The sequence below is a fragment of the Siniperca chuatsi genome, linkage group LG14 (genome assembly GCF_020085105.1).
Source record: "Siniperca chuatsi isolate FFG_IHB_CAS linkage group LG14, ASM2008510v1, whole genome shotgun sequence".
NCBI classification, from domain to species: domain Eukaryota; kingdom Metazoa; phylum Chordata; class Actinopteri; order Centrarchiformes; family Sinipercidae; genus Siniperca; species Siniperca chuatsi.
Window position 1 is genome coordinate 7,925,008 of NC_058055.1, and position 144,179 is coordinate 8,069,186.

At 39.8% G+C, this 144,179-nt stretch overlaps 1 protein-coding gene across 3 annotated transcripts; it reads right to left on the bottom strand.

Moving 5' to 3' along the window:
• Positions 1–19,386: 19,386 nt before the first annotated feature.
• Positions 19,387–112,434, bottom strand: gabra3 (gamma-aminobutyric acid type A receptor subunit alpha3). 3 transcript variants are annotated; one of them, XM_044223232.1, is made up of 12 exons: positions 111,798–112,434; positions 111,524–111,596; positions 83,235–83,341; positions 61,332–61,453; positions 57,919–57,986; positions 45,481–45,701; positions 41,402–41,484; positions 39,314–39,457; positions 33,114–33,266; positions 30,406–30,611; positions 24,812–24,850; positions 19,387–24,669 (listed from the first exon to the last, which is right to left on the bottom strand). In XM_044223232.1, exons 3-12 carry the CDS (start codon positions 83,318–83,320, stop codon positions 24,349–24,351), a joined length of 1,443 nt encoding a protein of 480 aa, XP_044079167.1. In that variant the 5' UTR covers positions 83,321–83,341; positions 111,524–111,596; positions 111,798–112,434; the 3' UTR covers positions 19,387–24,348. The 3 variants fall into 3 exon arrangements, with proteins under 3 accessions (XP_044079167.1, XP_044079166.1, XP_044079168.1); XM_044223231.1 differs by lacking the exon at positions 111,524–111,596 and having other exon boundaries at positions 111,798–112,432; XM_044223233.1 differs by lacking the exons at positions 24,812–24,850; positions 111,524–111,596 and having other exon boundaries at positions 111,798–112,430.
• Between the last annotated feature and the right edge of the window lie 31,745 nt (positions 112,435–144,179).

Consider the following 144,179-nt stretch of genomic DNA (forward strand, 5'->3'; position numbering starts at 1 on the left):
TTATGAATGTGAGCCACTTACACTTATTTCTGAGCAATATTTATCACCTGATGTTTCCATTACACAGTATGGGCACACTTAATTAGTGTGTATTCTAATTGTCTTTTTCATAGTGCCACAATATGAACAAACATTAAAGTGAATTACAAAATACATACTTGCCAATATCAAAGTCCACTGAGAGCTCATTTGTAAGGTGGTTTCGTCTATGCTCGTTTGGCATTGTGTTTCCAGTAGGGGGTAGTGACATATGCACTCGTCACACTAATTGGTTTGGGATTCACTTCAGTTTGGCAATATATTTCACAGACTGACATGGGAAGAGAAAAGAGGAGAAGTGAAAAAGCTTTGGGATGCATCTAATGTTTCTCCCACAGTGCCTGCTTTGGTTGGCCAATGCTCGGTTTTGAAATAACCACCTGAAATAATTCCATTAGTGTAGGGGTGTGTGTACTCAGTGTAGCGCAGGGCCTGTTTGAAAGCAGGTCCAGCATTCCAAGTGCAAATGACTCTGTCTCGAAATGTTGTAATTGTGGCCAAAACTGCTTTACTATGCACAGCAAGGGAATACTTGACATTCTGTTTTGGTTGTACTGGTGGTATAGCGGATAAACTGAGCCCAAGTTTGTAATCAGCATCCAGTCTTGAAAATGATTGAATAAATAAGATGAGCTTTTTATCAAAAGATAATTTCTTAATGACATAATTGAGTGATTAAAAGTACATAAAAGTGAAGTGCATAGAGAGGAATCAAGAGGAGGAAAATAGGTGAGTTCAAAATTAATATATACATAAATCAATAGCCTAACATGCATGAGCGGGAATGCAATCACAGTATCACAGTACCACGAAACTTTTCAGTAGACTTCAATACAGTCATATTCCTATGAGGGAAAAGATCCTTTTAGCTTTACAGTATGAGCATGATGTTTTTTCATTCCAATTTAGTCTATGACTAAATATTATAGGAATATTATCTTTTCAAGGTTCATGTGACTAACATTACCATTGGTTTCTATTTAAGACACAGATGTACAAGTATCACCATAGATAGGTGCCGTGACTTGAGCTGACCAATCAAAAGTGACCCCTTCAATAGCATTTCTTAAGGCTCAAATTTGGAGAAAAGGCATATTAAAGCTGTAGGAAAACACCATAATTAACCTGGAAGGTGATTCAGGCCTCCATTCAGCTGCTAGAGGGCCTGCTGTCATTTGATAAGGAAACTGTCTAATTACCAGACTCTTTCCCATCGCTTGCTGCCCAGAAAAATAAAATGGACCCCATTTTCAGCATTCTTAAAAGGGTAATACAGTATGTTCTCTCAGTCCCATAAGGGAAAATACTCTGAGTCAGTTTATATGCCAGTGTGGGCTATAAAGTCCTGGCCTCAATTTAGGATGTGTCAAGGAACAGAGAGAAGGCTAAAGGTCAACTGGCCTTCCAGCACTTTGACCTGAGGGTTGGTCTCCTGGCTTGAGATGCTGAACTCTTCAAAAAAAACTGTCAGATAGGAGCTACGAAGTGAAATCAGGACCCTTTAGGCCTGGTGGAAAAAGGCCAAGTAGTGGAAGATTGAGGGGATTGAGAAAAAAGTGGTTTGTGAGGTCACAAACAGAGCATGGAGCCTACAATAACTGTGACATCATCTTGGAGGTACAACAACAAGCTAATACATACCCTGTTATTTTACCTCACAGATGACGTCATCAGTTTAGTCAGGTTTTGGGGACATCGTAGCTGAGATAAAAAATGATCTCACTTAATGGGCAAAATGTGGTTGAAAAGTGAAAGTTGATTAGACGTCTACATTACAGATCTAATATCTCATATACTAATATAGTAATTTAATAGCTCTGACCCAGAATCATGGTTAGTAAAGGAATATATTTCAAAAAGGAAATATCCTCATTCCAATGCTGTTGAAACAATGGCTGTATGTCATTTAGACGTCTAATAAATTTTCACATTACAACACATTTAGCTGGGTCTTTATGTCTTTTGACCTCCAAGTCACCAAATGAATGCTTACTTGCATTTCTTTTACATCAATGTGTTGTACTGTTATTGTTGGGGATTTTTTTTGTGTTTGTATAGCCCATTTATGAACTACATTAAATGTTCATTACAACCAAGTAAAATCCAACAAGACTCAACGGTAGGGGAGGCATAGCACAACTACAAATAAATAAGTGACTAAATGAATGAAAAAAAGACTTCTTGAATAAATAAATCCATGCGAAGCATAATACAACCCATGTAAATGACGACATATTGGCTCTTGACAGTGTGGTTATTTGAGACACCAACCCATGAAGATTTCAGACAGCGTTCAGAGTAGTTAGCATTACATATTAGTGCAATGACTGCTTTTACTTTGAACAGATGTTAAAATGCATTGTGACATCATGTGTTAGGTCACAAGTCAAGCAGTATCCTACAATAGTATCTCCATCCATCCATCCATCTTCTTCCGCTTATCCGGGGCCGGGTCGCGGGGGCAGCAGTCTAAGCAGGGACTCCCAGACTTCCTTCGCCCCAGACACTTCCTCCAGCTCCTCCGGGGGGATCCCGAGGCGTTCCCAGGCCAGCCGAGAGACATAGTCCCTCCAGCGTGTCCTGGGTCTTCCCCGGGGCCGCCTCCCGGTGGGACATGCCCAGAACACCTCCCGAGGGAGGCGTCCAGGAGGCATCCGGATCAGATGCCCTAGCCACCTCAGCTGGCTCCTCTCGACGTGGAGGAGCAGCGGCTCTACTCGAGCTCCCCCGTGTGACTGAGCTCCTCACCCTATCTCTAAGGGAGCGCCCAGCCACTCGGCGGAGGAAGCCCATTTCGGCCGCTTGTATCCGCGATCTTGTCCTTTCGGTCACTACCCAAAGCTCATGACCATAGGTGAGGGCAGGAGCGTAGATTGACCGGTAAATCGAGAGCTTTGTCTTTCGACTCAGCTCCTTCTTTACCACAACGGTCCGATACAGCGCCCGCATCACTGCAGGCGCTGCACCGATCCGCCTGTCAATCTCACGCTCCATCCGTCCCTCACTCGTGAACAAGACCCCGAGATACTTAAACTCCTCCACTTGGGGCAAGGACTCCCCACCCACGCGAAGAGAGCAAACCACCTTTTTCCGGTCAAGAACCATGGCCTCAGATTTGGAAGAGCTGATTCTCATCCCAGCTGCTTCACACTCGGCTGCAAACCGTCCCAGTGCATGCTGCAGGTCCTGGTTTGAAGAAGCCATCAGAACGACATCATCTGCAAACAGCAGAGATGAGATCCTGTGGTTCCCAAACCGGACACCCTCCGGCCCCTGACTGCGCCTAGAAATTCTGTCCATATAAATTATGAACAGAACCGGTGACAAAGGGCAGCCCTGGCGGAGTCCAACATGCACCGGGAACAGGTCTGACTTACTGCCGGCAATGCGAACACAGCTCCTGCTCCGGTTATACAGGGACCGGACAGCCCTTAGCAAAGGGCCCCGGACCCCATACTCCCAGAGCACTCCCACAAAGCGCCCGGGGCACACGGTCGAATGCCTTCTCCAGATCCACAAAGCACATGTGGACTGGTTGGGCAAACTCCCATGAACCCTCGAGCACCCGATGGAGAGTATAGAGCTGGTCCAGTGTTCCACGACCGGGACGAAAACCACTCTGCTCCTCCTGAATCCGAGGTTCGACTATCGGACCAATTCTCCTCTCCAGTACCCTGGAATAGACCTTACCGGGAGGCTGAGAAGTGTGATCCCTCTGTGATTGGAACACACCCTCCGGTCCCCCTTCTTATACAGAGGACCACCACCCCGGTCTGCCAGTCCAGAGGCACTGTCCCAGATCGCCACGCGATGTTGCAGAGACGTGTCAGCCAAGACAGTCCCACAACATCCAGAGACTTAAGATACTCAGGACGGATCTCATCCACCCCGAAGCCTTGCCACCAAGGAGCTTGCCAACAACCTCAGTGACTTCGGCCAGGGTGATGGATGAGTCCGCCTCCGGTCCCCAGCCTCCGCTTCCTCTTCGGAAGACGTGACAGCGGGATTGAGGAGATCCTCAAAGTATTCCTTCCACCGTCCGACAACATCCCCAGTCGAGGTCAACAGCTCTCCACCCGCACCGCACAAGGTGCTGGTGAAGCACTGCTTCCCCCTCCTGAGCCGTCGGACGGTTTGCCAGAATTTCTTTGAGGCCGACCGATAGTCCTCCTCCATGGCCTCCGAACCTCTCCCAGTCCTGAGTTTTTGCCTCTGTGACCGCACGGGCTGCAGCACGCTTAGCCTGCCGGTACCTGTCAGCTGCCTCGGGAGTCCCACGAGCCAACAAGGCCCGATAGGACTCCTTCTTCAGCCTGACGGGCATCCCTTACTTCCGGCGTCCACCACCGTGTTCGGGGATTGCCGCCGCGACAGGCACCAGAAACCTTGCGACCACAGCTACGAGCCGCCGCATCGACAATGGAGGTGGAAAACATGGTCCACTCGGACTCAATGTCCCCAACCTCCCCCGGGATCTGGGAGAAGCTCTCCCGGAGGTGTGAGTTGTAGACCCTGCTGACAGAGGGCTCCGCCAGACGTTCCCAGCAGACCCTCACGATACGCTTGGGCCTGCCAAGTCTGTCCGGCTTCCTCCCCCGCCAGCGGATCCAACTCACCACCAGGTGGTGATCGGTTGACAGCTCCGCCCCTCTCTTCACCCGAGTGTCCAAGACGCGCGCGGCGGAGAGTCAGATGATACGACAACAAAGTCGATCATCGACCTCCGGCCTAGGGTGTCCTGGTGCACTGATGGACACCCTTGTGCTTGAACATGGTGTTAGTTATGGACAAACTGTAACTAGCACAGAAGTCCAACAACTGAACACCGCTCGGGTTCAGATCAGGGGGGCCGTTCCTTCCGATTACCCCTCTCTAGGTGTCACTGTCGCTGCCCACGTGGGCGTTGAAGTCCCCCAGTAGAACAACGGAGTCCCCGGATGGTGCACTGTCTAGTACCCCTCCCAGGGACTCCAAGAAGGCCTGGTACTCTGCACTGCTGTTCGGCCCGTAGGCTGCCACAACAGTGAGAGACCTGTCCCCCACCCGGAGGCGGAGGGACGCGACCCTCTCGTTCACTGGGGTAAACTCCAACACGTGACGGCTGAGCTGTGGGGCTATGAGCAGGCCCACACCAGCCCGCCGCCTCTCCCCGCCGGCAACGCCAGAGAAATGGAGCGTCCAGCCCCTCTCGAGGAGACGGGTTCCAGAGCCCAGGCTGTGCGTGGAGGCGAGGCCGACTATATCTAGCCGGTAACGCTCAACCTCCCGCACAAGCTCAGCTCCCTTCCCCAGCGAAGTGACATTCCATGTCCCTAGAGCCAGTTTCTGTGTCCGGAGATCTGGTCGCCGAAGCCCCTGCCTTCGGCTGCCGCCCAGATCTCTCTACACCGGCCCACAATAGGATCTCAAATAGTGAAATCATTGTGAGGTCACAAACAGAGCATGGAGCCTACAATAACTGTGACATCATCTTGGAGGAAGAACAAGCAGCTAATACATACCCTGTTATTTTACCTCACAGATGACGTCATCAGTTTAGTCAGGTTTTGGGGACATCGTAGCTGAGATAAAAAATGATCTCACTTAATGGGCAAAATGTGGTTGAAAAGTGAAAGTTGATTAGACGTCTACATTACAGATCTAATATCTCATATACTAATATAGTAATTTAATAGCTCTGACCCAGAATCAGGGTTATTAATGGAATATATTTCAAAAAGGAAATATCCTCATTCCAATGCTGTTGAAACAATGGCTGTATGTCATCTAGACGTCTAATAAACTTTCACATTACAACACATTTAGCTGGGTTTTTATGTCTTTTGACCTCCAAGTCACCAAATGAATGCTTACTGGCATTTCTTTTACATGAATGTGTTGTACTGTTATTGTTGGGGATTTATTTTTTGTTTGTATAGCCCCTTTATGAACTACATTAAATGTTCATTACAACCAAGTAAAATCCAACAAGACTCAACGGTAGGGGAGGCATAGCACAACTACTGCTACCGAATAACTAAATAAGTGACTAAATGAATGACAAAAATACTTCTTAAATAAATAAATCCATGCAAAGCATAATACAACCCATGTAAAAGACGACATATTGGCTCTTGACAGTGTGGTTATTTGAGACACCAAACCATGAAGATTTCAGACGGCATTCAGAGTAGTTAGCATTACATATTAGTGCAATGACTGCTTTAACTTTGAACAAATTTTAAAAAGCGGTGTGACCATTTACGAAGACGGAATGGTCCAGTGGGGGTCCTACACCCCACAGAGACAGAGGTTGGGGGGACGGAACGAGCCGAGGCCAGCTTTCCCAGGGCCGGTTATTGCACGCTGACGTTTACGTCACAACGCCGGAGCGGGACACTCTGGAGATCATCAGCGACTCTGGTCGTTCACCTCTGAAGGTGCGGGGGAGGTCCGTGGCATTCCATCTAAGGGAGCCGGGTCGACCCAGTTCGATCGATATTGTGTTGTCCAGTCTTATTTATAGCCTTCCATAGCTGAACTGGTGACATCATTGTGTGGGGTCACAAATCGATGTCAGATCTGAACTGTGACATTGTCTGTGAGGTCGCAAACAGAGCATGGAGCATACAATATTATCTCAACTGTGACATCATTGTGAGGTCACATGAGAGGCTAACTGTGGCAACTTTGACATCATGTGTTAGGTCACAAGTCAAGCAGAGTATCCTACAATATTATCTCAGAGCATGGAGCCTACAATAACTGTGACATCATATTGAAGGTACAACAACAAGCTAATACATACCCTGTTATTTTACCTCACAGATGACATCATCAGTTTAGTCAGGTTTTGGGGACATCGTAGCTGAGATAAAAAATGATCTCACTTAATGGGCAAAATGTGGTTGAAAAGTGAAAGTTGATTAGACGTCTACATTACAGATCTAATATCTCATATACAAATATAGTAATTTAATAGCTCTGACCCAGAATCATGGTTAGTAAAGGAATATATTTCAAAAAGGAAATATCCTCATTCCAATGCTGTTGAAACAATGGCTGTATGTCATCTAGACGTCTAATAAACTTTCACATTACAACACATTTAGCCGGGTCTTTATGTCTTTTGACCTCCAAGTCACCAAATGAATGCTTACTGGCATTTCTTTTACATGAATGTGTTGTACTGTTATTGTTGGGGATTTATTTTTTGTTTGTATAGCCCCTTTATGAACTACATTAAATGTTCATTACAACCAAGTAAAATCCAACAAGACTCAACGGTAGGGGAGGCATAGCACAACTACTGCTACAGAATAACTAAATAAGTGACTAAATGAATGAAAAAAAAAGACTTCTTGAATAATACAACCCATGTAAAAGACGACATATTGGCTCTTGACAGTGTGGTTATTTGAGACACCAAACCATGAAGATTTCAGACAGCATTCAGAGTAGTTAGCATTACATATTAGTGCAATGACTGCTTTTACTTTGAACAGATGTTAAAAAAGCGGTGTGACCATTTACGAAGACGGAATGGTCAAGTGGGGGTCCTACACCCCACAGAGACAGAGGTTGGGGGGACGGAACGAGCCGAGGCCAGCTTTCCCAGGGCCGGTTATTGCACGCTGACGTTTACGTCACAAAGCCGGAGCGGGACACTCTGGAGATCGTCAGCGACTCTGGTCGTTCACCTCTGAAGGTGCGGGGGAGGTCCGTGGCATTCCATCTAAGGGAGCCGGGTCGACCCAGTTCGATCGATATTGTGTTGTCCAGTCTTATTTATAGCCTTCCATAGCTGAACTGGTGACATCATTGTGTGGGGTCACAAATCGATGTCAGATCTGAACTGTGACATCGTCTGTGAGGTCGCAAACAGAGCATGGAGCATACAATAATCTCAACTGTGACATCATTGTGAGGTCACATGAGAGGCTAACTGTGCCAACTGTGACATCATGTGTTAGGTCACAAGTCAAGCAGAGTATCCTACAATATTATCTCAACTGGTGAAATCATTGTGAGGTCACAAACAGAGCATGGAGCCTACAATAACTGTGACATCATCTTGGAGGTACAACAACAAGCTAATACATACCCTGTTATTTTACCTCACAGATGACGTCATCAGTTTAGTCAGGTCTTGGGGACATCGTAGCTGAGATAAAAAATTATCTCACTTAATGGGCAAAATGTGGTTGAAAAGTGAAAGTTGATTAGACGTCTACATTACAGATCTAATATCTCATATACTAATATAGTAATTTAATAGCTCTGACCCAGAATCATGGTTAGTAAAGGAATATATTTCAAAAAGGAAATATCCTCATTCCAATGCTGTTGAAACAATGGCTGTATGTCATCTAGACGTCTAATAAACTTTCACATTACAACAAATTTAGCTGGGTCTTTATGTCTTTTGACCTCCAAGTCACCAAATGAATGCTCACTGGCATTTCTTTTACATCAATGTGTTGTACTGTTATTGTTGGGGATTTATTTTTTGTTTGTATAGCCCATTTATGATCTACATTAAATGTTCATTACAACCAAGTAAAATCCAACAAGACTCAACGGTAGGGGAGGCATAGCACAACTACTGCTACCGAATAACTAAATATGTGACTAAATGAATGACAAAAAGACTTCTTAAATAAATAAATCCACGCAAAGCATAATACAACCCATGTAAAAGACGACATATTGGCTCTTGACAGTGTGGTTATTTGAGACACCAAACCATGAAGATTTCAGACAGCATTCAGAGTAGTTAGCATTACATATTAGTGCAATGACTGCTTTAACTTTGAACAGATGTTAAAAAGCGGTGTGACCATTTACGAAGACGGAATGGTCCAGTGGGGGTCCTACACCCCACAGAGACAGAGGTTGGGGGGACGGAACGAGCCGAGGCCAGCTTTCCCAGGGCCGGTTATTGCACGCTGACGTTTACGGAGCGGGACACTCTGGAGATCGTCAGCGACTCTGGTCGTTCACCTCTGAAGGTGCGGGGGAGGTCCGTGGCATTCCATCTAAGGGAGCCGGGTCGACCCAGTTCGATCGATATTGTGTTTTCCAGTCTTATTTATAGCCTTCCATAGCTGAACTGGTGACATCATGTGTGGGGTCACAAATCGTTGTCAGATCTGAAATGTGACATCGTCTGTGAGGTCACATACAGAGCATGGAGCATACAATATTATCTCAACTGTGACATCATTGTGAGGTCACATGAGAGGCTAACTGTGGCAACTTTGACATCCTGTGTTAGGTCACAAGTCAAGCAGAGTATCCTACAATAATATCTCATCTGTGACATCATTGTGAGTTCAAATGAGAGGCGGTGCCAACTGTGACATCATGTGTGAGGTCACAAATTGATGTCAAATCTGAACTGTGACATTGTCTGTTAGGTCACAAACAGAGCATGGAGCCTACAATAATATATCAACTGTGACATCATTGTGAGGTCACATGAGAGGCTAACTGTGCCAACTGTGACATCATGTGTGAAGTCACAAGTCAAGCAGAGGATCCTACAATAGTATCTCAACTGGTGAAAGCATTGTGAGGTCACAAACAGAGCATGGAGCCTACAATAACTGTGACATCATCTTGGAGGAACAACAAGCAGCTAATACATACCCTGTTATTTTACCTCACAGATGACGTCATCAGTTTAGTCAGGTTTTGGGGACATCGTAGCTGAGATAAAAAATGATCTCACTTAATGGGCAAAATGTGGTTGAAAAGTGAAAGTTGATTAGACGTCTACATTACAGACCTAATATTTCATATACTAATATAGTAATTTAATAGCTCTGACCCAGAATCAGGGTTATTAAAGGAATATATTTCAAAAAGGAAATATCCTCATTCCAATGCTGTTGAAACAATGGCTGTATGTCATCTAGACGTCTAATAAACTTTCACATTACAACACATTTAGCTGGGTCTTTATGTCTTTTGACCTCCAAGTCACCAAATGAATGCTTCTTTGCATTTCTTTTACATGAATGTGTTGTACTGTTATTGTTGGGGATTTATTTTTTGTTTGTATAGCCCCTTTATGAACTACATTAAATGTTCATTACAACCAAGTAAAATCCAACAAGACTCAACGGTAGGGGAGGCATAGCACAACTACTGCTACCGAATAACTAAATAAGTGACTAAATGAATGAAAAAAAAAGACTTCTTGAATAAATAAATCCATGCAAAGCATAATACAACCCATGTAAAAGACGACATATTGGCTCTTGACAGTGTGGTTATTTGAGACACCAAACCATGAAGATTTCAGACAGCATTCAGAGTAGTTAGCATTACATATTAGTGCAATGACTGCTTTAACTTTGAACAGATGTTAAAAAGCGGTGTGACCATTTACGAAGACGGAATGGTCCAGTGGGGGTCCTACACCCCACAGAGACAGAGGTTGGGGGGACGGAACGAGCCGAGGCCAGCTTTCCCAGGGCCGGTTATTGCACGCTGACGTTTACGGAGCGGGACACTCTGGAGATCGTCAGCGACTCTGGTCGTTCACCTCTGAAGGTGCGGGGGAGGTCCGTGGCATTCCATCTAAGGGAGCCGGGTCGACCCAGTTCGATCGATATTGTGTTGTCCAGTCTTATTTATAGCCTTCCATAGCTGAACTGGTGACATCATTGTGAGGTCACATACTATAGCCTGATAGCCTAAAATAAAATGACAACTGTGAAATCATTGTGAGCTCACAAACATAGATGAAGCCTACAATAATATCTCAATAATATCAGGATTGTTTGACTTTGCTACAGTATACAAATGATAGGCTTGTCATACTTCACAGCCTTATGTTAACATTTACTTTTTTTTGTGCTTTGTTAGATTTATTATGCAATGTTCCCCACAGGACTATCCCAACATTCCCCTGGTCATTTGTAACATGTCAGTTACCCCCATGTTCCTTCAATATCATGACAATATTTGGGTTGGGTCATTGGCTGTATTATTATCCATAATAAAAACAAATTGTCCTTGATGAAAGTGTCAGTTTTTTAGCTCATACAGAGCTGCATGTCAGTTTTTTTCTCTGATTCAACCCAAAAGCTTTAGGATTCAAAGCCGGTTTGACTCTCCAGCTCTCCATACTGCAAAAATTCTGAGTCAAGTGTTGTCACAACCGAATCAACCCTCTGTTCAAATATAAGATAGCTTATGTCTGACACAAACACACATGAAGAGAGATGCACAAAATCCTGTATCACACTTGTCATTGCTGTCTGTACTTTGCTGTTCTGCATGCTGTAAGCTTATGCCTGGACTTCGGATGAAACCTAACACCAAACATACTATATCACTATCTTTACCAAATGAATTTCCATTTTGAATTTGAATCACAGTGAAACAGTTTTTAGCAAGCCTTTTCTCAGTGTTGTAAGTGTCACCAGGGGGCGATATTATCATTTTTCCTCCCTATGTGGATTTCATCATTTATTCCATGTGAGGCTTTTTGGATATTTGAAAAAGCACCACAAATCTGAACCTTCTTGAATGCAGTCCAAATACAGACCAATTGCTTATATGATTCTATCTCTTTAGCTGTTGAATGTGCACAGTCAGTATCATTTTCACATTACAAGTACAATTAGAAGAGTAAGATCCAAGTCAACACTGTGCAGCTGCCAGACCACATTTGGAACTCACATTATACATTAATAATTGCAAGTCATTATAGTTCAACATAAATGTTCATGCTGTGTATATTTTCTTCATTCACATATTGCATACATTTAAATAACTAATTCTTAAGTGGATAAGATTAGTAACAATACATACCAGGCAGTAGACTCAGTTTTGCTAACACATGCAATGGACAAACCTGAGGAGGCTATCTGAGGCCTGAGGAGATGGCATCTAAATGGACAACAAATCAAGTATTTTGTGGGTCTAGGAGGTTTATGTTTGTCAGAATGGTGCGAAAATCAATGGACTCCTGAGGGGGTGGCTGTGCTCTGATAGGTCTACTCCTGTCTTCACTGCGGAGCAGGAATCAGTCAAGGATATTAATCTAAACATCAGTCATGCATGGGGAACACCCCACAAGGAGAATAAGCTTGCTCATCCATGCATCTCCTAGGGGAGGTAGGGGGGCTTTGAGGAAGGGAGTTGAATGGGTAAGTATGTCAGGGTATCATCTCAGGAGATGTGATGTGGGCTGACTTTAGGCACACAGACAATAAAACCCAAACTGAAGAGGTTGGCACCATCAGAACTGAAATTTGTGCATAGCTCACTGAACCACATTATAATCTGTACTACAAAAATGTCAGACAGAGCTTAGAACACCACAGTCCAAACAGTAACCAGCCAAGAACAATACATATCTCCTGTGTGGGGAAAGAAGAAAGCTATATTTCTTATGTTAATGTGATTTATCTTATTGCAATCTAATCCTCCAGCCATTGTAATAAGTAGCTGGAAATATTAAAATTCAGGACCAGTCCATTTTCTTATTACCTGCACTATGCTGTATTTCATTTTCTCTCATCACCTTTATAAAATGTCTGCTCTGCCTCTCTTTTTCTACTGCTCGTACTGGGCTATCTTCCCAAGGACAAGTACAGCTGTTGAGTCGCTTCCTCCATGAGGATACCCCATACTGACTGCAGGGCATCTGAACTTTTCACTCCACAGCTAATCTAATGTACCACAACTGGAAAGTGCGCTAACAGCTACAGAAACATGCCAACATAGTCAATTTTAACTTGCTAATCGATGGCATAACCTAAGCTGAAAATCATGGGTGGAATTTAAAATGAAACTCCTAGAGATACAGTACAGCTGAGTAGAGGCAGATTTTTAACCGATTCCATATTCAGCTATACTGGATCTGTTATAACTCGATACTAAACCCAATACATATGGTGACAAAATGTTAAATAATTGCAGAGGTTTCAGTAGAGTCAAGTCACATCTCCCAGTCTTGATATGTCTGTCCTGTATTTCAGAAATGTAGAACTTACTGTATATTGGTACAGCTATCTGTAGCTGTGACATTACAACAATAATGTGATGTTCCATTGATGCCCATGTCATCTGTGTGCATCCAGTGTCTCCTCCTCATTGAAGGCAAGTAAGTATGCAAGTAAACTTTTCTCCATGTAAAGTTTTCTTAGGGTCAAAACATATTTATTCCCAAACCCATTTGTTAGTCATCCATAGTCTGAAGATATGGTGCTTGTCCTGGCAACAGAGTGCAGCGTCACAACTGAAGCAGATGAATAGCCTCATCGTAATGTTTAGACCAGTCAGTCTGCTCTTGTATGCTTGAGAAATCATCAATGTTTATGAGGCAATCTCTTCCCAGACAGATAAAATGACAAATCACCAAACACAGTCATTTGAGAGAATAGCTACACACAAAAAACAATTAGAGCATCTGTTTCTTTTTATAAAGATTATTTTGGTAGTTTCCTTCATGCAAAGTGTACAGTGAAACGAGACATGGCAATGACATGTCACAAAACTCAGCCATGCGTAACCTCCACAATTTACAGTTCCTCCATGAAGGCAGCCTGGAGAAGACTTTTGTTTGTTTTCAGCAAATGTTAATAATGATTTATTATGATAAGACCATAAACTACATATAGTATGTTAATCTTAACTAAATATACCTGATTAGTTACATTTTACATTGTAGTGCTGGGAAGGTCGAGTCTTTCCTTGATTCGGTATATATCCAGACAGTACCTCTAAATGGATCAAACTTGCAACTTTCTCAGGTTTTGAAGTCCTGTACCTAATTACACATTGTGAACCTCTTAGCCACTAGAGGGCACGGCACACTAATAGTTTGTGCTGGTATTTTTTAAAGAAATTTCATTCCTTTAATTAATATTTATTACTTTTCCAGTAAATACAAATCCTCAAACACTTCTGTATTTTGTCGAATGAGAGTACTCAAAAATATGAAAAGAATGGAGACAATTCAAGTATTATTGTCACTAGAACACAAAACAAGCAACCAAATTAACAACAAAGCTACAAAAGCCTGCCCCGACAAACCCTTCAGGCAAAGTAGCTGCCTGCAGGGTTCCAGTACCTCCCGAACTAATGGCTGAATAGCAGCATACACCGGGGGCCAGCAGTATCTTTTTCAGAGAAAACTGCCGAGCTGAGACGAGGTTCAGTAAAGGAGGCAAGTGCAAATATTACAAGGTGTCATCAAAGTAGAGGGGCCCTAGAGGGGAAGAAATCAAAGTAAACAAATGCTGGATAGTCCAGTTTTCCCCAGACACATTGGTGGGTTTGTTGATAGCACTTCCATGGAAAACAACATAATAAATCACACAAGTCTTGACAATGACTTACACTGTTAATATACTGACCTGCTGATAATAACTGCATAACTCATTGTACATGGTATGTAGTAAGTTAACATGCAGTAGAAAAAGTTTTTCCTTATCCGAATAAAGGGTCTAAGGACAGAGGATGTTGTGTGCTGTACAGATTGTAAAGCCACTTGAGGCAAATTTGTGATTTGTGATATTGGGCTGTATAAATAAAACTGACTGGACTTGAGAATTTTCTGTTGTAAGTCTTGGATAATTTCTCTATTACTATTATTTCTATATTATAATGGTCAGTTACTTTTAGTGCCAATAATTACCTCATATTTATAAAATATATGTAATTTCTGATGTGCAACACAAAGTGCTACCTTCCTGTATGTTTTATACAGACCATATCATTGGGAAAGCACCACAAGGGACTCTGTAATCTACAGACACATATTTCCTCTCTGGATAAGTAAAAGGTTATTTCACTTGTCTAAATGACAAGTGGCTGAAAGAATAATGTCAAGTCGTGCTGGGCATTATGCTCATAGTGAAAATGGACCTAGAAGAGACTAAATTGTTGAAAAGGATCATGTACAAATGGGATTCAATTTGTATTCAGTTGGAACAATTGGTAAAAATTCACCTGAATGGTTGAAACTGAGCAGCTGAAAGAAGCAGGCTGTAGTGAACAGTTGACACTGAGCAGAAACTGCCCCAAATGTGCTCACTACATGTATACGATTAAAGATAATAATACTGCCTAATATGTGGTTGTCAGAGACATCAGTGGGAGTAAAGGTCAGGCTTTTAGAAGTTGAAAGATGTTGAAAGATGATTGACTCATTACATGTCAGTCTACATTGATGTGGTGCTTCTTATTCATACCTCCACATGCATTTCTAAAGCATCTCAAAACTACCTGACTACCTTGACAACTTCTAATTCGTAAAAAATATCCTTTCATTTTACGGAGAGATTAGTACTTATTAGTCATGTCAAAAAACTTTCCATTTTATATGTACACGTTTGCTTCAGTCATAGATTTTGGTCAGTGCCACCACACTGTAAATTTTTTGACATGGTAAGACAAATTTAGCATGCTTATTTAAATCTTGTGGTAGTGATAGTTATGACCTAAATTTTGAATTAACATTACATTACATGGTTGGTTTGCCTGGAGATGAAATCTTGTTAGCAACTGGGATTCTTGGATGGTCCTTTAATGGCTTGGACTAATATGCTTCTGGCCATATTTGAGTGTGGTTGGTGCAATGGTTTGCTGTTGAATGAGAAAGTCAAAGGAGTCCAATTAGACTTGAGAGTTAGATGGGAATAGGCCTAAATTAAGATTTGCCTTTATATGACTCCAGTAGTAGTGGTAGACAAATTAAGATCCTTTATTTAAGTAAAAGTAGCAATACCACAACTTAAAAATACTCCAGTAGCCTACAACTTAAATCCCTGCATTAACACATTTACTTAAGTAAAACTACATAAGTACTATCAGCTGTTCTCCTGAGATAAAGAGATAATTAACTCCTTATCATGAGAAAACTACTCTGTTAGCCTGAGATAAGGAGATGCTAACGAGAGATAATTAACTGGTAATCTTGACATAACGGGATTAAATATTGATTGGGACCACTACAGGTATCCACAACTATCAGGTAAATGTAGTGGAGGAAAAAGGGAAATATTTCCCTATGAAATATAATACAAGTATAAATGTAAAAAAATACTAAATGGAAATACTTGAGTAGAGTACAAAGTGTAAATAATAAATCTAATGATGGTTGTTATTAGCAACACCTGTGCTACTGTGCTTTTACTACTGTAAAATGTCCACTGTGAAAAAGGCCTATTTTATGGAGTGAACCCTTCATGCTACTTCAGGGTGACAACTCTCATGCTACAATCTTTTTGCTGCCACATATCAAACGCATCCTTCGAAAATTAGACGGTACTATTAAGTTTCAATACCCATTCAATACCCACACACTCTTTTGATTGGCTACTACTGCTACTGTAACGCTACTTGGCAAATTTTGCTGTTAACCCTACAAACACTTGCTGCTACCTCAGCTGCTTGTCATATAACTGGCAATTCATTATCTAGCGGCTTCTAGCTGGAGTTGCCACCATTCAGAGACTCTTCATCATGCTGCATCTGTCACCTTGGCCTCAAACACAAACTTCATGCTGGAAGTGGAGTTTTCCTGTCCTGCTGTCTGCAGCCTGGGACCACAGTGACTCTTCACTTCAACAAGCTAGCTAAGCTAAGTATTTTGTGTTTGTGCTAGCATAGTTACAGCTCTTGAGTCTTGTCTTTGCCCTGTTCAGTCTGTTTATGTGCTTGGCAAAATGGCTGCCAAGGCTGCTGGAGTTGCTTGTGGTCACTTTCTTGGCATCTGCTTACTTCTAATTCTGCTATAATGCTACTATTATTTAATTTTAATTGTGAATGAAGTTCTAGTAGTAGCTTTTTTCTTTTGGTTGTTATGTGGCAGGTGCATTAAGATATATACTAAATAGTGGTGAGTTATGAGTACAATCTCATTTGGCTCTAACATGACTCAAATGTTAGTATTATGAGCTGAATTGTTTTTGCGGCTATTTTTCCTAGCTTATTGTTGTTGTTTTGGGGGACTTTTTTGTTGGCTCACTAGGAAGGGTCTCTAGTAGTGGGTAATACTGTGAGCCTCTTGGCTTTCGGGATGTAAATGTGACTTGTCGCAATGAATGAATATTTATTCACATAATATTATCCTTGTAATGTTGGCTTCATGGGAAACTCAAGGCTGTTGTAACACAAGGCTGTCACATTCACATTTCCTCCACAGACTTCATATTCAGCTCAGCAGTAGAGAAATATTTCAGCTCAAAGTAATAGGTTAATGTGACAGCTTTCTGTACTATTTTTCATAATTACATCTGAAGTGCTGAGCTTCAGTTCTATAGTTTATGCTGCTGCTGCTACACTCAACTGCACTTATTGCCAACTTAAACTCATATCCACATACTTAAGGTCTGCTGCATAACAACACTACATAACATTACATAAGTAGAGATTGTCTGCTTCAAGCCATGAATTTGTGTGAGTTTAATATGCTTTAGTTAATAATTACTTGCTGCACAGATTACATTTGCCTGTTGCTGCACATCAGCTGGAATGTTGGGATAATATTTTTCCATCTCATTTCATTAGATTAGTTTATTCTCCTCAATGTTTGGAGGTGCTTTGTAATGGCCACATGGCAGCTGGTGGATTCTACATAATCTGGCGTCAGGTTGCCTAATGTGATTGTGGTGGGGTGGAGTTTATTAGTGTCACGCCGTTATTTCTGCGGAGTGACACAAAATCGTGAACTTGACGAGGCCAGGACTTATGCGCAAAATATCTACATTGTACGTTCTGTATTCGTATAAATCAGTTCCATGTCAGTTGGCCAACTGAAAGGTTAAGATGTGTTTCTGCACCTTTTGAACTACTTCACAAGTGCCTCCCAGCTGCAGCGTAATGGTGTCATCCCTTGTACAGAACTGCATGTCTGTGAGATTGAAGACTCCCCCAAGTGGCTTTTGGCGGACCAGACAATTACTGGGGATGTCTTTGGGCTGCAGTATTTTCTGTAATGTTTTTCATGGCCTGAAATCAGTCGTGTGTTTTACCAAACACTCAGTCACACTAACAGACACATGAAAGCACTTTATCTTTATTCTTTACTGTAAAGAACAGCAATTTCTGGACAAAAGGATGGAACAGTTTGTCAGTAGCCCAATAAATAAACCTAAGTAATAGAAAGAAGAAACAATTGCATTATACTTTTCTCATGTTGGGCATTCAACACTATGAATTCCTTTCTTCACAATACTGACTCCACGTCACGGAGAGAAGCACATTACTGCATGTTTAGTGTTAACATTGGCATTTGTTTTCTGAACAATTGAGATAACTCTTAAGCAGGCATCCCGTGATGTTGGGTTGCTGCTTATGTGAAAAAAAACGTATTCACTGGACCGGAGCCAGACAGCAACAGTAACCTTCAAAGTCTGTAGACAGCAGTACGGCCTTGTTTATTGAAAATACTCAGTAATGTTCACATTGGAACCCCTCTGCTTTGTTCTTTGCTCTGTACAGACTTTAGAAGATTTCATTTTTTAGGATTCTTTGATCTTTTTATGTCTATTTCATTGCAGTTTGGAAATCTCAGGTTCAGATAGTGATACTGTTGATATTATTGATGCTACAAAAACCAAAGCTTGTTGGGATTGCTTTGTCTGTTTTCTCACAGAGAATGGCTTTGAGGATTTGCAGTTTTCACTTATAGTACTAAATCATTTATGAATTCAAATGGGTGAATTGTTGCAGCACCTCCTAGCCAAAGTTCACCAGTGCAGCCTGAAAACATGTTTACATGTAAGGCTCTGCAAAAGCAAAATATTACTCTCTGACTAACTACAGTATTCCAGCTTTATACCATGTTTCTACCAGCAGTTTTCATAGGAAAACTCAATTTCTTACATCCTGACCCTTAAAATACCTTTGGGATAAACATTTTTGCTGTCATTTCAGAAACCTATTTGGATGATGAATTACTGGTGGACAGGAATCAAATGTTAAGTAACTGTAATACCCAGGCACAATATAAATGGTGAGCTTATGAAAATGTGTACATCTTAAGCTCTATGTTGTGCCTTGCCTATTTGACCTGTTTTGTGTATAATGTACAATAGTCCTAGATATTGTGAGTTGTATATGTTGATGCCAAACTGCACAGAACTATCATGAGACATTTTAATTGGCTGTGCTTTGATTTGATTGTGTGCAACCTGCTTTGTTCCCTGTAGGATGTCCTCACACTGTACTGCTTGGTTTTATCCCTAACAAATCACAGTGTAAACACCACAGACAAAATGACTTGCATGCACAGACAAAAGAATCAGACAAAAATACTTTTCAAATGAGCCTCCAAAGGAACATCAGCACAGAAAATTTGCACCTCTGAGGCTTGAATGTGACCAAGAAGGGCTGTATAACTCCAAGACAAAAAACAACGTCCTTTTAATCCCCATTTCCAGTCGCTACATCTCTTACAGTAAGAACATGAACAAGAGAGGCCAACATACAGAGTCCAGTCACTGAGTATATACTGTAGAGAGCAACTTCCCAACAAAAACACAAAGTCCACTATGTTCCCGGAGCTGTGTTTGTGGAGGAAGTCTTTGATCTCTCAATGCGTAGGGACATGCAGTGAAATTGCTGGAGAGAGAACACAGTGTGTACAACTCTGCTTGCAGACAGCTGCTAATTCACAGTTAGGTTTGAAAAGTGCACACAAGGTACTGATCTTGTAAGTAGCTCGATGAATATTATCTCTACTGTACGTCTTTAAAATACCATAACACGTAGTGTTACAGAGATCAATGTAAGACAGCGATACTTATCAGATGTAAAAATAAATGATGTGACATATCAATATTCACAAAAACGATTGGAATTGATTTCACAATATCTACAATTCACAACTTGGTTACACTATTCTGAGCGATTAGAATTGTTGCCATTTAGTTTATAATAATTTGTTCACTTTATCTATTTGTCTACGGCTTTCTACCCATCAAGATATTTGCATCAATGCTGTAGAGGTTATGTCGTATAAAACATATAATATTTAATGCTGTACTGAATAGCATAAATATATTCCTATAGTAATATACTCTTAATATACTGTATCTTATAGGATGACATGTTTCTGCTGAAGTTAACTCTGGCCCTGTGAGGAAAAGATTTACCACAAGAATAACACAATCCTAACCAAAGCTAAATGGCAACAATACAGTAGAGTCCTGTTTATCAAAAAATCCTGAATTACCACAAACTCTTGACCTAATATGCCTGTTGTACATGCAAAATACTGTTTTATTACAATTTCTTCTTTTAAAAATGATCATTAATTTCTTATTTTTGCACTATTGCATGTTTTGTTTGTTATGAGCATCAGTCTGAGCAGTTTGGATGACAGAGATTCTACTGTACTTCAGCTGCAGAGGGCAGAGGTTGTGTGGCTCTGAAAGTGTTTTTCTTCCCTTTTTTGCTACCCAAGACACAAGATATGTGAATTAAAAAGGTAATTCTGCATATTTTGCTCAGCAAAAAATAAAAAAAAAATGATTTAAAAATTTTGACCAATCGGGAAATGGGTTGAAGTAGTTGTCTGATGCAAGACTTAAGTATTAATATACAGTAATGACTAATGACTAATTTTGAATGATTAAGTATATATTACATTCAAGAGTAATATCACAAATGAAATAGATCAAACTCTAAACAAATCTCCTGGTAAACCATTTTTGATACAGCAGTAAGATATTGACAAAATTCACTTCTTCTGAAAGATGTACCCATGTTTTTTTTTTTGCCTTTCTATAAATATTTTGGTCATATACATTCATGGGGCACATGTTATCTTGTCAAGAATTTTAAAAATATGTATAGAAATATATAAGTATTGATAGATTTCACCCACAAAAATGCTTTCTGAATGTGGATGGGATTAAATTGAATTCTTTTACACTACTGAACAGTCCTAACATGCATTTGTCATGTGAATGCATCTTTGGTCACCACGTTATACAAGATACTAATCATGTCAACTGGCTAAAGGCGCATGGGCATATTGATGATATTTATGACTGAGAAGGGTTGTGTCACTCAGAGGATGTTGGTCTTTGAGGCAAGTTATTTCACAAATTCAATTCAAATACTCAGCAACTGCTGCTCCTCATAATTACTTACCTAGAGTACCTCGATCACATTACTCAGAGGAATCATGCATAAACATTAGCGCTCTGTGTCATCAGATCCTGAATTGGCAGCAGCCAGCAGGCATTAAACACCCTCAGCAGATGTGTACCATGAATCAGTTTGTTTGAGACAAAATTATAAAAATCAAGTCTGTAAAGGACACAAGGTGCCTCACAATAGTCCTCACAGTAACAGTGTAACAGATCATGAAATATTTTGATTCAAAAAGCCAAATTCTGTCAGCAGTCTGATTGTTATTTTCCTATGGTGATGAAAAATATGTGGAAGTATTAAAAATTTAAAACGTTCACCTGGTTTGTAATTTGATGTGACTATAAAAATTGACGAGTTTCTCACAAATCTCATCCAGAGTTTATAGTGTCATGATTCATCATGTCGGTCCAGTCATTGTTTGAGTTTATAATGTGTGTATTGTTTTGAATTTGAAAATGATTTACCAGGAGATACTCATGCTGTTCCATTTGTGTTGCAAGTCTCTGGATGGCTGAAATGAACAATGTGTTCTCTAGGGACTTTTGACACGTGTTTTGATTGGATGTAATGGTTAAAAGATTCTGTCTTCTACAATGCATAATTAAATACAATGTCAACATTTTTTACCACCCATCACAACTTTCAATCATAATGAAATTAATAAGAAATAAATATCTGATACATTGCTCATTCGTTTTTGAAGAATAATGAACAACAAAACAGAATAATTATCCTTGAAAGAGCCTGATCTTACCTGGATTACTAGTTTGAAATGTGACCTAAATGTGTTTTCCAAGGTGGGAGCTAAATCAAGAATTGTAGTTACTGTAGCCATGCATTTCCATTTCCAAACTGACTTCCTCTTTCCTCATTTTATATTTTAATGTTTGTAACTTAGATAGATGTAGAGCCAACTCTGTGTGTGTGTGTGTGTGTGTGTGTGTGTGTGTTAGTACACTGAATTAAACCTAAAATCTGTGGGCTACCAAATGAGGGTAAAAACACTTTAAGAACTCTGTGCCAACCGTAAATTATTAGCATCACATCAATATGCACAAATAATTGGAGTTTAAGTGTGTTTATGCTGAGACTATGAGTAGGTAATTGATGAATAACTGGGATGAACTACTGAAACATTGATACTAAGCCCTATTTCAGTGTGACAGACACCATTATTGGAGGATGCAGACATACATGTGTACAGATTGTCATGCATTAACCTATGACTGATACATTGTACATGGTTTGTGTTATTAACACACTTTTAAAGAGGCCACAACACAGTTCACTCATTCTCCTATGCTTGGTGGTCATCAAAGAGTCTATAATTTAGATAATGCAAAATATCCAGAGTGCATCTGGCAAAAAGCAACAGAAATTGCTTTAGAATCATATAGCATCTGTATAAACACATACCAAATTGCACACATAGCAAAAATACAGATGTCACTTAACAAACGGAAAACAAGAGTTGGAGACAGTTGCCATAGCTAGAGACAAATCTGATTTGCAAACCATCACTCACTTGTTGAAAAATAATCAGTTTGACCATTAGTTTGCTCTTCAGTGTGATCACAACAATTACATTTAGATTAAAATTTTATTGTTGGAGAAATCAGTTAATCTTTTTTCTTTTTACCGATTTGACATTTTTTGACAGTAATAATAGTCTCCAGTGATGATAGTGTTTCTGATATTTGTTTAGAAATACTGTATGACTGTGACATATTGGCCTTTGTTGTCTACTTCAAAACACAAAAACAGAACAGCATATGTAGACAATCAAATCAACACCAATATACTTTACACAATCAAGTATAAAAAGTCAAAAGTACAACATGAACCAAAATCTTGCTTTTGACAAGGCAGAAATGCCGAAAATCATAATAGAGCCAAAAATAGCTACAGTGACTGATGCAGAGAAAACAAAGAAATAAAGGCACCAGGGTGCCTGCCCACGATATACTGAACGAAAGAGTGTCTGGTATGATTTAATGTATAAAACATGTAGTGTTATTTGCATTTCCATGGAAAACGTATAATAAACTGCGATTCAGAATTCGACTTCAGTCTGAGGTAATGGTGGTAGTTTGTTTTGACTGCTCGGCTCATGGAGACGCCACACCATGAACCAAACATAAATGCACATGATAATTATTCTGGACTACGCTGGATCCTTTAATCTCTTTTGCTTTGCCCATCTTTTCACAGGCAGAGGTCTGTTAACCTTCCACGCTAATGGGCAATTTTACACTCGGTGCCCATGCCCATGGGCCGTGGGTGGGGCATGCCACATACTGCAGCGTACAGAGCCTGTGGACACCAGTTCGCATGTAATATACACACAGACCGTTGTGCATATGTGTGCTATAAATGCAAGTGTGAGGGTGTCAAAGCCTTTTTCTGTATCATGTGTGTATTCACCAAGGCACATAGCTTCTCTGTCAATGAACATACTCAGCCATTTAAAACAAAAATGAGCCACTGGACTAGAAAATGTACAGGCAGCCCCATGAGACACAAAAGCAATTCCAGATGATACTGCAGTGGGTCTGTTGAGATCCAGCGTGAGCTGAAGGCCAGACGCTGACGATTATTAACGATGTTCCTATGGAACTATTCCGGCTGCCCCCGGCTAACAGAGCACAGTAAAGCAACCAAGGAATGGCTCTTCTGGCGTTTTCTGATGCATCACTGTGTGTCTGTGTGTGTACGTGCATGCATGTTAACTCGATGGATATGTCAGAACCTTATCACTGGTAATGAGCCACATTGAAAACTTCAAAGGCATGCTTGCTCTAACTTATTATAAGCAAAGCGCAAACATGTCAAAACATAGTGAAAACACATTTTGACTACTCTACAAAAGCAAGCAATCAAGATACAGCAAAGGAACACTTGGTTACTCAGGGAACAGGGCCAGAGCTAAGTGTGGAGGGGAGAAAATAAACGCTACACAAACACAGTCTGATGTGAGAATGTGCTCCCTCCAAAGTCCACTATTATATGTGGATCTACTGTATGTTAAAATTTGCTTTCCATCTATACAGACGTGCAAAATATCAAACTCTCAAGAAAGCACAGACACACAAAACGCACGCACACACATACACACACACAATAAGATGAAATGGACTTGGCCTCTTGCAAACCTGTCTACCATCCAAACCAAACCAGATCAAGCCTTGCATTTGGTCAAATTCAGTTTAGGTTGTTTGCCTTCATGATAGCGGGCTTTCTGTTGACATATGTGGCCCAGTAGCCTAGGTTGAAGATGAAGAACAGAACTGGGAAAATGATGCGTGATATCTTGTCCACTTTGCTGACACGGTTGTAGGACTTCCTGGCCTCCATGTAGGGGTCGTCCATTTTATGGAGATAGGGGTGTTTAGCCGATGCTCCTGTGGCACTCTTGGAAATGGTTGTTAAACCTTGGTCTTTCGCTACGTTGATGGCGTAGGTGGTTCCAACAATGTTGAAGGTGTTGTTTGCCTTTTTGGACAGAGTCGCAGATTCTCTTCTCTGAAAAGGAAGAAGGCAGTAAAGTAAAGGTTGTCAGGAGCGAAGCACCAGACTCAACAATACTTCCATTTGAACTCATAAAGAGGAAATAGAAGCAACACCACGAGACACGACACACACAAGAACAAAACAAAAGCCTAACCATATCTTTAATCCTGGCCATGTTAGCCTGAAACGGTTCCTGAAAAGAAAAGTAGAAAAGAAAAAAAGTTTACCAATTATATTAAAATTACCCATCTTACATACTCTATTCATCAGTATCTAGCTGGAAGTACTTTTGAACATTTTACACTACTAATATTGTCAATTCAAATCTGCATCATGCAAATCTGGATTGCAGAAAAAAAGTCATGATAAAAATTCATGACAAAATGATTAGGCTGGTAAAATTAAGAGTGCGGAAATAGGAACAATTATATTTAGCATCATTGCAGAACCAGGCTGGACTGGCATCTGATACTGCTAACAGTAGCAGCACAGAGCAGGATTAGAAACAAAGCAAAATAGCTGCCTGAAAACATGTCTGACAAACTGTATCAATGAGAGCAGCCAGGCCTCTTCAGGCAAACAGCTTGCGATAAAACAAACACGACAAAGGCTGAATGTGATAAAGCTGGCTGGAGAAACTGCCTTCTTCTACTACTAGAGAGAAATCATTAGACCGTCTTTCATATTGAAATCGCACAGGGAGACAGGGTTTTATTTGCTAAATTGGTACACTCAGATACTGTAGCTAAACTTGCATGACCAGAGGATCCTGTCAGCCTAAAAGAGTACAGTGCAGTGCACACGCTAAATGTGAGAGAACAAGTAGGGCACCAAGATTGATCACTGGGCAGAGTTTTAGTTGTGTGGCATGCGGTGTGTGAACCTGTACTGGGATTATTTTCTTCACACCATTCATTCCCACTGTGGCCACTTTATAAGACGTACAGCAAAACATAAGCGCTGTGTGTCGTGTAACAGAGTGTTTCGCTTTCAATGCTCCCTGTTTTCGCTTTTGCTTTGAGCCCCAGCTTTAATTTTTGCTCTACTTTTTCAGCTTGATTTAATTTTCCTTCCTTTTCCTTTGACTCCATCTTTTAAATTAGCATAACTAATGTACCCTCCTCCAAAATGCTTCACGGTGGATCTCTTTCCACACACAGCTCATCACCAAATGTTTTGTTTGGTCTTTATCCTCGATATTCACATACACTCACACAAATGGAGGCAGAAAAACGGTTTTACATGTGACAAGTCGTGCTCTTTTTGTTCAATGTCTGAACTAAAACACCTTGTCACTATTAAGCACAGGAAAACCACTTTTTAATGTTAAAGCAGTGGAATAATATTAGCAGTAGGTATCACAATGATGTCATTAAGTCGTTCTGTCTGAAGTGAGCAGCAGGATTGAGGAGGAAACACGTTCAGCGTGATCTGTGTTTCCTCCTCAAGTGAGCAGGACAATAGGAGGAGGACAATCCTTCAAGCTCCTCAGCAAAAACAGCAAGCATTGTGGAGAGATGACAAAGCTCACAGACAGTTGATTGCATTAAACAGAAATGGCAAGTCGCTGCCTGAAGGGGTCTATCTCATGGCAATTAATTCAGGAGAGTAAGAGTCGCACTCATGCCCCCTGGATAACCAGATACTTTCCCAGGATATCGATTCCTCCACATCTAACACCACCACGAGCCTCCTCTATCACAGCAATGGCTTACATCAGCAGGAAAAGTGAATGACTACTATAACGTTTCATATGACCTTAATCATAGCCCCCTAAACTCTTCAGTCCTTGGCACTAGGGATGTTCTTTGCCCAGTAACCTGACAAATGAGCCAAGCAAAGTTATTTTCTATCACTATTTAGCTTGGCTGTCCTCTGCAGTAATTTATATGGTCTAATTATTGGGGAAACCACATGTGGCATTGGGTTGTGTGCATGTTTTTAAGAACCTAATGTGACGCAGCACATAATTTGCTTCTGGCCAAAGATTCTTATGCACTATTCAAAGTCATTTGGCTAGCTGCAGGCACAAATACCCCCTGAATACAATGCATCTATTGACCTTGTCTCTGTAACTTCTGCATATTGTTGCATCAGAATTTCTTTATGAGTGCGATTAAGTATCCTGGGGCTAACTGTGCTTTGCTGTGTCCTGCTGTTTGGAGCTCAGTGTGTGCATGTGTGCGTGTAACTGAGCCGTGTGACAGTCTGTCCCTGTCTAAGATTGGAGATGAGGTGTTGGCATATTTAATAGCCTCAAGTATGTGAGGATGTGGGTATATGAGCATGCAGACTGTGTTTAGGGAGCCACAATGTTCCTGTTTGTGGCCCTGTGTGTGTGTGTGTATTTTTTTTAGTGACACTTACATGACCATTTTTTTGTAAATCTGGTAGTTATAGATGTGGCCTTGATCTCATCACTGCAGGTTGTGTTAGAGGTTAATAATTTGTGTTAATTAAACAGGCTTTGTAATCCAGAATCAAAGCAAACATTAGTTCCTCCCAACACTTCTTCTTTCCTTTTACTTGTTTCTGTTTTTCTTTTCCATTTCCTCTTCGTCCCACTCAGACTCACTTCCTAAAGCAGCGCATCACTTACAAACATGCATCTGCTTTTCACCAGATATCAAAAAAGTTGATTTGTTATACTGCAACACTGAACTGACTTAATCTCTGCATCTCCGGTTGATGGTGCTAATATGCAATAAAAACATAGTTTAGGATGGTTAGTCAGATATAACCACTTCATCTTGCTATATTACAGAGGTTATTCCTATAGTCACAGCAGTCAGAGGAAGCTTGCCAAGAACCAAATAATCGTGCAGAACAACACCTCCAGCTTAAACATCAAAGGTGTGGAAAACTTCTCATCAAAAAACTTAACAAGATGGGTCCAGAAATGGCCGCTCAGGTTTGTGTTTTTCCACTTGAGTACACCAAATTTCCATTCATAACTTAGCTACAAAAATGCAAACTTAGCCGTAGCAACTTCCCTGTTGTTCAGTAAAGTGAGTAGCAGTGTGATGCTGAAATGTGACTGCGAGGAATGATGACAGGCTGTGGCTCCACCATTTTCTAACAAACTATTGTGTTAAAATGTCAGTTACCGTAGTCACTTGTGCTCTAGCAGTGAAGCCCACCACACAATGAACCAGTGCTCCTGCTGACGAAACCAGCACATAATATCTAACACAGTAGTGTTCAATCATGTGCCATGAAATGCCAAGAACACGCAGACTTTCATTCCAACCAAACTCCCCACTGTTTCATTTCTGTAATAAACACACCTTCAGCCGGTGAGGGGAGAGCTAATTAGGCAGATCACTTGTCAAACAGAATGTTAGTTGATAAAAAAGGAAGAAAATGGCATAGAAGCTCCATAACCAGCAAGGTAAATTAGTGCACATTGACTCGTCTACAGCTCACCATTTCAGTCCTAAAAAAGAAGGAGCCTGGGGGCGATGAAGTCATCATTTGGTTCCGGTAAGAGTGATGGCTGAAACCCAGCCTCTGATGACTGGGGACGGTATTTTCAAAAGGGCTTACTGAGCTTAAACTTCTCTCCTGAAAAACACTCTTTCCTTATATGTTCTCTTCCTATAGGTTCCTTTTTATTTTATATGTAAACATGTTAAAAGGGGAATAAGCATTTGTAGTCTGCTTTCCAGTAGCTCATTCTAGCAGGGAGTGCCATGTCTCCCTCTGTGACCCCATTCTTTTTTATCTATCATGACAACTGCATGCTCAGCACAGCCCCTGAGAACGCAGCCCAGGCTGTTGCCATTAAGATGAGGCATCAAAAGGAGAGAAAAAAAAAGGAAAAGAAAAAAATCCTCCATCCTGCTGCAATGTAACGTTGCAAATTATCCTCACTGACTGAAAAGTTCTGTGGCAGCAATATGTATTTCTGCCAATCACTCAGAAGACCAAATGTCAAGCTATAAAAAACTGGAAAGGCTGTACTGATTGTGTCAAACAGTTTGTACATTAGTAGCAGAAAATAGATTTGTGGCCCTGTCTGTCGCAGTAGAAGAAATACAATTCTCCCTATGTTGTCTCTGTGGCTGATAGAAATATTCCAGCATTTTATGTGCTAGCAGCAATATAACAGCTGTTACCTAGCTACTACTTACCACTAGGACAGTTTCATAATGTTTCAAATGTGATTTTCACATTATTCAAAAGCACAACACCAAACCCAGAAGGCCATACTTCTTTTGTAAATTGCCACTCTTCATATGTGCCGATCCATTTAGAATATAAAGGCTAATTTGCCTTAGCCTGCTTATGTTGTCTGTATTGTTTTTGTTTGTTTGTTTTAACACTGTTTTTGTGCTGCCATCTTGACCAGGTTTCTCCTAAAAGGAGGTTTTAAGCTCATTGAAAGTAACTTAATATAAAGCAAAGGAATGAAGGTATACATTTTCTTGCACTTCTGTTTCTAACATCTGAAATGCAAATATATGGTGGTGTTTGCCAGCTCTCTTGGTGTCAGTAATCAGTGTGACTTTGTAAACCCCACATTTGGTTCTGCAATCGTACACAAAATCAAATCTGATGCTATTTTTTGATATCTTCTCAATACCATGCAAGGATCTGCTAAGGTAACTGACAACATGCATATTTCATAGTTTACTTCTCAGCACTGTCAATCAAACCACAGTAGGCTATCAACACCCGATTCTGTCAATCATGTGAGTCATATGAAAATATGAAAATATTGCATTTATTCCTTTCATTACTGGAATGAATTAGCCTCTCCTGAAGGTATAGGCTAAATTAATTAGTGTTTCATACATTCAGCACAGGACCAAGAACTTTCCTTTTCCTCATTGCTTCTCTGATAAGGTCTCATGCCTCCAATCTATTTGATGTGATCAGTAATAAAACATCATAGAAATCATGGTAAAATTAAGCGCTGAGGTTATCACAAGGAACTGATCAGGTTTTATTTATGTGACTTCTTCAGAGAAAAGCATCTTGTTAAGACTCCTGCATCCTTCAAATAATCCAGTTCTTAAACTGAGTCAAGCACAAAAAAACGACTGTGCTAAAATGCTCAGTATCCATCTGTATTTCTACTTTCCTACCTTGACGCAAATTCACTCACCGTCCTATATCCTCATAAACAACACACAAAGAGCCCAGAATGTTGACAAACTAAAAATGTGTAAGCTGCACACTCACTTTTTAATCAGTGTGTCTATAATGTGCAGACTAGATGTAAGGATGCCATCTTTTCTGGGGAGAATAAGCCTACACTGACTTTAGGATGAGACTTGAACATATGCTGCCATCATAAATCAGGGCAAGTGTCTCTGGGAGTTTACCTCCCCTTCTGCTCTCACTGTTCTGCCCCTCTGTCCCTGTTCCATTTGGCTGTTAATGAATAAATAAAATCTCTCTTTATAGTCTTTATAGAGTACACTGGGCTGCTTTAAGGAGCGACCTTTCTATCAGTGTTTCCAAAGTGCAATTTGCCCTCATTGCTCCTCCAGTGTAAAATGAGGACTTACTGAGCAACTTTTATTATATATATATAGTATTTTAACAAGGTTATCGAATCAAAAGATTCATCTGGAATTTAATAAGCAGAAAAAGGCGGAGAGAGACTCCCTTCTGAAAAACTGTGTTGCATTTTGTTTTTTAGGATGACATGTTTGTGATTGTTAATGTTGGCGCAGCACGAAAAGGCAGGCGTGTCATATCCATTAATTAAAAAAAATAAAATAAATAAGAATCACTCACCCTTATTTCCATTCCCTCTTTTTTCCCATCCCATGCCCAGCTGCGCTTGGTGAAGTAGTTGACTGTGGCAAACTCAATCAAGGCAGAGAAGACAAAGGCATAGCACACAGCCATGAACCAGTCCATGGCAGTGGCATAGGCCACCTTAGGAAGGGAGTTTCTAGCACTGATGCTCAAGGTGGTCATGGTTAGGACAGTGGTGACCCCTGAGGATGAAATGAAAACATCAGTAAATAGATTCTTTTCTAAGCTAACACTTAAAGGAAAGTTCAGTTTTTCACAGCTTGGGTCAAATTTTGCATAGGTTTTGCCATCATGGCAGTTGTGAAAACATTTTACTTACTTCTTTTTAGAGATTTTGGAAGCCGGGAAGCCGTGTGCAGCTTTAAAACAGTGTCTACTAGGGCCATGTAAGAAAAACTTTAGACAGCTTTAACATTTTAGCTAAAACATCTGAATAACTGTTTTTTGGGCTTAAAAAATAGAATTAAAGTTAAAAGATATAAGCTAAATGATGGTCCACTGCATTGCAGAGCTTCAATTTTACATAATCTACTGTGTGAAATCAGAAAGTAGAGGTACATACGACTAACAAAATTCAATGGTGCATAAACATTGTAAATATGCTGCGTCAATCTTGCAGGTTCCAACTACAAGGAACTAGCTTCTCAATGCAATGATACCTTTATAAAGTATGTCTCGGCTGTATTTTTGTTCAAACCAGTTTGACGCATGTGTTTCCTGGCATCAATAGATGCCCTTGTAAAGCTGTATCTAGTTGCAAGGTCCAAAATATCTACAATAAAAAACAATGAATAGAAGTCCATTAAAAATCATGTCAATAAGACCCAAGTTGTAAAAAAATCTAAATTTCCTTTACCTTATACACACACAGAGACAGACATGATATTGTCCTGTGTACATTTAGTACAAGCCATCTCAAGTGCACAGCTACAGTATATGCAAAGGTTGGCTACAATGAAGACTTTAAATTCCAACATGTGAAAGTGAAAACTAAAATACTACCAAAATGAATTCATCTGTAAATTCCTTAAATCCTTTGGCGTATAAACTTCGAAACTAATTTGAAAATTATTTCACATCCTGGCCTTTACATTCGGTGCTGCTGGGAATGAAATGTGGGTCAGACAATGGTCGCCCATCCACATAAAAGCAGTCACTTCCCCTGTTCCAACCTATCTCATCTGATGAAAAATAGATACACTGTGGGCTCTAAAAAAGAGTATTGTGTTGCAAAACAAAGAAATTAGAATTTGTGACAAAAAGATTGATAGTTAACTATTTACTTTCTTTAAGGGCAGAGATTGGTTTATTTTCTGGTACTGCATTTTGCATAACTTGACTATATTATATATATAACATTTTAACAGTGTGCTATGTTTCTATTTAAATTGAGGACATGGAGGTGCTTGTAATATCAATGAAGCCATACTTAAGTAAAATACAGGTATAAATCGGGCATTAAATCTTGAAAATGACACTGATTACATCTCCTTTACTCATACGAAGGAAATTGTTCTCTAAAAACTGAATTTCTTATGTGATTGAAATGAGTTTCAGCAAAAATGTTCTTGTCAGTTTGTGTGTGTGTGTGTGTGTGTGTGCGTGTGTGTGTGTGGAACCGAAGCAGCCATGGTTATTCAGAAGAACACCAACATGATGAAAACTGTCCCTTGCTTTGTATGCTATTCAACATCTATTGCACAATGTGTGCTATGTCATGTACATGTCTGTTTCATTTCCAAATCAAAATTCTAATTATTCAACAAACACAGGTTAAGGGTCACTTTCATAGATTATGCAACACAATAACAATTGAAAGAAGAAGGGGAAGGGCAAATTACATCTCATCTCTGAGTATTAGGTGATCTAAGCAGACACAATGTTCTTAACATGAATGGTGCTAAATGGACACATTTAATCTATTATTTACAGTACACATATGCAGTTTACTTCTCTTATAATATGCATTAGCATTTTGTTGTTTGTAAAATATAAGATACTCCTATGAAAGTTTGGATTTGGTTAAATTTATTAACAGTGGCTAAAGATTAAATGGTGAGGATTTGATCCTCTGCCATATCCTTGAAACTTAACTGATTTATTTTGTTCCACTACTGCAAACATGGGATCTGTCCTTTATTAAGAGTCCATGCTAGCGTTGGTGGGATTATATTTTAAAACTGATGTCTGGTTCTTTCTAAATTACCTCGAGCTCAGTGAGTAATAACACTTCAAACCATGCTGGCTGTTTATATAGTTGACAAAGCAGCCGAACATCCTCCTCGAGAGATGCGACACCTCGTCTATCAGCTGACACACTTTTCCAACTTTATACTTTCTAACGTTGCATCGACTTGATTAATTTGTTTTTGTAGTTACAGAGGTAGGAGAAAGTCAATACTGTGATAAAAGCTTTGGAAAAAATGACTCATTCATGCCCATGTGCACCTAATGCACCAAGCTATGTTTTGTGCATCGTTATGTTAATTAGAACTTTTCAAGGGGAACCTTTTTTAAAACCCTCCACTTGTTTTGCAGTTTGCTGAATCATGTGACAATGCAGCTCTGCACATTTGTTTTGCTCTTACCTCATAATTTAAAAGCTCCACCACATTATCTAACCTATTCAATTAATCATTTAGTGCATTTTTTTAGTTGTATTATAAATACAAGATGGCACTTACCAAATACAGTGCGAGCAGGAACCGATTCTCTGTTTAGCCAGAAGGAGACTTGAGACAGTATGACAGTCATGATGCACGGGAGGTAGGTTTGAATCACAAAATAACCAATTTTCCTTTTCAAATGGAAATATGTTGTCATCACTACATATTCTCCTGAGGGAGAGGAGAGAAACATAGAAAGAGATGGGGAGAGACACACAGGGTCATAATTATTAATACAGCTATGCCCAGTTGGGAACAACATAAGCTGAAATATTCAAAGCAAGAACATTAACATGAACGCTTGCATCATCAAAGTAGCTCATCGGATTGTTTTCAGTCCCTTAGATGAGCCATTAAACCATATGAAAACATAGAAAATGTTGGTAAAAAGACGTCATGTGCTTAGAAATATTCCAAAGAGGTCTGATGTGCACTTTTGTATAAAATTTCACTTTAGTTTAAACTAGGATCTGTTCAGAAAACCATACCAAACCAACCAGTGGAAGTGGAATTTGAAGGAGTGGAAACAAATGACATGACAGGCGACATCACTGACTTGAATTTGTTGGATCAGAATTGACGGTACAATTCTTTTGTGAAAGGCGTTAGAAGTCATGGCAAAGCAGCACCTGCACTTTTCCTCACATACTAGAAAACTGAGGACAATTACATATCCCCCCTCCTTGAACCGCCACCTTAACGTGGTGGAGGGGTTTGAGTACCCGAATGACCCTGGGAGCTATGTTGCCTGGGGCTGTATGCCCCTGGTAGGGTCACCCATGGCAAACAGGTCCAGGGTGACGGGTCAGACCAAGAGCGGTTCAGAAGACCCTTATGGATTATTTAAAATCAAGGCCAGTTACGTCGCCCGGATTGGCGCTACCGGGGCCCCACCCTGGAGCCAGGCCTGGGGTGGGTGCCCGACGGCGAGCGCCTGGTGGCCGGGCCTTTCCCCACGGGGCCCGGCCGGGCACAGCCCGAAGGAGCGACGTGGGGCCGTCCTCCCGTGGACCCACCACCCGCAGGAGGATCCGTAAGGGGCCGGTGCAGAGAGATCTGGGCGGCAGTCGAAGGCAGGGGCTTCGGCGACCAGATCTCCGGACACAGAAACTGGCTCTAGGGACATGGAATGTCACTTCGCTGGGGGAAGGAGCCTGAGCTTGTGCGGGAGGTTGAGCGTTACCGGCTAGATATAGTCGGCCTCGCCTCCACGCACAGCCTGGGCTCTGGAACCCGTCTCCTCGAGAGGGCTGGACGCTCCATTTCTCTGGCGTTGCCCGGCGGGGAGAGGCGGCGGGCTGGTGTGGGCCTGCTCATAGCCCCACAGCTCAGCCGTCACGTGTTGGAGTTTACCCCAGCGAACGAGAGGGTCGCGTCCCTCCGCCTCCGGGTGGGGACAGGTCTCTCACTGTTGTGGCGGCCTACGGGCCGAACAGCAGTGCAGAGTACCAGGCCTTCTTGGAGTCCCTGGGAGGGGTACTAGACAGTGCACCACCGGGGACTCCGTTGTTCTACTGGGGACTTCAACGCCCACGTGGGCAGCGACAGTGACACCTGGAGAGGGGTAATCGGAAGGGCGGCCCCTGATCTGAACCCGAGCGGTGTTCAGTTGTTGGACTTCTGTGCTAGTTACAGTTTGTCCATAACTAACACCATGTTCAAGCACAAGGGTGTCCATCAGTGCACGTGGCACCAGGACACCCTAGGCGGAGGTCGATGATCGACTTTGTTGTCGTATCATCTGACCTCCGCCGCGTGTCTTGGACACTCGGGTGAAGAGAGGGGCGGAGCTGTCAACCGATCACCACCTGGTGGTGAGTTGGATCCGCTGGCGGGGGAGGAAGCCGGACAGACTTGGCAGGCCCAAGCGTATTGTGAGGGTCTGCTGGGAACGTCTGGCGGAGCCCTCTGTCAGCAGGGTCTACAACTCACACCTCCGGGAGAGCTTCTCCCAGATCCCGGGGGAGGTTGGGGACATTGAGTCCGAGTGGACCATGTTTTCCACCTCCATTGTCGATGCGGCGGCTCGTAGCTGTGGTCGCAAGGTTTCTGGTGCCTGTCGCGCGGCAATCCCCGAACACGGTGGTGGGCGCCGGAAGTAAGGGATGCCGTCAGGCTGAAGAAGGAGTCCTATCGGGCCTTGTTGGCTCGTGGGACTCCCGAGGCAGCTGACAGGTACCGGCAGGCTAAGCGTGCTGCAGCCCGTGCGGTCACAGAGGCAAAAACTCAGGACTGGGAGAGGTTCGGAGAGGCCATGGAGGAGGACTATCGGTCGGCCTCAAAGAAATTCTGGCAAACCGTCCGACGGCTCAGGAGGGGAAGCAGTGCTTCACCAACACCTTGTGCGGTGCGGGTGGAGAGCTGTTGACCTCGACTGGGGATGTTGTCGGACGGTGGAAGGAATACTTTGAGGATCTCCTCAATCCCGCTGTCACGTCTTCCGAAGAGGAAGCGGAGGCTGGGGACCCGGAGGCGGACTCATCCATCACCCTGGCCGAAGTCACTGAGGTTGTTGGCAAGCTCCTTGGTGGCAAGGCTTCGGGGTGGATGAGATCCGTCCTGAGTATCTTAAGTCTCTGGATGTTGTGGGACTGTCTTGGCTGGTCTCTGCAACATCGGTGGCTGTCTGGGACAGTGCCTCTGGACTGGCAGACCGGGGTGGTGGTCCCTCTGTATAAGAAGGGGACCGGAGGGTGTGTTCCAATCACAGAGGGATCACACTTCTCAGCCTCCCGGTAAGGTCTATTCCAGGGTACTGGAGAGGAGAATTCGTTCGATAGTCGAACCTCGGATTCAGGAGGAGCAGAGTGGTTTTCGTCCCGGTCGTGGAACACTGGACCAGCTCTATACTCTCCATCGGGTGCTCGAGGGTTCATGGGAGTTTGCCCAACCAGTCCACATGTGCTTTGTGGATCTGGAGAAGGCATTCGACCGTGTGCCCCGGGCGCTTTGTGGGGAGTGCTCTGGGAGTATGGGGTCCGGGGCCCTTTGCTAAGGGCTGTCCGGTCCCTGTATAACCGGAGCAGGAGCTGTGTTCGCATTGCCGGCAGTAAGTCAGACCTGTTCCCGGTGCATGTTGGACTCCGCCAGGGCTGCCCTTTGTCACCGGTTCTGTTCATAATTTATATGGACAGAATTTCTAGGCGCAGTCAGGGGCCGGAGGGTGTCCGGTTTGGGAACCACAGGATCTCATCTCTGCTGTTTGCAGATGATGTCGTTCTGATGGCTTCTTCAAACCAGGACCTGCAGCATGCACTGGGACGGTTTGCAGCCGAGTGTGAAGCAGCTGGGATGAGAATCAGCTCTTCCAAATCTGAGGCCATGGTTCTTGACCGGAAAAAGGTGGTTTGCTCTCTTCGCGTGGGTGGGGAGTCCTTGCCCCAAGTGGAGGAGTTTAAGTATCTCGGGGTCTTGTTCACGAGTGAGGGACGGATGGAGCGTGAGATTGACAGGCGGATCGGTGCAGCGTCTGCAGTGATGCGGGCGCTGTATCGGACCGTTGTGGTAAAGAAGGAGCTGAGTCGAAAGACAAAGCTCTCGATTTATCGGTCAATCTACGCTCCTGCCCTCACCTATGGTCATGAGCTTTGGGTAGTGACCGAAAGGACAAGATCGCGGATACAAGCGGCCGAAATGGGCTTCCTCCGCCGAGTGGCTGGGCGCTCCCTTAGAGATAGGGTGAGGAGCTCAGTCACACGGGGAGCTCGAGTAGAGCCGCTGCTCCTCCACGTCGAGAGGAGCCAGCTGAGGTGGCTAGGGCATCTGATCCGGATGCCTCCTGGACGCCTCCCTCGGGAGGTGTTCTGGGCATGTCCCACCGGGAGGCGGCCCCGGGGAAGACCCAGGACACGCTGGAGGGACTATGTCTCTCGGCTGGCCTGGGAACGCCTCGGGATCCCCCCGGAGGAGCTGGAGGAAGTGTCTGGGGCGAAGGAAGTCTGGGAGTCCCTGCTTAGACTGCTGCCCCCGCGACCCGGCCCCGGATAAGCGGAAGAAGATGGATGGATGGATGGATGAATTACATATCCAAGGAAACCTTGAGAGGTACAAATGTTAATAGAAAAAGGTGCTGGAGGTGTGGAAAACAAAGTTGTATATAATACTGATGCCCAATGTTGCTCCTTTCAAAATGTCAACAAATCTCTGAACATCATTATAGTCAAAGAATTAAAATGGTGAGGAAAAAAATACTGAGGTAAAAACTGCAAACTTCCCTCGTCACTTGAATTCTTTGATTATTATGCTGCTCTTACAGGCATACTTCACCAAAAATCTAGGCTGGAACGGTGGCTCTGAAAAGTTTGTTGTTTGAACCTTTTGTGGAGGTCTGACTACAACTGCTGTCCTCCACAAAGGAGCAGTTTGTGGCTCAGAACGTTTTCAGAGCAACCTTTCAAGCTAATGCCAAACCTTTGATTCTCAAAATAGAGACTTTCAGCGGAGTAGTCCTTTAACTAATAGTTACATTTTCCTGTGCTTCTCTTTGCTGAAGAGCCTCTGCCTGTGTCATTCTAACCCTTGATATTGAACATTTCCTTCAGCTCAGATTTTGTCACTGACGCCAGCAAAGTTCTTCTAAGCACCAGCTCTCATTGCCATGTCTGTAATCTGTGTTGCAAAGATATGAGAAAAACAGCCTTTCATTCCCTGAGGGTTTTTTTTTCTGAGCAGATTCTAACCAAAGCTGAACTGGCTCAAATCCTCCCGTTCCCTCGGCTCACTGTAGACCATAAGGTTTAAAGTTTAAAGAAATTTGTTTTTTTCACAGCCACAAGCTGAACCAATTTATGAAAGGAATCAGGTTGACTCCACCTTGAATTTTGGTACTTGTAGCCAGACTTTCTTTCAGAATTCCTCTGCAATTCGCTTAAACCACTGAACAGCACAACAATAAAGATGGGCTCAAGGAAAGTGTCCTCTGTAGAGTTACACAAGTGCTATTATTTCAACAGCTTTTAACACACTTTTTGCTTCCTAGGAAAACAGGCTGATTGCCATCCAACAAAGCGGTTTTATGGCGGTTTAGTCTCCAAACTCAAGTGAAGTCTGACAGATCTCTGTGACTCGGTAGCTCACCAAGCAAACAGCTTCACCGCAGAGGTTAAATCTCTCAAAATGGAAAGCCAGTGTGGCTCAGTTGTAAGCTATGCACTCTTTCAGTAATTACCAAGAGCCCCACTGAAGCAACCTTTTATCTATAGCTTTGCAGTAATCAGCACTTTATCCAGTCTTCTTACACTGTTACCTAAAGTTGGTGATTGATGTTGAAAATGTTAGAATGATGTTATTTGCCTGATAGATCTCTATCAAAATTACGTGGCAACTTACAATTTCTTGTAAATGATAACTACTAACAAACATTATTAAATCACTGAGGTGGTTGAACTCTATTATACATCACCAGATAATTGCTGTGAATTGTGTCATTGTTACTAGCGTATGTCAGTACCTAGCCCATACCTTGTTATTTCATCCCTTTATGTTATAGTGCTACTATAAGTCCCCCAGTGGGGAAAAAAGAAAAGGTGATTTGATTGTGTGTTACAGATTAAAGGTTTCTGCAACAGTTTTAACGATGAGAATTTAAGATCAAATGAATATGTAATCAAGTATGGGATGGCAGATTTTACTTTAATTTTGTGCTTATTAAAGTTGACTCTGGGCTATAGACCAAAGCAGAATGGAAATAAGACTTTCACCTCTGGCACACCTCTTCATATTATCTTTGTAAATATGCTGAATAGTTTCTGGAAAACTGATAAGTCATCATTTTCTTGATGGACCCAAATAATGCAAGCTGAATCCAAAATGACAGAAACTGGAGAATAGTGCACACTGTTACTTTGTGAAAACACACAAAAAAATGCCAGTATATGTCAACAGAAAAGAAGGAAGGCAATTTCATTTACTACAAATCTTATGCAGAAAAACAAGTTTATGTTTCAAAGGTAGGAATTTCATCCCATGACACACTAATTTTGTTTCACTGCTTGCAGTATCCTCCAACAAAATAGAATTTAGTGTGTCTGCAAAAGCTGTCAAACTGCTGTGAAATTTTGCTTGGCTGACCAGCCTGTGTACACTGCAGGCATACAAGCTTAATGGGTGTGTTGTTTGGTTTAAGACCTAACCTTTTGCCTGTTCAAACACACCAAATTTGATTTAATTTCAAGTATATTATACACTGCTGTTTGGGCACAGGATGGCATATAGTGTACCTGTGCTGGAACTGATGGTTTCTTTGCCAATAACGTGTCCCAGTAAGTCATACTGGTTCAGCCTGGAGCCATCCTCTGCAACAGCAACAGACCTCTCGTCTCCCTGGGTCCACAGGTAGATCACCTCGTTATTGGTGTAAGCATCTAGGCAAAAGAGAGAGGGTAAAATAAAACAGTAGAAAAAATGGATTAGAAATCAACTTATGAGACATATTTTTCTCCCATCTGTCCACGCTGTAGAGCAGATGATCAACATTTGCTATGGCAAAAAAGGTGCTGTAGTAAAGATTACTATTGACTTCAGGAAATAAAGAACTGAGATGAGCACTTTGTCATTTTCAATACAGTAGTGAGAGAGGGATTCTTAGTTATACAATATCAATCCAGTATCGATCGGGCTGATTTTGGAGGCTGATACTGATATCCATATTTAAGAGTTTAAAAAAATATAACAATATATAGGCCAATATACACATATTCACTTTTTGGCCACACTAGCGTGATCCCTGCCTTTTCATCCAGAGCCACCAGCAAGTCAAAGTTTTCACTTATTCAGTGACATATCTCTACATATAAGAATATGTAGAGATATGGAGATGGATTGGCACAAAATTTAGTACAGACATCCATGGTTCCAGATAATGTATCGTCATGACTTTTGTCACTTTAGTTCATGACCAAGGAGCTGCAAAACTAATGGCATTCCCATCAGCCTCAGTGTTAGCATGCTAACACACTACACTAAGATGGTGAGCATGGTAAACATTACCTGCTAAACTTCGTTTAGCATGCCCACAATACCATTGTCATTGTGGGCATGTTAGCATGTTGACGTTAGCATTCAGCTCAAAGCACCGCTGTAACTAAATACAGCCTCATAGAACATGACTGCAGACTCTTGGGTAAGAATTTAATTTTTAAAGAATCGCAGCAATTATATGCAATGAGCAAGATATATACTGATTTATAGATGAAAAAAACATGTCCGTGCTCTCTGGTGGTCAAACTATGTACAGTAATAGACACGGTTTCTAAATTTCCTTAAAAATATCTGACATTTCTGTACTGCAATTTCTTGTTACTTAATGGCCGACATATATGCCAATGCCAATATATCTGGAATAAGCTAGTATTGGCTGACATCGGCCCTGGTGATTTATCGGTCTAGCTCTAATAAACAGCAGAGTGATAGTCATCCCTTAATTTCGAGTTTCGTCCACATGCTTGAAACCCATTGATCTATAACGAGTAGCATGAACATAATTTCTAACTTGTGTGTAAAATGCATAGACTTTTTTGGCTCTTTTTTATGAAGTGAGAACTCTCACTTTAAGCCAGTGGTTGATTACTTTTGCTATATTGCTAAAAGAAACACTACTTGTGACCCCATGTATCATATTCCTAGTGGCAGTAGGCAATTTGAGGGGGAATAAGGGGGGGTGGTATCCCCTTGTTAGCAAAATGATCAAAATGAATCCCCCTTGTAAACCTACCATCCCCCCTTTCCATCCCCTAGTAGCAGAGTGAGTGCAGGGGCAGAGGGGTTGTTTAGTTGAATATGTTATAGTCTGCCTGACTCATTGATATTTTATCTGACTGAGGTTTGTCCAAGTTAGAATCTATGGCTCCGACCATGGCTCTGAAATATCAAAAGCCTAACTGTGCTGTGTATTGATAAATCCATGGTGCTGTCCGTGGTGCTGAAGTAGAAGATGGAGTTCTAATTGCACCTTTTTCTCTCAGTCCTGCCCTTCTGTCAGTTTCGTCTTGGATCTATAATATTCTCTAAACTATATACTATAAATACTCAATTCTATACTGTAGCCTATGTACTCTATAGAGCAGAGTCACCTTCATGATCAAAGTGACAAGCAGCAACATGTAGTCGTGGGGTGCTCTCATTGGGCCATTCTTCCCTGTTAAAAATTAACAAATCATCGACTGCCTAGTGGTGAGTGTGGTTTGAGTCCTCTGAAGTTTTTCCAGGACAGGACAGGCACCTAATACCTGCAGAAAACAATCACCACTGTTCTGCAGTGTGATTTTATATTAAACAGTTTTTTGTTGTGACCATCTGGACTGACTTACAACTTCCAAATTTCAGAGGACAGGCGTGTGCATCCATCGGGAAATCCTCCAGGTGCATGGGGCACTCAGCATGAATGGTCAACCTGAGGGGGGCAGAGGGAGAGACAGGGAGAGACAGTACTCCACCGGTCAGTCTGCAGTATGGTTGAGGCGGCCGTTACAAACACATCATGACATTTGTCACCAGAAACAAAACACAGAGTGCAATTTCGTAGACCAAAATGGGCTCCTGAAGAAGAAAATCAATGTCTCTATTGTTTTTTACATGACACAGTAACCGGTTTAATATCTGAGTACTCCAAGAATTTTAAAGCCACAGTATGTGTGTTTGAAGAAAAACTGGAGTGAGGACTGACATTGCGCTCTCCCCTCCCTCCTGTAGCCACCTTGTAAGTGGTAATGAGTGCTCAGCTGACATACAACAAAGAAAAAATCTCCAGAGAGCACCAGTTTATTTCATTTGGTCAGCTGGCCGAGCCACAAAATGCACTGTGTAAGTAAATAGAGAAATGGTACATATTATCTCACTCATACATGTTTAATCAACATGGGGATTACATTTGCTGTGTTCAAACAAAACAGCAACCCATAAAAACAGTGGGTAACTGTAACAGTGAGTTACTCATAAATGGACCACAAACTAGGTTATTGTAAATCAATTACAACATTTATTGTCCATGCATCAATCCGAAACTGGGTTATTTGACCAACTGAGATAGGACCAGAATATCTGAGCAAGTAAATGTAGTTGGTATATGTGTAATACTCATTTGTAAACCATGTCAGCTATACTGACTATAGCTTGATCTCTTATGCAGTTTCATGCTTGTATGTATTGTATGCCTTGATAGCGTGTACAGATTTTAACATGTACATGTAAACTTATATATTCTATGAAGAGCATGATGAAAGAAGCAAATTAACAAGTAGATTCAGTTCAGTGTTCCACATATGAAGTTTACTGCAGCCAAAGTATTAGAACTAGTAACATCATGGGCTACTTCTACAGACAAACTTATTGTTTCTAATTAGCTCCTTGTGTTGCACTTGCAAAAACCTTGTGATCCTTTTTCACTCCCTGCTGCTCTCTGTTGCTGCCTCCTTATTGATACATGGCTCAGTAACTGCACAAATTAATACAATACAACATAAATCAAATGTGAGCAATGTACTGCTGCATATCATACAGCACTTAAACTAGCAACTAATTGATGAAATTCATCTAATTCCTAAGCTGTAATGACATTCTGGCAGACAAAATATATAATAAAATATTACAGATAACTTTGTGAAATGACAAAACTTCATATTAAGTATAAGGGAAACAAGACTAAGAGTCTATAGCCATGCTAGAGGCTCGTGTGGTTGTACTTGAGCACATCAGTGCTTTGAGCTAAATGCTCAAAGCAGCGTGCTAACATGCTCACAATGGCAATGCTACCATACTAATGTTGAGCAGGTATAATGTTTACCATATTTTGTATATACTGAATATAACATATGTTCAAAATTCAACAAGATTTAATAAGTCTGTGCTTTAAGTCAGCATTGCGCTAACTGTAGTTGGACAGCCCTGAGTGTTTAGTCGTGCATCATTGGTCCAGTGGATCCTGTTTTGTTTCATCACTCTCACTGTATCCCCAAATTTGACACTACAAAAGTCCAATTTGGGGATTTAAGAATAAATACATTCTTGAAAAATGTTTCAACCAAAAATATACACCATTTCCTTTGAGTACATTTTAAACTTTTCATAAATAAAATTTCTCTATCAGGGAGACAGAATTGCTTTAGTAACCATATAGAGTTTGAGTTAAATTGAGGTGAATTGAGAGTGAGTGATAAATGCTTTCACACAAAAACAAGACTGCAGCAGCACTGGCAGACAATACCAGCTCCCTCAATTCAGAATAATGACGCAATCCTGCAGAGCGGAGGCTTTCACAGCATTTGTCAGTTCAGATGCTGTAGACGTGCTGATTAAATGGATTTAAGCAGTTGTTCAGCGAGGACTGTAAATCAACACAAGGTACTACGGTGATGTGCGTCAGACTAAACTTCCTATAAAAATAGATGGATTATGGAGTGTGGTCTTTCCTTTGGAGTGTTAGCCAGTGCCTCTAATTATACAGTCAAATTTTCATTCAGACCCCCTTCAACTAATCAGCCAGTGCTCCATTATGAAGGTAAGGTAGCCAAAATCTTAGGATTTCTTATGATATTTTGCATGGTGTCAGTTAAAATAAAAATGGTCAAAAAGAATAATTTGTAGCTTTTAATACCATAAATAAACAACAGGATCTGAATGAAGCCCATTGCAAATGCAACACAAAAGATAGTGACTCCAGAAATTAAGTTTTGATTTATAGCTTGAATTTGAATAGAAATGTAGCTTCAAACAGGATATGTGATGACCAATAGGCTGGATCCAAAAAGGCTCTTTGCTTTTGTTTGACAGAGGTTTATCATACTTTGCTTCATCATACATCTTTGGCATGTTACCACACATTTACTTGGTTATGTAAACACAACAGTCCTTGTAATACTCCATTAGAGCTCAGATGTCTTTCTTGGCCTTGGCCAGAACTGCCACTACATCAAATCTACTCATGCGGGACTACAAAATGAAATTCTTTCACTATTTCATTTTCACCCTTGAAAATCAATACTGACCTTGTGGACGAGCATCATAAGAATATTTCTTTTCAAGTGATTCAAGGCTCTGATGCAAAGCTGTGGGGAAGGCTGATTGATTGACAGATTCAACAATTAGATGGGTTGAAACCATTGAATTATTTTGCTCCAGTCCTGTAGAGAATAGTACTCACTGACTGTGAGTGTCTTGGTAGCTGATGCTATTTACAGTTTATTTTAGACACCACATATACACAATGGCTACCTTTAATAAAGAGATTATTCATTGAGTTGTCTGTGTGTAAAACATATATGGCCCAGACTGGCTGCAAGTCAATTATCTGACAGACAGATGAAACAATCAGAAATGATCCAGGTAGCTGCTGAAACAGCTCCCCACAACTTTATTTTTAATCCCTTGACTTTTCATCTAGCACCAGCATGAGGCTGGCATATGTGGTTTTAAGTGAAATAGCTCAACAACTGTTGAATGAATTGCCATTAAATTTTGGTACAGACGTTCATGTCCCACTCAGGATGAATTGTAATAACTTTGGTGATCCCCTGACAATTCATCCAACACCATCAGCAGGTCAAAATTTCAATTTGTCCAATACTTTGATCAAATACCCGCAAAATGAATGACTTTCCCACTAGAGGTGAATCACTTTGTTGATTCAAATCATTTAGTTTATTTCATTTCAAAGATTCATATAGTCACTGACTATGTAGTTTGTTCACTTTTTTTCTAAACTAATGGATCACACCACTGTTCAACGCATCATGTCATTACAGTGTTACGTTTGGCACTGCTTCAGTTCAGTAGTAAGTTCAGTCTGTTGCTTGTTCAAGCTGCTATGTTCATTTCAGTACAAAACTAGGTCTATACAAGCACTGTTTTTAAGGTTAATGGCTCACCAGCCAACTATTTGTAACAGCGTTATCACATCATGATTGTTTCTGTGGCGTTTGATGTCTTTCACTAAGCTTTTAACCTGGCAGTTATGTACTGTGTGTCACAACTGAGCTAACAGCGGTGCTTTCAGTGACCAGTGAGGGGAGCTCCACTGCTGAAAGCTACTGATTCAGTCAGTGACAATGGTGATTCAGTGTAGTCTGTTCACTTTGTAGATTTGTTGATAAAGATTAGTTTGAACATGTACTGAACACTAATGCCTGCCAGCCTCAGCTTTACTTTGTGTTTAGTGCTCATTAACAAATGTTAGCATGCCAACACGCTAAACCAAGATGGTGAACATGGTAAACATTATACCTGCTTAATATCAGTATGTTGACATTATCACTGCATTTAGCTCAAAGCACTACTGTGCCTAAGTACAGCCTCACGAGCTGCTAGCATGGCTGTAGACTTAGTCTTGTTATAGTACAATATTCAACAAAAAAGTGTCAGTGTTGACTGGGGAGTAATTTCAAAAGTGGCTCACCTCATCGTGTAGAGAAGCGTGCCATTGTCGACTAGTCGTAGCAGTTTGTTAGGAGTCGTCATGTTGTGGGCCACAGATTTCTTTCCATTGTGGAAAAAGGTATCAGGAGTCCAGATCTTACTGGCCAGGAGGTTGTTGAGGGGTAAAACTTGCATGGGCCCGTCAAACTTCAGCCTCTCGTCCCTCCAACTCTGACGGAAGAAGACATCGATGGTGTACTCCTGAGGGGGAGAGAGGGCAAAAGATTTGTTGGCAGGATAGTAGTTGGACATGACACTGGTTAAATAGATGTAATCCATTTGGTTGTAATAGTTAACCCTTTAACATTAATAGTCCCTTTTCACGGCAGACTTTTCAAAGCAGGAAAAGCACAGGTGGAATTAATTACATTAATGTTGGCTGCATTCCATTTAGGTGAGCCACTTCCGAGGCTCTGGTATTGGGCATGCTCTGTCACTGACTTACTGGGACACTTAATGGAATGGAGCCATGATGCTATTTACACCTGTGCATCTTTTTCATCAATGTGGTCATAAAGGGAAAAAAAGAAAAGCTAACCCACAAATTATTAAAGGAAAAAAAATTAAATTTTTTTTTACATAGTAAACAAGTGACAAAAAATGATTGATAAACAAATAACACAAAAGATTTGTTGTGGCATCATCACTTGTGGCAACTGTATGCGAAGCTGCTTTCAGTCATAGTTTTTAATAACGATCTGTCAACAAACAGCTTAACAGAAAAAACTGGCCGACACAAATATCCTCTATAAAACAGGATACATGTGCACACACACAAATATACATCTCATACCAGTTATTGTAGAATATATTGTGTTTTTTTAAGTTATGTATTCCTGCATCATGTAGTGTTTATCTTTCAAAGCCTAACCATGGACTGACCGAGAAACCTGTTACATCTGTTTCATATTTTATTAATATGCAAATAAAGTCTTTCTGTGTTGCCACCAACACATGAAAAAGTAAATAAAATAAAATGAATGCAGGAAGTAGCCAGTCAAAAGGAATTTATTTCACATTATTCATTCAATAGGATTTGGTGTCCTAGCAACAGACTTCCCTCATCAGCTGTGTACAGCGGCTGTGCAGACTGAATGCAGCCATCTTAACAGAGTACGATGGAAGTAAGCTGTCTGTATCTTACGCAACAGTACACATTATTGGTGATCAATAAAAGCACAGTGTATGCGTTTCTCTCCCATTCTCTTTGTGCTTTTGCTTGTACGGTGAAAGGGCTTGCGTACGGTACTGCTCACCAGTGAGCTGTAACCGAGTGAAAAACTGATTTTCTCAGTCATTTCTCAGTGGTTTTATCAACAGGAAGCCAACTTCATCATCAGGAGAGGTGTACATCTTCAACACATCAACAGGGCTCCTCTAAACAGTACAGGATGGACGTCTGTTAATGGATGTAATTGTCCTCCCAACGGCCTGCAAACCTACAGTACCTTAAAAACATTACACTGCATCTGTCCACATAACAATGCTTTTAATAAAGCCTGCAGAGAGCCTGCAGACATATAAAAGCAAGTGTGTGACACGTTTCCCTCAACCGCTTTCTTCTTTTTCCACCTATTGAGTTATGTTCCTCATTTAATTGCAGTCTCTGTTCAGTAATGCCTAAGGTGTCTACAATCTCTACACATCGAATAGAAAACTGAGTTAAAAAAGTCATTTATCTGCTTATAAACTAATTATACCACATTGAGTTTGGTCCTGAATTTGATGCCCAGTGCAGACAACAGAGGACTCGAGGTCACGAGAAAGACTGATGAACACACAAACAGACACTAGGACACTCACTATGTGGTGATTTATTGTTCTGTGTCCTCTGTATCTTCGACCAAAACTTTTCGGCAACACTACAAGAAAGTTTGTTCTATCCTGTCACCGAAAGACCCTGGACCATTTAAATCGCCATTACCACAGGTATACTCATGTTATGCACTTTATTCTTCTTGCCTTTTCTTTATGAGATCCAACAACATTGCCAAATCTCATCGCAATAGGTTTAAAACATCCAGTGATGAATAAATAGACAAAAGTGTGCTTGGCCCAGCTGGGCGAAGCCATCATTTGTTTGTTTCCTTTGGACAGAATTCTCCTGTAAACACAAGGAATTAATTTAAAGACTGAAAGACAGGAATGAGGAAAAACAGTCAATCTCCACACAAGGCCAAATGGCACAATCAGTTCAAATGCCAGCTGGTATTCCTCCAGGGACTGAGTGATTGATTTCTCTTTGACAGAGGAGACAGAGCAGAGCTTCTACCCAACAGTAGTTTTCAAATGTCTTTTTTTATAGCAGCGACAATCATGAATGGATTTACTGTAGCAAACAACTGTAATTTAAATGACATTTTAAAACTCATTCATGGCATCACTCTTCACAAATACAATACAGATCCTCTTTTTTATGCCTGTGTATGTATGTATGTATGTATGTATGTATATATGTATGTATGTATGTGTGGGTGTGTGTGTATATATTGGCATCCTGTCTTTATTAGAAAGCATAGTATTAGGTTGTTTGGAGAGAGAGAAAGAGGGGAATGGCATGCCACAACAGTCCCTGGATGGATTAGAAGTGGGACATTGGAGAAAAGTTGTATGTATCTTATAGCACCAAGACACTCCTACATCATACAGATTCAACAACTGTTAAACCATTTATATTTATCCAAAATCTATTAACTATTTATATTGGGTCAATTAACAAATGACCTAAATATAATGATTTCCTAAAACTGAAAACTGAATAAAAACTGCAATAATCTGTTTTTTGTGAAAAAATAGTGCAAAATGCCCATCACAAGCTTCTAGAGCCAAAAGTGACATCATCAAAATACTTGTTTTGTCTGAACAACAGTCCAAAACCAAAAAGAAGCATATTACAGTGATATAAAACAGAGAAAAGTGGCAATCTTCACATTTGAAAGACTGAAAGCAAATGTTTGCCATGCAGTTCCAAACTCAGTTTGAATCTCATATACCTAGTCTTTTCTGCCACATGCAGTGCAGAGCCTAATAAACTGAAATGAATTAGGTAAAACAATCTCTGTGTTTAATGATGTAGAAATTGCTGTCATTGTCCTATATGCCATAGCTAAATGGGTCTCTAATGTTCTCAAGTCAAGGTTAATTACTGAACACTTTCAGTAAATACTGTAGGATTGTGACAGCAGTGTGTTGCAGGAAAAGAACACGCACAGATAAAAATAGGATTTATAAAACAAGAGAAAGAACAAGCATGTCACGTACAGACAAAAATGTCTCCTTTGCTCATTTGTGAGTGTGCGTCTCAGTGGAAGAGGAGCGGTGGAGAGAAGCAGCCAATAGCAGGACTGAAGTAGTGAGAAAATGATGAGAATGAAAGGAAATGAGGAAAATTATAGGAAAGGCTGATAAGGTGGCAGTTAAGGTAGGATGTACAGCAGACTGGGCTAAATGAGTCTAGACGTTAAAAACGACAGTGTCTGGTTCTCTGATAATGACAGGAAGGTTGTGTCTAATATCTGATAGAATATTAATGCAGCCTTTTATCTTAAATTAATGAGTTCATTAAATTCTAAACATTTAGTTATTAGATCGCATTTGAATAATGTTAACACATTTTAGTTTTCATTTGGTTTTATTCAACAGATCTGGACTTTTTAGTCTATAACCTTTTTCAGTCATTTGATCTCTTGTGGTTTTACAGCCCATGTGCAAGCTTTTTCTTTGTATTACCTTGAATTATCTGGTCAATCAAACTACATATCCGCCATTTTAAAAGCTACATTTCTTTTTTGTATTAAATGTATTAAAAAAACTCAATTACTGTCATATCTTGGGGCACAGTAACTTGAACAAGTTGAGTCCCGGAAATTGAAATTTCTGATTATTTCTAATCAGTAAATTATTGTTCAATGTTCTTACTTGGCTAAAAGTTGCTGTACACATCCTGTGTATATACATTAGCTGACTGGTTTGACAAGTTTGATTTAGTGCCCTGACAAGATTTTATATTGTGCGAGAGAGCAGTTTCCCCCAATTTATTGTGCAGAAATGTTATGTGTGATATATGTTGTGATGTCTTGTTTTTGACAGTAGATAGCAGACCAGCCATAACATTCTGATTAGCTGGTGTGGTGATGATACAGACCACTTCGTGGAGGCAGTGTATCCATTCGCCCGGCTCTTTTGAACTCCACACTCTGGGCATTGTAATGATTAGTCAAAGATTTGATTAATGTCTTAATTACTAATCCATCTTGCTCTTGGGTTGTCAATTATTCTCTCTCGCTTCGCTTCTTGTGTGCTGTTCACCTTTCCCTGCTGGGAGAGTAACCTGTGTGAGGCTTGCAATGAGCTGTGAATCCCATACCAACTCCAATTATCTTCAGTGTTCAACAGCTTCTGCAGCTCTGAGGCATAAACATGTTTTAGCACTTCATTGTGCCACACTAACATTTCGTTCCACAAACATAATCAGCCTTGAATCAGAAAGTGGTAAACAAATTAAGGATATGTAGCAGTGAACATGTTTATGCAATCATTTAAGACAGTAAAAACATAATGTATTATTAAAATCTGAAAACATTATTAAATTATGGTTATTTGAGCTGCTCTCGGTGAAATGAACATAAGTGGCTCACATTCAAAGTATAGAAGAACAATGTCCATCATGTGCAACCCTCTCTCTATACGCATTTATGTGCTACTAAATGGTTTTGCCTTATATGCTCTGAAGGAAGCGTAATTGCTGTGTGGATAATGTTCATGGGCCCAAATAATGGGGGGTGATAATGGCCGTACAAAGACTCTAGACTTTGATATCAGAGACCAAGTTTTGGGTCTCGTGTCCTGTGGGTGGTTAAGATTGTGGAGATTCGGGCAATTAATCAGGCATCATCACACACTCCATGACGTGCTGGTCAAACAAAGGAGTACCTTCAGCGGAAGACTCATCCTCCCAAAAAGCACCACAGAGCGCCACAGGAAGTCATTCCTTCCTGTGGCCATCAAACTCTTTAACTCCTCCCTCTAAGTGTCAGTCTGCATGACCCTAAGTCATTAAACTGGACATTGATCATTAACATCACTGCAATACTTGACATAATTGTGCAATATTCTGTGTACAGTTTAGTTTAAAATTCCCTATTTATTGATATTGATATTACTCATACCTCTATTACTGCTGTGCAATATCCTCCTGTCTCATTATAATCTTAATATGCTACACTTAACTTGACAGTTCATGCACTACTACCTTATACCGTATTATTATCATCAACCAGTAAACCCACTTGGTACTTCACACTTATTTTATTTTATACTTATACCCACTTGGTACTTAATTTATTTTCTGACCAGTATTATAGTGTATTATATTTTTTGCTAGTACTTCTATTCCTGTGAGCAATTCCTGATGTAAAGGCGAGCTGCTGTAACAAAAGAGTTTCCCCACCGGGGATCAATAAAGTATTTCTGATTCTGATCATGAGCCCCCTCAAACTGCATTTCAAACGATCACTGATCTGGCAGAAATTTGGTTGATTTGATTCTAAAATTAGTCTGGGGTCAATTTGGACTAAATCCACACAGTGTCTGTCCATGCCTGCTTTGAATTGCCTAAATATAACCAAAAAACATTAACCTTTCTTAAGTTGCCATAACCGAATATTGTAGGGAAAACAAATAAAATACAAATGCAGATATAATAATTAGAAATTTCCTCATTATGGTCACAATAAATATAATCTGGGCAGCATTACATTTCTTTCAAAACATTTTCCTTTGCAGTTTAGTAAGTATATGAACATAATTTTTAAAAGAAAGGGTTGTTATGTGTGATGATCATAACCAAATGATAGGAGGAGCGATGGTGAAGATGTTTGCCAAAAAACTAATGTAAGCCAACAAACTTACTCTTTGTATGCTTTTTATTTTTAAGATGGCCTTCATATAGAGACTGTACCACTGTAGAAGAGAATAAATTATATAAATATACCGAATAGTGCAGTATTTATGTATCGGAATATATTGCAGTTAAAACAAATGATGAAATCAGTTGAAAAAATGATTTAGAATGATTAAGCAGTAATAATTGAGATACTGAATAAAATAGTTTAATAGTATAGTGTATAATAGTTCAAGATTATGTCTTAAAGGGGGGGAGACCTGTTTTTCACTACACAACACATTTCTAGGAAGACTTTTATATTATATACACATGTCCTATAAGTCAAGGCAATTTTATTTATACAGCCCAATATCACAAATCTCAGTTTGCCTCACAGGGCTAAGTCTAACGACACAGGCTTCACAACATGAGGTTGCAACACTAACTAATGTCTTCCTACAACCATCCTTTGCTTCAATGTATTTGTCGTCATGGATATGATTGCAGTTGGGTAATTTTCTCTGTGCTCAGAAAATTAGCACATTGAAACTAGGGCTAATGCAATACGCTGCTCCTAATTAAAAAAAAAAATCACTTTTCGCCACTTGATTGTTATATGATTGCAGGGTACTGATGTCTTCAGTTACCTGTGGCTCCCATTTTCACTAAAAATGGGCTGTTAGGGTGCGAAAAAACTGTGCCTGCTCTGCTTTCAAGTTGTTCTCATCCTGCACATGAATCATATTGTGACACTGGGGAACATAATGCCATGTATGGTGAGTGAAAAAAATGAAGCCCTATTTTAGTATAGTATAGTTATTTTTTTCTGAAAGGTGCTGAGAATGTATGACATTTAAAATTCTTGTGACAAGGGGCTTAATTGGGCTTGCAAGTCTTTGAACAAGGTCAACATGATTGATGCAGAATCCAGGAGTTCACCTTCAAATTTTAGTAACACAAACCTCCATCTGTTCTGTTCAAAAGACCTTGCACTGCTCAGACTTTTTGGAGCTTGAGTTTCCTGAATTTTAAGCACACGGCTATATGCTGAAAATCTCCAATATTCCATGAAATGTTTACTCCCAGAAATTGTGAAACCCTGGTGAGGGCTGGCCATCGCTGACATCCTTGTCAAAGCAAGCTTCAGCACAGTACCTGTGACAGCCTCAATCGCTTCCCATTTCATCAGAGCAGACCAGTCAAATCAGACAATGAAATAGGTAAATGTGCCGTGACACTGCATACATGTGAATGCGATGTGACTCCATACCTTCGGTGTGTGCGACAAAAAAGAGAGGAAGGGGAGGCTTGAGGTAGAGAAACACACCCACCTACTTATAAGAGATCAGCATCAAGATTGTAACCCACATTCTGGATCTTGGTGTGACACAGTGCAGAAATCTGCCGTGGTCAGACATGACTCTGAACAACGTGCCTTGTTATTGGCTTAATATTCGAGTGTCACTCTAATTATGCAGTTAGCTTCCCTCCTGTGGCGATAGGGGGATTTTAAAGGCAGATGTTGCGTATTTTGAAGGCTGAATGAGTGGCCCTCCAGGTGAGTGAGAAGCAGACATTTCTAGGACACTTGATGTTACAGAGATGGGTAATTGGTACACTGGATTTACACAACATAAAGTATGAGATGCCTGGGGTATACAGTGTGCTCTGTCTAGAAACATCTCAGTTTTAACTCCACATTTTTAGCCATGCTAGCGGCGTGGCCTTAGGGATGGCAATGGCTGTCGGTCGGTCCAACACTTTGGTCCAGAATGAAATATCTTAAAAATGGAGGGATGGAATCCAGAGGATGAATCCTAATAACTTCAGTGATCCCCTGACTTCTCATCTAGCGCCATTAGCAGGTCAGAATTTTCACTTTGTGAAGTATCTGCACATCTGTAAGATGGATTGGCACGACATTTTGCACACGTCCATGATTCCCAGACGATGTATCCTACTGACTGTTGAGATCCCTTGACTTTTCCTCTAGCACACCTAGTAGGATGACATTTATTCTACATAGAACTGCTAGCATGGCTGTAGACTCTTAGTGTTGTTAGTAACTCTTATCAATAATCCATTTCATGAAGTTAAGTACTTCAACAAATGTTCAAACAGATGTTGAATTCAAGGTCACCTGCAGTTAATTTGGTGAATGCGCTCCAAACTATTTAGAAAATGACACTTTTTCAAAGACTAGAAGGTAAAAAGAGGCTTTAGAATGTGCAGTAGCACTCCCTGACTTGGGTGATTTGGTATTAAATGCCAAGCACAATCCAGTGCTATCTTAGTGTGCATGTGCTTCCTATAGCCCTCCCACAAAGCAACATGCTTATCTCCATCCTCTAATCCTTAAATGCTGTCCCATCCAATCTAAAACACAAGCTTTAAATACATTTCTTCATGTCTTTTTTACAGCTTCAAGGTAACTAATAATGCCAAAAATCGACATGGATAACCTGTTTTTCACTTTAATTTCTGCAGTGTGTATGCTCAGATATTCAACTAGCAAGGGTTAAACTGGGTTCAGTTTCCTGCATTGTATGAAAAGCAATGGTAGCATTTATAGAGTAGTATATTAGTTTATTGATAGGGAGCACGTTCAATTTAAAGCATATTAAAGAGTTAACAACATGATAACAAGAAGTAGAATAGGAGTAAGTTGAAAGATACTTTTTACATCCTTAGCAGCATAAAGCTAATTTTCCTCACTTTATTTTAATGACTAGATAGCTGCCCCAAATTAATCTGTTAAACTCTGGTGAACTGGTTCTAATACAGAACTTTGCTTTGGTGAACACATCAAGGAAATATATTTAAAAGCTTCCTTCCACCTCTGAAATTCCTCCAGGATTAGTCATTTCCTCTCCTTTAACTGACCTAGAAAACTGGTCCATGCTTTTGTTTCTCAGAACTGTTTACTGCAGTGCTCAATACTCAGAGGCTGTCCCGTTCCACACTCAAATAACACATCCGACTTATTCTGAACTCAGTAGCCTGGAAACTCATGAACCAGAAAAAAATGATTGCGTGACCCTGACCTACTGTAGACTTGCCTTCATTGGCTATGAGTACTGGAACTCAGTGTCTTCAAAGCCCAAATATTCTTTCTAAAAATCATGAAAATAACTCGCCCCTCAGTACATCACACATTTCCCTGATCTGTAAACCTGGCCCAGGTCTCCGCCTGCTAGATGCAGTAGTCCTCGTTATTCTCTAAACTCTAAAGAAAAACCGAGCCACCCACTCACTCCCAGAAGGTGCCGTTCGTTTTGGAAACAGGCACCGATTGCAGCAATTCAGACCGTTCATTATTAAAGTCCAAAGTCAAGATGTACTTATTTAATGCAGCCTACTATCCAAATGTGCTCACTGTACTTTATAATCGTCGGCCTTGTCCTCTCATTCCCCAAGAGCTCCCAGTGCTGATCTGTGACCAACATTTTATTCCTGTGGATATCATGCAAGTAGATACAGTAGGAGGACATTATTGGAGTGTTTGTTCTGAATGCAAAGTATACAAATACATTTTCCAACTTATGCATTGTTGTAAAAAAAGTCATTGAACCAAAACGCACACAATTTTGGCTTCTTCACAGAATAACATATACAGGTATCTGGATAGACCTTTTCAATGAGCCCACAACAATCTAAATATATAAGACATTAAAACGTTAAACTGATGCAGGCAAAAAATGACATGTAAAGGTGAAAAACGAGATTTAGCTTTATACACCACAGTATAAAGCTAACATTATGTAATCTACACATATCGCAATGCATATATTTACAGCTAGCAACGTGTTTTACAAGATAATACTGAGTTGTGTGGTCCATAGTGTGATGCTAAAGCCTGATCATCTTTTGAGGCTAGACTGTGGAAAATCTTGAAAGGAAATGTTTGAAGCCTTTATGCAGCGTTCATGTGCATATAGAGACAGAAAACGCAGCATAGCCTGGGGCCAGAATGAGCCTTGCCTGGATAATGATCAGCCAAATCCTGACATCATCTAAAACTGACTAAGCAATGCAGAAATTCGATATGTTGATGCTATGTTTGCACATCTGGGAACAGTCAAAACCTTGGCAGCTACTGTACATACATTGATTGCAAGACGAAGGTGTGAGTGTGTATGGACACCAGGTATTTCTGCCTTGGAAAGCAGACAGAAAACACCTGCTGTGACTTCACTAACTTTGGCTCTGATCAGAACATTACCACAAGTGGGTTGCCATGTCCTGTGTAGCCGTCATGTGTGCGACTGACTGTACTCTGTGCCATTTGCTGTTGATTCATGATGTTGCCAAGTGGAGCATGTGAAGAGACTAAAAGATTGGGGCTAGAATTGAGCCCTGAGAGACCCTAAAGGGGATATCTGCTGAAAAAGATAAAGCATTGTCCACTGTAATAAAGTAAGAAAGCTAACACTATCTCACAAAGCGGGTGTGTGTGTGTGTGTGTGTGTGTGTGTGTGTGTGTGTGTGTGTGTGTGTGGGGGGTCTAAAGCCAAAGCCAAAGTGGACAGAAGATGAGACTTTTGGTCTCCTCGAAGAAAATGGAAAGCGCAAGCACATAAACATAAATTTAACCGAGCCATAACAAATACGCACAAGCAGAAGATGTAGCAAGAAGTAACTGACAAAATCAATGCGAGAAATCTTGCTGTGAAATGAACCGTAGATGAAGTAATGAAGAAATATGAAAATATTTCTGTGACCGCAAGAAAAGAGATTCAAACATCGATAGGAGTCGACAAAAACTGGTCAGTTTTAATAAAACGATATCGCTAATGTTAATATATAATGTTATGTCAACGTTTGGCTTGCTAGCTACAAAGCTGGGTTTTCCCTGTCCAGAAAAATGCGTCTTGGTATCTCCTCCTCCTCCTCTTTAATCACCATAAATTCAGCAATTACACAACTTCTTACACAATGCAAACAAAGACCTCTGTCTTCTGTCCCAAGTTACACAAATAAAAAATAATCCATCCAGAAGAACTCATCAGAAATGAGGGGCATTTTACTAAAAAACTGTAGCCCTTAAATAATCATATAACGAGCAGCAAAACATACATGGACTTAATCTTCAATATCATCTCAATCACATAACAAACAAAGCCTTTTCTCTTCAGGGAAACTGTCAAATCGGCCTATTGCTATAGCTAGTGGTAATGTGCTTGAATATCTCTGTTTATAATACACCATTGATGAAAGTAAAGGGGTTCTATCTACAAACGTTTGCCTTCTACCTAGTCACTGTAATTATCTTAACATAAGACCATGAAATCCTCTTCATGCAAAGTTGAGTCTGACAGCCTGCTCCAGAGAAGTTTATGTGCAGAGACTTGTTACAATATGAAGCAGCCCTCAAGTGAGACCAAAAAAACTCAAATCAAAGTTCTCCAAAACCCACTAATCTTGCTACGTCACACAGGCTGTCGAGCCAGCTCATTGCTGAGCCGGAGAAACAACCCAGTGCTCAAGGCGGTCAATTAGAGCTGCATGATCAAATATGTCAAATGCCGCATAAGGTCCCAAGACAAAGCAGGAACCATCTCCAGCATCTGCTGTTTAAAGGAGGTCATCCAGGGCTCGCAACGGAATTTATCCAGAATAGTGCTGTTCAAAAAGAGAGCACTTTGACTAAGAACAACTTTGTCCAAAATAGTTTAGGAAATTTTGGTTGTTGTAATACAATATCATGATATGAATGTCATCTTTTCCTGCTGGTAAAGACTGCAGTACAGTTGTTTTTTGTTCTGAAGTTATTTGACCCCTCGAGCTGAGTAGCGAAATTAACAATGTAAGGTCTAATGGCTAATACCTGCACAACAATCAGCTGCAAATCACATTAGTAATGATTTTTTAATCTGAATATATTACCCAACACTAATTGTCCTTTTTATTGAGGATACAATGTTGTCACAGCTCAAGAAGGTTGATAGAAACAGCATTTTAGAGTCGGTAGTTGTCTGTACTTAAACAAAACTGGGTTTTTCCAGAAGTAGTCGAAGTGTTACATGAAAATAGAGGAAAATGTGTCAATAAATAACTACGTAGAGAAAATAGATTACTAGAGATATTGTTGAAATTACATTTTTTGTTTGTGTGTTTTCATAATCAGCTAGACCTAATTATCTTGCTGTGCTATAACTTCATATATTGACCCCATAGCAAAGACAGAAACAGCTGAAAAATGAGAAAAGTCTTGTGTGATAGGATGTTAAAATACCAAATGTATAGACTGAAAATACTGTAAAGGGATATTTTACCAGTATGAACGAGCTGTAACATCTTAAGAAACTATATGAATCAGACTTTAAATGAAGAGGTGGGGAAAACACTGCTATTAGACACAGCAAAGATTGTTAACTTGTAAAATGTGTGTAGCTGATTAAATTCTGTTATTCTGCAAAGGAGGTTCACATGTAGCACAATCCAAAATGACAAATGTTCTCCAAGTACGTTTGCTTTGACTTGATGACTCATAATGATGATTGGAGTGAGGAGAAAGAGGAGAAAAATACTCACCATGTCTGTATCTGACACTGGCCCAAAACTCGTCACATAGATGTTTGTTCTGACTTCTGTCACACTCTCTGAGGAAAGACACAACAAGGACCAGAAAACATTACAGTGCAGTCCGTATACAAAAAGCTTTGCTGCAGCCTTGTCTTAAAGCTGACTGTTTGTGTACATGATGGTGAAGTCTGCCTGTTGGCATTTAACTAAGCCACTTCACACAAATTCTACTGTAATCAAGGGATAGAGGCACACTGTAGAAAAACTGTAGATTTATGTACGCTCAGTGAAGAATTTGTGCCCCTGTGGACGGCTTAATACCTGGATTCTTATAGTCTTTGTGCATCATTTTGTTGCCACAGATTGCAGGTTTAAGAACATAATGCTGGATCAATAGTGTTAGACATTGCCTAAAATGTAGACTCAAGCATTGCTAGACAGCATTGGTTATAGCACTCCAAACTATTTGGCCCAGGAGGGTTTTTTCAACCTCAATTTAGGGGCAAAAATGTTGCTGTGAATGAGTCTTTAATTCAGTAAAACGACCATTTGTTTGGCTCAAGCTAGTTTTGCCCAGTAATGCATAAAATCTGCTTTGGGCCAGGCCCAAGTCTGTATCTTTGGAGAGAAGACATCCCTTTTGACCCAAAATAATTTTAGTTAGCCTGCCCCAAAAACATTTAACAGTCCCTAAGGGACTACTGGCTCAGGAAAAAAATGCAGCAGCTCAGCATTAAGGATGTGGGTCTGTGTTTATAATAAATACTCATAATTTGCTGTCATTTCACAATTCTATAGACACATTATAATCACATTAGGCATGATGTAGCCTATTGTAGTATGAATCTGGCATGACTGTTACAAGGCTCCCTGCTCCCTATATTCCTAGGGCCAATGTAGTTCTTTAATTATAATTACGTGAATCATTGCATGTTACGTTACATTACAAGCTCCATTATTGTTGTTGTTCTGTCACAAAGATTTATAAATGATTCTTGATACTGTAACAATGATCAAATCGATCATTATACAGTAAGTTAGTCAGGACTTTTATATGTAATATTAATTACGAGCTGTGGAATAATTGTTTCCAAATACTTCACAAATGATTTTAATATATAGAGGGCATGATATGAAAGTCATGACAGATCAAAATGTGCCCTCTTCAGTGTGGGCTGAATCAGCTCCTCTGGGCCAAATGTCTAAAGCAGGCTTTTGGGCCATTGGTGAGACAAATAGCTGCTCCCAGTGGTGCAACAACTAGAGAGTGATGAGGCTTTTCTCCAAAAGTGTATAGAGCCTAGGCTCTAACTGTGTCCCAGATCTAAGTGACCACCCACAGGTGAAGTCTCCTGTCCTTTGGAAAAAGGCCCCCTTGAGAGAGGAGATCCACTTCCATATTTATCATTCCTGTGACACAAATAGCTCTCACAAATAGGTGATTATCACAACACCAAGTCAGCAGTTTGCATGGCAGGCATAGGTGGGGGAACAGAATGAGTTGCCCTGTTTCTGTTTACAACAATGCAACAGAACATAGGGCAGAGCTAATAGATGCCACTGAAAATGAAATTAAATGGTGTTCTCCGGTTTCTATCCAGTCTGTTGGGCTGATACGGTCCCACATGACTGTTTCTCACTAGGACGTGCGGGTGGTGGGGCATGGGGGTGGCCAACAGGAGGAAGATTGGTAGTCTTGTTCATGTATATAGAGAAACCCTTGACTTTGACTGAGAAGGGCCCCAACTGGTGTGTCTGTTTGTAGGTAGACGGTTGGATTATTGACGTCCAAATTCTAAACCATTAGCAGGGGTCTTACGATCCTTTTAGAGAAATAAAATCTGCAGATTAATAACCAACATCTTGAAATTTCACAATATAAAATAATATAATATAAAATAAGTTTAATGTAGAGCCATCTGCAACATAAAACGACTGCTATTCCAGGGAATAGCACATGTAACATCAGCTAGATCTACACTAGAACTATCCATAGTGTGTTGAGTATTAGCTTGCATTGTAGACAGACATATACTCTATATTGCAGATCACCTGGAAAGCATCTGCAGTAAGAGAGATAAAGTATGTGTTCTGTAATACTCTGGCATCTTAAAAACAAAGAAACAAAGGTGATAATTTATCATATTTTTGATGAATGAAAAAAAAACTATAAAGAAGAAATAAATCATTTAAATGTGGCCATCTTGCTGCTCAATGAATGAAACAAACACACAGTTTAAAATTTGGAAAAATCTAATAGGTCTACAATATAAGCATTCATGAAAAAGGAATAACATCTATCATATGGTGCATGTAACCACATAAATTCAAGTAAACGCACTACAAAATGCATGTCTAACCATAACTTTTAATGCAATGATGCTCTGCTGACTTATGAATGAAGCATAATATTTCAACCAATCACAATTATTTTAGTTATAATTATACCAGTGCTCGTGGCTCAGTGAGAATATCCTCAGTATTAGAAAAGTGCAGTGCCATGTTGTTCTTGTATGTGTTTGCTCGTGTGTTTCCACTGGCCTGTATAGCCTCTCGGGCCTAGCGGAAAAGCCTGCTATGTTTCACCGTACCACACAGGTCTGTACATTCAGTCACTGCACTAAAAAAAGGAAACCATCATGACTGTAAGCCCTGAGTGGTGCAGGCCTAACAATCTCCTTGCCCTTGGAGATGTGAATGTCTATACAGAGGCAGAATATGACATTAACGTGTTTTGCCTGGTTCCTCTCTCTGGTTGCTGCCATGGAGTCCAGGTCATCCAGCCTGGTGTGTCTGCAGCCTGGTAGCCACGCTTGTGGCTTAAGCAGCAAGCAGTAGAGCAGAAATGACCATTCCAGCTGGCTGGCTGAGAACTGGCGAAGCCTGCTTGAGCATGTGGACTTGCTGTTATGTAGTTTGTTGTCCTTGGGGGTGAATATTTGGATGAAATGGCATCAATTAGAGGGATTTCCACTGACATATGTGCTTATTTGCCATTTGGGCATGATTGAACAAAGACATCCACCCAAGGGAAAGCAGATTGTCTGCACACAGTGATCCTGGTGTCGGTGTGCCATCTATATGAGTTACCATGTCTCCTAATGTCCACTAGCAGTAGATGGGTTTACAGAGAGCGAGTGAGTGATTTTCGAGATCTGTGAGGTCCAAAAACTACCACTGGACATAAACAATTTAGCAAAGACTTGGCAAATCCAGTATAGTGTCTGAAAATTATTATAGCAACAAGCAAAACAGTGTTAATATCAATAAAATATAATAATCATGATTTTACATCTACCTATCTAAACACGTAAGTATGCATGGAGACTTTTTGGAGCTAATAACTAGACTAAAATAACTGTGATGCAGTGACCAGTCTGAAATGTTTGTGTCTGTGATTTATCTAACATAGTGTTGCTCACCTCCCAGCCCAGGACGTAGCCTGTTGTCATATCCATCCAACAGTCTGTCTAGGATTCGGGTGAAAATGGTGATATTGTCTTTACTATCATCAGGCAATGGCTCTCTGTGTCCAACTACGGCCCTACAGGAAGAAATGGAGAGACGAAGGTGGAGTCAAAAGATGGAAAACATATAAAATGTCATAAAAGCTTTGATACATTGTTCCACTGAGACTGGCATGCTCTCAGTATACAGTGGTATGAAAGCTTGCTGTTCGTTTGACTCTCCACCACACAAATGAATATATTAATGACGTATTAATTAAAACATTAACGGATACCAGCTTTCAGTATAAATGAATGATGTGAGAATGAATCATTTTACATTTTGACCATGATCAAAAGTTAATTCCATGTAGAAATTCAAACTAATTTAATAAACATTATTCAATACTGTAAATGTGACATGTTTCTGGTAAGAAATTAAGTCTAACTGCACCTGCCTGTTTAATATTTCACAGTAAAAATCTCATGTCAGTGAGCCTTGGGCCTTAGTCAATATTTGGATAATATTGTCTGGTTGTGTCTGTTTTATTATATTCGTCTTTACAGGCTTGAAACTCCATATTTACAAAAACTGTGATTTTATGGTAATTAATTCTTTCCCAAGAAGGAAATACTCTGCAGCGTTTTGTTAGAGAATTCATCATATGCTATCAGCCACTGGTTATTAATTTACATGGCCAACAATCCCCTGCAGAACAATATTGTGGTGAGATGAAAAGGCCACCCTACTGTAGGTGGAATATTGATGAGTTAATGAGTACTGTCTTTAATTAAACCTAAATCCCCTGAGGAGGTGACCTATAATATCCAAGTAAACCCCATCAATGGCCAGTCCATGTCCTGATGCACTATCACAGACACAGCATTGTGCTGCTCAGTAAGGACGGAGCATTTAGAAGGAATTTAGGACTTGAAGAGTAACCAGAACAGCAAACGCATCATCATTTTGAGGCATTTTGGCAAATGACCACATCACCTTGCTAAGTGGTTATTATGTGGGCATACGTAGGCAACAAATAAATATCAATTAAGCATCATGGCTCCCTCATGTTCCAGCGGTGTACAGTATGATAAACCAGGACATCAAAAAAAAATGCAAAAGGGAGAAGGAAATACTGTCGGTATTACATTATAAAGTTTTGAATGCAACATTAATACCTCTCCAGTAACCACTAGGCCATTCTAAACCCCATTAGTACTGACAACATTTTGTTGTTTGTGTGGATGCTCAGTTGCAATGGCCAGGAATACTTAAGGATTAACTATTCATTTATGCATTCATTCATTAAAATTCCAACTTCACCCATATTTTTGTCTTTGAATATCACTTGACCCTCATATGGTGGTATTTTTAAACAGAACTTTTTTGGGTTCACTATTTAAAATTGTAGTCCATTAGATTTTCATGAAATCATACCCCATTTGATTTTTTTCAATTTTTTATGGTTAACATTTTTTCTGCAAAAGCCATTTATTTTCAGTATTTACTGTTTTATTTAGTATTCACTGACAGTGGCGGAGTCCGCCATTCCCTTGTTGGATACATATTGCCTTCACATGCACTAGAGATTCACAGGAAACGATGCATTACGAAGTAATCCAGCGTAATTTTACCTCATTGATATCAGCCTGCTTAGACTGCTGCCCCCGCGACCCGGCCCCGGATAAGCGGAAGAAGATGGATGGATGGATGGATGGATGATATCAGCCTCACTATTGATAGCTCTCTTTACACCATATCAGAGCTGTATTTAGTTTTTATTTCCTGCTGCTGCTTCACATTAAAAGTATTTAACTGGTGAAACACAGTGGCTTTTATTGTGACGCAGCCCCAGGAAACGCAAGATCGTTCATCAAAATTGAGTCTACAAAACAAGACAAAACAGTCATTCTTGGCATTTTATTGCATAGAGTAATAGCACAAAAAGGGAGCTGAATGAGCTGTTAGAAAGAGTTGCAGATGACACAGGCTGCACACCTCCAACTTCTCAGCAAGGTAACCAACTTTACTGTATCCTGGAGTGGTGTGGAAAACTACGTGTGCTGTGTGTAGGATGAAATCAGATCATGACTTGCAATTATTTTTTACTGACTTCCTTATTAATACACTATAAACAGATACACCACTTCTGTTGTATTTCTGACAAAGCAGCTGGAAACACACTTCCTGTCACCATGGTAACCACAGGTGTCAGGTGTCACCAAATCAACCAGGACTGAAATCTTCAGAATTACAACTTTAAGAAGAAAGTACTAATGATTAGCCAGATGATGTCAGATATTTGAGGCTCAGTATTCCCAAAGTGCACTCCACTGAGACTGAGCCTTTTAACACTAAGCTCACGATTTGCACCTCATTGAGTGGGGCACAGTTTGATATATTCTGGTTGTCAAATGGGTGCCTAACTGTACAATTAAGCTCTGCCAAAAATATGTTAAAATATGACAGTGTAACAGTGTACTCATAAATATTTGAAAGAAATATACATTTCTGGCTTTTCATTCACGCACCTTATCAAAAACTGACAGGCATGCATGTTTGAGGCAGCTCTGACACACCAAAAACACCAAACACACAAAGCTTTAGAAATAGTAATATCTCACTCAACATGAATCATATATCAAACAAAAAGCCTCTGTGGCCTCTCCGACAGCACCAGTGGAAGCTCAAAAATTAATGAGAAACCTTTAGTCCCTGAGAAACCATTCTAACAGTGTCTGCTCCACTAAAATATCCACTTCAGAAAAACAAAGTACTTGTGTGGTGTGTAGCATCTGTATGCTTTACTGAAGCACACACACTCTCTCTCTGACATACGTCCACACTTGCGCACACACACACACACACACACACACGCTAACGTCTTCTAGTATCAGCCAGCTGTTTAAATTCCCTGATGAGGACAAAGAAATGGGACATTTCCTCTGAATTTGACATCATTTTTGTTAAAACACACAGGTTTCATAATCATGCCAGCCGCTTGTTTGACTTCCCCAGTCTCCTTCATTATTTGTCTCAATACAAGCATATAAATACCTTATGAGAAAAGAAAGAAGGACAGAACAGTCATTATATTCCTGAACTATTCACACATAAAGAAAAAACATTTGGAGAGAACAAACTCCGCGTCAACATTGACATTGTTGGATGCCTGAATTTTGCCTGAAGGAGAACAAGTTGCATAAGGAGCAGAAAAGGTAAGGTAAGTAGTGTAGGTGTAAACACTGAAGACCACTGTTGTGCATCTATTCTCATTTCAATGTGATGCTAAATTCGATATAGCCTACATTTATAAAATATTTATATTGGTCATGGGTTTAGCATAATAATATTGTACATTTTTAATAAGTGCCGTGCTGTCTGATTGCATTATTCTGTGTGGATGCTGTGAAGTTGAAGTTTGATGCTTAAAAGTGAATTGTGAGTATTTGATCATGAGATGACTAATACATATTAGCCAATGCTGTGTGAGACGAGCCTGGAAAACTGTGCTGGTAGTTTTCAATTTTTTGCTTGTTTGCAACTAAATTGTAAGAAATGATTCAAAATTGCGCATGTGGTTGTAAAAAGGTATAGATATAGGAAGGTGGAATTTACTGTTAGTTTTGTTGCACTAGTTAGAGCGGGACAACTAACACCTTTATGATTCTTATAGACTGCTTTCACAGCAGACATTTTAGCACAGGTGGGGCTAATAATACTAATAATACAATAGCTGCATTCCATTCAGATGTGCCAGTTCGAGGGTCCTGGTATTGTGCACGCTCACTGCTACCGAATGGCTCACTGAGACACCCAGTGTAAATGGAGTGTTAATCAGTAATGTTATGTCTGTTGTTTTTCTGCTATGACAAGTCAAAATGTCTGCCGCAAAAAAGGTCTGTTAGTGAATGGAGTTTGGCTCAACCAAACCTCAACCTGAGCAGAGATTTAATTAGTCAGAATAAGTGAAAACACCCGTGAACACCTTTACACTGATGGGCTTATGCATATACACTATATGGCCATCCCTAACATACAGCCCCAGGCCAAAGGTATGTGGACATACAATTACTGTAAGTCTATACAGTTAAGTTTAGGGTGGTATGATGTTGGCTACTAGTGGCAATTTTACCATGTTTGCCTGATTACACACTGATTTGAAATGAAAGATAATTTGCTGCTCAGTTTCATACTTATTTAAATTGTGAAATCAATAGGAATTCTAGTCAGTATCTTTATGATAGCCTACCCTAAATAATGTCAGCACTATGGAGTACCAAAAGGTCTCAAAACATTCACTGTCACTGTCAGTTACAGTAGTTTAATTGTTAATGATACTTTTCTTTGCTACACAACTGCACTACTGGGTCTGAAACGATTCTTCGAGTAACTCCCTTACTAAAAATCATCAATTCATATTATTTGCATCGAAGAGTCGTTTAATCCATATAACTGTGTACAGCGCACTGTGTTTCGCACGGATGATTATTAGTGTCGCACATCGCGCTCACGCTGTGTGTGATCAGAGATAGTTCAGAGCGTCTTTGGTGTGATTTGACAGCGCGGATTACAAAGAGGAGAAAGAGAGAAACTAGTCCACGAAAACTTTGTTTCAGTGTTTCTGTTGTAAAACCAAACTAGCCTACCACAACAGCACGACGTCTGTGCTTCAGCATCTCAGCCGAAAGCGTAATGTTAGTCTGTGCATCCAGTCCACAGAGCGGACCGACACCTGGTATATGGAGGCTAGTAAAGAGTGTAGGCTACGTTAATAGCTACGCTATATGTAATGGCTACTTAACAACGTAAATCAATATGGTGGCTAGTTATGATGTCCCTAAGTTAGCTAGGTTTTGTTCAAGATATTAACCACAGAAAATAAAATGCTTCATTCATGTTATTATGATAGTCACAGTTCCTGTCCATTAGTGTTTGCCTCCTACAAATGCCACAAAGAAGACAGTAAAGGCTTACGTTACGCCTGAGCTGTAATTAGGTTAAAACTTGAAGTTTTTTCAAGCAAAAGGTGTTTGTGTTTGCATTTCAGAATTTTCTTCTTTAAAACCCAGTATGTAATATGGCTTAAGTACTAAATGCACTTAAATGGGTTTAGTTTTGACAGATAATATTATTGTATGCAATTTAAGAAAAAAAATGTAGATTTTTCTAATAAGGAATTTTAGTTGTTATTAGTTGTTCATTTTAAGAGACCTGTCTTATTTTCTCTTTTGCATATTTACTATTACTATTTAATAAAGCAAAAGTATTTTTTATCTGATTACTTAAGTAATCAATGGATTAATAATCGGTAGAATACTCTATTACTAAAATTATTGATAGCTGCAGCCCTATGCACCACACCTTCTGTCAAAGTGTCTGTTGATTGGCTGTTTGGCACACTGTCACTAGTTGCTCCAGGCAGGAAACATCACAGACTTCTCCACACCTTTTATCTTTCGGTTTATTTGCAGCAAGTACACACTGTCGCAGAAACTCACCAAAGTCTGACATTTTACAGTACCAAAATTGACAACTCATGCTTCACTGTTTGCGACAAGAAAATCACTACCACATCCAACAACACCTCAGACTTCATGGAACAGAGAATAGTTAACCTTAAGCAGAACAAAAATGGATTTTTGTTGGCATAGGTCTAAATATTTTAACCCTAAACTCTAAAGTAAAACTGTTATGTTGATACATATGCATACATCATTCACCTGAACAATCCGACATGAACAATTTATCTTTATTATTACATAAAATGCTTTAAAAGGAGTCATTTTGTTAGAATCACGGTAGTGGCAGCAGTATAACGCACTAGCACATTAAACACAACAGCTTCATAGTTAGATTTTCTGATTGAATCATTAGATGAAATAAACACAAGTCAACAATATATGTCCCGGAGCATATGTACAATTTAACAACTTTATAATGTGTGTGCAAACAGACTTTTAACTTTACTGGAAGTTTATTCTTTCAGAAGAAGAGACATTGAAATGTTACCCTGCAAAAATAAAGTTTCTTAATTGGCTATGTTCTGTGGAAGTCATCTCTTTAATTATTGCTCAGTCCCATTTCTGCACCGGATTTTTAACTTTCTTCAGCTGAAGTGGAGAATCTTTCACTTCTCTCTTTCAAAGATAAGAGACAGAAAATATTTTAGAGATTGTAAAATATTAAACTCATGCAAATATGCACCATTTATTAGAGCACACAAGTTTACAGGGTCCAAAAACCACTGTACATAAAGCCTTTGATGAATACCTCTGCTTTCCATGCTTTCATATAACTGGTTTCCACTTTTACTTGATGGTATTCATTAATGTTCACGGATGTTGCAGATCATAATGTGGACAGTTTCTACTGTGGAGGTAGTGTCCTCTATGGTGGGTGAGAAGGAGGTACAGACTTTGTAGGCCGGTGGGAACAAATGTGTGTGGGCCGAGCAGTCTGAGTTAGTAGAACAGGCATGTGCTGAGTGAGTGGACTGGATCTGATCCAAGGTTAGTGCACTGGACCAGTCTGACAGGTGAACGATTGCAGGCTTGGCCAGGGAAGAGATGTACTGGTGGTTTCTCTGGGCACACGGTTGCCTGCTGCCATCCAGGAGGTGTGGAGTGAGTGGAGGGAAGTGAGCAGTAATGAGAGCTGTTGGGGTGGCAGTATGAGATGAAGGTGCTTCATGAGCTGACAGAGTGAACGCAAATAGGCTTCAGTGAGGAGGAGTACAGTTCAAGTGTGCAAACCTGTGTTCCATTCAGTGACTGATTTGACTTGTTTCATGAGGTCAGTTATTTTTTTCCTACAGCTTCTGGGTGTTGAATTTGTGAAGCAGTTTGAAACATTTTGATGAAATCCTTTGCACACAGCAGGGCACACATTTCATTATCAGCTAAAGAAAAGAGCTCTGGGGGGGCACCAAGAGAGGCCAGCAGAAAAGTCGACCAATTAAGACCGAAGTGAAAAACTGTGGTTACGCTGGTGAATGTACTCTACTCTCTCACCTGCTCAATGTAGCGTTGGTCGATACATGCAAGCGCACATTCTTGGCGTACTACTTTGTATCGTGAACACCATATTTCTATTGTTTACATCCCGATGAAAGATAAAATAATTGACACCGTGCTGAGCCTTAAAATTCATGGATCTGTTGGACTTCCTGGATTGTATTTCATGTTTCACTGGTACCTGAAGCAACACGCCCGACCAACATAGCCACCTGCGTTGTTTTAATGCAGGGCTGTTTTCGGTCTGAACGCCTGCTAATATCTGGAAACTGCAAAATGACATGATTTTGTTACAGAGTACAAGCACAAAGGCTGTGTTTCTTAAAGGGGAACTCCACCGATTTTACACATCAAAGTCTGTTTATAGGTCTTGGAGAGTACTACTACATATGTGGTTGTATAAAATTGTGGCTCCAGAAGGAGCTGAGCAAAATATGATAAATGCCCTCAAGTGATGTCACTTGGCTTGAGACTACATTAGCTGCTACTAGTATAGCATACCCGAATCGCTGACAGAACTGTCATTGGTCGAGTTGCATTGTGGGTAATGTAGGCCCCAGTTTTTTAAAAGTAAGACGAATGGGTGGAATAAAAAGACGATATCTCTGATTCTGCTGCTTTGATTTTGTTTATATAGAGTGGTGTGAAAAAGTGTTTGCCCCCTTCCTGATTTCTTATTTTTTTGCATGTTTGTTACACTTAAATGTTACAGATCATCAAACTAATTTAAATATTAGTCAAAGATAACACAAGTAAACACAAAATGCAGTTTTTAAATGAAGGTTGTTATTATTAAGGGAAAACAAAATCCAAACCTACATGACCCTGTGTGAAATAGTGATTGCCCCCTAAACCTAATAACTGGTTGGGCCACCCTTAGCAGCAACAACTGCAATCAAGCGTTTGCGATAACTTGCAATGAGTCTTTTACAGCTCTGTGGAAGAATTTTGGCCCACTCATCTTTGCAGAATTGTTGTAATTCAGACACATTGGAGGGTTTTCGAGCATGAACTGCCTTTTTAAGGTCATGCTACAGCATCTCAATAGGATTCAGGTCAGGACTTTGACTTTGACTTTCACTGTACTTTGCTGGTGTGTTTTGGATCATTGTCCTGCTGCAGAACCCAAGTTCGCTTCAGCTTGAGGTCACGAACAGATGGCCGTTCTCCTTCAGGACATTCTCCTTCAGGAGTTTTTGGTAGACAGCAGAATTCACGGTTCCATTTATCACAGCAAGTCTTCCAGGTCCTGAAGCAGCAAAACAGCCCCAGACCATCACACTACCACCACCATATGTTACTGTTGGTATGATGTTCTTTTTCTGAAATGTGGTGTTACTTTTACGCTAGATGTAATGGGACACACACCTTCCAAAAAGTTCAACTTTTGTCTCGTCAGTCCACAGAGTATTTTCCCAAAAGTCTTGGGGATCATCAAGATTTTTTCTGGCAAAAATGAGACGAGCCTTAATGTTCTTTTTGCTCAGCAGTGGTTTTCGTCTTGGAACTCTGTCATGCAGGCCATTTTTGCCCAGTCTCTTTCTTATGGTGGATTCATGAACACTGACCTTAACTGAGGCAAGTGAGGCCTGCAGTTCTTTGGATGTTGTTGTGGGGTCTTTTGTGACCTCTTGGATGAGTCGTTGCTGCGCTCTTGGGGTATTTTTGGTCGCTTTTCATGGCCCCACTCCTGGGAAGATTCACCACTGTTCCATGTTTTCGCCATTTGTGGATAATGGCTCTCACTGTGGTTCGCTGGAGTCCCAAAGCTTTAGAAATGGCTTTATAACCTTTTCCAGACTGATAGATCTCAATTACTTTCTTTCTCATTGTTTCCTGAATTTCTTTGGATCTTGGCATGATGTCTAGCTTTTGAAGATCTTTTGGTCTACTTCACTTTGTCAGGCAGGTCCTATTTAAGTGATTTCTTGATTGAGAACAGGTGTGGCAGTAATCAGGCCTGGGTGTCGCTAGAGAAATTGAACTCGCAATCACTATTTCACAAAGGGCCATGTAGGTTTGGATTTTGTTTTCCCTTAATAATAACAACCTTCATTTAAAAACTGCATTTTGTGTTTACTTGTGTTATCTTTGACTAATATTTAAATTTGTTTGATGATCTGAAACATTTAAGTGTGACAAACATGCAAAAAAATAAGAAATCAGGAAGGGGGCAAACACTTTTTCACACCACTGTACTGTCCAATGTGAGTTTGACAATGTTATAGGAGTGCAATGCTAAATCAGTGGAGTACTTTTTCAGTGTAGCTTGGAAAGGTGACTATTGTTGAACTCTGATAAAAGAATGTGAGAGAGGCAAGAAACAAACAGTCTTCTGATTCATTCCCATCCCAACAAACAGTTGGCTGCTGCTGCTTATGCATGTTGAATTCAAAGTAGGCACCTCTGGAAATGCCCCAGCATCCTCACTCAACTACCTTGTCTCTCTCTAAGGTGCGTCACCCCCTTTGGAGTGATGTATGAGCCACATATGACTGATAACAATCCTGATATCCATCCACCACTAAAGTGCTCAGACGACGCACTCACTGAACTGTCTTGCTGTTGAGCACTGGGGGCGACCAAAATCGAATGGAGGGGATTAGTGAGGCTGCTCGGAGCTTTGTGGAGAAGATATATTGGAAGCTGATGACTTTTCTTGACTGTGGTTATGGGGGCGCTGATTTATTTACTATATATGTGGCAACAAATATTTAATTCCATCTTCCTGTCATCTAAATCCCACAATGGGGGAAAAGGCGTTGGGGAGGGGATGTCTAATTAGCAGTCTTGATTAATAAATAGTCAATTCCAAGCTTGAATTCATGCATGAGTTAACCTTTACAACATAACTAATCTTCCTCACCAGGTCCTCCCACACATTCTCTCCAAGACTACCAACATTATATTGATAATGTTATGCAGCAGCACATTATGCAGCATATTGTCTCTTACCAGTGGAAGCCTCATAGCATTCAAAGCCTTTACAATATGACTGATTTTTCTTTGTTTGCCTCTTTCTTCCATTTTCCACTAGCCTGTTTTGAGCAGATAATATGAACAGGAGAGACACTGAATGGGGGATGTAATAGCTGCTAACATACACATCTACTATATTCGTTTATCTACGACAACATTTATCATGATCATTTCTTTCTTACTTCTTTTATCCACTTTGGTTCAAGTTTGAGAGGAGCTGTCCTAAGAATTTCTTTTCGAATTTGTGGAAACTGGAACTTGCGTAATGAAATGTGAAAGCACTTTAAATTTTAAAATTTAGATAAACTACTAGAGTGATTTTGACATATCTTCACAACAGAAGGCTGTGATTTCTTAATTTTTTTTTAAATTTTTAGCCATGCTAGCAATGTTGGTATGTCCATCGCTTTGGTCCAGACTGAAATATTACTACTGGATGGATTGCCATAAAATTTACACACATACATGTTCTGCACAGGATGAATTGTAATCACTTTGATGATTCCTTAACTTTTCATCTAACACCATAATTTCAAAAAACGAATTTGTCCACTAATTTGGTTCATGACCAAATACCTGCAAACTTAATAACGTTCCCATCAGCCTCAGCTGTACTTTATGTTCAGTGCTTATTAGCAAATGTTAGCATGCTAACATGCTAAACTAAGATGGAGAACATGGTAAACATTAGACCTGCTTAGCATCAGCATGTTAGCATTGTCATTGTGAGCATGTTAGCATGTTGATGATAGCATTTAGCTCAAAGTACTGCTGTACATAAGTGCAGACTCACAGAACTGTTAACATGACTCTAGATTCTTAGTCTTGTTAAATGTCATATTTCTAAGCTTTCTACACAATATCCATTATAGCGCTGTAGAGCTGGAGCTATACAATGTCCACCCATCCATCCATCTTTCTCCAGTAACTTCCTCCAGCTCTAACTGTGGGATCCCCAGGCACTCCCCTGCCAGCTGGGCTGGAGTCCCTCCAGCATGTTCTGGGTCTTTTCCCAGTTGGCCATGCCTGGCACACTTCTTAAGGCAGGCACCTGGGGGACATTTTTAGCAAATGCCCAAACCACCTCCACTGAACACACTTTGTAATGTGTGTTTGCAGTAGATGCCAAGTTAGGTTTTGTGTCAACTGGGAACATTTCTTCAGAGTGCTGACTTCTTTTACCCATTGTATTGACTTAAAGGAACAAACTGTTACAAATTTCAGACAGTTCCAAGACATTTGCATTGGCTTTCTTGCTCAGAGCTGAGGACTACTGAAACAATTTCAACTTGGGAAAAGGTTTTCAATAGTTGTTCAGCAATAATGACAGCCCTGGCCAGCACTTCCTTCCCAGCATCTGTTTAACACTTCCAGTTAAAGCAAGAGGTGGAGGCCAATTTGGGGCCTCCTTGGCCTATTGATCACCATTAGATTGTGTTTGAGACTGACAGTGGAACAAGAGGAGGAGGAAAATAAAATCAATTGGAAAATGTTAATTTCCAGCTAATCAACCAACAAATCGTCCAACAATGCTGTTCTCTACCCTGTATGGTAAAAAATATGCTATCTGTGACTGTTTGTAGAAGTTGCCTCAATAATTTCTTGTAGCACTTTGCAGTCTCTCTGCAGGCTCTGCATAGAAGTTTTGTTTGGTGAAGTTACAGAAAAGTGTGTTTACAGTGTGTGTATGTGACACTTCTGTCATCCACTGAGAAACACACATATTTACAAGTCTATTATGACTCAGACAAATCTACTCAAACGTCAAGCTGTTTTTAAATGTACAGTATCATTTGGTGCACATTCTCGTCTAGGCTTAAACACTGGTCCATCCTTTCTAGCACTGTGCTCCTCTTTCCATTCACTATGCATTCATCCTGTCTGCTCCTCCCACACACAGTCTCAATTCCCCAGTCCATCGCTATAAAAGCCTCTGCCTTACTTGATCTTGGATTTTAAACAGTTTTCGCCTGTCTTGTTGTCCTTGATCTTTAACTAGCTTTAATTCACTGCCATGACAACCAAGGTCAGTGAGAGGGCAGAGAAATGTCTTTCCAGTGTCTGTTCAGGCTGCAAAACGGAAGCTGACCCATCGTCTGAAAAGCTTAGAGTACATACAAAAAGAAAAACTGCAGAAATGTTATTTCAAAAATAATGAGAGCTAGGTCGGCTAAGGTCAGTATTCCCATTATCACATTGTAAACAATTATTTCAAGCGAATCAGATTTGAAAATGCAGTCCAGGCTCAATGTGGAGATCCACAGCAAGGTGTTTAATTAAATTCATTAATTTAACATTTCATTTAAAGTAACAAATCTATTTTAAAAATCATGTAATGTGATAAAGGACATACATTTTGCAAGAGGAAACTGATATTTTATTGCAGCACCACAAAGAAATATGCTAGAAAGGACAACACCCTCCCTACAGCAGCAGGAAATTATCTAACAAAGATATGATCTGAAACGTTTGATATCAACGTTTGTGACACCAACCTACTTTCCCAGGCGTTTTTAGAAAAACGCCACAGCTTTCGGTGTCACATGCAGCGCTGATATCTACAGGGATTACAAAGCGCCTAAATTACCTGCATCAGCAGCAATGAAGAGATCATGTATATCTGTAAGCATGCTCCATAGCACTCCATGCTATGTAGTGCTGTAAAACCTGACTGAAGATGTGGTTATTTTTCATGGAAGTAGACAGGTTCATATGGTAAATAATTTCCTATAAAGCCCCAGGAAAGCTAGATTAAAAACAACTCAAGAGCTGTTGATCTTGAGGCTGACATTCCCCATTTTTTAATTCAAAATCTCATTACAATTTCCAAGGAATACAGCATTATTACAGCTAGAGGACGGGGAGCAAACAGAATCCAATACATCATATTGGACTGTGCTGAGTTTATTGTAACAGGCCTACACATAAATCCTGGCTACACAGGCCATACTAGACACCATGTAATTCCCAACCAGGGAGTGTGCTTATATTTGTTTTTATATAGCCTAAATTTCCTTGATTTAGTGATCCTGAAGCCACAGGTAAAGGACACATACAGCAGTGTCTCGCAGCTTTTACAGCCAACATATGCAGCCCCATCTGGCTGGGCAGGGTATGTCATAGTGTTGGGTCCTCTGTGAAACAGGAGGCTGAAAATATTGGAGCTCCTCTTTCCTATCACTCGCATCCTTGACAGCAGTCTTATCCTTTCATCGTTTTCCATCTCAGTGACACATGTTCTCTCTCCTCATCGCTGATCGCTATGCTCCTTTCAACTTATTTTCTCTCTCGCTCTTTTTTTTTTTTGCTGACACCAGCAGAAGATGACTATATTGCCATCCAAGTGGGATATCTAAATGTTACTCATTCTATAGAACTAATGCATATTACTCGCAGGCAAGGTGTGGTGTATTAGAATAAATCTATGGAAGTGGTTTTATCAGTGTATAAATAGGAGGGTAAAAATGCACACAGTAAACATTTACTAGTTTACATTAAATTTTTCACCTTTCATTCATTGTGAGCTGTTGCCAGAATAGCCTCTGCAGTAAAAGCCTGTCCGCGGCAACCTGTGTCAGTCACAGCAGGCCGTTCCGCATGCCGACCACACTGCGACATTAAGGACATTCAGATGACCTTCCATACACACAGACACACAACTTCAGTACTCAGACCATGTTAGGGAACAGATTTAACGTAACGGGATCTTAGTTCAATATAAGTTTAAAAAATGTGATCTGTAATGTTTGCTAAAAATCTGCAAATTTGTGATGAGATTACCTATTTGATATTTGGTGGGAGAAAGTGAGTAGCACTTGATGCTGGAGTGACTTACTCCTGTGATGGGAATGCACAGAATAGAAATTAGGGCTGCAGATTATTTTCTCACAATGGAGAAGCTGGAACTATAGAATGTTTGGCATTTTTGCTTTAAAAATGATTTAAACAATTAATCAGATATCAAAATAGTTGCCAATTAATATTCTGGCGATCGACTAATCGATTCAGCTCTAATAGAAATAGTTGAAAACACTAGACATTATAGTTGGTTGATTCTTTAAAAGAGTACTCCACTGATTTTGCATTGCACTCTTATAACATTGTTTTACACGATGGACAGTTACAGACAAAAGGATGAAAATCGATGCAGAAGACCCAGAGATATTGTCTTTTTTATTCCCCACATTATTTTCCTTGTCAAAACCTGGCACCGACATTACCCACAATGCAACTCCACCCTTAACAGTTCGGTTGGAAATTTCGGTGTGTTATGCTAGTAGCAGCTAATGTAGGAGATGAGGAGCAGGCTGCAGAGGTCTGGTAAACTCGCTTCTTTCTAACTCAAACCTCTATATTTATTTTTTTATTTTTTTTCATTTTTAATTGTCTTCAAAGTCTTCAACCCCAACCAAGGCTGACTCAAATGTATTTATCAGAGTTCATGCAGCTCCCTCTGGAGCCACAAAAGAAAGGAAGGGGCCAAGTGGACTGTAAACCAGGATAAACTGGTCTATTGACTATCTCACACCTAAGACAATGTCAAAAGCTTCCAGGCAACATTGTAATCACTGCCACTTCTGGAAAGACGCCTATATGACAACCCAGTGGGGCACATCACACCTCCACTTGTGACACCTCTGAGGAAGGTGGTAGAGCTACAGGTACAACAAAAACTGTGAAGGAAGTGTTATCACTATGCAATCTAACAGCAGCCCTGCTGGTTCCTATTAGTCAGTAGTAGACTTCTTTATTAGGAGGCCAAAGGAACAATAGCTTCCTACTGTACAGCTTGAAGAGTTAAGTGTATATAAACACAGTTTACCTCAGTGAAAGTAAACAATATGAAAAAATGCTGAGCCTATAATGTAGATACAAAACTTTATCTTGCCAATTTATACAGTTGTAAGTCATTTTAAAAGTAATCTATAAAAGATAAGTATTCACCCGTAGCTAATTACTGGACTGCACCCAACCCCAGAACAAAAATGGCACAAGCTCCCAGATTTTATGTCTGCTGCATCATCTTTTGTCCTTGGTCGATGAGTTTAAGTGCCAAGTCTAACTGTCCCCAAACCAGTGTAATAAATCTTTTCCTGCTAGTGTTCTGCCATTATGATAACATGACATGAATGAATGTTACTGCCACTGGTTCAACAGACAGGGCAGTAAAACCATCCAGAGTTTATGTTTGGAAAATTGAACGATTAAAACGAGTTTTAAATTGAAGGTATTTGCAGCATAATATGATCAACTGAAACACATTCTTTTTTTCTTTTGTAGGATATCGTGCAATAATTTTTTGTGCAGTCCTCTCTTATGAGGGGGAGAACAAATAAATACCTTTAGATTTCTCTTTTTCCTCTAAGATTCTCCTGGTGTGCTGAAGAATGGATCTATTAGTGATAAAAAAAGAAGAGTAACGCTGGATAAATGGTATTTTGCCTTTCAATTGATGCTTTGCCTTTATGCGTAAGTGCACTGGAGAGCAAGCAACATTGTTAATAATGCTCCAAGTTACTTTCAGTACACAATCAAATGCACTGAACAATTTCTACAGTTATTAGATCCCTTAAACAAAAGTTGAACAGTAATTGTCTTTTCTCTCTTTATTGAAAGTGAACATTTAACACACTGAAGAAACAGACAAAAAAAATGACAATGACTAAATAACAATACAGGTCCTTGTACTGAGGTTTTTGCATGTTTTATCATAGTTATAACAAAATGCATACATGTGTGCTATTCTACATTAAGTCCAACCATCTACCAAAAACACCTTTCTCAAAACCAGGCCAAGTTCTCCAAAGACAGAATGGTTAGCATAATGCAAGTCTCAGATGCAATTTGACTACTTGGACTAATATTTCTATTTTATTCCAAAACCACACAGCCTGGAATAAAATTTGGCATTATCACAAGGCTACTTCATAAAGCCTACTTTGTCCTACTGCTCACTTAACGTTCATCTTGTTCCAGATTTTGTTCCACTTTTCCCTCTTAAACTGCTGTTAGAACAAGCTGCAAGTGAGCTGCATTAACACTTTGGAGCCCTAAACCAAACATTTGTGAGTAGAAAGGATATACATATTTACAATAACACAAATGAACAGAACTAACAACGGGTAATTATTAGTTACTTATTACCAGTTTAACATCATCATGATACTGTAAGTTCTTAATCTGTGAGGAGATCCACCGCTATGATCTATTAAACAATCACAATATAAAAGAATACGCTGGCTGATAAACATTTGCAGATAAAATGATAATCAGCTTAACTAGTGGCAATTTGTTTAAATGCACAGATATTGTGATTATCTTGATTCTGTGATTTAGTTTCCTAGAAAGAACTGTCTATCTTGACTCTGCCAAACATTTGATTTCCAAAAGCACAGGCTGGAGAATCATAACTATCCAGCATTATTAAATAGTCTGTTCCCTAAAAAGCTATTTGATGAACTGCCAAAGAAGTCTAACACATTTTTTGAGTTGTTAAAATATGCAATACAGCTGGTTTATGTGATATTGCATTCTTTATTACACAGCTTCTGTGTCTTTTATGATTTAAGTTTTGGCAACTGTTGGTTTTTATTTATGTATTTTATTTATTTTTTTAAATTATTTTTTAGGGATTTTTTTTGCCTTTATTTGATAGTGCAGCTGAAGATAGAGAGGAAAGGGGGAGAGAGAGACAGGGGATGACATGCAGCAAAGGACCGGCCTGGATGCGAACCAGGCCGGTGCGATAAGGCCTTGGTATATACTACTGGGGCGCCCCAACTGTTGGTTTTAACTGCATGACAGGGAGGAATCTTCTAGTGGGCTCAAGTTTTTTTTTTTTTAAACCAGAAAACAAGCTATGTAGCCTTGAGCAGCAGAAAATGTTCATGCAGTCAGCATTAGAAGAAACTTGTCACCTGCTTTGAGTTTCCATCAATAGGAAAGGAGTGTGGGATATGCAATTAGTTACGATTTAATAACTACAACTAATCACAAATTAGTGTTAATTTGCCAACAGCAACACAAAAGTTTTATATGTATAAATCTATGAAATAACCCTATTTAAGACCAAGTTGCCCCTATAAATCAAACAGGAAAGTAGATTTAATTGTACACCTACACTTTCCATGACAAGCCATAACAAACCCTTTGTTCACAACACTTTGCATCAGTCTGTGCAACATTTTCAAAGGCACAGTTAGGTGTAAGGATTTTAATCTGTATTGAATGGGCTGTTTATCCATAGTGTTACCTCAAACACAGATTCAACTTCAGAAGGAGTCGGGGGTGGATGTTGCTGGTGGCGAAGTTATATGGGGTGTACTGAAATGATTGTGTTTCATAGACAATGCTCCATGGAAAGTGAGTCATAGCCATTTCCTTGAGGAAAAACCCCCCAACCTGAAATAAACAACATAAAAACAACATGCAAAAGATACTGCCTGAGCTATGTTAGAACAACAAAAACACAATATAATCTAACAATTTCATGGATTGGTAAAGTCCTGAGGGTCCATTCTGAGCGGCATCAGACGGTAGTTAAGCATTTGTGTATTTTCCAGGACTGAGTGGTCTGTGTTCAGCTGTGCAGACACCTTCTGGGAAATCCATTCCAGCCCCAGTTTGATTCATGCCTGCTGGGGTTGTCAGCTAATTGGTTACTTTGATGATCATTGGCCAGATGCTCACTATATCAATAGAAAATTGACTGAAACTCAAAAGCAATTAGGGCACAGGTCAATGACATTTTTAAAGAATTTGGGATGTTGCAAAGACAGTGGTTTCACAAGACACTCCTGTTGCTACTAGCATTATTTCTCTAGTTGTTTACAGTTAGTCTGCACGTTCTCTATGAAATAAAGCTTTTCTACAGTAAGTCAGTTACTTGACTTATCAGTTACTATATTAATAGAATATTGACAAAAACTCAATTTAATTACAAAACAGATCAATAAAACTTAAAGAATTAACAACATGGGAAAAGGAAGAGGGACTAAAGTTTTTCTTAATTCCTTTTTTAATTAATCAAGGTCTTATTTTCAAGGTTTTGACCATCATTCCCGTCAGTTGAGAGAATTTTACTCAAAAGCTTAATAGTAGCACAGGGTTGCAGACACTCCACCAGTGTAAACACGAGCAATACGACAAATCCACTTTTACCCTTTTATCTAAACCCCTTATTTGTAAGCGATAACCAAGGTGAAGGTTGAATTAATTATCCTGACCGTTTTAAGCATCCATTAGATCTTACAGAGCTATTTTCTGGTACCACTTTGAGTATACTTGCACTTATTGTGTGTGCATGATGAATATACCTAACCGGTCTTGCTGTTGTATGCCCATGGAATTGATAAAGAGGATTTGAGTCCACTGTGACCCTCACTAGTAACATGATACAATACCTGATGGGCCAACTAATGAAATAAAATCCTGCTGTAAAAAAAAGAAAAAGATTTGTCATTAAATGAAAAATATGGCTGCATATGTTTGTTGTTGTTTTGTTGTCAGTAAAGTAAAGCAGGTGGTATAAATTCACTGATCATTTCTGATTTAACACCCAGCTTTGACTTTCATTTCTTTTGACTCAGAGTAGAAACTATTTGCCTGGTCATTCAATCAGCAAAGTGGCTCAGCCATGAATACATTACCCTTGTCCAGACCTGTGACACATTAACCTTGACAACACTACCGAAACAGAATGTTATCTGTTGACCAGGTCACATCTCAAAGTGATGCCCCTCTCTGCCATGCTGTGAATAATTCATGTGATTGGGTGAGAAAGCGAGTGAAGGCTGGGCAACTTCAGAGCTGATCCAGAGCTGAAAGTGTACATATAGCACTCTCATCCTTATAGCTATTGATTATGTGCCACGTTAGCCAGCAGCTTAGCAATAGATTACAAACAAAATAGACAACAAGACGGCCTGAGTGTCCACACTTGGTAAGAGTTGACTGTAGAAGGGGAGGGCGAGAGGTTAGAAGCGAGGCGAGCTGATGGATTAAAAGACCTTCGCCGAATGGAAATAAACACAGCCTTCTCATTCATATGTAATACATGGATTCCTGGGAATAATAGCTTAATCATCCCTGTCGTTCAGTGTGCGGGAAATGAGGAAATTTGGTGATGTGCAGAATGACAGACCCTTATATAGAGGATTTGTCTGTTACACCTTAATCCATTAGGAAAGTCTCCTGCCTCAACTGTAGTAAAGCCGATTTGGAGCCTGCCGATAGCATCAGTGGGCATCAGGGAGGTGGCAGTTCTCAGAGAGAAACAGCTCTGCTGATACGCAGATATGTACAGAGAGGATGTGCACGCTGTTCTGAGGATTATTTCTAAACTCCAGCAACTTGAACTTTGATTGACAATTAATATATACTTTCATTTTTAGATGCAAATTTCAAGAGAAATTCCATTTTTGGTTCAGGTTTGAATTTCTTGAGAGGCGACATATGTCTTGACCTCAAATGAACTAAGGTAAAGCCTCATTTAGTGCAGGTTAAACTGAATAAAATGTGTTAAATAAAGACTGCTGTGCAAAGGCTTTCCATATGTGCACTACATCATGCAGTAATTGCAGCGAAAGATTAACATTTGTGAAAATCCTTGTCACGTGCTGCGTTAGGTCCATGCATAATGAATTGCATTGACTGCTTGGACCCTGCTGTAAAAGGGTGTGATGACAATTTTCTGTCCCTGTATATGTCAACGCTTCATACATTTCCATTATTAACGTACTGCTCTCATAACATTTAATGATTTTCCAATTTTTTTATTTTTAACATCCTGAATACTACTGCCTATAATTCTATCTTCAATCTTGTTGTGTGGCCTCACGCTGCATAATCAAACCAAGGTCAGGCTTCCAGTACTTTTGCAATTTTATAACTATGACTATATAAATTATCTATTCACTCAAGGTGAAAGTAAAGGTTTGGACAAAGGTTTGTCACTTAAGACAAGAAACAAAATGCTTGAATGGACAGAGTTTTCATCTACTGTGGTTATCTGTATCTATATATATATCTTTATGGTCTTTACCCTAAATGTATCTAGATCAGGGATTTTCAAAGTCTGACACTTTGGGACCCCCCACAGACAGAATTGAGTCAGCTTGACTACAACTTCAGCCCTGTTTTTTTGTTTTGTTTACATTTTGGCAAATTGACACCATTAAAAGTATGCTGAATTAGCTATTAGAAGTTCCTGTTTGCAAGGAAACTATCACTGGATTACTTGATACTGAAGAAACCTAAAAAACATTATGATACTCAGGCAAGACAGTGTAGTCCCTCATTCGTCCAGGAGTGTTCTATCGTAGAAAAGGTTTCAGTCGTAGTCATCTGGACACTGTTTTCACAATTGAGAATGACTTCCGGATGGGAGCCGAAACGTCTTGATTCTGAACAGTGTCCAGACGGGTACGACTGAAACCTTTTCTACTATTCTCAGGCAAGTTCTGGAGTTATAAGGAGCATCTTTTTTCTATGATTTCTAAGCAGAAATTATGATATCCTCAGAAAGTGTCACACTGAATAAAAAAAAATATGTATATCATCTATGTGTTTAGATTTGACTGAGTTATGACTCCAAGAGGGAGGATTAATTTTGACACAAATTGTGGCTCAAACTGTGTGCTGCAGCATTAAGATTTTCCTTCATTGGAACTAGCCAAAAAACATGAAAAACAGCCTAGACCAATGGTACACAAGATTACTGTATGTAGACAGGGGTGTCAAACAGCAGGTTTGTCCCTAAGTTGTTCAGGTGAACTACATACACCATGTCCTTGAATGGGAAAGGTACAGTGAGGCCAAAGCACATAGTCTCGTAAAAGACCTCTTGCCAGGTTTGTCCAGCACCTTCTCCTGGCCACACATTTCTATTTAATATATGTAATTACAAGCGATGTGTGCTCCTAATAAGCAAGAAGAGCAAAGTGGCACAATGACAAAGCAAACTGGGCTAATCCCTGTCACACTGTTCTGATTTCTTTCCCCAGCTTGCTTTCTTCCAGGTTCGGTGAGCCTTTCCTAGCATGCAAAATCTTAAAGTGATTTACACCCTGCCATAACATCCTACCTTATCAACAATGCTAACATGGCAACCTGTGCAATCTTTTCGTTTGAAATTACAAGGAGTGTGATTAGAATGACTCCTAGACATCCCGGAGCTTCTTTTTTTTGCTGACTCTTAACACACAAACTGAAAAATGTGCACAGGATGCAGCAGTGAAAATGCTGTGAATGGACAATTATAGCGTGTGGTGTGCTGCACAATGCAAATTAATTCACCAGTCAGTGAAATTTAGACCAGAGCAGAGGAGAGCACAAGCTACATTTAGACAAGAGGATAAGCTCACTTTATGTTTATATTTCGGCCCTATTTAGGACAAGGTGGCATGGATTCTATTTTAAGGCATCGTCCAAAAATGTGAAAGTCACAGTGTTGTCCAGGAAGTCCTTGAGTGCAAAAAGTATCTACTAAGGGTGCAGAAGAAAAAAACTAAAGAATATTCTTTCCTTGATCGTTCAATGCTGAAGGTTTTCTTAGACAGTCCTGTACTTGTTTGTCAACACCATTATAGAGGTCTGGTTATTTCATTTGCCAAACTGACAGTCACAGCTGAGGCCATCTCACTCTGTAATAACAAAAACATTTTTTGCTTTTTCTCACCATACAATATAGATGAACTTTTGCTTCTAATGGTGTTGGTTAGATTACAATGTCTGCTGCAGCAGTGAGCCTGATTAATACAGGTATTATACAAAACACATCACCCGGACACCAACAAGAGGGACGGCATTGGGGGAATGAAAGGAAGAAAGACGGTAAATAGAAAACAGAGGAAGAGGGAGGTGAAATACAGTATGTTGTTGTACCTGGCTTCAGGAAAGAGGTTGATGAGCAGGAGGAAGATCCACAAGCCCAAGTCCAGTGGTTTAGGCTTCCAAAGTGCAGCAGCCATATCAGTTTAAACCAAAGACTCCTGTAGAAAAGACAGAAGAGGGGAAAGAGGATGGTGTCATGGTGAAGCCACTGACAAAGACTGGCAAACAGCTCATAAGTGAATAGAGAAAACAATGTAAAAATGTTTATAGCTTAACAGGTAAATGCAGAAGTGACGGACATCGAATGATCGACACATTGCTACTGCTCTTTCTGAACATTCATTTAAGCCTCGATTATAGCACGCCACCCATATTTTTGATTTATATGATTGAAGGTGTCTGTTTGGTCTTAAGCTTATACACTGACATTTTTGTTCCTTTTATTTTTTTAAAGATTTTTTTGGGCATTTTGTCTTGATTGGACAGTGACATCTGTAAATAGACAAGAAAGGGAGAGAGAGAGAGAGAGAGCGAGAGAGCGAGAGAGCGAGAGCGAGAGCGAGAGAGAGAGAGAGAGAGAGAGAGAGAGGGGATGACACGCAGTAAAAGGCCGAGGGTTGGAATTGCAGCAGTGAGGACTCAGCCTTAATGGTACGCGCTCTACCAGGTGAGCTACTGGGGCGCCCCACATTATTAGACCTAACAGCATGTGGCTGTCAAACACATCATATTGTGAGACTTTTTTATTAAGTGGTAGAAATCAAAAATGGATTTATAACAGGTCCACAGTTAACCAAACAACCAAGACACTCAAAGCTTTGTTTATATGTATAACTTTTCACATATAACCAAATCACCTTGAACTTACTGGTGGCGCAGTCTAAGAGCACACACAGCTGTTTCCCTCTCTCCTGCACATCAGTGAGCAGTGGACTTAGTGACAATACTTAGCTTGGGTTATGATATTTGCCAGTGCACTGTTTGTTTGATCTTTTGTTTTATTTGTGATGAACAGTCAAACAACTAATCTCATATTAGGCAAGACATCAGATTTAATTCATATTTAGTGTTATTATTAGGGTCGTGGGTGGGGCGAAAAATTTCCACTGCTCAAGCCCGTCAGCAGCCACAGCTGGAGTCAATGTCTGGTTCACTCATTCAGCAACAGTGGTCATATCTGTTCATTTAGTAGCTCTTGGTTCAAAGATAGAGATTTGCTGGAATATTTGGTAAATCATTTTGTAATCCATCCCTCCACCATGCCGCCCTTTATTATGTTTGCCATAAATTTGGCAATTGCTAATTTCACTTCTTAATGGTGCATAAAGATATCAAATGTTTTCATTGGGGTACATCATAATTAATAAATAAACAAATTCATTCATTCATTAATTCTTTGAGGGTTCCACCTACTGCCTAACTAAAAGCGAGTACATTAAATATTAAATAACCCACCTAAATATCCCCAAACCAAATTAAAGTGAATACATATACATACTGTTATATTTATTCATACATTCACTGTGCAAGCATTGAGTGCTTGTGTCTGTGCTTACACCCACAGGACCCTCAGTAATCATGAAAGATGACGTAGTTTACAAGCTCCAAGATTTTGAGTAGTACGCTAAAAACACAATTTGACCAAACACTACCAGGATAATACATCACATAAAACCCTGGAATAAGCACATTATGCAGCAGTACACCGTTTCCTTCTTCCTTATATCTCCACTCTCTAGATGTTGCATAGCGACTGCATTCCTAACACTGTAATTATTGGTAATTATTACAAAGAGGTTGCAGTCTGGCAATTAACAGAAAGATTAAATGACCTCTCATTAAAAATACATGCGCTCAGAAATTGCCGTGCCTGCTATTGAAGCCTAAAAACACCAGGAAGATGAGGGAAAGGAAGCCAAATGTCTGCAAATGACTGAGGCACAGCAGTTACATGGCCACTCGAGCATACACACGTGTAGCAGCTGTGTCGTACTTAAAAGGCTCCATTGTGCTTTTGTGAGATTCAGCCCCCCTTTATTGCCACCGTACAGAGAGAAGATCAAACACTTTCCTCGAGGGAATCAGTGTTCTCTGTGTTACTGTAGAACACTGATCATTACAGGAGAAGTAAACAAATGAATGGATGTAAAGATACACTGCAGGTTAGTAATAATGCTGCAGCCTGTGACCATCCTTCCACACTACGTTTGTGATGGCTCTGAGTTGAAACCACTTTAAAGGAGCTGTCTTTGTATTGATTGTAGCTCAGCACCACGTTAAGTCAAGATTCACATCTAATAAGTCTTTTAACATGATGCTTGTGAGCCAAAGAACTCTGAATTACCAGCCAATTATTCAAAAATGTCTTATATGTGCCAAGAAATCAGCAGTTCTAATTCCTCACAGTTTGTAACCCAAATTATGAGAAATTTTGAAGCGAGCCAGCGGTAAAAACAAATAAAGTGATACTCTGACGTCCCTGCTTGTGGCCCTAGCATCATCACAAGCCTTACCCGTCAGATTAAACAGCACTGCTGCATGCTCTATAAAACTGAAATGAACAATGGTTTGATAAAGAGGAAGAAATCAAGCTCAGAAAGCCTCAAGGCCAAAATGGCCAGATTGTTTTGACAATAACTTGATATCAAGAATAAAAAAAATTACGTTTTTTTTGTTCCTAATGGAGAGATGGCCACTATGTAGTGTGTGCAGTCACACATGCGTGGTTCAGAAAAATGCTCACAAAATGTGTTCCATCACTTACAATGACTGACCAAGCTTGTAGAAAATATAAGTCAGCAAAAATGTATTCTATTAGCTTTTTTTAAATAATGTATGAAACTTGTTGACAATTTCAATCAATGCACTGACAGCGAATTTGACAAGAACCAATATACATTGACATTCTGCTTCATAAATCCGAGAGCCATGAGGTGTTATTGATGTAAAGATATTTACAGTCATCGTTATTAATCTGTCCTTGTTGCCATAAATAAAAGCATCCATCCATCCAGGCATTTTCTATGCAATCAACTGCTGTACTGAGAAATACTACAGTAGGTTATTTCTGCAACATGGGACAAAAATCATCATGGTCCCGGTGAGTGAAAGGTGTGATCTGAATGTTTTCGTGCCCAAGCAAACATTTTCAAGTAAGCCAGGTAATCTTAACTATAAACTGAATACGAAGGTCCAGGTTATTTTGCATGCATTCATCCAAAACTGAGTTACCCGAGTAGCCACTTAAAAACACACAATTGCAAATGTAGCCAATTAAACTGAGTACGGTTCATGCAAATAAATTGAAATGTTATTTTTCATCGTTTCAGTCCTTATCTCGCTTTCAGCAAATGTCAAGCTCAAGGGCAGGCCAAGTCCCAGACTGTGTCAAATTAAACCAGTCTTGTGTTGCTTGACGAAGTCTGGTAAAACACAAAACTGCAGACAGCAGTTCCTAGATTGATTTTTGCACATATCATATTAGGCATCAGTGTTTTTAACCTCTTTCTTTCTCTCTCTTTCCTTTCTTTTCTCTCTGTACATTTTGTGTATAAACTAATTCTGGATCATTATCCATTAAAGATTTTATGTTCCCCATAAAAACTACAGGATGCCCTCTGGGATCAGAGGTATCATTTCCATGTTTTATAATGTCTGTCTGGAAATTGCATTGCTAATTTCCTGATACATATTGCCACCTATTCTTCCACTCACACAGGGATCATCTTTGCGTATGTGTCATCTCTAAGGCTCTAAATGTCCTGGATGAATAAATCTTTTTAAAATACTTTGATTCCTCTATGCCTGGAGGTTCAGTTATAACCCAGTGTAGTTTTATCACTGATAATCATCATAGTTTGTAGTAGTTGAAAGGGAGGATGAGTTATCATCAGAGTCACAGCACTGATACTGGTAGACTGTAATAATGTGCTCAGTAAACAAAACAGTTAAGTTCCAAAGAACTAAAGAAAAAAGTGAATATTTAATTATTCTCATTAGTCAGCCATAAACTCCATCATCTATTACATTTCCTATAGGATCTCTGTTCTGTTCTGTTTATTCAGTTCATGTCTCCTCAACACAAGCACCAATTAGAGCTGCAGTGAAAAATCATACAGAAAGCTTACTAGACAGCAAGTGTCAACAAAGCCTTTCCTTAAGAATAAGACAAACGGGCATTAAAAGACTGGCTGTCTACAATTCTGCACCCGATTTACCAATACCTGTCATGCAAATGAGGGGCTCAGTGGTCCCTGGGGCTCAGATTGTGCTTGAAACAGAAAATACGGAAGGGAAAAAAAGACTGCTTTTGTTGGCAAATTAAAAATAGCTTGCCTAAGGTGACAGTAGAGCTAAAGTACTCTCCATTTCCCAGTCTTCTAACATTTGTCTTCAATTTGGCTGTCAGTTTTTTTTTTCAAGGAAAAAAGCATATGCAATGAGTAATGTAATCACATTTGACAGAATTAAAAGGCTATAAATGCCTTTGATGCAAATTAGCTGAATAATCTGACTGGACGACTATGTGGAGTGATTTGTTGAACAATAAAGATAAGTGGTAAAAAAAGAAGTGGCAGGGCCTGGTTTCCACCTCGAAGGATGTCAGTTGGGGACAATTTGGTTTTTCATCTATCCATATAGTTTGGCTGTCATTCATGACCTAAAGGAAACTGAAATTCAGACTGTAATATTATAAAGTTCATGGTAAGTTTTCTATGCAAATAAATCCCTCTGGTGCAGTTACCGCACAGGATGTCAAGGAACAGCTAACATTTAAAGGAACTGTGGACCTCATCAGCCAATAAACACTGTCGACTGCAGTAATTGTTGAATTTAGGACACAGCTCTATAGCCATGTAATCCAAGTGGCTAAAAATAGCCTTAAATCCTGTCACATTTGGTTTGATGTGACGGTCATGCACTGAGCATCTACCACTGATCTTTGTGGTCTATAATTTAACCACATACGTAAAGAATTTCAAACTGCACCCACTGTTGTTTTGAAATATTGGTGGGAAACTGATTGTATTCAGTCTAACATTAGGTCACTCATTTCTGCACTAACATAACTTAAGTAAAACAACTTTTCTGATGTCATATTGAAGCAGAAAGAGTATATAAAAACAAAGGAGAAAAACGACAACAGGTATGCTACTGAAGATGGATACATTTTCAAATTAATTAATTAATTTAAACATAACAATCAGCAAATAACAACACTAGCAAAGGCTGGAGGTCAGTTAGAAAGTGACTTGTAGATCAGGGATTCCCGACCAGGGATACAAAAGTAATGGATAAATGTTTCAAATAGATAGCCAAAAATGCTAAAAGTAATGGTAAATTGTTGAAATAGTTTGCTAAAAGTAATAGATAAACAGTTGAAATAGTTAGCTAAAGGTAATACAATAAAAATTGAAATAGGATGAATGAAATAGGTAGCTAAATGAACGGATAAAACTGAAACAGTTAGACAAACCACCTAAACAGTGACAATTAAAAAAGTACTAGTACTACTAGAAAATAGTAATAATATCCACTTTTATGTAATTAATCATTAAATAACATCCAGTTTAAAATCAATTCAAATGACCACACATTTGGAACATGGAGAGTGTTGTTGATGAAGGGGTACTGATTACCCCCATTACCCCCACTGTGGGGGTAATGTCTGACAAAAAAGGCTGGGAACCACTGTTGTAGATGTTGCCCTGCACAATGAGGAACACAGGTGGACCTAATGAATGAGGACAATTTTCCCCCCTGTTTTGGGACCGTGGGCATGAGCGTTATTATGATCATTAGGCCTCATCACTGCCAAATGATCAATGTATTGGGCTGCCAGGCAAAACTGTTTCCACTGGGGCCCATCACTATTATGTTACGTCAGTGATAATTTGTCACGATTTAGGTTTGTTCCTCACAGACATGTAATGAGAGTGCAGTGGATCCATTATGAACACAGCACCACATGACAATAAGCTTCTGTTGCTGTTTTCAGGGCAGAAGAAAGATCAATTCCATGCTGTCATTTTCATCTTGCTGTGCCAAGGTTTGGCTGACTGATGTTCAGTGTAAGTAAACTGTTCACAGGTGCTGAAAGGAACTATAAAACTGTAGAATAAAACAGCCCAAGTGGCCCAGTTTATTCAAAGCTAAACATATTTAATCTCCTCTGAATTTGAGGTGAAGTGACTTGATAAATGTTTTTATTAGTGCTAAACTTGGCAGGAATTTAAGAAATAAGGCCTCTCACTTGCTGGTTTCGCCAAGATCTACTTTTAAAAGGCTTACTCTCCTTGACATGTTTACAGGGGTGCACTGGACTCGTTTATTAGCATAAATAAATTAATAAAAAAAGAATATACCAGATGGAATTATCTTTACAGAGATAGATTTGGACTTTTCACGCTGTGTGCGTAAATTTACGTGACAGTAGAGAGGGAGTAACAGAAGTCTGGTTTCCAAAATGAGGCCAAAGTGGTTAAAAGCAAAACACTGTCACAGCCGTTAAACATTTGTGATTTGATGTTCAGAAGGAGCTCAAACCTTTTTTGAAAATAAAATGTAAACTGCAAGCACAAGGATGTGGTATAGGTGGTGACAATACAGTGCATGTGAAAGTGAATATGACTTGATACTTGACAAGGCAAGGCTTTCAGGGGCTTAAGCTCTCGTCAAGGCTTTGCAACAGCAGACCAGAGACGAGTGATAAAACAATAACAGAAAGAGCAGAGAATGCAAATTCCTGTAAGTACTTACAGGTACTGTAATGTTTAAACCCACGGACATGCCACCATAAAATCGTGATGGCTTGCTGCTCAGGGAATGGCCTCATATAAGACGGCTCCCTGGCTTGTATGGTCTATTTAAACCCATTTTTCCTTCCCCCTTTCACATGTAAAAGTGAGGTTGGATTGTTAGATGTTAGATTGTGTCTGAATAAAGCCGATTTGGCTAACACCTTGATTCAGTATTTCTATAAGCCATCAACAGTTCTCACCGGTCACGTTGCTAATGGGTAAGATCTATAATGCTAACCCAGTTGAGCATGTTTGCACACACAGAGCACAGATGGGTAATTCTCTGTAGATACTGCTAAATCTACAATATTTGATATACATTTATCAAATCTGTAAAAGTATACTATGACTGGAATGTGTTCCCAGACAATGAAACCAACAGAGCTCAATGAACAGTGTTCACGCAATAACCTTGATGATTAAAAAAGCCCATATTTTATAGGGAGCATACCATTATTCACAGAATATTTGCCATTAATAATTGACAGATCACAATCAGTTATTCTTAAATGAATTCCAATTGGAAGAGTGTAACACAGAAAATACCTCTGATCTGTTTCCATACTGAAATCACACATGGTTTTAAACGTACTGTAATCGGGCAGTTGTCCCTGCAATAACATTCATTATGCTAGTGGGAGGAAGAGATCTGATCAGATAGATAGAATGATCATGTAAATCAGTGTGACTTTTACAGTTAGAGACACAGAACACCAAACTACTGCAGATCTGCATACAAGTCACAACAGCCATAAATATAAAAAAAACTGGAAAGCAGCTGTTAAACCACAGACAGGGTGTCTGCCTTGTAGGTAAAATCTGTCAGAGTTCATCAAGGATTCCTGGTGAAGAGCAATACCTTCTCTAGCACTCACCACCTGTGCACATGTATTACCTCAGGCCTTGTTACACTGTTTGCAGCTCAATGACTGCGCAATTCAGATTGCAGACCATATACACATTCTGTTAACCCTTTTAATGATTAAGTTGATACTGGTCTATATTTACATTTCAGAAAGTAGTATTTCACATAATACAAGCAAAGTAAATAGGCCACATACAGTATGAACAAATAAATAAACACAAGTATAGTAAATATGGGAAATACAAGTCCTCTTGTATGCTGTAGTTGAGGGTACAAATGCCATATGTGGGATGATGGGAGATGATTAAAGGGAAAAAGTTTTTCAGGCTCAAGTAATTCTCTGCAAATGCAGTTTCAACATCATCATTAAATATACAGAAAAAAGAACAATAACATCATTAGCAGTGGTTCTACGGCTAAGATACATTGTAACGTTTAGGGCTAAGAGCAAGAAAAAGAAGTCGCTGTTTGCTCAAGACAAGAGGATGAGAAGAAGAAAAACATTTTAAAAAAAAATCACAATACAATTAATGTTGTTTATGTGCCCAGTGGTTCATATTCAAAAAGCAGCATACAAATCCTCAGGGTTTAAATTTAACTGTATTACACAAAAGAAATCTGCTGTTTCCATTTAGTATCGTGGCCAAAATACATACTCTATATTAAGGTTTAAAAATTTGGACTCAGTGATTTTCCTCTATCTAATATTGACTTGTGTGTTAATTTATGAACATGAACATTACAACTATTTTTTTAAAACAATATGACACTAATCTTCTCTTAAGCAAATACTTCATGTTCACCATTATTATAGATTGTTCAGTATGGCTAGGACAATACATAATCTAAAATATCAAATTCACAGATTACAGAACAGTAACTCACAAATGAAACACGCTGACACTAAAGGAGGCATCTAAACTAAAAAGATGCAAGCTCTCAAATGCAATGATTTTATTTTGAAAAGGAATTCCCTTCTTGCGCCATCAGCACAAATACATTTGAAGCAAGAAAATAGATGTCAAACAGAACGTTTGTAAAAGGCTTAACCAGACAAGATGCCTTCAAAGCTGATAGCATTACATGACCAGCAGAGCAGGGCCCCACATGGAGGGGAAATTAATATCTCAGTTCAGAATTTGACAAGTTCTGCATCTCCTCAATGGATTATGATTACAGCTGGAACAAAGTCTTTGCCCATTAGGAGGGGTAACCAAACAGGCTTACAATGAGAAGAAGTAGGCACCAGAAGGAAGAGATTGAGTAAAAAATTTATAGTACCATCAAATATAGTATAGTGCGAGTATTGATTTGTGGTCCTGGAGCTCCCCTATAATCTGTGAACAACATTGGAAGTGGACATTATGTAGTAGGGAGGATGCACCAGTGGTAGGACTATGTATCTATGTATTGTAGTGGACCAAAAAGAGATATGTCAATACAAAACAATAAAGACTGACAAAAAACAGCACTGCTTGTTAGAGATTTGAGATTTGCACAAATAAGTGTTACTTACCACTTTATGAGTAACCAGTCCAGTTCACATATGGTGCATCTTTTTTCTTCTCCTCATTCCTTGCAAATTTTAAAACTGATGCAGTCACAAAAAATGTAGAAAGCATTGCCATGCCACATCTTGCAGTAGAAAGTATTGAGTTTACATTAACAGTTAATTATCACTCAATGCAACAAAGGTGAGTGGAAAAAAGGTGAGATTTCTATCTTTTAGATGAATGTTAGGACAGGGATGTTGGAGTTAGATTACACTTCATATTCCAGGGACTATAAAGACGCTACAGCACAAAACTAAGGCTGAACAAAGTAAGACTTATCTCTAGTTGCCTGCATGGACACACATGTTTAGCCAATCAGTTCACAGTGACGTGGATGCAGCTCAGTTATGCCAGGGAATGATATTGCGGGTCAGCATAGGAACCTACTGCTGTGAGGATGCTATGGGAATACAAATAAGTGTGGCATGGCAAAGAAAGCAATGGATACAGCAGGCAACACTGTGCCAGTGGAGAAAGAACATAGAAATTTGCTGTGGACAATTTGGTGCTCTAGATACACTGATAAAGGGAGGCCAGGTATATGAGATAATACAGTACCCTTAGGAACTTGAACCAGCAGGTGAAAATGAACAATGAGGTTGAAAGCCTCATGGAGCCAGACCACACTGGACCCACTGCAAAACTGAATTATGCCTTCAGGTTTTGTCAAAGTCAGGCCAGTGGTGTCTAAGTTATCACCTGAGAAATCACATTTGAAGTGATGATGCACCCCCACTAATTGGCTCTGTGGCTGCCTGCATTATTCATGGATAACAGCGTGTTCCACTTGTTTGCATGGCAGTAATTGTTATATGATTAACCTGCTGATTGCTCACTTGATTCATTTTCTAAACCACTTTTATCCATCTCACTGGTGCCTGATTGTTGGAACAATTCAGTTTTTGAGGTGCTTGGTGCGCTGCTTTAGGCCGGGGGGGGGGCGGCTGGCCTCATAAAGCTCCTTGTTGTTAAGTTAGCATATTTTGTAACGAAGTTAGCCCCAGTGTGAGTAAAAACCAAAAACAATTTGCTTTAAATAGGCCATGAGAATTTTCATTGACTTGAAGTCTAATTACAATTGAAAATGTTGGATTTCGACAACCCCGAGTCGGGAGTGGGTAATTTGCGCGCCTGCTGCCTTCCTTGGATGTGGTAGCCGTTTCTCAGGCTCCCTCTCCGGAATCGAACGGGGTGCACGGTGGCAGAGCGGCTAAAGCTCCTGCCTCCCAATAAGGAGATCGTGGGTTCGTGGGATCGATTCCCGGACCAGACCAACATCACACAATCTCTCTGGGTGGAGTCTGCATGTCCTCCCGTGTTACCGTGGGTTCTCTCCGGGTTCTCCGGCTTCCTCCCACCGTCCCAAAGACATGCATGTAGGTTAATTGATAACTCTAAATTGCCCGTATTGAATGAATGTGAGAGTGAATGGTTGTCTGTCCTTGTCTGTGTCTGTGTTAGCCCTGCGACGAGTTGGCCACTGTCCAGGGTGTACCCTGCCTAAGGCCCAAAGTCACTGGGATAGGCTCCAGTCACCCGCGACCCCTAACGGGACCAAGCAGTAGAAAATGGATGGATGGATGGATGGATTTCGACAACATTCTCAACACACACCCAACAGCTGGAGCGATGAGCTTTCTGAAATGGAAAAACTTTCGCTAAAAGGAATTTTACGATGAAAAAGATGCATTTTATATTAAATTCCACCTTTAGAACCCAAAATTAAGGAATATGCTAACAAGTACAATCAAAATCATCATAATAAATCATTTAAAACTCACAATGACATAATGATCAAACAAATTATGTGTTAAGTCATTTTTCGAGAGAAAACATATTCATCACTTAACTACGAACAAACTGTTAACCACTATGCGAGAAGCTGAGTCAACCCTCCATCAAATGTATCTCCCAAAGGAACACTGGCTTCAAGCCAGGAAGCAATAAATTATGAACAAGGAATCACTTTATACAGATAGGTTACATTCTTGTTCATTTTTTTATGTTTAGTATCCAATAAAGTAAATTGCTAACAAGACATTTCATGACGAGCCCAGAAGCAACAGCAGCTCTGCTATTTAAACTTTCACACTGTCTAGTTTTGTTAATGAGCTGAACCCTCCATGTCACATTGGGGTTTTCAGGCACTATGCAAAATACTTTTTCCAACTGCTCCTCCACACTACTCTGAAATCTACATCTTATACTAATGAACCATTCCATTAATCTACTGTATAGGACATCCCTCGAGCGTCAGAGGTCTCACATCGTTTCCTTTTATATAGCCAATAGGTGGCCTTTACTAATTGGTGGAGAACTTGGTGAAGAACTGAACTGAACTGCCTTGGTCCAAAAAGGTAAAGAGTAGTACATAATAATGGAATTCACAAGGTCATTACCACTGAAACCAACTTGAGTTATATTGTGCTGATGCTGCACAGGGAAAATTAAATACATCACCAGCATCATTTAATTGTTGGTCCATTAACCTAGTCTATCCTGATAAAGTGGAGTCTGAAAAATGTAACAGCATTAATATTTCAATACGACAGTCCATTCACAAAACTGGCAGATAGACATCCAAAGTCAACAGTCAAACTGGGTAAGAAACGATTAGAGGGCACAGGGCAAACATCTGACTAACTGCATCTTTTGAGTTTTGTGGTTTCACCAAGATTTAAGATGCACCAGGGAGATGGAACAGGAGACGTGCTGTTCATTCTCCGATGGGACTTCCATGTCATTGACATCAATCAAATGGTCCACATATCACTACTGTAACAAAGACGGTCTGTGCATGAACATGTCAGTTATCCTCCAGACCTTTATCCACTCCTTACTGTACATCATTTGTCATGCTAGCAGTGTGGTCTTAAGGATGGCAATATCGGTCGGTCGGTCCACCACTTTGGTCCAGACTGAATTATCTCATCTACTAGATGGGTTGCCATGAAATTTTGTACAGACATTCGTGGTCCCCAGAGGATGAATCCTCCTGACTTTGATGATCGTCTGACTTTTCCTCTAGAGCCCCAGCAGGTCAAAGTTTTCAGTTATCCAGTTAAATATCTCAACATCTATTGGATTGCTATGAAATGTTGTACTGACAATCATGGTCCGCAGACAATGAATCCTAATTACTTTGGCGATCCCCTAACATTTCCTATATTGTCAACATGAGGTTGATATTTGTGATTTTGAGTGAAATGTCTCGACAACTACTGAATGGACTGTAATGACATTTGGTAAAGACAATCATGTCCCCCTCAGGATGAATTGTCACCATTTTGGTCCCTTGACTTTTCATCTAGAGCCATCCTCAGTTCAATGCGTTCACCATCTGCATCTTCAGCATGGCTGTAGACTCTTAGTCTTGGTATACAAGTGTTTTGGAGGAGATTGCTATCCATTGCAGCCCATGATTATATAGTTAATATTAGAGGTTATTGATATTGTAAAGGCTGTTAAACATGTCCAAACATGTTAAAATAGTGTCATGAAATTAAAACTGAGATCACTGATACCGACATGATACTTAATTTATTTCTGACCTGTTTATAGTGTTTATAGTGTATCATATCGTTTTCTAGTACTTTCTCCTGTGTGCACTGACGTAAGGGCAAGCTACTGTAACAAAGAGTTTCCCTACGGGGATCAATAAAGTATTTCTGATTCTGATTCTGATTCTGACTGGAGCCATGATCAAGGAAGCAATACTGACACTGAACCAAATGATTCCTTGAAATATGTTAGATTCTGCAACTCTGATCCTTTTAACGCTAAACTTCAAGTCAAGCTACAGTAAAGTAGAGCTGACCATGTCCTGAATCCTTTCATTGAATCATCAAGCTAGACATGAACGATATTCCTTCAAGTCATGGATTAATCGCATATTGACTTATATTTCAAGGTAAATGTTGACTATTATAATCAACCTTGGTATGCACATTAGAAAACCAATTTAGAACATGCATACCACAATGAATTTCTTTTGTAAGAGTCAAGTGGGTCTTTATACAACATCACTGACTCATCTATCCAACTTAAGAGCGCATCTCTGAAGTGGCTTGATCAGTAGCTATCGATCACACTAACAGGCAAAGTATCCATGGGCAGGCCGGCGATTCAGTGTAAGTAGAAGCTATAGTCATTACTAATGTGAATGACAGCTATATAGCATAACTGTAATTGGAATGCAAGGTTTCACTCTCTGGTAATAGCCATACAAAGAGCAGTAGAGTTCAACACACGCACTAGACTGGCCCAACAGAATAATTTAAACCATAAATCAAACATCCATGCTGTGGTTCACCTTGAAGCTCTATAGGCTTGTCTTTGCCACTTAGCCGGAAATTGTGTTGAATATCGTATCCTATCCAAACAAGGATATACTGTAAAGCTTCAAGGATGTGCAATATAACAACATGTGCTATAAGGGGCAATGTTAAGATGAATGAGGCCAATTTCAAAACTAACGAGCTTGATTCATTTCTGGAAATAAATGTAATCTGATCTGTTGCTATAGTAAAGCAGCACAACTTCAGTAAAAGTGAAAAACTCCTGACTGAAACGATGTATTAAACAAATTTGAAATCGTTTTTTTAAATTACTCATGGATATTTCATAAGTATTTGAATATATGTGCAATCTATTTTAACTTGGAATGAAATTCAAATATTTGTGCTGAAACAGTTTAATACTTTTAACAGGTTATTCAGTGTCATATGTTATTATAAATGTCCATATTTTGAACAAATACCGTCACTGAATTTTAAATAGGAAAATAATATTTTACCTTATCATCATTCAGGCAGATATGTAGGCGTGTATGCCATAGGCAAGAGTTGGCCACCCATTTTCCTATATGACACAGAGGGATATTACTGATGGTGTTCTTCCCTGAAGTACATTAGGCTTGCAAGAATTATTTTATCTTATCTCAAGAGCAGATACTGTGCATCAAAAAAGACCTTACACTGCAAATGTGAATCCCACAAATCTAGGCACACACATCAAGTTTCATTACCTTCTTATTACACCACACAGATGGATAGAAGACATATTTAAATTTGATCCATGAATGTTGGTGCTGCGCACATGTTCATAAATAAATAAATAAATAGCTTTTCCAGTATCCTCCGCCATTATAATCCCTTGAGTGGAATGAGGTGGAGTGTGACTATGAACAGGGCTGTGATCTCCTTTGGGTCCTGCTGTTAGTCTCTGTGGATGCGATGTTTACTGGGGCTTTTTGTGTGGCCAGTAGGTTCCCACTTAGTGTGAATGATGGCAGCTGTGAGGGTGCCTCTGGCAAGTGTGACTCCAACTATGGCTGCTTGGTCTCATGTAGCATACAGCGCCAGCTGCTCAGGTTGTGTAGCACTCCAGTGAGCATGACTGATTGTGGCTGAGGTAAGCATGTCTGAATGCAGCAAGGTGCAACTCTGGCTACAACTATGGCAGATCACAGCAAACAGCAGCTCGGTGCAGCTTAGAGTGTGCCTGCATCACCCCAACTGTGGCAAGTGTGACTGAGTATCTGTGACGAGCATAATTCTGGATGCTCTGTGTGGGCTGCTGCTGCACAGGCTAACAGACTGTGGTGAGAGTGATTCTGGTGATCAAAGCAGCTTTGACTGCTGGTGCAGCAAGTTATCGCTCTGGTGGAGTTTGCTGGTTGCGCAGAGGTTGTGATGAACACAACTACAACAAGTGTGACTGACTGCAGCTGGGGTGAGCAAGACTCAGTTAAGCATTGTTCATGCTACTCTGTTTCAAGCAACAATGGGAGTGTGGGGTTGATAAGCTCTAGTACCCCCTGCAATCTGAACACAAACTGGTGAGTGTGTTTCTGGCTACAAATGTGGCCATGACACACGTTTTTTGTGGTGCAATCAGAGGTAAATGTGACAATGGAAATCTAGACTTGAATGGCAAATGGTTATATTTGGTTTAGATATAACCATCACATGTAACATAAAGTATATGTACATACAACATGCTATTAAACTAAAGTGGAGGCTTACAATATGTAGAATGGATTTTAGAAAGAAAAGGCATGTATTAGCTAATTCAAATCAGTAACTGAATAACGCCTATGATATCTGCCGAGGGATAAATATTACATCATAGCTAGCTCAGCACTGATTAGACCTACTACACTCATCATCACAATTAAGAGTACACTGGTTCAGCTATGTGACATCAGGACACCCAGTTATCTTCAATCTGAACTTAATCTGAACAGTCTTAACAATAGATTTGTAGGTGTGACGGCCGTAGCCAGTAGGCGATTTGTTAATTTTTAACAGGGGATGGAGGGTTTCCCGGTTCGTTTCATTCACCTGCAACTAGCGAACTGACTCAGGTGAGGACTGGGGTACACTTTACCAAATAGCTGTTCCAGTTGGTTGCGGGCAGCATGTAGCACATGAGCATTTGCGGTCTGGTCATCTAAGTGTCATTATGACTGAATCCTAAAACATTTCTTCTGGCCAGGAATGAAAGCTGATGTGGTGCGTTTCTTGGGTAAACCAAACCAGGTAGTGCCTCCTGTTCCTGCTGTTGGTGAGCTGTTTGAACGTGTTACTGAAGACTGTGTTGGTCTATTGCCCAGAACCAAGTCCAGTAACCAGTTCCTGTTGACTGTAATGTGTGTTTCCACCCGTTTTCTTGAGGTAATCCCCTTGCGGAAAATCACTGCACCAGCCATCACTAAAGCTCTCACTAAGTTCTATACCACATTGGGCTACCAAAAATTGTGCAGACTGATCAGGGATTCAATTTCCTTTTCTTTCTTCAAACAGACTTTGCAGTCTTTAGATGTTTTCTCATTCGGTGTCCAGCGCATTTCATCCAGAGTCACAAGGCATGCTTGAACGCTGGCATCAGACTCTGAAGTCCATGTTGAGAGAGTACTGTCATGACACGGAAGGACTGGGATGAAGGTGTGCCTTTTGTTCTCTTTGCCATTCCTGATGCAAAACAGGAGTCCCTGAGGTTCAGCCTGGCTGAACTTGTGTTTGCCCACAATGTGCGTGGCTCTTTCAGCTGAAAGTGTTGAAGGAGCAGTTCATGTTTGATTCTTCTTCAAATACTAATGTTTTGAATTTTGTTTCAGTGTCAGGAGTGTTTGCATCATGTGACCTCGTTGGAAAAGGAAACTCTCTCGTTCTCCCAGAGCAGCATGAAACGGCTTAAGTCCTAAGAGACATGCTTAAGTCCTATCATTCAAAAAAAGCTGCCCTGGGGGCGCCGGAACACACTGTGGAGACTGCTGTCCCTGACGCAACATCTGCTTCCTTGGATTGTGGGGGGTCTGTGTCTGATGATGGTTTGGCAGCGCTTTTTGATGGTCCACGTTTGTTTAACTCTCAGTTTCTGTCTAGTGTACACTCACATCTGTCCTACCTTCCTTAAGGTCAGTGAGCTGACATACTCAGCTTGTTTCACTCTTACCCAACTGTGTTTGGTGACGTGCTGTCACGTACTAGTGTGTTACAGCATGACAATGGAAATGGAAAAGGGAGAAAATGAAGAAAGAGATCAACTATCTGTTAGAAAATGGCTTAGCGAAGCCCAGTCGCAGCCCCTGGAGTTCGCCATGTTTACTGGCTCCTAAGTTTCTGCACAGATTTCCAAAAAGTTACCGCAGTAACTGTGCCAGACTTGTTTCCACTGCCTTGCATGGAGGACTGCATTGCTAGCATTGGTCCGACTGTTTTTATCACCAAACTAGACCTACTTAAAGGGTACTGGCAGGTTCCTTTAACACCCAGAACATCTGACATCTCAGCTTTTATCACACCAGATCATTTTATGCAGTATACAGTTATGGCATTTGGTATGAGGAATGTGCCCGCCACTTTCCAGCGCATCATGCACCTAGTGTTAAGGGATGTGCCCCATTGTGATGTGTACCTTGATGAAATGGTGGTGTACTCAAATGACTGGGCTGACCATGTTTCCAGTCTGAGAGTGGCTGAGAGTGTTCCAGCGGCTTGCTGAGGCGTCAGTGACCCTTAACCTTAACCCTTAAGTGTGAGGTCGGTAAGGCTGTTGTCACTTACCTAGGGAAACAGGTTGGTCACAGGCAGGTCCGTCCAGTAGATGCCAAAGTTGCAGCTTTGTTCTCTTATCTGGTCCCAACCACTATACGTGAACGCTGTCATTTTTTGGGCATGACCGGTTACTACCGGTGTTTTTGTAAATAACTTTTCCGTGGTGGTTGCCCCTCTTACCAAGCTGTGTAGTCCTGCTGTTCCAATTGTGTGGACTAATGACTGTTGCCATGCATTTGATGCTTCTAAGTCTCCTTTGCAGCGCTCCTGTCTTGGCTGCTCCTAACTTCTCTCTTTCCTTCAAGCTAGAAGTTGATGCTGGTGCTTCTGGAGCTGGTACTGTGCTTTTGCAGGATTGCAGGGGAGATGTGTGCCATCCTGTGTGCTACTTCTCAGCAAAGTTTAAATGCCACCAGATGAACTACTCCATTACTGAGAAGGAAACATTAGCCATGCTACTAGGCCTGTAGCACTTCGAGGTGTATGTTGGCTCCAGTCCATTCAGTGACCGTGTACACTGTCCACAACCCTCTTGTTTTCCTGGCCCAGATGTACAACCACAACCAGTGGTTGTTGTGTTGGGCTTTGCTGGTACAAGGCTTTTAAGATCAAGCACAAGAGGTGAGAAGACAATGTGGTGGCTGACACGCTATCTTGTGGGTGAGATGGTTAATAACTTCCGTTCCTATAAATACATTCCTTGATACATGATACACCATACATACTTATGGTGGTGGCTAAAATGGGGATAGCCTAACTTTGCAACCTATGCACTTATGGAGTAAAGTGAACCAGGCACTAGTGATGTTGGGTTCTTTATTAGTAATCATGTCACAGTTATCGGTTGATCTTATATCCAAACAGTTAGTTTGTTCTTATGGGAGGGGGAGTTACGGCCGTAGTGTCATTTGTCTCTTGTTGTTGTGTTTTGTTCTGCTCTCTCTCTCCTGTGCTCCCCTAGGTACTGCCCATCCCCCTTCTGCAGTGGGTGGTTGAGCACGGCTGTCTCCACTTGCTCATCAGGGTCGGTAAAGGCTGAGTGAGGAGATGCAGACGGGGCCAGAGGGTCATCCAGCAGGTTTTAGTCTGCGTGTTGCTAACTCGAGTTGCAGTGTACTGGGATTGGTAGTCTAACTCCCTTTTTGGGGGGAGGGTGTTTATAGTGTTTATTTCTTGATTAGCATTCTACTTTGGTTTCAGTTATTGTGTTAAGTTTATGTATATACCTATATTGGCTTTTCCTTGTGTTTATAGGAAGCTAAATTTCTGTTGTTTTGGGTGGCTTTTGTTTTTGTATTTATCTAAGTTTTTAATAAATTACTTATTTGTGCTTATACTTTTCCTTGATTCTTTTTCCCTGGGTTAATTTTTATTGTTACTCCCCTCTTCCCCTGGACATATTCAGGGAACATTACACTAAGACTCAAGTGACTGATTAGTTTGAAAAGACTCACTGAGCTGTGTACTGATTTCTGTACCAACAGCTTTGAGCCAACTTGTTTATTGACTCAGAGTCACAATTAACAACAGCCTTAACTGATGCTTGACACTGCTGGCTTGAAAAGAGTCAGATTGTGCTCCAAACGTATATACATACATAAAAATGATACATTTAGCTAAATAGTCACTTTACTTATATTACCTGCCAAAAGTAGTGAGTTACTTTACAAAGTTAGTCTTTGTGGACTACTTTTAAGGAACCCACTTAAAATCATATCTTTAAAATGCGTCTCATGGTGAAAGTCTCGACTTGCACAGAAATGATCATCGTGCACCTAGTGTTTTTTCCCCCCCATCTCCCTCTGAAAGGTAAGGTGGCTTTCATTTATTTTGGTACCACTGATATACAGTAAACTAGTAAGATCACAGTCTGGTCTCAAAATAAACAGCAGCCGATGCACCCAACAAAGTGGTGAGTACTTTCAATTCCTGAGGCACAGCTCAGAGTGAATATAATGTTCTTATCATTCTCTCTTGTGAGTTCAAAGACGTGAATGTTTAAAAGTTCTGTGGTTCAGAAGAAAAGAACAACATGTAGTGCTGCTGGGATCCATGTGGTAAAAACACCAATATTTGAAGTTTTATGGAATATAATAGTAATATAAAACACAAGTCTTTCTGACAACACTCCCTAACATTCCCTGACTAAATAATATGCATTGGAGTATTGAATTCTTAATAATACTAAGTAGACCCATGCCAGATCAATAAAAGTATTGTAACAAATGAGTGTCTTGGTCCTTTTCAAGAGGCCCTGCAGTTTGTTGTTAAGTCTTTCATGACCTACCAGCCTGTATCATGTTGCAACTGAATCTTACTGCAGAGTCTACTGTTCATGTCAGGCCACAGTGCTTTTATCTTTTCAAAAGCTCCTTTTCACAAAAAAGTACTCCGAATACCAAGAAATTACACATTAAACACACATTACCACTCACACACAAAATAGTCATCACCAATCAATAGAGTCTGATGAGACTACTGCAGAAACAAATGATTAATCAATTAGTCAGTCCAATCGACAGAAAATAATTAATGGTGATTTTAATAATTGATTCATTGTTTTTGCCATTTTATTAATTATTGCCCATTATCAGCATAGACACTGGATTTGAATTGACGTGTCACTTGGGTACAAATGATTAATTTTCATGCACTTTCTTTGATGAGACTTCAAGGCCAGTAAAACTCCAACAATAGCTTCCATGGAGTTTGTATTCACTAAGGCTGTCCTGCTTCTTTTTTTTTTTTTTTTTTTTACTTTCCTCATTCATAATTGAAAACAGGCAAACTTACTTCTTGAAAACCCTGACCGTTACTTGACACACAACACTAAACACAAAGCACTGGGTCATTCAAGTTTAGTGTGTGTGAGCCTGGTAGTTAATATTCATGTCTGCTATATTGAAAATAGGAGCAATCACATGAAGAGTGCCAACAGGAACATTTGAATTCACTTTTGTATGGTAATTTAGCTTTATATCACTTTATATCACCACTTGGTCCTGAATTTTTATAAGGACATTACATGGTTACTGGAAATGTGAAAAATCTGACTGGGATCTGAGTAAACAAACCATGCCATTCAAATACTTTTGGCACCTTGAAATACGGGCATGTGAACACAACTATAGTACATTAATAGTTAATATGATGTGGCTGAAAATGCCTGGAATTTGAATGCACATTTAACAATATACAAACATGCACATTCTGCATCGAAAGCTTTAATATACAGCTAGCAATGGGTAGAGAGGGACACCAAAGAAGGCCATTAATAATTGGCTAGATGACTTGAAATGGACAGTAAAGATGTGGCTACCAACTGGAAAGTGAGTAGCCAGCAATGGGTACATCCTAGCATGGGTAGAAATGGTCAACCAGTGACCAGAAAAAAGTGGACACAGACAATCAGAAACAACCAGAGAAGATCAATAATGAAGAATTCTTTTTTTCCACCATCAGTATACAGTATATCATTGACTTATGTACAGTATCAAATCCAATGTTAACACTGTAATCACAGTGAACTATATGGTGATGCTGCATGTAATCAAAACAAACCTATAGCTGCAAAAATTAGTCGATTAATTGATTGAAAGTAAATTAATCAACTGTGTTGATAATCGATTAAGTTATTTTTCAAGCAAAAATGTCAAACGTTTGATGGTTCCAGGTTCTCAAATGTGAGAATTCCTTGGTACATTAAAGTAAACTGAATATGTTTGGGTTTTTGACTGTTGGTCAGACAAAACAAGAAATTTAATGATGTCGCCTTGTGCTGTAGGATATTGTGATTGGCATTTTTCACTGGTTTCTGTTTTTTTTTATACACCAAATTTAATCTAGAAAATAATCAACAGATTGATCTATAATGCCATGCAGCCCTAAACAAAACTAAAATTTGCTTAGACAATATCAATTTACACAAAGGAATCGTGTCTCACAACATCATCATATCATCTCGATATGATTGATTGAAATTCATTTTATTATTGCATTACTCTCCGGCCATCCAATTATATGCATGTATCGCAGAACTGGAAAAGGTCATGTTCTCCAAGGTAACCTGTGACAGGTCTTACAGGAGGACAGAATCACTGCTGCAAGTCATCTGGTCCTCTCAGAGAACTGTGATCACATTCTTGGCATGAAGTCAAACTCGTTCAAGGTGTGTGTCAGAGTCCAGCAAAGTTGTCCCCTTGCTTATTCGTGATGTTAATGGCTATGCACCAAGGCAAAGCCAAGGTCTGACACTCCACCTCAGTGACATTAGGATGACATCCCTGCTGATTGCAGAAAAATGTCATCCTTTCGGCTTTTTGTCTGACTGGTATTTGTGGCTGTGGTGAAGTTTGCTTTATACATTTGTGCATCAAATTTCTAAAGATATAGTTACACATACCGTTTAATGTAACGATCGGCTTCCATTCTCCTCTTTAACATGTGCTCTTTACAGAACACATTTACTTTCATTTGAGGAGATGATAAAGTCTTTGTATGGCCCCAGTTTTAGGATTACCTAAGGATTGAATTAGTATTCATAGGTTTGCCCCTATAGCTGTTGTAAAGGTCTTACATACAGGTATTTTTTAGTGCATTGGACACTGCAGTTTATGTCTGTAGTGTACATTTTTAGGCAGGATGCAGTATAATGTTAATAAAAGCTCTTCTGGCAGGCTGGTACCAACCAGGTAAAACCTTAGCTATATGAACGATATTTTGTTGAGGTATATTGTGTCTGCAATGCTCCTTCATGGTCTATTAAATGTAATAAAGTGTTTTTTGATAAAAGTGCTTGCGGGGTCAGAAAATTTGAGAAAACCATGTTTTATTATTACCTCTCTGTTAGTTGTAAATATTTCATGGATGAGATTAAAAAAATTATAAATTATCTTTAAATTATATCTTAATAGGATTCTAAGCGCTCACAATGACTTATTTAATACTGCAATGCCTGCTTTATCTGCCTTAACCATGAAGCTACTACAACATGTTCAAAAATGCTGCAGTGAGGCTTTTAACAAAAGCAAAGAGACAGGACCACATCTACCCCGTTTTAGCATCTTGTCACCGGATGCCTGTTTCTCATTGATTTTTAGAACTGCTAATGTTTTTTAGTCCTTGAATGACCTGGCTCCAACATGTCTCTGAACTTAAGATTCAGTATGACCCTGCAAGCAGTCTGAAATCCTCAGACAGGAGCCTCCTGACAGTTTCTAAGTCAAGGTTGAAGACTAAAGGTGACCATGATGGCTAATGAATGAGCTTCCAGCATAGTGACATCGCAATTAAGGCCTTTTTTAATCATCTTTGATGTTTATTCTTGTTGCACCCCTGCTGCCTTGTCTGATCTGAGTATTTTGCATTTGTTATCCCCATGACTCCCTCTGTTTATTGAGGCATTTAGGTTAGTCAGTCATTCTAACCTTAACTAACACATTTCCTGCAACAAATGCAGACAATCGGATAGTTATTGTTCTTGACAGGAACAATTTATGCTACAGTTAAATGATTTTACAGTCTAAAAAGATATATTTCAACAGCTATCATCACACCTACACCATGTTTGAGCATGGCAATGCAATAGTGATGTAAAATAATCTCTGTGAAAGAAATTTCTCTATGCTGTACCTGGTGCAATAAAGAGTAGGCTGCGATAGCATGACGGTGGCCAAACCTTACACACATTAAAGTGCCCACAATCATCTGGCAGCCCATGATAAAAAAAGACTATGGTCTCAATAGTGAGCTTACTTACGAAGAAGGGAGCTGTTGATTTATGTGTAATTTTTTTTACTTTGAGTTACATTAAGAACTTTTCAGTCCTCTCCATAGGCTATGTCTTGAATCAGTGTACATTCAACTTGCTATGTGACAATGTGATGAAGAGTTCTAAACATGGCTCAAACGACAAACCTCCCACTGCACAGGCAGGAACTCGCTGTCCACTAAAGCTACATCTTACAATTGTTATTATTCATTAATCTATAAAGTGTCAAAAAATACTAAAAAATGCTTGTCATAATTTCCTAAAGCCCAAGGTGACATCTTCAAATTGCTTGTTTTGTCCGACCAACAGTCCAAAACCCAACGATATTCAATTTATTATCACATAAGACAAACAAAAGCAGTAATTCCTCACAAGTGAGAAGCAGGGACCTGGGAATGTTAGGCATTTCATATTTCAGCGATAATTGTTTAAGCTCTACTGTCCACCACCACTGCCTCCCATACTCTTTGACATTACAAGGTTTTTGAGTGAGGCCCAGGTATTATCTTAAGGCCAGTTCCAGCCCTTGAAGTAAACACGAGTTAGACAAAATGCTTTGGGTCATTTGCACATTTTTTGATAGATAGATAGATAATATGAAGCTGGCCAAATCAGTTAACAGCACTATCTACATGAGAGTGCACTGAGATTTTGGCCTTGGTCTCGCATGTTTGATTATTTTGCTTTTATTATTTTGCGCTGTGCCGGGAGCAGATGCCCACTCAGTCAGGGAAAATTGCAACTGAATTTTGGATTCATTGCGCACTGCCAAAGTAGGATCACACACACACACACACAATTCACAGTTTTTCTTAATTAAATATTCTGCAGCGAGCACCAGGCTGTCGCAGGATAACCACAAAAACTTTGAGGCTCTTTCCCAACTCACATCTTGACATCCCACACAGGTTCCCAGTTGTTGCAGTATAAATAATGTAGAAGATGGTGGCACACTCGGGACACTTGCGACACACACGATTTATCCAGGTCCATTAAAAAAATCGTAAGACAATTAAAGCTTCTCTCCTCTTGACATCACAGAAACCCCTCAGGACCGTCAGTTCCCAATCCCCTCTCCATATCTTCAGCCAAAAACTCTGGGTTACCGAGGCAACAGCTGTGTGCATCGTCTTTTTTTCCCAATGTATGTGACAAAAGTAGCGCCCGAAGCACAATCACTGCAACAGAGGTAGACCTGTGACTGAGATGGTCAACATGATAGAGCAGAATAATGGCTGCACATCTAACTGTGTGGGTTAAATTTCATAGAGATACAACAGGAAACAAGAATTTGTTAGAGAGAGAGAAAAAAATACACTTTTTTGGATCGTGTACAGGAGGTTATGCAACCATGTAAGGGTTTAATTGTCTATTCCTGTGTGCCTGGAGCCTCAAAAACACCAGAAGTGCGCCACCACTCCTTCTGCACATATCACACTTGACTGCAATTTGTGCCATGCACCTTGATTCACAGAATATGCACCCACTGTCTGTACCAATAACCTTCAAGCTCAAAATCTGACCAGTGTCTTGGACTTGAAAAGCCTAAAATACCCCCTAATCCTCTGCCAACTTCAATCAAAAGTCCAATATTTAATGCTTTACTTCCTTTTTTGTGCCAGTTGATCAAATGAATGTATGACTGGGGTAATGCTTCACTGGACAAACAACATTTTAAAAAAGTTTTACAGTTTTAAATACAGCTGTTATCTTTCTTCAACACCATTTCAGGTCTTGAATGTGCATAATACAATCTAAGACATTTTAGTTTCTCAGGGCCTGCAGACATTCTGCCTCTTCAATATAGCTGGTCCTGATATGAAGCTTTAGGCTCCTGGAAGATTCTGACATTTGAGAGATTTTGACTGTCAACCTTAAAGGTCACAGTAAACCCTGAAAGGCATATACGGTTAAGGAGAGTAGGGGAAAATCAGTGAGAGCAAGGCGGCATTATACTTTCTACAACCTCCAGTAACATATGGATTCAACTTCTTGAAAAAAAAAAGAAGAAACCTATGAAATCAAAATAGAGACAGTTTTATTTCAACATTACCAAACATGCAGTGTTCATGGTGGCTCCAATCTGAAAAGCTTAATTTAAATGCCCGATGGGATCTGTGATTTCTTGCTTTTTGTTTGTAGAACATGATTCTGTGATGGTGATTTTGTCCTCCCTTCCTTCCTATGTACTACAAACGCAGTGAGAAACAAAAGGTGAACATTTGTGGTGACAATGGATCCTGAGGACAGTTATTGTTAGAGGATGAATGTTCATGAAATCATTTAGAGGCAAGTGTGCTACACTGTGCAAAATTTCTTATTCTACCCCCACAAAACACTGCTTTCGACAAGCAGTTTACAGCTAAATACAAAAATATACTTTTAAATAACAAATCTAATCTCAATGATAATCTAACAAGATCAATTTGAACAGCGTAACTGTGCAACTGTGCCACAAGTTCCAACAGTCTTTCATCAAACAATAGCCGATGATTTGCTCTGCACATAATGTACTTGTTGGAAAATATTTTATGCAGTTTTGGCAAGAAGTTGTAGTCCCTAAATTACTGGGATATGCATTCATATGACATCATTCTTGTCAGGAGTCCTCTGCCTGTGCTAAAATACAGTAATACACATAATTTATTTGTGGAGTTCTTACATAACAAAATACAGATGTAGCAGAAGATTTGTACAGGATTATGATCAGTGACAATCACAGCAATGATCATGAACCAGTGGGCATCTGGAGGTAACATTATTCCTGTGTGAATGGAGCTTTAGTGATTAATCATACTCCTCTCCTGCACATAAATGGGGAAATGATGGGAGCTCACCAAGACAGAGAATGAATGAGGTAAGTAAAATTCTTGGAAGCAGTGGATATGTTGAGAAATATATGAGAAATTATAATGTAATGCAAAAGCACTCCAGAACCTTAAAATATTCAATTTCTTCACTTCATCCTACAAATTATGTTTGGTTGTGCTGGATAAGTGAAGTAAGTGTGTCTCCATTTTTCCCTGTCTGTATTAACCCAGCATGGCCTTCTCATTGTCCTGCTTTGTTCTACTTCTCGTCATCTTTGCCCCTGTGGAGCCAAGCTGTAAATTTCCCCTCAAAGCCTCTTGGTCATGACTGACATGATCATGGTCGTGGCTTCAATACACTTAGAGGGCTATTGTGATTACCTCCTGTCAGCTGTTATCTTTATCATCATCAGACAGTAGCTTTATGCCTTAGTCCCATCTCCACTTGAGCTGTATGTTGGATTTCCAAAGCAAGCTCCTCTGTAGGGCAATGTGAACATGGACAGTAGTGGAGGGTAACCCTTTTATTTAGCATATGGAGTCATTTCCAAGACATGTTGTAAACATTAACATTCATTTATGGGCAGAATATTTCCCTCCTGCAAAAAAGACAGTGCTTCCCTTTAACACTCTGGGAGACATTACCCTCATTTATTTTGTAATCACCCGAGATACTTTACATTTTACTGCATCATGCCTTACTCTGCCTCGAGGAACAATATAGAAATGCTACTCGTTTTATTTGACTGCATCTGCATGCAGAATACAAAGAATAGCAATTACAAACAGATCCTCTAATCACGCCACTTCAGATGTAGCAGGTTCACTAAGTCACAGATGCACAACATATCCGTCTGTAACTCTCGGAAAAAATAACGCCCTCACCCTCAACAAAATCTGCTCTCCCTGACACATTCCCTGCTGGACAATAAATCTGAGTTTGCTTCCCTTTCACCACACAACCATTTACTGGGAAAAGGAGCTCTCTGCTCTGTATGTCTCAACAGATGAAGAAGCTGGCTGAGAAAAGTCATTTACTTGTGGTCACACTCATGAGTCCAGGGAGTCATCGCATTATGAGCCCTGTAGCGTGCAGACTGAGATATGGCAGGGGAAAGGCTGCGAGGAGCTACAGATGACTGTGCATCACATCGAATGAGAGGTGTGGTAAAAACATGAATATGTGATGTGCAGAGGAGGAACTCCTTAAAATGTGACAACTCAGGCAGGCAAAGGACAGAGCGCAGAGTGGGAAATTATCCTCAGAATGAAAGACGTCTTAAAACCCTGATTTGGATGATGTCCAGTAATTAAGACCAGAACATGGCCTCTGACATTGGCTGGTTGAAAAGCATGAAAAGATGAAGCTAATATTAATGAAATATCATGGTTCTTGCTGATGTGAAGTGCCTGTATGTTGAGCCTGTTATATACATCTCGTCTGGAAAAGTGCCAATCACCACATTGTGCACACAGATGCATCAAAAATAACAATTTTTAAGAGCATGGGTGCTCAGTCAGGGACCTTCTCCCATGCTACCATGTGTTGCCTATTTGCGTGACCCTGTGTCTTCATGGGCAGCAAACAAACAACAATGCAAGAGTAATTCTGAGAGCCTGTCTCCTTGTGTAGTCTGTTGACCTAATTTTACATGATTTTTAAGAGGGAGTTCCATGTCCTTCTGCAATGAGTGAGATGTTTCAGGAAGATTTGAATTATTTAAGCTGTTGGGACTGATGTTATAGAAACATCATTCTAGTTGGACATTGCTCAGCATATGTGGCTACTGACACACTACATACCATGCATGGTCACCAACAGGGGTAAAGAGGGAGAGAGTGACAGGCAGGAACAGAGAGGGAGAGAGGGATTGTGTTTTTTTTTTTTTTTTTGATGAGGCAGGCTTATGTCTCCTCATTATGTGCTACAGCAAAACACACAACTATATTGCCTTTAAATTATTAAGAGAAATAAATGAAGTGATAAACGTGTGGCCATATGGCAATGTTAGTTTTATCACAAAAAGGCACCACTGGCTTTAATTTAATTTGAGTGTTGTTGTTGTTGTTGTTGTAGGGGGGGACGACCAGACCCTTCGCTGTAACGGGGGTTTTATTCAAGGTTAAGTTAGCCTGTGCTCAACAGTCCTGTCACTGGTTGCGGTAGCTTGTTTCTGACAGGATTTCCAGCACGCTGGGTCAAAGCGCGAGGCTGGAGTTACAGTGCAGGTGCGGATTTATGATCAGAAACGTCACGCGCGCCGTCGTTTAATTGCCAAAGTAACAATTATCGCTCGAGCCGTAGTGTCGCATTGTGTTGTCATTTGACTGCTCTGAGAAAACCATTTAACACCGCCATTGTTTGAACTGCATTCCCACAAATAACAAAAAAAAAACAAAACAAAAAAAAAACCCTACCTACATTTGTTGCTTACGCTGCCCAAACAATACTTTCAATACCGTAACGGAATCGTTATCATACCAGACAGCAGTGTAGCATGCAGCGCCGCATCCTCACATCAGCATCATTTCCACTTTCAGCATGCGAGTGAGACCTGTTAAACCATCAATTATACTGCGGTGGCTACACAAACAGCAGTTGTTGCATGTGAATGAAACATTGCCATTTAACACAATTGCAACTATCTCCAGCTATTATCCTGGCAGCTACATGTGCGAAACCTAACAAATCACGTTACATTAAACACACCACGCCACACTTAATGGCTAGTATTTAAAAAAAAAAATAGTCTCACCAGCAGCAATAAAGATTGTGTTGTTGCTCTTTCTTCTCTCTCCCGACTGGGTTTCCTTGGAGTTAATGAGGTTCTGACGTTTGGTCCGAGTGATTTCTCCCTCGCCTGTTATTGTCCCCTGGGTTTGGATTTTTTTTTTCCAGCGGTGAAATAATAGGAAAATCGGCGTCCTCTCGCAAAGCTCTGCCCTCTTCAAACTAACCTTCCCGCCCCCTCCTTCTACCCACCTCAGATTGGTGCTGGCCAGGAGGGGCAAACCCTGAACCCGAGGGCTGGTTTAGAGGCGGTGATCTGTCACGCGGATCAATGCCCACATGGACGTGCGGTGGACGTTTGCGGGAGGGCTCACTGTTAACCGACCCGCTTGTCAGTGATGCTCTCGACAGCTGGAAGGGACTCTTTCCCCCCTCCTGGTGCGTTATTGCACAACAACCTCCCAGGCGAGGAAGAGCAGTGAGTGGGCCCACTTATTCAGCGGGCTCCGCGGTTTGAGCACTGACGCAGGGTGCCCAAGGTCCAACACCGACTAACAGAGATGCCAAGCCTTTGAGCTGCTGCTGACAGTGATATAGCAATCTCATCTGAGTCATTGCAGTAGAAGAAAAAAAGGGAGCAGATCATTTCCACTCTGTGACCTTGGGGTGGTGTGGTCTAATCAGAGAGAAGAGCTGGGGAATAATCTGGGCAGGGGGAAGAGAAAAACGAGACATCTCATCTTCATCTCAAAATGTGCCCAAGGTGCCCTTATGCAAGGCATGTAATGTCACCTCTAACCCCTGCTCATGCAGCAGCAAATCGTACAAGACTGCGCTTGCACTGTGTCAACTCCCAGATGTGTTTGTTTGAGTGTTTGTGCCAGCAGCGAACAGTCTCTGACCTGATTTTGTTCTCTGCTATTTAATGTACATCAGCTATATTACAACTGGCAAAAAAACAAACAAAAAACAAGACAAAACTGATATGAGTGACCTGTCAGATTTCAGCTCACATCTAAATGAAATATTACAGCTCCATGGATTTGATTATTGCTGCTGTCAATTTGCAACATGAATATCCTTTGGATTTATTGTAAAGCATAATTCTGAAACCACATTGACTCCTGTTTTGTTTGCTAACCATGCAATAGACCCCTGATAAATACCCTGCTAAATGTGTTTACTTTCATGTTACATAGCACACATGTTGCTTTCATGTGTTTTTTGGTCAAATAGTTCTAAATCTAAAACAGAGGCCGCCTCTGTCAACTTAACAAAGTGATGGCAAGTGAAGTGACATATTTATCCTGAGTCAAAACCCTCATCTTTGACATTACACGTTACAGTGGTGTTCAAACTGCCCTTCAATATAAAATATTACCGCTATATGTTACATCTACAGTATTTGTGCATCTGTATAAAGTATTCTCTGATAATGTTGGTGCTCTGGATGCTCATGCGGTCAGACTGTACTGTACAGTGGTAAACTTAATAAATACTTAACATTCATGAGTAATAAATGAGCAACTTTTGTAGACAAAGCCCTCTGAGATTTAGGTTATCATATCATATCATTAGTCTCTAATGAATTTAGAAAGATAGACAATAGAAGAATTAAAGGATAAGTTTGCTGTTTTTCAAGCCAGATCTTATTTAAATTTTGTTTCCTAACTTTTATAATAGTCCATAGGATGATTTTGAACAGCTTAATTTTGGGAAACTCACATGGCTTTAACACAGTTCAGTGGGGCAACACAAAGTCAACAAACCTGTTGAAAGCATGTGACTGTGACTTTTGTTTTTACTTAAACACAGTACTTAAACTGTCACCACTTTCGCCACCCGTTGCATGGCTTTTCTGGAAGGAAAAGGGGAAAGTGGGATTCCTCTCTGTGAGGTCCATCCCAAGGTTCCTTGCATCTTGTCCCTAATTAAGTTTCCTTGGAAGGGTTTCCCCTCGTTCTCACTGAGGGCCTAAGGTTGAAGTGCCATTTTCATTTATCATTTTCATTTATTGTTTCATTTTAAAGCCCTTTGAGAATGTAATTGTAATTAGAGGCTGTAATAAACTTGATTTGCTGTGAGCTCCTGTGGGCGAGGAGAGGAAAAGGTGCCGGCCAGTTATGCCAAGGAGCCTGTGAGCCATGAATAGAGCCAGAGACTGGGTGTCTGACTGTAGGTCCTGTGTGCTTGTTTTAGGGGAAAATCATCCATGCACCCCAAAGCTAAAGGGTTCTCTGCCTATATCATCAATAGCACCTGTTGTGTAAGCTGCCTTCTGGCTTATTTCCTTAATCGCTCTCCTTATTTGTTTTTATGTGTAACCTCCCAGCATGTAAGAATATATCCGTAATACTTGCAAATATGTCCAGCTTAAAGCATATTTTACACCCAATTCTCATTTTATTCAGTTGTCTTACCTTTAAAATGTATGGCTAAGCATGAGCTGTACTATGAATCAAGCACAATGTGCCATTTCCACACGTTCCACAGTTACCAAGTGCCTTACAGTTAGCTTCCTTTCAATAATTCCTTGAGCCGGCATAATCATGTCCTCTAGCTAATAATTATAAACTCTGGAAAAACTGACACTGAGTTATGTGAATGTCTCAGTTGCTTTTGTTAATTAGTCCCAGCTTGTGGACAAAGATGTGTTGGCTTTTGAAAAAACGGTATGCAGAAAAAGTGCGACAGTTTATTTAGAAATGGACTTGACAAATATTGTGTAATGTAAAGAACCCATTAGCTTTTGGAATGTATTTTAGGAATGTAAGGAGATTTAGTAGTCTGCATGTTGACCGTGGGTTCTCCGGCTTCCTCCCACCGTCCAAAGACATGCATGTGTAGGTTAATTGATTAACTCATTGTTTATCAGCTCATAAATCAGGTGTGTGCCCTGACCGGTAGAAAATGGATGGATTACTGTTTATCATCTCTGACCATTATCATCTCTGAATCAGAATTTTTTTTTTAGCACATTCCAGCTGCAACCACTGTAATCCCTGTAGTCACGTTGTTCAAGAAGCACACTTGAGACTCAAAGGTAGTCGGTGCCCAATCCAGTTTAGTTGAATGTGAATGAGAAATTCGTAACGCTCGGCAACAACTACTTCTGGACTTCACTCTGAGTGAGACACTTAAGCCTCAAGAGGTACTGCTGGCCAAAAGGTTGCGCTCGGCAGCTCCAAGGTGTGAACACATGTATCTGAATGTCATGTTGGCAAGCAATCTCATTTCATACATCCAACCTTTCGCTTTTTGTTTTCTCCCGCTTTCTTCTTTTCTCTGCGCCTAATGAGTGTGACCTTTTCGACATTTTGAATTCCTGAAAATGAGGTTGCTGTTTTTCCTACATTCATTATCATATATTGAAAATTCAACCAAGAGGCCCGCGCTCTGGTTGTTGTGTGTGTGCCCAATGCCCAGGCAGGTCTGAGCCACAGGTGCAAGGGTTGTCAGGGCTGATAAATAAATGCAAGATGATTTGAACACTTGATGTTTTTTCTTTCATGAAGACGAAGCAGCGTGTTAGATTCTTGCAGATGGGCGCATTTGTGTCCTCAGATGAGATCAATCAATGAATAACTACCCGCTGCGGAGCCGCCTTGAGGCAGCTCTAAGTAGTTGCTTAAGTTAATGAACAATCAATCCCATCACTATGCATTAAACAATGTCATGTACATGATGTGTAAAATGTGAGAAAATGTATATATTTACAGACAAAGCTTTGCACAAAATCAGGCAGGGAACACACGTTATGCAAGCCACTTCAGTTAGCCATCAGCTGATTCCAATTAGCGCTAATTACTTTCAGCATTTAATGCCAAGCAGTTCATTTAAGCTGTCAGCTCTTCATTTAAGCCATCATCTCCTCTGTCACTCAGTGGTTCTACCACACTGCTCATTGTGTGGATTTACCACCCAGCCTCTTCCTGGTCTGGTTCCCTAGTAATCATATACACATGCAGTGGTATGTTTCTGTAGGCCTGTCCCTCATAATGACGTGCATTCCACATCTCAGCGATATGTGTTTGCAGGGCTCTGGTCAGTACACCACCGGGGCGATTTGATCTTGAGCTGTGTAGATTCTGACAGGGAAAACCGTAGAGAGCAGAATCTCTGTTGCCAAATACAACTGCATAAACATTTTTGAAATAATAGCTTTCACTTCATGGCAGGAATGTTTCAGACTGAAATGTGCACGTTTACCACAGAGCCAAACTTTGCATTTAAATGCTGTATATTGCTTTAGGAGGAGTGACAGCGTATAAAGTAAGTGCTGTGATCACATAAAAATCAAGCAACACAAATCATTGTCAACTGTATAATTAATCACCAAATGCTTTGGGATTCAGCACATAAACACTGTTTTGTTATGTTTCAAAAAGAAGTTTGATGCTAATTGCTTTTGAAATATATTGTTGCTTGTTAACAAGTCCTCATTCCATCCATCAATCTGTCCGCTCTGTAATCATTTCTCTGTCTCAGTCTTCAGTGACAAAATAGGTCATTTGTCAGTGTACTCAAAAATGAAGATCTAAACATAACCTTAACAACCTTGAAAAACTCCAGGAAAGGAAACCAAAGCCACAATTCCAACCACCAGCCACTTACTTATCGCAGCACTATAAAACCATTGCACTACTTCCTGTTGGGCACTGATAAAAGTGTCCAGTTGCCATGTAAATCTAATTTTAGGGTTTATTTATTTTATTTTTTGTACATATGTATTTTTTTAGTTCAGTTTTCATTTAGTTATTAATTTTTGGAGGGGTGGTATTTAAATGTAGAATGATACCACAACTAACATTTGGTCTCATGCTGCCCAAATGAAATCCCCTCAAAGCAATCTGAATTCAGACCATTTAGCTCAAAATAATCCCAGATGGGACTCTGGCATTTTCCACACAAGATGTGTAGCTGCTCTGAGGTTTCATGGCCAAACACGTCGCTCTACAGCAATGCTTCTCTATCGTGGTTCCTGGCACTAAGGGTACTGCTGGTTTTCTATCCCATCACCTCGTTAATTAAAGCTCATTGCATTCTCTCAGTATTACAGTCCTTAATCATGCCTTGATTAAATGGCTGAAATGAAGGCCTAGAACATATTTAAACTGAAAACCCCTCCACCATCGTCCCTAGATGTGTATATATACAGCGGCCTCGTGAGACTAGGTGAGCACGTCCCAGAAGTGTGTTGTAGCCTATTTGGCTGTCGAACACAAATAGTTCTCTGGAGATTGCTACTGGATCAGACTGACTTTAGTTCCCAGTTGTGTAGTTGTATATGAGCTAATTCACTCAACAAAAAAGATATACCTTCTCCTTTATGTACATATGTGTGTGTATATGCATGAATGTGTATATTTTATTAAATAATATGAGCAGCCTATATGAAATAACATTGTTCACTCAGGTACACTTGATTATGTTAATGCTAGGGCAGTCCATTATAACATATACTGGGAAAAACTGGAATTATTCTGAATAATTTATGCACAAAGAGATGACTACTATACTGTTAGTAAGTCTTAACACTAGTTGTAATGTCATACGAGCATACTTTATAACTTGATCTACCTGAAGTTCTACTATATCTATACCTACATATTATTAGCATTAAATACCGTAAGTTATTTGGCTGTTGGTATAATTCTATTAATCTCTATAGATGTTATAAGGAACAATGTCTTTTGTCACATTTTGTAATGGTAACAGACACATTTACATACATACAGAAGCTGTGTCACTCCAACCATTTTACAGCTGAACAGTATCATTATCAGTAAATAACCATGTGCCTTCAAGACAACAAAATAACAGATATTTATTTTGTAAGCAACAACTAAGAGAATCTACTCAATTAAAAACTGGCATAAAGTTAATGTTTCCTGTTTCGTCTTCGCATCTACCAGAATACCTATCAAGTAATTCAATTCCATATCAAGTAGGAACGAATAATAACCCTACAATTGAAGCTTTAATAAACTGAGCTCAGTTCTGTGCTTCTATCAGCCTCTTGAATTCCACCGTGGTTGTCTGAGCTGCAGGAGGATGCACCAACACTGTGGGAGGGGTCTGGATGTTCACTGTTGAGTATGACAAAAGGTAGAAACTACTGGCTCAAGTGACTGAGCAATCTTACATCTCAGGAGACTGCTATTCTAACAGTAGAATAATTTGGTAAAAAACGTTTGTGTTGGCTGTCAATTAGGAGCTCTTTGTGCTAATGAAATACCTGAAAACTAATGCATGTAAACACATCTAAGGTATTTCTACACCGTTTAATGTAAGAAGACTTCTTTTTCCTAGACTGCCTGGTAAAATCAGGGTAAACTGATTAGAAACAATCATGTTCTACATACTGCATAATAGGTCATCTAGCACATAGCCTGTAAATAGCCATAAACTCATTCTATTTTAGATAACCTACATCACTGTGATCACTAGTCATCAATACTCCACATCATCACCATATTATGGCTGGACATTTTTGCTACTCGCACCCAATATTTGGAACTATTTGGCGGCTGCGTGGTCAGCCATTGCTGAAAAAACTGAGAGTTGATGGAGATGTTGCCACTTTGACTCTATCACTCTGAATCGACCACCCCATTCCCTCAATGCACCAATCAAAGCTAAGCATGAACAACGACAATCTTGGAAAGATCTTTCCACTCTAATGTCTCAGTTGGTGAGTGCCCACATACATTTTACAAACTACAGACGCTTTGAAGATGGTCAAAAGATGTGAATGAGGGATACCAAGATGTGCCCAAAGCGAAATCTAGTTAAATGTCAAAAATGGATTAAGCAGTGCTGAAGAGCTCACAGTGATGAATCATGGATGTCTGTTATCTTTACTACAATAACTTAATATTGTATTTGAAATATTGTATTGAAGTTCTTAGAAAGTATAGTAACTCTAAGAATTTACTTAAAGTTCCGTTACAAACACAAACCGGACCCCCAGGGGTGAAATGGTATAATGCTGTAGTTTTAACCCAGAACTCTTTATGCGTAGTTACATCAATCTCAGCTGCAAACTCTCAGTTACCCCGAGTATATAAGCTGCTGAAGCTAAATAGAATAATAAGGACATGATGAATAATGTACAGTTAATGTTAATATTAAAGGAAAGAAATTCAGCAAAAGCCTGGCTCTGTAAGAATGCAATGGCAATAGTAATACAATGATGAATACTATTGACAGTGCTCATAAAATTCTAATAATGTTGGAAAAAGAGCTACATTATAAATGCCTCTTTTGTAATCCAAGAGAGTATTATGAGACACAGTTCTCATATTCTAATAATGTGATTATAGAGTAGCTGGGTGATGGAAAAATATTTTAAATTCAGCTGGCTGTTTATTTTTTAATCAGTGTTTTTGTCTCCATCACACACATTAAAGCAGGAAGGATTAGGAGGATGACATGCAGCAAAGGTCCTGTGAGAATATTTCGCCAAGTACACAAATTATTCCACTGAGCCATCCGCATGTCAACTGTAAGGCCAGTTACATTACATAAGGCCTCTGCTGTGTCAAAATGTATCATGTACTTTTGTCTCAGCATCTTCTTTCACAACGAAAGCACATACTTGAAAATATGATTATGATGTTGAGCATGTTTAATTCATATCTTTCTGCTTTAAAGTAAAGTTTGATCTTTTACATAGTATCCATTTCTTAGATGTACATCTTCACACAGGCCCTGGTGTTGTGAGGTACATGTAGCACCACTGAAAAAGAACCTGCCTGCCAGTCAGACTTAGACTTCAAAGAGTTTACAGTTTTGATGTGGATTTTATGAAGCAGAAACTATGCTGTCAAGATTTTTGGGGTGGAGAATACCCGAAAGAATGACTTCTGCCAGGGAAAATTTCCCGCAGCAGTCATACAGACATTACAACCTTAGATCCTTGAATTAAGCTTTGAGCTGAAATCACCCTTTAATTTGCACAAATTAATTTGTTACTAAACAAAGTAAACATAAGATAACTATGTATACAACAGCCTTGCTTGTCTAACTGTATTATGTGTACACAAAATTTTATTTTCACAAAATGACAAAAATCCTGTGTTGCTTGCACTTCTGTTAATTTCTGCCTTACAAACAAATATTCCATTGGTGAGGCTACTGTAAGTAAAGTTTTAATTAAAAAAATTCACTTTGTAAAATATCTTTTTGTAAATCCCTCATTGTAGACAAGGTTTCCCATGTTAAGTAAGGAAATGTGATGAATTCAAAAAATGAACAGGGAAAGAAGGTTATCTAGAAAGAGAAGAGACACAGCAGCACTTGCGATATATCCTAAGAGGATGCAAAGTTAGTCTTTTTGTAGATACAGTTGGTACTGGCAGCATAACCATTTTCTGCAGTGCATGGAAGTAGTAATTCAAAGTAAACCAAACAGAAATTAATTATTCATGTGTTATGAGAGACAACCATACATCATTATGGCATTTTAGGTGGAAAGAAAATAAGAAAGAATGATTGAGTAGGCACAAGTTTGGTCAGCCTGGGTACACAAGGGAATGGGAAATGCAAGCATACAAAATCAACTTGCTGTCATGCCAAAGAAAACAAACACCAGCCTGTAAGACCTGACCTTCTACAAAGGTCCATCATTCAGCTTTCTGTTTACTTTGGAGAGCTCACTGTGCCACACGAAGATGCAGTAAATGCTTTACATTAGGCATATGGAAGTTTACAACTTGAAGAAATGTGGCCGGGGCTTTCATCAACAGCCAAATGCATCTTCAGAGGCAGATAAAGAAGAGCAGCGAGTGGCTGTGGTGGAAGAGAAACAACTTTACTGTATCTGGAACCAAAAGTTGGAAAATTCATCTCAAGGGATAGGTGGCTTACAGTAATTTGTCATATACAGTAATGGCAGGTTGTGGTTAATAAAATGCATTTACTGAATGTCTGTGCCTGCCATTTTAATCTGATCCACTCCACCCCCATATTTATAGACATGACTGGAAGCTGATTCTGGTTGTTATTCAGAATGATAAGGTTAACATAAATCACCATTGGATCTTTCATTCCTAAGAAATTAAAAAAATGATTGATTATATCCCATTTTCTGACAATCAATAAAGCCTGTCTGATGACTGGAATTGATCAACATGGTGGCAGAAAGAGGCTGACAAAAAGGGTCATGACCTTTACAATCACCGGAAGAGATATGGTAATGAAAGGCTCTGAAGCAATTATCCCGTCAGCCCTGGGATTCTCTGTGTGATCAATGGACCAACATGGCCTCATGTCTACAATCACCTTAAGTCTTCAGTAGCCTCCCGATTGTGTTGGACCTGTCAAAGCAAATGGTGCAATAATCAGCGCAGAGGAGTTGGTGTGACTTTAAGCCCCAATTCAAATGTCACAACGCACAGCACATCAGCATAGCCTCGGTACATCCTAAAGGACAAGTCCTGTGTAACTCTGGCCACAATTTCCAGCATCTGAGTCTTTTTTTTCAGCACGCACACAAGATCACAAACAACTGCTGGTTTAAGAAATGTATGTGTGTCACAGAGGTATGCGTAGGTTTGACAGTAGCTATTGTGCCCATGTGCAGTCAAGACAGCAGCAAGGCTTGCTTCCAGTGGAGCATATTAAATCAACAAAAGCAACTCTGTGGTAGGTCTTAGTCATCCTGTGGTTTCTCTCAGAACAGAAAGCAGAGTTATACCTGTGAACAGTGGTCGTTGTCATTCAAAGTAATTCTCTCACACCCCGGTGCTCTGCACCTGTTTTTGGCTTTTAAATGTTATTGAGAGGTGTCTTTAATATAATTTTATTTTCATTCTGGATTTATTTGTTGATCAATTCTGTAGTCTATAAAATGTGAAAAATTGACAACATATTCAAATTACTTGTTTTGTCCAACCAACAGTCCAAAACGCAAACATATTTTGTTTACAGTGATGTAAAACAGAAAAGCAGCAAATCCTCATTTCGCATCCTCAAATCGCATTTAAAATGCTGTAATCAGTGAATATTTGCCATTTTTACTTGATAAATAACAGACGATTAATCTATTATCAAACGTTTGCTAATTTATTTTCTGTTAATCAACTAATCACTTCAGCAGTAAGTAAAAGCTTCACAAAGCCTGGATTCTATGCAGTGCTATTGTACTGGACTACATACAATTGTACAGGTGTAGCTAATAAACAGGAAACTGTACATCAAAGGACATTTTTGGAAATACGCTTATTCGCTTTCTTGCCAAGAGTTAGATGAGAAGATTGATACCACTCACACGTTTGTACGCTAAGTATGAAGCTACCACTAGCAGCTGGCAGCAGGCTAGCAGCTAATTTAGCTCTTTAGTGAGCTTTAGTGGTGCTGGTGCTTTTGTTTTATTACATGTAAGTCCGCTGTTCATGTCAGAATAAGATTTCTACGTTTAAAGGTCTACTATAAAGAACTTGACAGAAAAGCTGCTAAATTATACAAAGCTTCACATTGTTGCTAGAGTTTTACAGATTGTGGTCTGATCTGAGTGCTTGTTTTGTTTTAGTAGATGTAAAAACAATGTTTTAATTTCTCTGATTACAGTACTTCACAGCATGGAGATGTTCTGTTTACTGAGTAGAGAGCTGGTAGCTAATAACACTGTCTGGTTCCAACAAAGCACACTGGAACCATTATTCCTCTTATACGCTCCCACAAGGGACATTCACCAGAAAACTGTCAGGTTTTCACAGTTACTCAGTTGATATCGAGCACATGGACCAACATTTAAGGACTCTTTGTCCTCTGAATTTGATAAATGAATATTTAGATAATGAGGTGGCAGTGCCATCACACTGCAGGGCACTATTTTGAATAACACATTTCAAATTGAACAAAATAACTCCCTGTTTGCTCTGGGCTAGTGGGAGAGGAGTACTGTAGAAAGCTAGTTTGCCATAAATTTAATCCCTACCACTGGGGCCGTGGAGCTGTAATGTCAAGGTGAGAAATGCAGACTGGAACCTGGGAGACATCCACTACTAATGATCAGATTTTCCTGGAAAATATGTGTGGATGTGGGGATGAGTAACACTCTACCCTAGAGATATCACAGTGGGGACTTTTTTCCTGTGGCATGCAGTCATGCAGTCAAGACTGGTCCTATTAACCCCACACTGGAAACAGCATTATTTGGTGAACAAAAAACAGAAATTGAAGAATGGCTGATTCTTGCCAGTAATGTCTGTAGAGGTGCTCATTTTCGCTGCCTGTGGTATTGTCATGGCGAGGCGTTTTTCTGCTTTCCATACAGTAGAAAATGAATTTGAGGCGGTGGCTCCACCTAGTTTGCTGCTGACACCTCCCACATTTAGACACTTATATATACATAATATGCTGTCTATCCAAATGCAGTTTACTGCTTGCTTCTGTTGTTGGTGTATTTTAGGTTCACTACAAAAATCAGTGACCACAGTTTTGTGTTATAAAATAACAGGTTGCAACTGACAGGCTGCAATTGCTGTAGTTATAATCAGGTGGTATTGGTTACTATGCTGTTATGTTCAGATCACAGTTTTTAGCCTCATGGATGGTCCAGACTGAAATAGCTCAACAATTATTAGATGGATTGCCTTGAACAATCTCCCTAGGACAGACATTCAGGTTCCCCTAAGGATTAATTGTAATAACTGTGGTGATCTGCTGGTGTTTCATCTGGCGCCATCATCAGGTCAAAATATTAATTTGTCCAATACTTTGGTTTATGACCAAACACGTAAAATTAGTGACATTTCCATCAGCCTCAGCTTTTTTTGTGTTCAGGGCTAATTAGCGAATGTTAGCATGCTAACATGCTAAAATAAGATGGTAATCATGGTAAACATTACACCTGCTTAAAGGTTATTATAGTTTTGCATTTTTCATTAGTTTGAATTTTTATTTCGTTCTGACCTCTTGTTTTCAATTTCAGTTTAGTTTTAATTAGTTTTTAAAGTGGGTTTGCTGGTTTAGTTTAGTTTTTATTAGTTTTAGTTTTTATTTTAAATATGGGGTATTTGTCAGAGGCGAGATTCAAAAAGGTCAGAAAACGTATTGTGTAATAAAAACAAAACATCATACTACAGTACAGTACATTTGTACTGCCTGGCCTGGATCTAACATTAGCTTCTCTTTCGGGGGAGGGGGGCTGCACGCTCTCCCTTACCTTGTTAAGTTAAGCTAGGTTAGCCTTCATGTGCGATTTTTCCAAAAGGACTTTCAGATTTGTGTTATTTTTCCCCTTGAGAAATGTTTCATATACTTTATCATCTTCCACTACTACAAGGCACTTGCTTTTATCTGTGACACAGTCGTATTCAAAGTAATCCCAAATGGGACTCTGGTGCTTTCTCCCGACTTTCGTCGCTGCCACGATGCCAGCCATGCCGTGGACGGATTGGCAACACGTCCCGGCCCTTAGGTGCTGACAGCTGGCATAAAACTGCCGCGGCTAAAAAACTGGAAGATGGATTTCATATCCACCTGAAATACTAGGCTTGTGTAGTATTAAATAAATTGACAAAGACGAAAACTAAGGACATTTTCTTTATAATTTTAGTTTGTTTTAGTCAGTTTTGTAAACACACAATACAGTTTAAGGTAGTTATCATTTTTTGTAAAGCCTTGTATTTAAAGCCTTGTATTATTTATTATTTCAGTTAACGAAAATGCTTTTTCACATTTAGTTTTCGTTATTTTGTTAGTTTTCTAATGATAACCCTGTTAGCACGCTGATGTTAGCATTTATCTCATAGCACCACTGTACCTATAAGTACAGCCTCACAGAGCTGCTAGCATAGCTGTAGACTCTTACTAGGGAATCCACATCAAAAGCAAGATGTGAGCGGCTGAAAGGCCAAACTGTCTTCACCAGGCTGACTGAACAGAAATTTACTGGACAAAAGTTGTTTTCAAATAGGCTGCATAAGGATTAAACAGGATGAGATCAGCATTGTTTTTATTTATTGATTCATTGATTTTGCCTACAGTGAAACCGGAAACTCATAGTGACTCTGGGAGCCTTGATCGATCATTAGAGATACCGTTAATAAGTTTAGTGCATATAAACAGCAGGAGATTTATGCTTCATTAAGCATGCCAGAGGGGAAAAAAATAGACTTGAAGCTGTCTCACATGCATGTCTTAGAGTGGGAGCGTATCTATATTCCAACCCTAACCCTATCCCTAGAACTGGGGGAACATAGGACCCTTTGTCATGTTCCCGTTATGTGCCATATAAATCTATTGAACATAGGACCCTGGGAGCATAGGAATGACACCCTTGGGGGAGGTGTGGATTGATACATTTGATAAAATGCAAGCATATCTGTTCTGAGTGATATAAAAAAGCATATATATAAATCCTAATGCCAGAGTACGACCAAGATGATATTTGCCTCACAGTGGAGCTCGTCTGGTTACCAGGCTAACAGTAGCATGCTACAAGTTGAGAATGATAGACCTTTTTATCAAACACTGTAATGTTGTTTTCCTCTATCGCTGTCCTGGCCCTCCTAGTCTGCTGCTTGTATTCTATACTCTTAAGTGTGCAATTATACAAACAAGAATACAAAGACAGGTCGGTCCCACCCACTCTTTCAAATTGGACATTGGTAGGTCTTGCTGCTTCAGTGTGACCATGCATATGTGTCCTTCAGCTGAGCATTTTATAACTGTTCCAGTTGAACTGCTTAGGGGCCATAAGTAAAAACACAGAGGATATGGCATGCTCAGAAATGTTATTCCTGTTTACTACAAGATAAAATATGCAACGGAAAAATAAAACATGTGAATGTATGGAACAAATGTCTGAAGAACCCATTTCCCCCGACACAAGTACGTTAAAATTTGCCTGATGGATGGATATGTAGATGGATAAATATAACAGAATCACTGTCCCACTCTTATAGTATATTCTCAACATTATCTTTCTCTTGTTCAGAGTAAGAACTGACATGTTGCAGTGCATTTCATTTGACAAAATAAGTGCACTAACCTTGTCAGTGATGCTTCCACAGCAGTGCAGATGGTGGAACAGGGTATAAATTGTGATAGCTTGTCAGGGATCTTGCCACAAATAGGATGTACATTTTGATGGTGTATGTGGATTGTTAGCTGCAAGAGCTTATTACCATTGGCTGAGGTTGCTCACACCTACAGGGAAGCTGTCTGTAATGCTCAAACACAGTAATGTACTTTTGGATGCACATTTTATATAACTATTTTAATTATTAACAATTATTATCTTGATTATACAGTTAAATTTTGTTGTATTGTTGTTTTTGGCATACCTACTGCACTTTAAGCACTTGTGCTAAAACAGTAGGTGAATTATTTCAATCCATTTAATTTTTCAACAATAATTTTGGACATTATTTTATAGCTTAAAGTAACTGACAGGATGGATTGAGAGAGAAAGAAGGCTGGCACACACTAATGGTCCCAGGCTGGATTTGATCCAGGGATGCTGCTTTCATGGTACACGCTTTAGTGAGCTAAGCCACCAGGACACCCATTCCAATCTCTGTTTTAATGATCAAGTAAAGAGGGTGACTCATTCTTTCTCTTTCTCCTTTATTATCCCTTGCTGACCTCAAGAAAGGTATCCTTGCTTTCATCTCTTCTCGTCTAGATTAGTTGATTAGTTTACCCTCTACTCGGCTCTCAGCCAGAATTCACTCCACCTTCTGCAATTAGCGCAATATGGAGCCACTGTACTTTAAGCCAACCAAGAGAGTCATGATCATATCATGCCTATGTAAGCCTCACTACACTAGTTTCCAGATTGCTTTAGAAAGTTCACTTCAGACCTTTTAATTCCTTATGAGCCAGTGTACCAGATCTACTAGGCAGAGACCCCAGGGTGCTCTAAAGTCAATTCAGTTCTTCACTTCAAAGCGACTTTGATACAGTAATTTTATTGCTTTATCTTGAATTCTATGTCGACTTTGCAAGGGGCGAAATCTCAGGGGTCAGACATTGTGAGGGGCCAAGTGGGGAGTGTTGGGGGCACATTATTTATAATTTTTTAAGGTTGTGGTTAGGAACAGCTATCAGCAAATTAAAATAAAGTACAGTACTAATTGTCAATGATAATTTCCAACAGATGTTTACCGGTCAATAACGGCAACTTTATGTCATATGAATCATATTCATGCAACTATGTTCTTCAACAGGTTTATAATTTTCTTCATATTAGATAAAAAGTTTCCATTGAACTTAACTGCAAAATGTTCACTGTCAACATTTTTCAATTGTTTCTAAAACAGGGTTGATAACCAAGGGTATGAACTCTCTACACTAAAATATTTACTTCCCGACTTCTACTTTCCAATGAGCACTGTGGAGCTGCTGAGCACTGACTTGCTCTTCTGGCGTCCCACCACTGTCTGGTGTTTTCCCAGGAACAGTGAGCACAGCTTGATAAGGCAGAAATAGGCTGCTCAAAATCAGATTCCGACACCACACCTTGTATCTGCAACATGATCACGTAGAAGTGTGTTTTCATTAAAAAAAAAGTAAACCTCCCATAGTTTACAACACAAGACTGGATTAGGCCCAGCTGTGCGTGCATGACTCTCCCAGCAGCATTACTGAAGCACCTGCCAAATGTTTCATCACAGCTGACTGAAAGAATACATGTTGGGCGTTTCTTTTTATCTAACTGGAACAGCCCCTCAGCTTGCCAACAGCTGAACTCAGGAGAGGGGCTTGTTTTTGCTAAAAATAAACAGTGATGCTGTGAAGAATTTCCATCAGATGCATTACAACAACAAATCTATGGCAATGATCAATGCTGATAATATTCAGTTAGGAATTTAATTCAGATAACACAAGTGTGATGACAGGAAAATACAAGGGATAGTGCAAGAACATGGTACTCAAAAAATACATTTTTATGTAATAGTAAAGAGATTTGACAGTCTCTAAAGTCACACATGAACTTTTAAACAAGAGTAAGAATCTACTTCACAGTGCCGCGTTCACGTCATGTCGTTCAAACTGAATTCATGAGGAGTGGGGAAAACCGCTTTCACATCTGCCTGCGAGTTGTATTTCTGACAGGAATATCTCTCACATGGTAAAAAGAACTATAGAAGAGTCAACAAACCAGTGCCAACATGGCTGCAAAGCCTACATCGTGGCAGTTACATCTAAAAGAATTCCAATATTAACACTAATACACGATTCAGATTAGTTAAAAGCAGCCGCACTGTTTGTATCTGGTTTCACTTGTTAAGGAACTGCTCCAAATATGCAACACAACAAAAGTATACTTCCAAGTCGGAATCATCAGGATTCATCATGAATATCTGTGCTAAATGTTATCCTAATCCATTGATGTTAAGATATTACACTGGATAAGAGAAAATAGGAGCTCATCGTGCCGCCATGAATGTTTGCACAAACTTTCATGGCAATTCGCCCTGTAGTTGTTGAAATATTTTAGTCTGAACCAAGTGGTGGACCGACCGACCAACATTGCCATCCATAGAGCCATGCTGCTAGCATAGCATAGATTACTATTACAATTAGTTATAAAATGTCAGTTATAGTCCTTTATATTCCTATATATATATTCCTTTTTGCATCGTAGTAGGCCATTTTTGAATTCATTCTTCTTTACAGGTGCTGTACCTCCTCTGTGATTTTCTGCCATCCCATATTTGTATATTGTTTGCTCTTTTTTTGCTCTATTAAGTTTTCCTATTTTAGTTTTTAAGCACTTTGTGTTGCAATCTTTAATGAAAGGTTGATTTGTTTTGAGCTATAAGGCTTTGTCTAGGTTTTAGTCACCCACCAAAACATGAATATTTAGCAGTAAGTGCTTAAAGAATTAGTTTGAGGGTTTCACGTAAGCTCAAGATTTTACCATGTTTAAAGATATACAGGTCTGTAGCTGTAAGAAACAGAATGAGAAAGGTTAAATCAAGAAAATAATATTATTTTTATGACTTAATGGCATACATGGTTATGCAATTACTCCAGCACCCCCTAATCATATGCTGAGCTGTAATGTTGGGGATTAGCCTTGGCCTATTTTTCCTTCTCACACTACAGTACAGAAGCTCTTCTACTTCTTCATACGTCTCCCTTTTCCTTCCTCATCCTGTTCCTTTTTTTCTCTTTATTACAGTATCACAACCCTCAATGATCTTGCAGGAGCCCAACACACATGATAATTTAATCGTGTGCTGGTGCAGCTTTAATACTAAGCTGTGATGGCAAGCACTGCAAAGCGGCAAAGCTGAAGGTATTTCAGTGTGTGTGTGCACCATTCTTTCACTGGTATTTTTCTACTACAATTCTTGTACCATTTTCCAGTCCTTTATTATGTTGATATTTTACGTTCACATGAACCAGTGTCTTTTTGCTTTCAACACAGTATATAATGGAGTGGTGAGTTTTTCTTTCAATGACAAAAGCTCTCACTCATCATAGTACCATGTCCACTCAGGTTGATTGGCCTGTCCTGTTCCCTCAGGGACTTTTTTATTGGTACACTTTAATCTGTGGTGGCATTCTGGGTCTGTTGCCTTGTTATTTGTGCTCTTGTAGCAGCAGAGCACTCGGTGAAATCACCGCCTATAGCTACAGTAATTGTTTTTGCTATCAGCACCTAACATCCAAAATGAATTAGGGAAACAGCTTTTGTGTAGTCTGCTCCCTCTCTTTTGCTAGACAGCTGATGTGACAGCAACTTTTTGTCTTTCTCCCATTTGTGAGACAGCATTATGATGGATATTCTTATGCTCTGTTCTGTGCTATGATACATTCACCGATGCTGTACCTTGGAGACGGTGGCCTTTTTCATGGAAGCAAACAAAAACACCTGATGAAGTCTTCGCTGCTGCATATTTCCAACAGGTTACTGCGCTCTCTATAAACGCTTTCTCTCGCTCCACAACATCGTTAGCAAACAACAAATCATGAACCGTGTTTTCCTCTTTTTTGTCTGGTGCCACTGGTCAGCAGGTGTCACCGAGTGTTACCATGGAAACATGGCTCTTAGTTCTGAGTTAGCCTTGGGGGGTAGGGTGGCTAACTTTTTAGGCTTAAAACAAATCAGTCTTTATTTTTGTGAAACTGTCTATCTTGCTTTAGACTAATCTAAGCGCACGATTAAGACCGGCCCAACACTACAGACCAGCTTTCATGGTGGAGGACTTTAATCTTTGTATCATTCACATCTATGACACATAATCTATACACTATATGTGTCTTGCTCATAGTGTCTTTAGCTGTAGATGTTCCTCAGCTGTGGCAATAACTTCAGCTAATATCTCTGATTGCTGTGGTCCCATGTGTAACGGTCTGCTGTGCTGTTAAATATCACAGTGACTGTCATAAATGTAAGGTAATTATTTTATAATCAGCACAATGTGAAGAATGCTTGAAAGTGGATTATCCTGCATAGGGTTTGTACTGTAGACAAATAGCTGGTTGCATATGCAGACTGACTCTCTGGTATGACATGTATATAGTCATGCACGTCATGTACATAGACGACATGGAGCCTCTTTTCATATTTAGGGACAAAGGGCTAAATAGAAGAGCCCTTAAAGTTAATAGCCAATGCTTCATAAGAAACACTGGACAGACTATCTGTTGGATTCGGGTGCAAAGTGACCTTGGCCATGTCTGGTATGGTGATACAGGAGGGAAGAACTGACAGTGAATGTAAATCACATACCCCTTTAGCTGATTAGAGTGCCATATGCAGTCTAACAGGACAAAATATGGAGGACCACCCAAGTCCTGATGGTGCAAAAAGGGCCACAAATAATGCATCTGCCTACCAGGTCTCGATAGAGGACAGGTTTATGCGCTGATTTTAAATGGTGTGTGTCCTTCGTAAAGAGAGCAAGCACAGAGTGCACTCCGAGTGACTTGCCATCATAACCAATATGACAAACTGAGGCTGCAGCTGGGAATACCAAATGATAGAAAAGGACAGGCTTTTATCACAGACATACTGCAGAAATGTGAGGAAGCAAACGATGGTGTTTGGATGGGTGTACTGTATGCGTGTAGCTTGTACCCATCTCTAAAAATTTCCTCATACATAAAGGCCCCAGGGAAATTAGAGTGATGAGAGAAGCTACAGTACGAGGTGGCTTTTTGCAGTGTAAGCTGGGGGAGATGTTGTGTGAATAGTTGCATTCTCTGAACTGAGGATGCTCTCGTGAATCTGGCTGTATTGAGGCAGTTATTTAGTCTAGCTCTTCAGCATGAAATGTAATTTTGTGAGTGGTAATGAGGCAGCATTTTTTGCATTCATGATCAATCGTAGAGACAGTAAGTAAGCTAGAGACTAGAACCAATATGTGTATTACTGCTGCTGCTCTTTGTGTGTCTGCCTAGAGAACCAGCGTTTAAATGAGAGAAAGTCCTAAAATGTGGCGCAGCTGCAAGGGCTCTTTAACCATGACCCTGGAGGTCTCTGCAAAATGAAGAATAGTTTACAACAGTGAACTCAGATTTATTTCCCCTAAAGCCAGCTCAGTAAAGTCATGAATCACAATTGCTATTCAAATCAGAGGTTTCATTGTCTCCACTGTTATGTCTCCAGTCACTGCACAAAATAAGTTTCTGAAGTAAATCATATCTAACAGAAAGGGTATTCTCAGATTTAAGATCCTTGGAACAACACTGTCTTTAAATAGCTCAGTGTAGGTTTATTTGTTCTTTGCATCGTTTCTGTACAGTTACATCTTGAGTTGGCAGTGCACATCTTTCGTTTGGATTCAGAGTTGTTAAATACTCTTCAAGCTCAAGAGCTCAAATGTGAGCATTTAGCATTTGTACAAAGGCAAACTAGAAATCTTGTGACATTTATGACTGCAGTTTGAGAGTTTGAACACACATTTGCAATAATTTGCAGCCAACATATGGATGTTGATTAGAGCATTTATCATTCTGTATAGAAATGATTAAACCAAGCATAGTAATCAAAGTAAATAAACCTTAAAACCAGCAGTCTTTTATCTACCCGTGTTTATCCCATGTCAGCTCATACTGATACTTACATGCTGAGACATACTTTTCATGACTCTAATATTCAGTTGTGACCATATTTGTCTGATGGATGGTTTGCACCAGTGGTGGAAAGTAACTGAGTACATTTACTCAAGTACTGTATTTAAATACAATTTAGAGGTACTTGTACTTTACTGGAGTATTTCCATTTTATGTCCCTTTTTACTTTAACCCCACTACAATTCAGAGCCAAATATTGTACTTTTTACTCCACTGCATTCATCTGACAGCTATAGTTAATGTCTTTTCAAGAAAGAAACTATAATAAGCTTATAAAATATATAATTATGCGACCCCTTGAAACGTTTTAGATGTCTGTGAGTTGTCAACAGTTCCACCAAAGAGACATATACCCCCTAAACCTTTCAGGTGGTTTCATTCATTATGTTTGAGGCCCAGAGAGGTGAAAATATTCAATATTTGAACACAAATTTGTGTAGGAGAACTTTGTTTGTTCTTTTTCACTCCATTAAGCATATTACGACCCCTCAGATTTATCTTATGACCCTTTGTAGGGGGCTTGATCCCCCTTGGACCAAGCTACCAAACTGTATATAAAGTAGAGAAAACTAACTACAACTTGACCATACATGTGCATTAATACATCACAAAATAACAAGGTAATATATAACAATATATCAGTCACAGGGGACATTTTTCTGTAGAACTAGTATATTTACTTTTCAACCTTTAAGTATATTTTGCTGATAATATTTCTGTACTTTTAGTAGGATTTTAAATGCAGGACTTTTACTTGTAATGGAGTATTTTTACATTGTTGTATTGGTACTTTTACTAAAGTAAAGGATCTGAGTACTGAGTTCCACCACCACCTTCATGAAGGTATAGCAACTTATTAATTTACTGCATCATTTTAAACAAACTGTGAAAATGAGCCCAAATCCAAACCTTAATTCAGTGCTTTCTCTTTCTCTCTCTGATATGTCAATCATGATGTAGCCTTTAGCACGGGACAGAAGTTTTTTTTTTTCTCCATCTGTTTTCTCAGAACAGAATCAAAGTTGAAAGAAAACAGCCTTAGCCTTAACCTTGTTTTTTATTTTTAGGGTTCTTTGTGGCCAGTGTTACTGGGAAGGCCAAGCAAAGCTAATTTTATCTTGCTGAAAATAAAGATAAAAGAGAGCACATTGTTCTAAGTACAGCCATCTGTGTCTGATATCATGAAGGAATAGGACAAAACCTTGACATACAGATGATCAGAACATGTATGCTATGGGTTATTAGGTTAGCAAAGTGGTACACCTAACCTAACTTTGTGTAATCTAATAATAACAGCCGTGCTCCACAATTACAATGCTCTTTTAACACTGTCTCTCACACTCTTTAATTTTAATACTTTCAAACATCACCCACAAATGATCCCAGAGTGACACAAAAGACACATTAAGTTTCCAACATTAGTCTTCAGCAGCTCATTCCATGTCCCCATAACATAAATTTCATAAAAATCGATTTTTTTCTATTTTATGTGAGAATTAATACATTTAGCTCTAACATATAATCTAAATACGAATTTAACTAATGTGCTGAAAGCCCCAGAACATTCAAATTTTAAGTATTTCTCTATAACATTAAATATCTGTGACTAAATAAGCTACATTTTGTGTGAATGTTTGGAAAAATAACAATCTTAGGTATTGGGTCATTGGTGGAAACAGACAACCCCCAACTCTCATCACATTTTGATTTGAACATTGCTAAATCCTGAATGATGACCAGAGGTACATGACGTCACCTTTTTCTAACTAAACTAATCCCACCTGAAACCAGTGAGAAACCAAGACAAAAAACAAGTGCAGAGATCTCTTATGTGGAATAACCAAAACTGTTCCAACTTTGGCAGAAAATGTTGCGTTCATGTAGGACCACATCGCTCGTAGAAAGAAGCTGATTGAGAAATAGGTTTTCAGAGCCTTTAATACCACCTTCCTGAGAGAAAACGTCAAATCTGCACAATGTGCCGCAGTGTAGTCTCAATCCTTGCCTTTACTTCCTCAGTCTTTATAACATAATATTTGATGTAATTGCAAGTTATTCCTTTGAACAAAATACAGATTTTCCTAATATATTGTATAGAAAATCGCTGCCACAATTCCAGTATCTGCCAGCACCAGTTACTTAAATAATATCATATTATATCAGTCCTCATGGGAATAAAGCATGTTCTCAGAGAGGTCAGAGGTCAGGGTCAGCTACATATGTGTCATCCCTCAGCCGGTGGCTTTATGCATGCAATGTGAAATAGGGAATTAAAACAGTGGAAATGCATGAATTTAAAGAGCTATGAATTCTTTAGTCTCTTAATAAATGTTTTATACACAAACTAGGGCTGTTTTTTACATGTTTAGTGGGTCATTGGTGGAAATCCTTAATAGTTCAAGAATACACCATAAAGGGGAACTATTTTTTTATCACACAAAAGAAAAAAGACAATTAACATTATTTGGAAAAATACTTCATACTGTTTTCTTAATACGTGGCTTATAATCGTGCACATTTGTGTCTCCACTTGTGGCGGAATTAACTTGTTCAGCAGCTTTAATCAGAGCTGTGGGTGGAGATGAAATAACAACAGGGGCCATGCGAGGACCAACACAAATCCTTCAAGGAGGACTTCAGCCATATGTAGCAAAGAGTAATAGTTTTAGGAGGAACTATGCCAATAATGAAAAGTCTAAGAATTCTCATGTTGGTTGTCTGTGTGCGGGTTATGAAATCCCCCAGACCATCATTGAGGAGAAAGGACACAGGATTGAGACACCATCCAGAGGATCAGAGTGGTATTACAGGTTAGGAGCAAAAACATGAGTAGGGGTTGAATTTCTCTTCCCTCATTCATCTGCAAGAAGGCTTCCTGAGTCACAGCAGTGGTCACCAGATGGTGCTGCAAAGGCAGGTTTGATCCATGTCTTGCTCGTCCAGGCAGGAGGATGAAGGAATGAGGAAGTGAAGGGGTACTCACATCAAGATAATCATCATAACTCTGGCGTCTGGTGTGCAGAAAAGTGACTGATGGCAGCTATAAATCCAGAACAAGAGAAAAGAGGCTATTATATATGCTGTGGAGGAGAGTGATGCTTTGCACTTTAGAAATTAGAGGTCCGTGGGGACGATGCCCCTTACTACTTAATGGAAAAACTGTATCATCACTACAGACAATTCTTGCTATATTCACCAGTTTGAGCCCCAAATGAATGGAAATTGTTATGTGGCAGTGGATGGATAGACTGTTGCTGGGACCACATCTAAGATGGAAAATGTTCATCAAGATATGCATTTATTTTTTTCAAATGTCATCAAAGTCCTACTTTGTCTTGAGGCTTTTAAAATGTTGCTGAAGACAATTAACAAGGCAGGAAGGCAAGAAGAAAAAGCAAATAGAAAAAAACATAACCCCTAATCAAAATAATCACAGTAATACATAATTTCTTCATTTTGAAGAAGGCAACTTCAGAGGTTGTTTTTAACATAATATAATAACATAATAATAATATAATAATAATAATAATAATAATATAAAAAAGCCACTAAAAGTAAAGGTTTGGCATTTAAAAATGTATCTGAATGAAAGTAAAAAAGGGAAAATGTACTTAAGGATAAAAAATAAAAGTGGTCTTTCTAAAGAATGAATGTTTTTTCTGCTGTTAAATTATTAATGTGTTAACAGAAGCAACTTAATGTTGTTGGTGGTCCAGGTGTAGCTACTTCCTACTGTTGGGCAGTTTAAATATAGCACTGGATCACAAGTTGAGCTTAAACTGTATGGTTTGCTTATAAAATCTCAGGCTGCAGCGTAGACACTTAGCATGTACAGTAGATAGCAGAGTAAAAAGTCCATTGTTAAAGTGTAAAGTGAAAACATAAAGTACAACATCTCTCAAAATGGGAACAGTCAAGTAAATGATATATTAAGCTTTAGTGCAATACTTTACAAAATGCACTGTCCACTGCTGGTTTCCACAAATCTGATCATTTGCCATTTGATTTCATGCACTAGAAGTTGCAGTGTCAAATGTTCAGGGCATTGTGGATGTTGGTGTAAATAATGCTATGAGATGATGGCTGCCAGACAGCAGGGGAGCGCAGGACATTTTCCAGAAGCCCAGAGGTTGGCACTAGGATGGGTGGTGGGCAGGAAAACAGGAGCAGCAGATGGGGTGTCCCATTAGCAGTTGTCCTGTTAGCTAGGGCCAGCTGCCACTCTCTGGTCTGTCTCTGGGCCCGTCTTCTCCCCTGAGTTAACGGAATAAACCTATTTACATTTTAGGTTTATTGTTTTGACGGCTTACTAGCGAAACATGAAACTTGCACCCAAAGTGTCACTTCTGCAGTCATGAATCAAAGAAACATTTCAGTTTGTGTTCCATTTTAAAGAGTAACTTCACACCAAACGGCCTTCTCTCAAGCCTGTTTCACCTCCGATCACACACTGATGTGTGTGGTCAAAAGTGTAACCCCACCCAACAATGATGTCACAGCGTCCTTCAGTCCACCTCTACATCACTGCAGCAAGGTGAGAAGTTAAACCACTGAAGGCTAGCAAAAATAATTTTCAGGGGGTGTATGTAGTACATACTAATTGTCTTAGTATACGGTTTTAGAATTTATTATACAAAAATATCAACATACTTTACCATTTTACACTAACAGGAAATTATATAGTATGCGACTTCACATGTCAATCAAACTGCGACTTAGGAAAGCTGCTGCCAATTAAACTTCACAAGCAGTCATCAAAATGTTGTTCCTAAGATTTAATACTGATTATTTTTAGCTTTTTCACCACCAGCCACAGTTTATTTTAATTTTTACTGCTTTTTTTTTTTTACTGCTGTTAGTAGCAGTTCCTCCATTTCCTTTGTGCACTATGGGAGAATAGTGTGCATCAACAGCACACTCCAAAAGTCTGCTTTGAGTATACTTTATTTTGTAACTTGTCTTTTGTGAACACACTGCATACTTAAAACTGCTAAGAATCTGTATGTAGTATGGAATTGGGACACAGCGATAGACTACAACATGTCATATCTAATATGACGTGAGGGGCTCAGAGGCTAAATAAATAAATAAATGAAAAATCAGCTCCATCTGATTAACTTAACTTATACTTGATATTTACATAAAAAGCATCACATATTTAACAGAGCAGTAACATAGCAGTTGTAATCAGTAAATGTTCATCAGATCAGAATCAAAATGTAGATTTGACAATAAAATAATAAAATGAGTAAAAAAAAAAAAAATAAGAAAATAAGAACTCTTTGGATAAGAATGGATAATACAAATATCTTTTGTCACACAATACAGACATATTGTGCATGATGTTACCACTACTACTGATGATGATAAAAAAATGAATAAGAATGAAAATAAGACAAGAGGAAAAAAACAGAAGGAGGAATAAGAATGATGTACTACCAGTGTATATGTGGTCATTGTGGTAGTGTTCCTCTGTTGCTTTAATAACAAATGACAAATGGTAACGATGGGATTTCCTTGCCCAGACAAGCAGGCTGTCTGTCACTCACTCTGCTCCACCATTTGACAGTGAAGCAATTCATTCACCAATCAAAAACACACACACACACACACACACACACACACACACACACACACACAGATACAGACACACACATGCACTTCTAAACTCATGTCCCAATTTTTCCACAACCTTACTTCTTCGCTCATCTTGTCTTTTTTTTTTAAAAATAGCTCTTTGTTCTCTGCCCATGTCTATTTTTATTCCAGCGTTCACGGGAGGAGTCAGAGAAATGACGAAGCTTGGGAGACTTGCTCATCTCCATGGCAACTATATTGCAAGCCTTCATTGTCTAATATAGCCTTTTCTTCTGTGTTATATACCTTTGTTGCTCTTATCTTATTATCTTATTATCAGATTTGTTCAGGTTTGTATTTTATGGCATTTTCTCTCCACATGCTATATGGAGGTCTTTTTCCCATGCATGCTTCCTCTCCTGGATCCTCATCCCTCCACGCATCCTGTCCGCCCCTCACCAGCCCCCTCCCCCCAGAAGCGGATTGAGCTGTCTTTTCGTCTCTGAACCAATGGGCGTGCTGTTGTAGAGTAATTCTGTACTAACCCACGCCTTGCTCATGAGACACTTTGGATGTCATTCGTTTTACTACCACTGTGAGGCCCACTTTCATGAGACTGAAAATCTCTGTGGGATTTGCTCAGTTCAAGGGGGTTTCCCCATTTTTCCCCCCCTGTACTGGATCCTGCTGAGAAATGCAAATTTACTGGCATCCTGCCCAGTCAATAACTGCAGTATGGCACCCTGTTTTGAAAGACATGCTCTACTACTGGCCTTGTTTATGATTTGATTAGTAGAGGACATTTACCACTCTTAAGTTAACTATGCTTTTTATACATCATGGAAATATAAATATATTATATATAAAAAATATAGTTGAATACCAGATCCTTTGATAGTTGATGCAGTAGTATTTTTTTTTTTTTAAGATTTTTCCAATTAGTATGTATTAGCTGTATTTTCTGGAGCAAAATTCATTTTGAATTCTTTAGTGAAACTCAAATAAATTCATGATGCCATTTGAAATCCTGTCACTGTGTGCACTAAATTAAGCAGAGTAAACAAACCAGTATGCGCATTCTTCCATCACGGATTTCCCTGCCATTAATCATATTTTCTTTAAAATATTTTCAGCTGTCATCACTGTCTGTTTGAGAAACAGGACATACATTCAATTCCACACGCGAGATTCCTTCTAGTCATGTCGCCAGGCAGCATAAACATATGCTGTCAGTGGAAGCTTCTGTGTTCAGTGGCATTAGGCGCACAAAAACACATAGAGAGAGAAGTACAGACAGTCATAGGAGCTATAATGGTACCAACATGAAGGGGGTGGGGGCTTCTGAGAAGGCGCTCCAATGAAACATAGGCAGGAGACAGAAATATACCACGGAGGCGAACAGCAGACTGATGCACACTCTCAGATTTAATACAGCCTGCACACTAATAAAGGATAAAAGAATATGCTAGCACCCAGACTAACAATGCCAGGTGAGATAATTAAGTTAATTATGTGTTGCCTTTTATGCCAGTCCACAAGTGCTGACAGATGCCAGTAGACCTGAGGAACTAAGTGCATACCCATGGTCCTCCATATTGCCCCTAAAAGAAATCCTTTCACTGGTCCGCCCGTTCCCTATGGCAACAGTCAGCCCCCTCTGCGTCACCTGCCAGCGAGGGAGCAGGTGGACCCAGCGGGGCCAGGTGGAGGCCTCACCTGTCACACTTCCAGAGCTATCCTACGCATGCCCACACAAACGTAAACGGAGACACAAACCAGCAATATTCCAAATAGGTTTCATTATGCAAAACACATGGACCCCTCTGCACACACACCAACACATGTAAACACACAGGCATTTATAAATAGGCATATTTACGTGTTATTAGAGCACGTACAGATTGCAATATATAACACAGGCTTTTTTCCATCAGCTCCGTCTCCTTTGTGAGCTGGGTCTGTTTGGATTTCACAGGTAATTTCATTTGTGAGAATAGTTTTGTTTTGTTGCAGCAATACTTGTCCTTTTTTTGTCATAACAAGAGTTATTTATCTGCAACTGTTCTTAGTTTTGTCCTCTTCATTATGGGTTTACTATGGGTTTATTATTTGTTGCGCATTTATATATACATGTTTAGATCCATCCCTATTTGTAACTTTCTGCATTCAGTTGAAGAGAAAGTATCAGTCCAAAGAGCACACCGTATGCACCAATAATCAGAACAGAACACACGAACAGTAGAAGGCGTGATCATATGCTGGTATTATGGGTTGTATTCAATTCAATAAAATTTATTTATATAGCACCAATTCATAACAGAAGTTATCTCATTGCACTTTTCCCATAGAGCAGGTCTAGACTGTAATAATATTATTTACAGAGACCCAACAAATCCCACCATGAGCAAGCATTTGGCGACAGTGGCAAGAAAAAACTTCCTTTAAGAGGCAGAAACCTTGGACAGAACCAGACTCAATAGTGGGCGGCCATCTGCCGCTGCCGTATGAGGACTGCGTGCGACCCTTGATGTGAAGTGAGTGACAGTCAGGCAATCCACAACAGTATCTAAGGTCACAGCCCCCAATCCTGAAATACAGCACAATCAATACTGGCAATGAGATGCGGTGTGACGAGTGGTCTATCAATACCTCCAGGTAGAAGGAGGTGGATTCATAAATCAGTCCGGTCTTTCAGGTTCTGTTTGTACTGGAGCACTTACAATGGCAGGGCAAGGGGGCATGTTAGCAGCTTACTGTTTTATCCAAACAAAAACAAATCTTCTAGGTAGAAATGATAATAAAACGTCATGAAATTGCTACATTTATTAACTGCTACATTATGTAGCAGAGATCTATTTTAAACAGATTTTGTAATTTTCCCTTTGCACATACAGTATTTCAGGAATGAAACCAATATGCTGAATGGAGAAAATACAACATTACAGCCAAGCCTTCTGTAAGACTTTTTACGCAACGTGACAAACAGATTGATGATTTTGAACAGAGAAATGACAATGATGGAATACGCCATGATATTAAACTACTGGTCCAATGAACAGTACTTGGTGTTTTGGCATTGACAACTAAAATCAATTCCAAATGCCATTAAAATTATATGATTTCTTCTTTTTCATTCCTTGGCTTTGCTTGCTATCCCAGCGGTAATGGCATGATAAATGTGCAGGGAGAGCGTCACACGCCACTTCTGGGCTGACACTGTGGGACGAATGATGTAATATCTTCTAATGCTCTTTACCAGAAAAGAACCAATAGCTTTACTGAACATCTACTGGACTAACCAGAGGATGTTAAGGGTTACTTATTGGGATCACATCTGTCTATCTGTCTGTCTATCTGGTTCTGAAATGTCCTTCTCATCTTAAAGGCTGTCCATTCACTGATACAGGAAGCCAGTAGACATGAGTGGTGACGTGTGGACAATGCGATATTACACTTTGTTGCCTGCTCAGTGTGTACATCCTATTCCCTTAAAAGGGTGAATATCTGTGCAAGGTCAGTGGGGTGTGACCTCTGGTTTCACAGTTACCCTCAGTTGGGAAATCAATGAAGCGTGTGCGAAAAAGGGCTCCCATAGGACCGTCCACATCTGCACAAATCAGCACTGTTTTGTCACCACCATTTTTTCTCAGCTCTGTCAGATGAGATCAGAAGGCACAAATGTGCCACATTTTACACACCTACACTGGATCTTCACACACAAATAACCATAGGATTCCCAAGGGACAGGTGATGCCATACTTCACACATCTCAAAAAATATTGTAAAAATGAGAGAAGTAGGCCACATAAGTGTCTAAATGTAATGTCTTGATGAGAATATAATCCTCACAATGTTGTTATCGTATCATGACTGTTTCTCTATTCTCTCATGCTGCACAATACATTTGCTTTCCAGGCCCTTTGGTTGGCTCTGGTCTTGTCTTTGCTTGATACTGTACAGTATATGAGTTTCTTCCCTCAGGTCTCTTAGACATGCAGAATACTGAGCTGTGCACATTTAGCTTGACAGATTAGTTTACATTTGGTTTGACACCACAAGAGAAGGGCTTGGCTTGCCTGCAGTAATGACTGCTGTTTTCTGGGTTGGTTCAGTGTGAAAGCATGGCCTGCCAGGAGAAATATGGAGGTCCAAACCCTGACCCAGTAGGACCTGCCCGTGACTTCACAGCACCGTGCCTTTGGAATATGAGGTGAATCATCTATATGAGTCCATATATACCAAGTAAAGCAGAAAGAAGCCCTGGGGAAGATTCTGTTTCTAAATTAGTGGCCACTGAAGGCTGCATTACGGAAGAATGCATAATCAGGCTTCAAATGCGCTTAATTCAACACTGACCGTCTCAGAGAGAGAGAGCGAGAGAGAGAGCAAAAACAAGTCAGTCATGTGCTTATGTGTAATATTGACTGTGATTATAGTATATGCATTGTAAGCTAAATTATAGCACAAATCATTTAATAGCTGATTGAGTCAGATGGTTGCTGTATGAATTTACATGACATGATTTTAATCATTTTATGCATTTAGAACTAGTTTAAAATGAGCTCTGTCATTTTTTCATTTTTCAGACAATGATGAACAGACATACTGTATCAAACTAATACAGCATATGCTGCTTATACCTGATTAATCCTTTCCCATCTATGTGAGGCCACCTCTCTAAAAGAGTAGCGCAGCTGCTTTGAGATGGCTCAGGTCCCTTGGCTGAACCCCACCACACAAACAGCATGCACATGGACACAGACATAGAGACTCGCACACAAACACACATACAGAAACAGACAAACGCATCTCCTTTCCCCAAGAGTGGGCTCCGCAGCTGTTCCTGTTGGGAGTCTGTGTGAGTTGGATCATAAGGGCCAGAACAAAGTCTACACGATTGTAGGAAAAATACGGGCCTCAAGGAAGATTAGTATGAATGAAAACAAATGTCAGATATTTAATAAAAAATATATTCCAGACATAGGAGAACATAGTTGGGCATTTGTACCTCTGCAGTGATGCCTTTGGAGATGTCTTACAAGTCACCCAATGAGATGCCCTTAAGCAAGGCATTTAACCCTGAGTTGCTCCAGTGGAGATGCCTGGTGGCCATTGCATTAGATTCTGGCTCTACTTGTCCCTTCTGCGACTTGTGTGACTGTATGAAGCTGGGCATTTCTAAAAAAATATCTCAGCTCAGCCAAAATACCCTGAGTAAATATATGTAAAAATAAAAGAAAAAGATTGATTCTAATTGTGCCAGGAAAGCTGAATAATAGATCAAGTTTAACGTTTATTTTATTATTAGGGGTCTTATTAGTTTATAAAAATCTTTCAAAGTGATGTATTACATCCAAAGTCATGCAGACAGAAATACAACAGCAAATACAATGAATACTTTTTATGAAATAAATGTGTGTAGTTTTGTTAACACTCTAGTACTAAATGTACTTTTATCCAAGCTACTAGTGCAGATTCTGTGCTCTGTCTTGGGGTGGCTTTTGAGTAAGGGGTCAGGGGATTTGGTAGAAGGCAAGGATTTACCTGCACTGGTAGTTACTTCATCATAAAGCTTCATCAAAGTAAATTTGTAAATATACTGTTATTCTTATAATAACATACAATGTGTAATCGCCTTTCCTTGTTATGCAGATGATACTCTGCTGTGTCTTTCTGAAAGGTTCCAGGAACAATAATTAATACGTATATTATTGTCATTACTGAATCAAACGGTGCAGTTTTTAAGGAAAAGAAGGGACATGTTTAATGTTGATCTCATTGCAATCAGTGAGGCCAATGAGGCATGAACACTACAGTTGTTGCAGGTCATTTCATATTTCTGTTACATATTCTAACATTATTTAACCTCAAATGTAATATGAGTCCTCATTTTGAAACAATTTTTCCTGCATTTCAAAGATAAATGTAGTCAAAATATTAGAGTGAAGGCAGATTCACTGATGGAAATAAAGCAATTTTAATTATTATTTAAATTCTCAACTGCAACAATAAGTATAATCTCTATAGTCACACACAGTGCCTTTCTCAGTCCAGTCTGATAAAACAAAATGCGTCTAGCATTTACTGTGCTGTCAGACAGCCCTTTCCTTTGGCACTACATTTTCTCATATTCCTAGCATACACGCTGCTTTGCAGTGCACTGTATAACACTGCTCATAAATCAGCTGTGCCGCTAGTAAAAAGTGCTGTTGCTGGATGAGACTACAATCAAACTTTTCAAAATATTTCAAAGATTGTGCGTGTTTGTGTTTTTCCGGGGTGTTCTAACAAACATGTGTCTAGGTCACCATATATATTTCACGTGTTCTGTTCTGGCCTTCCTAGTTGCACTGAATATAGACAACACTCCACCGGAACGATTGAGACAACTACGTGTTTGCAGTGTTCATTTTTCTGAAGAGGATTATGGACTGCTGTACCCAGGTAAGATAGCACTGACTACCATGTACCACAGTATACTAATGGCTGTAGTGTTTGTGATTTCAGCTTAGTTTGCTGATACAAAGAGCTAGCACAAGTAATCTACGTTGATAAGGAAAACATAGCCTGAAACTTGAGTTGTCTAATAATCAGTCATTATCCAATAAAATGTAGTGAGAACTAAAAACTTACTTTGAAGACAAACTGTCATTAGGCCCTTCTGGTCTGGGACGTTTTTTCTAATTTATCTTCAGAAAATGGAAAAATGTCCGCAAGACACCGGCAGTCATAAGGCAAGTAACTCAGGATGGTTGGTGATGCAGACTGTGTGTGAAGCGCTGGC

Excerpts from the sequence above, each read along its gene's own strand:
- gabra3 (XM_044223232.1), bottom strand. The coding sequence starts at position 83,320 with ATGGCTGCTGCACTTTGGAAGCCTAAACCACTGGACTTGGGCTTGTGG. Across the intron at positions 39,458-41,401 it reads TCCTCTGAAATTTGGAAGTT|ATGCTTACACCAATAACGAG; the intron begins GTAAGTCAGTCC and ends TCTTTTGCCTAG. Across the intron at positions 24,670-24,811 it reads TGGCCAGGATTAAAGATATG|AGAAGAGAATCTGCGACTCT; the intron begins GTTAGGCTTTTG and ends CTTCCTTTTCAG.